This window comes from Numenius arquata, chromosome 28 (genome assembly GCF_964106895.1).
Source record: "Numenius arquata chromosome 28, bNumArq3.hap1.1, whole genome shotgun sequence".
NCBI classification, from domain to species: domain Eukaryota; kingdom Metazoa; phylum Chordata; class Aves; order Charadriiformes; family Scolopacidae; genus Numenius; species Numenius arquata.
In genome coordinates this window covers 2,289,309-2,418,481 of record NC_133603.1, presented here as the reverse complement: position 1 = coordinate 2,418,481, position 129,173 = coordinate 2,289,309, and the positions used below count along the sequence as shown (strand labels likewise).

General features: G+C 55.3%; 16 protein-coding genes across 19 annotated transcripts in view; 11 read left to right on the top strand and 5 right to left on the bottom strand.

The window, feature by feature from the left end:
* Positions 1-3,887: 3,887 nt before the first annotated feature.
* LOC141476052 (killer cell lectin-like receptor subfamily B member 1B allele B) lies at positions 3,888-7,827 on the bottom strand. Its single transcript, XM_074164678.1, has 6 exons — positions 7,576-7,827; positions 6,096-6,191; positions 4,812-4,940; positions 4,434-4,588; positions 4,104-4,210; positions 3,888-4,011 (listed from the first exon to the last, which is right to left on the bottom strand). The coding sequence occupies exons 1-6, from the start codon at positions 7,658-7,660 to the stop codon at positions 3,888-3,890; spliced, it is 696 nt and encodes a 231-aa protein (XP_074020779.1). The 5' UTR covers positions 7,661-7,827.
* A 3,944-nt stretch (positions 7,828-11,771) lies between these two features.
* LOC141476115 (zinc finger protein RFP-like) lies at positions 11,772-15,697 on the top strand. Its single transcript, XM_074164716.1, has 6 exons — positions 11,772-12,023; positions 12,936-13,166; positions 13,337-13,359; positions 13,967-14,082; positions 14,397-14,426; positions 14,657-15,697. The coding sequence occupies exons 1-6, from the start codon at positions 11,772-11,774 to the stop codon at positions 14,704-14,706; spliced, it is 702 nt and encodes a 233-aa protein (XP_074020817.1). The 3' UTR covers positions 14,707-15,697.
* Positions 15,698-26,117: 10,420 nt separating this feature from the next.
* LOC141476049 (zinc finger protein RFP-like) lies at positions 26,118-31,099 on the top strand. The gene is made up of 7 exons (XM_074164675.1): positions 26,118-27,478; positions 28,002-28,097; positions 28,338-28,568; positions 28,739-28,761; positions 29,369-29,484; positions 29,799-29,828; positions 30,059-31,099. The coding sequence occupies exons 1-7, from the start codon at positions 26,876-26,878 to the stop codon at positions 30,106-30,108; spliced, it is 1,149 nt and encodes a 382-aa protein (XP_074020776.1). The 5' UTR covers positions 26,118-26,875; the 3' UTR covers positions 30,109-31,099.
* Positions 31,100-34,723: 3,624 nt separating this feature from the next.
* On the top strand, positions 34,724-38,801 carry LOC141476050 (zinc finger protein RFP-like). Its single transcript, XM_074164676.1, has 7 exons — positions 34,724-35,180; positions 35,699-35,794; positions 36,035-36,265; positions 36,436-36,458; positions 37,069-37,184; positions 37,499-37,528; positions 37,759-38,801. The coding sequence occupies exons 1-7, from the start codon at positions 34,797-34,799 to the stop codon at positions 37,761-37,763; spliced, it is 885 nt and encodes a 294-aa protein (XP_074020777.1). The 5' UTR covers positions 34,724-34,796; the 3' UTR covers positions 37,764-38,801.
* A 3,667-nt stretch (positions 38,802-42,468) lies between these two features.
* LOC141476048 (E3 ubiquitin-protein ligase TRIM7-like) lies at positions 42,469-46,427 on the top strand. Its single transcript, XM_074164673.1, has 7 exons — positions 42,469-42,911; positions 43,599-43,694; positions 43,906-44,136; positions 44,308-44,330; positions 44,939-45,054; positions 45,369-45,398; positions 45,650-46,427. The coding sequence occupies exons 1-7, from the start codon at positions 42,492-42,494 to the stop codon at positions 46,165-46,167; spliced, it is 1,434 nt and encodes a 477-aa protein (XP_074020774.1). The 5' UTR covers positions 42,469-42,491; the 3' UTR covers positions 46,168-46,427.
* Positions 46,428-52,506: 6,079 nt separating this feature from the next.
* On the top strand, positions 52,507-57,632 carry LOC141476114 (butyrophilin subfamily 1 member A1-like). The gene is made up of 10 exons (XM_074164715.1): positions 52,507-52,585; positions 53,046-53,393; positions 53,920-54,201; positions 54,522-54,626; positions 54,839-54,859; positions 55,309-55,329; positions 55,956-55,988; positions 56,461-57,039; positions 57,345-57,473; positions 57,622-57,632. The coding sequence occupies exons 1-10, from the start codon at positions 52,513-52,515 to the stop codon at positions 57,630-57,632; spliced, it is 1,602 nt and encodes a 533-aa protein (XP_074020816.1). The 5' UTR covers positions 52,507-52,512.
* Positions 57,633-58,698: 1,066 nt separating this feature from the next.
* LOC141476113 (C-type lectin domain family 2 member B-like) lies at positions 58,699-59,822 on the bottom strand (the record flags this gene model as incomplete). The annotated part of the gene is made up of 4 exons (XM_074164714.1): positions 58,699-58,822; positions 59,002-59,102; positions 59,382-59,566; positions 59,666-59,822. Coding segments are annotated over 4 exons (567 nt in total), but the record flags the coding sequence as incomplete, so codon positions are not given.
* Positions 59,823-60,769: 947 nt separating this feature from the next.
* On the top strand, positions 60,770-62,657 carry LOC141476111 (butyrophilin subfamily 2 member A2-like). Its single transcript, XM_074164713.1, has 3 exons — positions 60,770-60,774; positions 61,283-61,374; positions 61,984-62,657. The coding sequence occupies exons 1-3, from the start codon at positions 60,770-60,772 to the stop codon at positions 62,655-62,657; spliced, it is 771 nt and encodes a 256-aa protein (XP_074020814.1).
* A 1,823-nt stretch (positions 62,658-64,480) lies between these two features.
* Positions 64,481-69,621, top strand: LOC141476110 (butyrophilin subfamily 1 member A1-like). The gene is made up of 10 exons (XM_074164712.1): positions 64,481-64,553; positions 65,037-65,384; positions 65,911-66,192; positions 66,511-66,615; positions 66,828-66,848; positions 67,298-67,318; positions 67,945-67,977; positions 68,450-69,028; positions 69,334-69,462; positions 69,611-69,621. Exons 1-10 carry the CDS (start codon positions 64,481-64,483, stop codon positions 69,619-69,621), a joined length of 1,602 nt encoding a protein of 533 aa, XP_074020813.1.
* On the bottom strand, positions 69,545-73,401 carry LOC141476057 (C-type lectin domain family 2 member D-like). 4 transcript variants are annotated; one of them, XR_012463662.1, is made up of 6 exons: positions 73,302-73,347; positions 71,678-72,103; positions 71,394-71,578; positions 71,014-71,114; positions 70,485-70,834; positions 69,545-69,995 (listed from the first exon to the last, which is right to left on the bottom strand). XR_012463662.1 is itself a non-coding variant. In XM_074164683.1 (5 exons), exons 2-5 carry the CDS (start codon positions 72,021-72,023, stop codon positions 70,711-70,713), a joined length of 756 nt encoding a protein of 251 aa, XP_074020784.1. In that variant the 5' UTR covers positions 72,024-72,205; positions 73,302-73,347; the 3' UTR covers positions 70,465-70,710. The 4 variants fall into 4 exon arrangements, 1 of the variants encoding a protein (XP_074020784.1); XR_012463661.1 differs by having other exon boundaries at positions 69,744-69,973; positions 70,465-70,834; positions 73,302-73,401; XR_012463660.1 differs by having other exon boundaries at positions 69,747-69,995; positions 71,678-72,205; positions 73,302-73,352.
* Positions 73,402-75,589: 2,188 nt separating this feature from the next.
* On the bottom strand, positions 75,590-79,510 carry LOC141476055 (zinc finger protein RFP-like). The gene is made up of 7 exons (XM_074164680.1): positions 79,036-79,510; positions 78,350-78,445; positions 77,882-78,112; positions 77,688-77,710; positions 76,964-77,079; positions 76,621-76,650; positions 75,590-76,369 (listed from the first exon to the last, which is right to left on the bottom strand). Exons 1-7 carry the CDS (start codon positions 79,453-79,455, stop codon positions 75,852-75,854), a joined length of 1,434 nt encoding a protein of 477 aa, XP_074020781.1. The 5' UTR covers positions 79,456-79,510; the 3' UTR covers positions 75,590-75,851.
* A 5,006-nt stretch (positions 79,511-84,516) lies between these two features.
* On the top strand, positions 84,517-88,527 carry LOC141476056 (class I histocompatibility antigen, F10 alpha chain-like). The gene is made up of 8 exons (XM_074164681.1): positions 84,517-84,594; positions 85,336-85,599; positions 86,267-86,542; positions 86,620-86,892; positions 86,975-87,073; positions 87,228-87,260; positions 87,548-87,580; positions 87,736-88,527. Exons 1-8 carry the CDS (start codon positions 84,537-84,539, stop codon positions 87,747-87,749), a joined length of 1,050 nt encoding a protein of 349 aa, XP_074020782.1. The 5' UTR covers positions 84,517-84,536; the 3' UTR covers positions 87,750-88,527.
* A 1,280-nt stretch (positions 88,528-89,807) lies between these two features.
* On the top strand, positions 89,808-94,592 carry LOC141476109 (uncharacterized). Its single transcript, XM_074164711.1, has 7 exons — positions 89,808-89,871; positions 92,714-92,830; positions 92,927-93,103; positions 93,509-93,604; positions 93,704-93,888; positions 94,189-94,289; positions 94,469-94,592. The coding sequence occupies exons 1-7, from the start codon at positions 89,808-89,810 to the stop codon at positions 94,590-94,592; spliced, it is 864 nt and encodes a 287-aa protein (XP_074020812.1).
* A 5,725-nt stretch (positions 94,593-100,317) lies between these two features.
* LOC141476188 (C-type lectin domain family 2 member B-like) lies at positions 100,318-104,528 on the bottom strand. Its single transcript, XM_074164799.1, has 6 exons — positions 104,471-104,528; positions 102,810-102,948; positions 102,262-102,348; positions 101,978-102,162; positions 101,577-101,677; positions 100,318-101,397 (listed from the first exon to the last, which is right to left on the bottom strand). Exons 1-6 carry the CDS (start codon positions 104,492-104,494, stop codon positions 101,286-101,288), a joined length of 648 nt encoding a protein of 215 aa, XP_074020900.1. The 5' UTR covers positions 104,495-104,528; the 3' UTR covers positions 100,318-101,285.
* A 6,111-nt stretch (positions 104,529-110,639) lies between these two features.
* LOC141476194 (C-type lectin domain family 2 member B-like) lies at positions 110,640-112,283 on the top strand. The gene is made up of 5 exons (XM_074164805.1): positions 110,640-110,772; positions 111,219-111,305; positions 111,397-111,581; positions 111,882-111,982; positions 112,160-112,283. Exons 1-5 carry the CDS (start codon positions 110,640-110,642, stop codon positions 112,281-112,283), a joined length of 630 nt encoding a protein of 209 aa, XP_074020906.1.
* Positions 112,284-125,593: 13,310 nt separating this feature from the next.
* The window catches only part of LOC141476185 (C-type lectin domain family 2 member B-like), a 4,307-nt gene continuing 727 nt past the window's right edge, over positions 125,594-129,173 (top strand). The window contains exons 1-7 of the mRNA XM_074164796.1: positions 125,594-125,627; positions 126,691-126,829; positions 127,286-127,378; positions 127,478-127,662; positions 127,963-128,063; positions 128,243-128,371; positions 128,915-129,173. The exon at positions 128,915-129,173 is cut by the window's right edge and continues 727 nt beyond it. Of these exons, the coding sequence (XP_074020897.1) occupies positions 126,697-126,829; positions 127,286-127,378; positions 127,478-127,662; positions 127,963-128,063; positions 128,243-128,366 (636 nt within the window). The 5' untranslated portion in view covers positions 125,594-125,627; positions 126,691-126,696 and the 3' untranslated portion in view covers positions 128,367-128,371; positions 128,915-129,173. The remainder of the gene's footprint in view (positions 125,628-126,690; positions 126,830-127,285; positions 127,379-127,477; positions 127,663-127,962; positions 128,064-128,242; positions 128,372-128,914) is intronic.

The following is a 129,173-nucleotide window of genomic DNA, read 5'->3' as shown; positions in this document are numbered from 1 at the left end:
TTAAGTAGCTAGCCGTTTCGGCTTCTCATTGAACGCAACCCAGCACTTGAGAGTGGCCATGCTAGTTCATGAGCACGACTAGACTGAAGGTGCAGTCCACTATTGATGTATCCGGAATCATGATAGTTTAATATATTAAACACGACTGGGCTCATAGTGGTGAATTGGGCATCCCTCAGGATTTAAACCCAGCCACACTCAGCCTCCCACCTCAGTGAGGAGTGTTAGAACGCAAGGGGGTCTGTTTTCTGCCAAAACTATTTTGCCTATTAATGCAACAGCAGGGCAGTCAAGGGGAAAAAATAACCATTTTCCTTCATCTGCTTCACATAGAGGGTAGGAAGGGAAACACAATTTCATAATTTCCCCTTTTAAAAAAAACAGTATTTGCTTTGTTTTTTCCAGCCTTGATTTTACTGGCTGCTGTTCACGCTGGAGAGCCGTTGTCCCAGTTGGAATCAAACTAGTCTGGCTGGGAAAGGTCCTTAAAGGCCACCCAGTTCCATGGGGAGAGACACCTACCACCAGACCAGGTTGCTCCGCGCCCCGTCCAACCTGGCCTTGAACCCCTCCAGGGATGGGGCAGCCACAGCTTCTCTGGGCAACCTGGGCCAGGGTCTCACCACCCTCACAGCAAAGAATTTTTCCCCAGTATCTCATCCAAATCTCCCTTCTTTTAGCTTAAAACCGCCCCCCCTCGTCCTGTTGCTCCCCTCCCCAATCAATTGCTTCCCCACTTCTCCAACTTCAAGGTTTTCCAGCTCCAGTCCCCACTGCCGGACCCTCAGGTGGGGCTGGATGGTCCTTCAAACCCAGTGGAGTTGCAGAAACCACCCCTATCTCCCCACACCACGCAGGGCAGCTCTTAAATCCTCTAAAAAAAGAGATTTGTGCTCATGTACCTGCATCACCAAGAGCTTCTGCCATCCCTGGGGCTGCCGAGGGGACAGAAGGACCCTCCGGGAACAAGTGTGTCTCTCAACTCCACCACCACCAAGGTCAACGTGGTCAAGAAGACCCCAAGAACCAGCCAGGTCCTTCTCCAGCTCCAGCAATCTGCCAGGATACTCCTAAAATAAAAACATAAAAAGCTCATAATACCCCCCAAAACCTCGGCACTGCTCAGCACAGTCCTTTTTTTTTCCCTGAATTTCTTAATTTCCTCAATGCTCCTTTTCTCCCTTTCCCATGTTGACTCTGAATTCTTGCTTCTTCAATCCTCCCACAAACAAATTTATCTACAATCTTCTTACAAAGTGCTTTTAAGTGCTTTTTTTTTTTTTTCCCTAAATTCTTTGGATTTTTAACCTTTCCCTGCATAACACCTTTTTCTAAAGCCCATGGTAAAAAACTAACAGACTCAGGTCTCGCTGAAGAGAAGTCAAACTGGTCCCCATGGAAAACAGTTAAATATTATTCACATTTACAAGAAAATACTTTAAAAAAAAAAACAGCATTCTTACAACATTAAGAATCCACCAATGTAAACCAGAAAACGCTGCATTTTCTCTGCCCCAACAAACCTTGAAATCCCCAACCGCTGCAGCCTCCTCTAACAAAGAGCTTCTATATTTACTAAAAATATATTTATTAACCCTGGTATCAGGTGTGCAGCTGAGTTTTTTATTAACAGCAGTGAAATCCAAATAAAAGCAGCCAAACTTTGGACCTTCCTCAATTTGCAGTAAGAATTTTCCAACCTTTGTGTTCACAAAGGCAAGAACCAAAAAGGGTATTTTAATTTTTTCCTCCCCAATTGTTTCGATTTTTGAACAGGGTTTCACCGATGGAGCATTTTGCTGCTGTCCCCAACCCCCAAAAATCAAATTATTCGTGCCCTGAGCTCGGTGCATTTTAGGGTAAAACAGCAGGCGATGGAGAAAAATTGGTTAGGAAAACCACTTGAAAACTGTGGCAAAAAGGGTGTGGCATCACCCGGTCCCCAAAGTGGGGGCTTTTTCCCCTCTTTTCCTCCCTCCCTCCCAGCTTTTTTTGGCACCGTCATTAAGTGATTTCCCATCAGCTCAGGCTCCTTTTTAGATTAAAGCAGCTGCTTCTATAACAAATAAGATAATCCGAGGGAGGGTGAGCAACGGGGGTGGCATCAGCTCGTCACTCCCCGGCCATGAGAGTGACACACTTGTTTCTGGCGTGAGAAATCCCACTGGCCTTCCCCAGGAAGAATTAATTTTCCGGCTTTCTCCACTTGAAAATTCCAGTTCCCGTATTCAAAATGAGCATTTAAAACCCACAAACACGAGATCAAAGCTGCTGCTGGTGCCAAATAAATCTATTCTGGGCTTGACAGCCCAGATTTTTCTTTCCCCCCCGTCATAATTTTTCCAGGTGATGCCAGATTTTTCCTCCCCCCCCTCCCCCCCCCCCATCATAATCACAGGGAAACTGTCGGGAAGGAGTTGGGAAAGGACAAAGGGATGTTTTGTACCTCCCTAAGATGGTGGCTTCTCTTCGCTCCGACAGCTCTTGACAAAGAAAATATGGAAAAGCTCCAGTTTTCCACCAGAGGAGACATTCCAGGCAGGAGGAGGAGCTGGGTGACGCAGATGTTTCACATGGGAGGGGGCATTTTCTCATGCAAAGATGCCTGGGAGGGCTCTTGGGGTCCCCCTAATCCTCATCCCCCCCAAAAGCTGCTGTTGGAGGAGCCCCAGAAGCAGCAGGTGGTGGGGACAAACCTGTGCTGGATGGTGGGTAAAGACACCTCAGGGCTACAGGAAAGGGGGGAGGGGGCATTCCCAGTGTGCCCAGTCCACCCAGCAGGGATGGAGAGGCAGCAAACAGCATGGGGAACAGCCCTCCTCCCCCCCCCCCCCCCATCAATTTTACAGATGGCTCCGAGCTGGAAAAATCCTATCTTTGGAAGTTTATGCTACAGGGAGAGGGCTCTCTCATCCCATCACCCCTAAAGTGGCAGCTGTGGGTGAGACTTCCAGTCACCCCCCGTTGTCCCCTGCTCCCCTCCTCCGCTCAGCAAATGGGTGTTTTCCCTACCGGGGGGAGTTATCAAGGGCTATTAATTGTTTAGCATAAATAAGTATGTTTTAATTAGAATACATTTACTCAGGATTATAATACAGTGTGATTTGGGCTGTTTGCTGTATTTACTGAGCACGAGCAGGTGGATTTGCTGACACCTTTAGGCCACGACAGAGTTATTTTTCTTGGCAATTTTCCTTAATTAATTCCTCAACTTAATTTTCTTAGTAACTTTCCCAGAACATGGAGAACTGAAGAGTCCCAGGCTTGGGAAAAACACTATCAGTAGGACATTATCAGCCTTCCCAGACCAAACGACTAAACACAGCGCTGTCCCAGCTGCGAGGAGAATTGTTTGCACTATTTGTGACGGTTTTTAACCCCCTCCCAACCTCTTTTTTTCCTCCTTTTTAACCCCCTGCGCTTCCTCTCGGTCTTTGCCAGGCTGCTGCCAGCACTATGCTGCCAGCGTCCCTCTCCTTCGCCGCCCCTCGGTCCCTTCCTGGGCAAGTTGTGCTGGGCTTGGGGTGAGAGCACGATCCGAGGATGAGGAGGGACACGGGAGGAAGATTGAGGGGGGCGTTGGCAGGGGCAGGAACCCCAAAGAGGGGGGGGTGATGAGAGGCCCTGGAGCACCCTGGAGCCACAGAAGGGTGAGGCAGGGACAGGGAGGGACAGGGACAGAGGCCAGAACAGAAGGATGCTCCTTCCAGCCCTCCCCTTCCCAGCTTGAAAACACCACACAGAGCCCAGATCATGTTGTTATTAATTAGCGCAGATGGTCATTGGCACAACATCATCACCAGCTCCCACGTCCCCCCGTGGAAGGCCTGATCCTGCCCCATCTCTGAGCATCTCCCCCAGCCACAGCCCGGCTGGTGGCCCCTGGCTCAGAGCTGGGTGGCTTCTTTCTGGCAGATCCACTGCAAGGTCGCGCTGCAGCCGATGGTGCTGATCCTGCCCTCCCTGATCACCCCGCAGGATCCGCCTTCAGCCCGGGGGTTCAGCTGGAATCTGGGGGTGCAGGAGGGACCTCACGTCACACACAAAGGTCCCTCAGGTGATGGTGCCCACCCTGACACCCATCCCCCTGCCAAAGCACTCACTGGCTCAGGTCCAGGCGGGAGCTATTCAGCCAGGTCCAGCCCTTCTCAAAGAGGAGGCCAATCCAGAAGTAACGGGTGGGTTTTTGGAGGGTTCTATTTATGAAATCCTGTAGAGGAGGGGGAGAGGGCAGGGAGTGACACCGATGTGCCACAGGTCACCACCCCAAAACAGGTTCCAGCCTCCATGTCCCAGGACAGAGCCCCTGCAATGTCCCCCACACGAAGGCACCCAGGGCTGGGCGCTGACCCCAGGTTTCTGGGCAAGCCCTTGGCCCTTCCCCAGGTGCCACCAGCCCCATCCCACATCCCCGATGCCATTGGTCCCTTTACCAGCTCCTCCTGGTCCCTCGGCACCAGCAGCTCGCCCCCCCGATTCACACAGTCCTCCTGGCTGGAATTCCAACGGCTGATCCCATGGGACACCCAATAGCACTTGGTCCCATGCAGCGTCCAGTTCATGGGGCAGAGGGTGCACCCCTCGTGCTCTGAAAGACAAGTCAGGGCCACGTTCAGCCACCAAGAAGCCACTTTGTCCCCTGCACATCCCAAGAAGGACAAGTGGTTTAGCCTCGTTTGTTCCCCAGGAACACGGGAACGCCCTGAGCTTCACCTGGTTCTCTGCTGGGGAATAGAATGCTGGGGAATTTGGGCTGTAAGTTTTTGGGAAACCCAACGGTGCCGAGATGCACTGTGGCCAGGGGCCCTCACCTTGTGGCTTTGATGAGCAGAAAACTTCCCTCAGCTCCGAGCAGATGTTCCCCAGGGTGGTATCACCATCTCTGATGTTCCCACTCACATTCCTGCAGCTTCCTGGGTTCTCCGACTGCTGGTGGAGAACTGCAAGGGTGGAGAAGGGGAGATGGATGGGCTCCCCCAAAATCTACCTTCCTGTGGCCCCAGCAGCCACAGGGAAGTGTCTGGGATGGATCCCGACACCGAGCGGGTGCTCAGAGCCCTCCCCTCATCTTTCCTGGTACCTCAGCCCACCCCAAGCTTTGATCCAAGCATCTCCTGGGGGGTGAGAACTGGCCTCGCGGTCCCACCCCAGAGCAGACTCCAGATCTCAGGGTCCGAACCTCAGACAAGCTCTTTTTGGGGTAGGGGGTCAACACCTCTGAGCTCCCACCCCCGCATTTGCAACCGCCTCCCCCCCACTGCTTCTTTCCACCACCAGCAGGATGTGTTACCTCCACCCCCTGCCTGAGATCACACCCGAGATACGGAGGCATCAAACTGGACGGTGGCAGAAAGCCCCATAGCTACGGAAGTGGTCTCTGCTGCAAAACAAGCTGTACCGGCCTCATCCGTGCAGCTTAGAGGGGCCTGATGCGAGGGCGAAGGGCTCCTCAAGCACCTTCTGACTACCCTTTGCTTCCCACAGGCACCTGCAGTGCTTGAGCAACTCCCAGCAGATTGATTTTGGGGTCTCTCTGGCACTGGGCCCACACCAAGTTCAAACCATCATCCCCAGATCACTGCTGGTCCCAGACCTCCTCCCAGTTTGGAGGACCTCCCCACCTTTGGAAGATCTTCTCCTCCCTTCGGAGGATCTCCTTCCAAGATCCATCAGACGTTTGAGTCTCCCTACCACCTGCTCGGTGTGGTTTGGGGATCCTGGGGACCAGCGCAGCATCAGATGCCACCAGCAACCTCACACCGGGCACAAGACTCATTTCGGTGGGGCACCGTGTCACCCTGAGCTCGGCCACAGGGTGACAAATCCTGCCCCTGCCACAGCTGAGAAGTTTCCAGTGGTTTCCCCTCACTGACCAACAAGAGTCGAGGCTCCTGCACCCATCAGCTCTAATAAACTCTGATGAAAACCCACTTCCCCACACCTTGCACTGATATGTGTCAGCCAGCGCCGATCAGAAAAGCAGATTTGCCTCCTACACAAGCTCCTGGGGTGCTGGACACCTCCCTGCTCTTTGCATGGTCCCCTCTTTGAGCTGTTCTTTGGTTGTCCCCATGTCACCGAGCGGAGCTACTCACGCGAGCATCCCATGGCCACCACGGCCACCCCGAGAAGGAGGTTCCCAGTCCAGCCAGCCCAGAGAGCGGTTCGGTGCCACTGGGGACAGCCCGAGGCTGCGAGAGAAAGAGTTGTCAGGAGAAAAACACTTCCCCAATCCCACATCCAGCAAGCCAGAGCTGCAGAGCAGATTTGGGCTGTTTTCTCCCCAAAAACCCTCTGTGGTGGTACTGGTTGCTCAAGAGCTGCAGTCAATCGTCTGTGTTTCAGTGTTGCCACCTTCCTCCTGATCCTGCTGGCACCAGGCCAAAGTGGCTTCTGATGAGGTTGGAATGGTTTTACCCAGACACCCAAAACTCTGAGATAGGGGAATTTTCTAGATGTTAGAAACCCAGATTGTTAAGTCGAGGTTAGAGCTGGGCCAAGATGGGAGATGTGCCCCATCCTTTCCCCACAGCAGGGGAAAACTGCTGACCCTGGATGGCCCAAGCTCTCCAAGGAGACTTCATCTGACTGGGGTGAGACAGCTTCATCGTCCCCCAGCTCCATCCTGCTCCAGGAAGCGCAGGGGCAGAATCAAAAGGGATGTCTTTGGTGGAAATCGCTAATTCTTGCAAAAAAGAGATTGCAGTGTGTTGGCCGAAGAGGTCATCACCAGGCAAAGGTGGAAGGAGGCAAACCTCCTCCTTGCAGAGGAGGAAAAAGTTGAGACTGAGCAGGAAAAGAGCATGAAGCAACAGTGAGGCAGAGGAGGGAGGAAACAAGGCATGAAACACCCCTGCCAGTGCAGGAAAGAGGGACCAGGAGTATTGAGAGGTGGATCAGGCATCTAAGGATAGCAGCTACCCTGGGAGCGGGTGATTTTGGGCAGGTTTGGAGCCTTTGCTGGCTGGGAGTAGCGGGATTTCTTCTTCCATCGCACCAGGACCAGAACAGTCCCTTGGGATGGGTTTTAAGAACCAGCCCCTGAAAATGCACTGGGTGCAACCGCCGAGTCCTGCCCCACGAGCTCCAGAGGTTCTGTTTGCAGAGCTCAAGCTGGGGGCATGAAGGGCTTAAAAAATAATCGTGCAGAGCTGAGGCGGGCTCCTGGCAGGGCTACGGGTGAAGCAGCCACACCAGGAAGGGTGAGGAAGGTGTAAAGAGGGGGCAACGCCATCCCCAAGGGCAGCTGCAGGCAGGAGAGAAGGGTTTAACCCCACAGCAGCGACGTTAACACAAACCCCCCTTGGTTTCCACGAAAGGAATCCCATTTCATCGAGCCCCGGTCGAACTCTGGGCACGGAGCGAAACGGTGACACCGTTCCAGAGAAACTCTGCAGCCCTTTCAAGACAAAACTCCCGACAGGATCCCAAACAGCAGCCGGGATCCCTTATCACACCCCCGTAGCCGTGGGCCCCTTCCCCTCCTGCAGCCCCCAGAGGGTGGGAGTCTCCCAACACACCCACAGCCCCGAAACCACGAAAAAGCCTCCCAAAAAAACCCCATGCTGCACTCACTGCCAGGCTGAGGGAGCGAACCCGGGTTCCTGCAGTGTTTCTCGGGCTCCAGAGCCAGGTCAGCATAAATAATTTGCCTGGCCATTACGGGAGAGGCGAGAGGAGCTCCCAGCGGGGCCTCTGGATCCAAGGGGGACAATCCTGCAGTCGGCAAATCCCTTTTTTTGAAGGTTTCTCACTCCTCCAGCTCTGCTCTGCAAGCTCCTCTCCAAGCCAGAGGTCTGTGAGGGGACGCACCAGCCTCTGAGCGCTCGGCAAGCACAAAAAAAACAGGGTGTTCGATGCACTGGCCAGTCTGAAAATGAAACTTTACGCAGCTTCTGCTGAATTAAGCCTGGGAAAACGAGTTCACGTCAAGGGAAGTAACATCTGACAGCATCAAGAAGCCTTCTCTCTTCATATTCTAAGTGAAATCTCCCAAAGGAGACACCTTTAATGATAAAAAAGCCCAAAGAACCCCAAAACGTGGGGTTCTGCAAATAGGCAGCTCCAGACCTTGCTCCCTCCATCAAAATCAGTTATTTTGAATGAAAAATAAGGTGTCATTGCAAAAATGATGCAGAGACTCCACCATCTCCCAGAATATTCCCAGTAGGATGCTAAGAACTGGGATTTTTCTGAAATAAAATAAAACCAGACCGCAGAACCCTCATCTCCTCCCTTTAGCTATGCAAAAGGTGTTTTCCAGCCTCAGTCGCTGCTCCTTCTCCCCACCCAAACCTATTCCAGCATCGCCGCCTTCTCCCCGTTACTGATTTCTCTGAAATCCCACTGATTTTCCAGTCGGATTTCAAGCACAGCACCATTTCGCTGCTCTGTAGAGCAAGCGGGTACCAAAAACCCCGGGAGACTCTTTGGAAACAAGGGGTTGGGATGGAAAATACTCCAGACAGCTCAAGAAATCTCTTTGGTTCTCCTTCACGCCTTGTTTTCAAGTCACTTCCAAGAGACAGTCAGCTTCTGCCTTTGGAAACCAGGATGGGACCAGACTCATTAGAGGCCAGGAAAGGTAGAAAAGCAAATACAACCCCAAAATCATATGAAATCTAGCTATAAAGGCGTGAGATGATGTCCCTCCTGGCTTGTTTGGAAGACTTGCTCATCTTTTTCCATGCCCAGGCTGAGGAACCCCCCACAAGGATCATCCAACCCCAGAGAGGCAAAAGCCACTGTCAGAAGAGGAGTCAGATGCTTCTGGATCTATTCCAGCCTCCAAAAATTAGGTGTTTCCCTCCATGTAGGAGAAAGTGGTTTCTCTGGAGAGCAAAACCACTCCAGTCTTGCAATGTGAGCACATGGCGGGGGGGGAACCTGCAACTCGAGGGGCAATGGTTTTAAGTTGGAGAAGGGGAGATTTAGATTGGATATTAGGAAAAAGTTCTTTACTATCAGGGTGGTGGAACACTGGAACAGGTTGCCCAGGGAGGTGGTTGAGGCCCCTTCCCTTGAGATATTCAAGGTGAAACTCGACGAGGCCCTGGGCAACCTGGTCTAGTTGGGGGTGTCCCTGCTGACTGCGGGGAGGTCGGACTAGATGACCTTTGGAAGTCCTTTCCGGCCTGGAACAATCTATGAATCTATGAAACTCTGGTTGCTCCAGAAGGACTAGTTCAACCCACTGCCCCCAGTCCAGGCTGAACTGGAGTGGGTGGAGGAAGAAAAAGAGTCATGTAGGGAAAACACGAGCTGAACCACCGGGCCTGAGCCGCGCACACCACCCATCACCCTGCTCAAAGCATCTCAGTGTAGACACTAATTTCCACAACAGCCCCCATCTCCTTTCTCCCCCCATTGGGACGGAGACAAACAGTGCTCAAAGCCATTTTTTCCTCCTTTAAATAACTTTGAGTTCCCAATTTTGCCTTGTCCCCGGTGAGAAAGGGGGTGGTATCCGCCCAGGGATGGGCAGAGCTGGTGGGGCCACCAGCCTGGGTGCCCTTGGCTCTGGGGAAAAGTCCTCTCACCAAGGGGGGTGCTCCTGCATTGCCCACCCTGCACTCACTGCAGCCTGCGCTCCCCCTGGGGCTCAGCGTGTTTCCAGCTGGGCTGGCATCCTCAGCAGGGGGACAAGAGCGGAGAGGAAGCAGTGGTGTGAGTGCTAAGGTAAGAAAAAGAGGGGGAAAAAAGGAATTAGGAAGAAATTAAGAAGAAATCAGGGGGAGGGAGAGAAGAGAAGAAGCTCTGCCCATGGCGGAAGCCTCCAAAAGAGGGTTTCTCCAGCTCAGGAAGAACAAGTCAAAGCGAAACAAGGCGGGACTGCCCCAATAGCACTCCTCTCCCATCCCCACTGCCCATCCCTAACTGGGATGCTGGAGGATGGACAGACTGGGAGAACTAGGGAGGGGTCCTCCGGCACCAGGAGGGGACATGTCCAAGTTTGGTCACCCACCGCTCTGCCTGGGTCAGTCCCCACGGCTGCTTTCGGCTGCTTCTGGGGCTCCAGCAGCAGCACCTTCTCGAGGGGTCAGGATTTAGGGGGGCCCCAAGACCCCCTGTGGGCAGAGGGAAGGGCTCCAGCTACCCCCCTCCTGCTGCTGGCGCCCCATGCTGCCAGGCCTGGAGGGAGAAGACCCCGGGGGGGCAGCCACATCCTCCCAGCTGTGTCCTCCAATGCTCCCAAAGCCAGGATGGAAAGTGTCATAAGGGACGAGGAGGGGAGGGGACAGGGCTGGCTCCAGCAGGACAGAAACGCCCGTGGGAATCTACGATGGTTTATTAAAAACTGTACAAAACCCAGGAACAGTGTCTCCCTTTGCATTTTAACTCTAACGGGAGCCCCTCAAGGGCACTTCACCCCCCGGCTCTATGGCCCCTCTGCCCTGCACAGGGACAGGGACAGGGACCTGCGTGGAGTTTCTGTGCCCAGCTCCTCTGGGAGCAGCTGCTCCAGCTCCATCACCACAGCTGAAAAGAAGGTCTGTGTGTTTTGGGAGATAGTAGAAAATTCAAATTAGGTGTAATGAACGCAATCGGGTTTTGTCTCTGTCCCCGGGAGAACGTCACCCACACACTGCAACCAGGTTACTGTCACATTTCCTTTCTGCCAACGCTCTAATTCTTTAGCCAGCTGATTGCCAAAAATCGTGGGACTATTTTTAAATCCTCGCGGTAACACGGTCCAACAGAGTTGTTTTCCCTCCCATAGTGGGATTTCCCACTCAAAGGCAAACAGCTTCTGACTTCCTTCTGCTGGTGGAATGCAAAAGAAAGCATCCTTTAAATCCAATACAGGAAACCAAGGGATCAGGAGCGCAAGTAGTGTTCTCCTCTGTCATTCCAGTGGCAGGGAAGGAGGAGGGAAGCAACAAGAAGAGCCAGCAGATCCATACCTGCCTCCAAGCCAGAAGAGGAAGGAAAAGCACCAGTCCAGACTCTCAGCTCTGTCACCGCAGCTCAGAGAAACCTGCTGGGACCTTGGAGGGTCTTGGAGGCACCAGAAATCTCCAGGGACGCGTGAGGATCCGTGCTCCAGAGCAGTGTCTGCGGGTGTTAGTCTGATGGCCCACCTTACCCCAAAGGCAAAGCTGATGTCCCAGGGGTCAGGAGCAGCGGAAATTTGTTCTGACAGCCAGGAAGGCCCTGCCCTGATGTGAACTGCACATTTGAACCCTTCAGGTCACCCAAGGGATGCTGGAGGCCTCCCAAACAGCCCTACAAAGGCTCTCCTGAAAGCTGCTGAGGTCCTTCCCAAGCCCTAGCCAGGTCCTGTCACCCCTGAGATCTCAGAGGCATTTTCAGCCACTGCTTGTCTCCCACCCCCAGCTGCAACACAACCTCTCTGAGGTGCCACCAGGCCATGAAACTCCTCTTCCAGCTCCTGTTGAGTCACCAAATGCACTGGACTCCACTGATTTGAAGTGGCTTTGGAGACTGAAAAATCCCAGTGCCTCCAGGAAAGGATGAAATTGGAGATGGGCATCTCCAATTGCCTTCTTCCTCAGCTGTCCAACCGCTACTTCCCGGAGCAATATAAGTTACTGTATTACGTAAAGCCCTGCTGGAAAGGGCTGGGTCTCAGTTTAACCAACGGTGTAAAACCAGGAAGAGAAATCTCTCTCCTTCCTGTTCCTTCAAAACCGAAACAAACTTGGAGATTCAAACTTCGACGGTTGCTCTTCATGGGAGCCAGAACATCTGTGGAAAGCCCCCAGCATGAAGCCTGCTGCTCCATGTGCCTGGAAAAATCCCCGGACATCATGTCCATCCACTGCGGGCACAGATTGTGCCAGTCGTGCATCACTCAGAAAGGGGAAGGACTGACCACCAACTTCTCCTGCCCCCAGTGCAGGAAAACAGAGTCCCACAAGAGCCACCACCCCAACAGCGAGTTGAAAAACGTCCAAGAGGTGGAAGGAAAGAAGAACTTGTGTGAGAAGCACCAGGAACCCCTGAAGCTCTTCTGCCAAGATGAGAAAAAGCTTATTTGCGTGGTGTGTGACAGGTCCAAGGTGCACCGTAACCATTCTGTGATTCCTGTGGATGAGGCTGCCCAGGAGTACAAGGTGAGGGGTTTATGGGCATGTTGAGACACAAAGGGCCAGAAGCTCCTGGTGTTGCTGCTCTTGATGGGTGGAGATCCCTGTAGAGCCTTTGGCCTGTGGGATAAACCCCCTGTGGACTCACCCATCCTTGTCTCTTGCTACCAACTCTTGAGGTGACATTGCCTGCCCTGAGGAAGATAGTGGATGTAGGAGCACCACGCTTTTGGGCACCAAGGGGTCCTCTCCCCCTGGATGCAGGTTCCTTATCTAGTTCAGCTCTGCTGAAGATCAGTACGAAAGGAAAGAGAGAGATCCTCAGCCCTTCTCCCACCCCTCAGCTCCCTTAAATCTCCTTCACCTTTGTCAAAATATAAAAAAAAAAAAAAAAGGAAAAGGGGGAGGTAAATCACCATAAAACAGTCATGGGGGTCACAAAACTCTGCCAGCAGTTACCCCAAGAGCCGTCAAGAGTTCCCCATTGCTTCTTCTGAGGGTGCCAGACCACGATGTCATTCCACAACAGACTTCTTTCTTTCCTCTCAGAAACAAATTCAGACCCAACTCCACCATCTGAAATCAGAGCACAAGGCACTTCGATCTTCCATGAAGGACAGACAAGACAGAATCAAGGACCACACCGTAGGTGCCCATCGGTTTTCCTGGGCAGAGGGTGGGGGAAGAAAGGAGGAACATCTCCTCTTCCTCCTCTCCCCCAGGGGTGGGTGATTCTCAGAGGGTGTGGGGAAGGGAGAGGGGGTTTGTATCTTCACCAAATGCCTCTTTTTGGTGGGTCCTACTAAGGCATGGCCCACCCTTGACTCTTGATGCTCTTCTCCTGCTCTCTGCTTCCCTTTCCCTGCTTTGGATTGCCCTTGGCAGGAGAGGACAGAAGCTGCAAAGCAGAAGGTTGTGAGGACATATAGGAAGTTGCATGAGACCCTGGAGAAGGAGGAGTCCTCTTTCCTGGCCCAGCTGGAGAAGCTGGCCACAGAGATAAGGAAAGCCCATGAAGAAATCCGCCAGAAGCTTTTGGAGGAGACGACGAGGCTGGGCACGCTGACAGGGGAGATGGAGAGGACATACCAGCAGCCAGATTTGCAGCTCCCGAAGGTGAGAGCCCAGGCTTTCCAAACTTGCTGTGAAGGCTGGCGTTGAGCTTGGTCTCCATCCCTCGCTTTCCTACCCCAATCCGCTCAAAGAGGGACTTCATTAGTGTGGGACCCCGGTACTCCAAGGGGAGGTATTCCATGTCACTGAGTCTCTTTTTCTCTCTCATCTAGGACATCGGAACCACCTTGAGCAGGTATGTGGTCCTTCTCCTGTCAACATTTCTCCACCACAGAGTAGCTCTGTGGCAGGACACTGGGAGAAAGCACGTAGGGACAGGTTGGCTCTTCTGCAATGCAGCCTTTGGACTTGACTGAGGCCACGGGGGTTGGAAGGAGGGCTCTGCCTCTCTCTCCTTAAGGAATGATGAATTTGGACAGGGACTGTCAGGAGGCAGGGCTGGGGCAAGCCAGGAAGGCATCCCCTGGGGTGGATCCAGGGGGTCCATGGCCAGGCATGGATGCTCCTCCCAATCAGCTTGCAAAAGGGCTGGATGCTCCAGGGCTGAGCTTCAGTGGAGCCCCTGGAGCAGGGGTGGGGCTGTGAGGTCCCAGGGGGGGCTGCTCAGGGCTGTTAATTCCCATGAGGACCCTGAGACAACCACCTCAGCCTTTCACAGCTGAAGCAAATCAATGAACATCTCCAAGGGGGGGTGTGATCCTGCCGTGACATTTGCTGTCTGAGATGTGCGAGATGGGGCAGAGCCACCACCTTCCCTACAATAATTCTCCCCAGGGACTGCTGAGAAAACACAGAGCAGCAAACTGCAGCCAGGCGTAAATCCATCCCCTCTTCCCTTCCAGGGGCCAGAGGAAAACCCTCTCCCACTCACTCGATATTTCCCCGGAGCTGGAAAAGAAATTCTGTGATTTCATGGAGAAAACCACAGCCATCGAGGAGGCTCTGGAGAAATTCCAAGGTACCGTGCACAGGTCCAGAAAGGAAAATGCCATCGTGCTTCTGGGTGGGGAGGGATGGAGTGAAGCCACAGGAAGGAAACGCATCCTGGGTGCTGAATGAGGGGTTGTTTTTTTTCAAGATCCCACAACGAGGCAGTGAATGAGCAGCGAGCGTTGGTCTGATGTTCCCTGCCTGTCCTCCTCTTCTTCTCCTCTGCCTCCTCAAGTTTCTCAACATTCCCCCAAGCCTGTCCCTGACTTTCTGGACTTTTGCAGAAACCCACAATCACAACAACTGATCTCTCTGCCTCTCACATTTCTCTCTTTCCTCTAGACTTCCTGGAGTTCGAACTTCCATTGAAAAGTAAGTGAACCAAACGCGTGCCCAACCGAGCCATCATATGAAATCAAAAAATAGGGTAAAACAAGCTCTGCTGCCCCCAAAGATTGACCTAAAGTGCTCTGCTGCCTCCTTTTCCCCACCAGGGGATGCCTGGAGGGGTCCCAACAGGGTCAGAGGGATGGGAAGGGAGAGAAAAAGCCCTGTGCCCCCCAGATCTGCTGCAATGAGCCTGACTCTCTCTCCACCTCCAGCGCAGATGACACTGGACCCAAAGACAGCCAACGCCAGGCTTTATCTCTAGGAAGGCTGGAAGTTCGTGCAGTGGAAATTCCTTGAGCAGGACCTGCCCTCCAACCCGGAGAGGTTCAAAGTCAATCCTTGCATGTGTGGAATAATTCCTAAAATATAATTTTTATTAGAAATATATAGCATTGTTCACACATTAAGGAAAGGTATAAAATCAAAACGTTTCCAGGGTGGAACACAGCAGCAGCTGCTATGTGAGGAATCCGCTACATCTATGACTCCCTGAACAATATTGCTTGCAAAAGCAACACGGAGGATGGAGTGGAGTGAAGATTCCACGGCCAAGCTCTGTGATTCCACAGCAGAATGGGAACAAAGTGATCCTATGGAAGTGATAAGCGGCATGCTTGCTACCCTGAGCCAACAGTCTGTCAAATTTTGATGAAATGCTGTCCTTTGTGCGAACTTTGCTCATTCTAATGCCATTATAATACCAAAACACACCTCCAGCCCAAAGGCTGCCCGCCTCCAAGGTGCGACCACTCCTCCTTGAGTCTGCGCCCTGAATTTTTCGTAAACTCTACCTTTAAATGCGAGGCGAGAGAATTTTACACCAATCATAATAAAGGTATTTATGACTAGAGTCACTCAAACTCCACCTTGAAGGTAAAAAATAATATAAAAATAACCCGAGAAAGGGGGGATGCTGGGGAAGACACCATCGTGAACAAGTCAGGGAGGACCCCATCAGGGACTGCCTCTGACTCCCGGGACCAGTCGAGGGGCTGAGCCTTTCTTCCCCCACATAGGGACGCCTGTGGGTAAGACTTAGACTGTGCCGAGTGCTTCCTCGGGGAACTTAGAAATCTCCCTAGAGGGTTACCTGTGACATTTAGAGCCAGGCTGTATTGTTTGGAACTTTGTCGCGCGCTTTGTACCATTAACATTTTTTCTTTTACTTGCACGTGCTTTGCAGACTGTACTTATCACCGGCAAACCAAAAGAACCTTTCTATCTGTTGCTTAAATAAACTGTGCTGTTTAAGTAGCTAGCCGTTTGGGTTTCTCACTGAACGCGACCAGACACTGAAGTGCGGCCGTGCTAGTTCGTGAGCACGACTAGACTGAAGGTGCAGTCCACTATTAGTGCATCCAGAATCGTGATAGTTTAATATATTAAATGCGACCGGACTGATAGTGGTGAATTGGGCATCACTCAGAATTTAAACCCAGCCGCCCCCAGCCTCCCGCCTCGGTGAGGAGCGTTAGAACGCAAGGGGGGTTATTTTCTGCCAAAACTATTTTGTCTCTTCACGCAACAGCGTGCTGGGCTCAAGGGGCTTCACATCAGGGTCACACTGTTGAGACGTGGAGATCTGTAGAGGGGGCGTGTGGGCTATTGGGGTGGCCAAGGAGTGGGTGCCAAGGAAGCATTTTTTGCAGCTTAAGCCCGACGCGGGGGTATGGGCTCTGTGTCATAACCAAAATGAGTACGAGGCTCTCACCTCTCCTGATGTCACCCCCTTGACTCTACGCAGTGTCCCCCAGCGGATACGAATCTGCTTGGACTGTGAGGGAGGGAGGGTGGTGTTTTTTGATGCCAAGAGCAAAGAACGGATCTTTGCTTTTCCACAAGCGTCTTTCCAAGGGGAGAGAGTCTTCCCGTGGTTCATGGTGACGGGGGATGTTCAACTCAAACTTATTCCCTAAGGCACAGGACAAAAAAAACCAAAACCCAATCCCCTAAAGCCATCACTTTACCCTTGGGAAAGAAACCAGGGTCTGGGTTTTGTCCCAGTCCCACCAAAGGGACAGGAAAGGGTAGCGGTGTTCACGTTCCTTTCCTTTAGTGCAAAATGGGAGCATTTCTGTGCCTTAAACTATATTTTCATCTTTTAATAGCTAAATGGCTGTTCCTGGGTGCCTGCAAACTTGATAGGGAGTTAAAAGTAAATGTACAATTCTAAGTCATTTCTGCCTTGTGTGTGTGTGCTTTTCTTTGGTTTTTATTTCCTCTGGGTTTTCTTTGGAAGTTGCTTAAGAGAACTGGAGGAAGGAAAAGTCATCCTCCTTCCTCTCGAAAACCCACTGCACAGGGAGATGAGAAACCTGAGTTTTCTGCCCTCTCAAAGCCAGCAAGTCTGTGGGAATAGAGGTGGGCAAAAGTCAGCCGCAAGCCAGGAGCTGGAGTCCTTTGCAGCCGGGTCCCATCCTGACTCCATGTGCAAAGGGGGAGTCAGAATTGGCCAGAAACACCTGGAAATGGGGCTGCTCCTTTTGGTGCTGGCTCAGGGTGAGCCCTGACACACTGGGCTTTAGTCAAGCAAGAGTGTGGACTTGTTCCTTGAGAAGATACAGCAGAGCCAGGGGTTCAGATGAAGGTCCAATAAAGTCCTTGTCTTGTCCCCAAAAGTCCCTGCCCGGGAAAGCAGATAAAAGCAGGGCGAGGATGCCTATGGCCCCAGGAGCCCTGTTTTCCAGCCTCAATGGGTAATTAAGAAAATAAGAGGGTATAATTGTTACCTGAATCAAAAGCTCTCGAAACCAGAAGCAGTTGAGAGAGGAGATATTGCTTTATGAGATGTCGAGTGCTAGGTGGCAATCCCCAAATCTAGCACCCCTTACCAGGGATATTCACCCAGTATTTCTACACAAAGGATTCTCATTATTCTGCCTCCCTAATCCATAACTCCACCTGGGCTGACACATTCATTAATGTGACCCAAGAGGCCTTTTTGCAGACGTGTATTTAATTTTGCAGCGTCAGTAAAACACTTCCCAGCATCACCTTCTGGAGGGTTTGGGGGTCCCTGAGAGCCCCCGCAGGTAGGAAAATACACGGGGACAGGGAAGGTTCCAACCTTCCCCCTGCCGCCCCGTGCACACCACGCTGCCAAGGCTGGAGGGAGAAGACCCCAGGGGACAGCTACTCCCTCCCAGCCCCGTCCTCCAATGCCGGAATGGAAAGTGCCCCTGGGGACACCCTGAAAATGAACTCTCCAGAACAACCCAGATCGAGAGGAGCCGCGGCAGGAGCGGGTGGAGCGGCGGCCAGAAAGGCCCGACATTTGTGCAAACAGCACAAATCACGCTGGTTTAGAACCCCAAGTCATTTTTCCTAATTAAAAAAATTCGGGGGGCACTAAAAGAGCTGCCCCGAGGGACGGCCGCCGCTGCGGGTCACTGGAACCAGCACCCGGGGGGCGGGCGAGGCGCGGCCCGGCTCGACACCCCCGGGGAAGGCAAGAGGCGCCTTGTAGCGGGGTGCAGAGAGCACAAAGACACGAGTGCGTCCCAGGAGAGTTCCAGGGCCCTTGATAGCTTCACACAAGGGTTTTGCTAACGAGCCGAAATTAACCATCCACAGGCGACACCACCCGGCCGTTCCCAGAAACGCTCCCAGCTCCTCTTCGGAGCTCGGGTCAGGTATTGGACACGTTGCCTCTTCCCGCTCTATTCCCAGGCTCCCTTCTCCCTGCGGAATCGTAAAGCCCAGAGAAACAACGCTCTGCGGCACCTTGGAGCCTTTTCCTGAGATACTCCACATCCAGCTGCTCTGATAGAATTCAAAAGGCCAATTGTGTAATGCACGCAATCGGGTTTTGTCTCTGTCCCCGGGAGAACGTCACCCACGCGCTGCAACCAGGTTACTGTCACATTTCCTTTCTGCAATGCTCTAATTCGTTAGCCAGCTGATTGCCAAAAACCGTGGGACTATTTTTAAATCCTCGCGGTAACACGGTCCAACAGAATTGTGTTTTCCCTCCCATAGTGGGATTTCCCACTCAAAGGCAAACAGCTTCTGACTTCCTTCTGCTGGTGGAATGCAAAAGAAAGCATCCTTTAAGTCCAGTACGGGAAACCAAGAGATAGGAGCGCAAGTAGTGTTCTCCTCTGTCATTCCAGTGGCAGGGAAGGAGGAGGGAAGCAACAAGAAGAGCCAGCAGATCCATACCTGCCTCCAAGCCAGAAGAGGAAGGAAAAGCACCAGTCCAGACTCTCAGCTCTGTCACCGCAGCTCAGAGAAACCTGCTGGGACCTTGGAGGGTCTTGGAGGCACCAGAAATCTCCAGGGACGCGTGAGGATCCGTGCTCCAGAGCAGTGTCTGCGGGTGTTAGTCTGATGGCCCACCTTACCCCAAAGGCAAAGCTGATGTCCCAGGGGTCAGGAGCAGCGGAAATTTGTTCTGACAGCCAGGAAGGCCCTGCCCTGATGTCAACTGCACATTTGAACCCTTCAGGTCACCCAAGAGAGGCTGGAGGCCTCCCAAACAGCCCTACAAAGGCTCTCCTGAAAGCTGCTGAGGTCCTTCCCAAGCCCTAGCCAGGTCCTGTCACCTCTGAGATCTCAGAGGCATTTTCAGCCACTGCTTGTCTCCCACCCCCAGCTGCAACACAACCTCTCTGAGGTGCCACCAGGCCATGAAACTCCTCTTCCAGCTCCTGTTGAGTCACCAAATGCACTGGACTCCACTGATTTGAAGTGGCTTTGGAGACTGAAAAATCCCAGTGCCTCCAGGAAAGGATGAAATTGGAGATGGGCATCTCCAATTGCCTTCTTCCTCAGCTGTCCAACCGCTACTTCGCGGAGCAATATAAGTTACTGTATTACGTAAAGCCCTGCTGGAAAGGGCTGGGTCTCAGTTTAACCAACGGTGTAAAATCAGGAAGAGAAATCTCTCTCCTTCCTGTTCCTTCAAAACCGAAACAAACTTGGAGATTCAAACTTCGACGGTTGCTCTTCATGGGAGCCAGAACATCTGTGGAAAGCCCCCAGCATGAAGCCTGCTGCTCCATGTGCCTGGAAAAATCCCCGGACATCATGTCCATCCACTGCGGGCACAGATTGTGCCAGTCGTGCATCACTCAGAAAGGGGAAGGACTGACCACCAAATTCTCCTGCCCCCAGTGCAGGAAAACAGAGTCCCACAAGAGCCACCACCCCAACAGCGAGTTGAAAAACGTCCAAGAGGTGGAAGGAAAGAAGAACTTGTGTGAGAAGCACCAGGAACCCCTGAAGCTCTTCTGCAAAGTTGACCAAAGGCTTATCTGCGTGGTGTGTGACAGATCTGAGGTGCACCGTAACCATTCTGTGGTTCCCGTGGATGAGGCTGCCCAGGAGTACAAGGTGAGGGGTTTATGGGCGTGTTGAGACACAAAGGGCCAGAAGCTCCTGGTGTTGCTGCTCTTGATGGGTGGAGATCCCTGTAGAGCCTTTGGCCTGTGGGATAAACCCCCTGTGGACTCACCCATCCTTGTCTCTTGCTACCAACTCTTGAGGTGACATTGCCTGCCCTGAGGAAGAGGTGGATGTAGGAGCACCACGCTTTTGGGCACCAAGGGGTCCTCTCCCCCTGGATGCAGGTTCCTTATCTACTTCAGCTCTGCTGAAGATCAGTACGAAAGGAAAGAGAGAGATCCTCAGCCCTTCTCCCACCCCTCAGCTCCCTTAAATCTCCTTCACCTTTGTCAAAATATAAAAAAAAAAAAAAAAGAAAAAGGGGGAGGTAAATCACCATAAAACAGTCATGGGGGTCACAAAACTCTGCCAGCAGTTACCCCAAGAGCCGTCAAGAGTTCCCCATTGCTTCTGCTGACGGTGCCAGACCACGATGCCATTCCACAACAGACTTCTTTCTTTCCTCTCAGAAACAAATTCAGACCCAACTCCACCATCTGAAATCAGAGCACAAGGCACTTCGATCTTCCATGAAGGACAGACAAGACAGAATCAAGGACCACACTGTAGGTGCCCATCGGTTTTCCTGGGCAGAGGGTGGGGGAAGAAAGGAGGAACATCTCCTCTTCCTCCTCTCCCCCAGGGGTGGGTGATTCTCAGAGGGTGTGGGGAAGGGAGAGGGGGTTTGTATCTTCACCAAATGCCTCTTTTTGGTGGGTCCTACTAAGGCATGGCCCACCCTTGACTCTTGATGCTCTTCTCCTGCTCTCTGCTTCCCTTTCCCTGCTTTGGATTGCCCTTGGCAGGAGAGGACAGAAGCTGCAAAGCAGAAGGTTGTGAGGACATATAGGAAGTTGCATGAGACCCTGGAGAAGCAGGAGTCCTCTTTCCTGGCCCAGCTGGAGAAGCTGGCCACAGAGATAAGGAAAGCCCATGAAGAAATCCGCCAGAAGCTTTTGGAGGAGACGACGAGGCTGGGCACGCTGACAGGGGAGATGGAGAGGACATACCAGCAGCCAGATTTGCAGCTCCCGAAGGTGAGAGCCCAGGCTTTCCAAACTTGCTGTGAAGGCCGGCGTTGAGCTTGGTCTCCATCCCTCGCTTTCCTACCCCAACCTGCTCAAAGAGGGCCTTCATTAGAGTGGGACCCCGGTACTCCAAGGGGAGGTATTCCATGTCACTGAGTCTCTTTTTCTCTCTCATCTAGGACATCGGAACCACCTTGAGCAGGTATGTGGTCCTTCTCCTGTCAACATTTCTCCACCACAGAGTAGCTCTGTGGCAGGACACTGGGAGAAAGCACGTAGGGACAGGTTGGCTCTTCTGCAATACAGCCTTTGGACTTGACTGAGGCCACGGGGGTTGGAAGGAGGGCTCTGCCTCTCTCTCCTTAAGGAATGATGAATTTGGACAGGGACCGTCAGGAGGCAGGGCTGGGGCAAGCCAGGAAGGCATCCCCTGGGGTGGATCCACAGGGTCCACGGCCAGGCATGGATGCTCCTCCCAATCAGCTTGCAAAAGGGCTGGATGCTCCAGGGCTGAGCTTCAGTGGAGCCCCTGGAGCAGGGGTGGGGCTGTGGGGTCCCAGGGGGGGCTGCTCAGGGCTGTTAATTCCCATGAGGACCCTGAGACAACCACCTCAGCCTTTCACAGCTGAAGCAAATCAATGAACATCTCCAAGGAGGGGTGTGATCCTGCCGTGACATTTGCTGTCTGAGATGTGCGAGATGGGGCAGAGCCACCACCTTCCCTACAATAATTCTCCCCAGGGACTGCTGAGAAAACAGGGAGCAGCAAACTCCAGCCAGGCCTAAATCCATCCCCTTTTCCCTTCCAGGGGCCAGAGGGAAACCCTCTCCCACTCACTCGATATTTCCCCGGAGCTGGAAAAGAAATTCTGTGATTTCATGGAGAAAACCACAGCCATCGAGGAGGCTCTGGAGAAATTCCAAGGTACCGTGCACAGGTCCAGAAAGGAAAATGCCATCGTGCTTCTTGGTGGGGAGGGATGGAGTGAAGCCACAGGAAGGAAACGCATCCTGGGTGCTGAATGAGGGGTTGTTTTTTTTCAAGATCCCACAACGAGGCAGTGAATGAGCAGCGAGCGTTGGTCTGATGTTCCCTGCTCGTCCTCCTCTTCTTCTCCTCTGCCTCCTCAAGTTTCTCAACATTCCCCCAAGCCTGTCCCTGACTCTCTGGACTTTTGCAGAAACCCACAATCACAACAACTGATCTTTCTGCCTCTCACATTTCTCTCTTTCCTCTAGACTTCCTGGAGTTCGAACTTCCATTGAAAAGTAAGTGAACCAAACGCGTGCCCAACCGAGCCATCATATGAAATCAAAAAATAGGGTAAAACAAGCTCTGCTTCCCCCAAAGATTGACCTAAAGTGCTCTGCTGCCTCCTTTTCCCCACCAGGGGATGCCTGGAGGGGTCCCAACAGGGTCAGAGGGATGGGAAGGGAGAGAAAAAGCCCTGTGCCCCCCAGATCTGCTGCAATGAGCCTGACTCTCTCTCCACTTCCAGCACAGATGACACTGGACCCAAAGACAGCCAACGCCAGGCTTTATCTCTAGGAAGGCTGGAAGTTCGTGCAGTGGAAATTCCTTGAGCAGGACCTGCCCTCCAACCCGGAGAGGTTCAAAGTCAATCCTTGCATGTGTGGAATAATTCCTAAAATATAATTTTTATTAGAAATATATAGCATTGTTCACACATTAAGGAAAGGTATAAAATCGAAACATTTCCAGGGTGGAACACAGCAGCATCTGGTATGTGAGGAATCCGCTACATCTATGACTCCCTGAACAATATTTCTTGCAAAAGCAACACGGAGGATGGAGTGGAGTGAAGATTCCACGGCCAAGCTCTGTGATTCCACAGCAGAATGGGAACAAAGTGATCCTATGGAAGTGATAAGCGGCATGCTTGCTACCCTGAGCCAACAGTCTGTCAAATTTTGATGAAATGCTGTCCTTTGTGCGAACTTTGCTCATTCTAATGTCATTATAATACCAAAACACACCTCCAGCCCAAAGGCTGCCCGCCTCCAAGGTGCGACCACTCCTCCTTGAGTCTGCGCCCTGAATTTTTCGTAAACTCTACCTTTAAATGCGAGGCGAGAGAATTTTACACCAATCATCATAAAGGTATTTATGACTAGAGTCACTCAAACTCCACCTTGAAGGTAAAAAATAATATAAAAATAACCCGAGAAAGGGGGGATGCTGGGGAAGACACCATCGTGAACAAGTCAGGGAGGACCCCATCACAGACTGCCTCTGACTCCTGGGACCAGTCGAGGGGCTGAGCCTTTCTTCCCCCACATAGGGACGCCTGTGGGTAAGACTTAGACTGTGCCGAGTGCTTCCTCGGGGAACTTAGAAATCTCCCTAGAGGGTTACCTGTGACATTTAGAGCCAGGCTGTATTGTTTGGAACTTTGTCGCGCGCTTTGTACCATTAACATTTTTTCTTTTACTTGCACGTGCTTTGCAGACTGTACTTATCACCGGCAAACCAAAAGAACCTTTCTATCTGTTGCTTAAATAAACTGCGCTGTTTAAGTAGCTAGCCGTTTGGGTTTCTCACTGAACGCGACCAGACACTGAAGTGCGGCCGTGCTAGTTCGTGAGCACGACTAGACTGAAGGTGCAGTCCACTATTAGTGCATCCAGAATCGTGATAGTTTAATATATTAAATGCGACCGGACTGATAGTGGTGAATTGGGCATCACTCAGAATTTAAACCCAGCCGCCCCCAGCCTCCCGCCTCGGTGAGGAGCGTTAGAACGCAAGGGGGGTTATTTTCTGCCAAAACTATTTTGTCTCTTCACGCAACAGCGTGATGGGCTCAAGGGGCTTCACATCAGGGTCACACTGTTGAGACGTGGAGATCTGTAGAGGGAGCGTGTGGGCTATTGGGGTGGCCAAGGAGTCGGTGCCAAGGAAGCATTTTTTGCAGCTTAAGCCCGACGCGGGGTTACGGGCTCTGCGTCATAACCAGAATGAGTACGAGGCTCTCACCTCTCCTGATGTCACCCCCTTGACTCTACGCAGTGTCCCCCAGCGGATACGAATCTGCTTGGACTGTGAGGGAGGGAGGGTGGTGTTTTTTGATGCCAAGAGCAAAGAACGGATCTTTGCTTTTCCACAAGCGTCTTTCCAAGGGGAGAGAGTCTTCCCGTGGTTCATGGTGACGGGGGATGTTCAACTCAAACTTCTTCCCTAAGGCACAGGACAAAAAAAACCAAAACCCAATCCCCTAAAGCCATCACCTTACCCTTGGGAAAGAAACCAGGGTCTGGGTTTTGTCCCAGTCCCACCAAAGGGACAGGAAAGGGTAGCGGTGTTCACGTTCCTTTCCTTTAGTGCAAAATGGGAGCATTTCTGTGCCTTGAACTATATTTTCATCTTTTAATAGCTAAATGGCTGTTCCTGGGTGCCTGCAAACTTGATAGGGAGTTAAAAGTAAATGTACAATTCTAAGTCATTTCTGCCTTGTGTGTGTGTGCTTTTCTTTGGTTTTTATTTCCTCTGGGTTTTCTTTGGAAGTTGCTTAAGAGAACTGGAGGAAGGAAAAGTCATCCTCCTTCCTCTCGAAAACCCACTGCACAGGGAGATGAGAAATCTGAGTTTTCTGCCCTCTCAAAGCCAGCAAGTCTGTGGGAATAGAGGTGGGCAAAAGTCAGCTGCAAGCCAGGAGCTGGAGTCCTTTGCAGCCGGGTCCCATCCTGACTCCATGTGCAAAGGGGGAGTCAGAATTGGCCAGAAACACCTGGAAATGGGGCTGCTCCTTTTGGTGCTGGCTCAGGGTGAGCCCTGACACACTGGGCTTTAGTCAAGCAAGAGTGTGGACTTGTTCCTTGAGAAGATACAGCAGAGCCAGGGGTTCAGATGAAGGTCCAATAAAGTCCTTGTCTTGTCCCCAAAAGTCCCTGCCCGGGAAAGCAGATAAAAGCAGGGCGAGGATGCCTATGGCCCCAGGAGCCCTGTTTTCCAGCCTCAATGGGTAATTAAGAAAATAAAAGGGTATAATTGTTACCTGAATCAAAAGCTCTCGAAACCAGGAGCAGTTGAGAGAGGAGATATTGCTTTATGAGATGTCGAGTGCTAGGTGGCAATCCCCAAATCTAGCACCCCTTACCGGGGACATTCACCCAGTATTTCTACACAAAGGATTCTCATTATTCCGCCTCCCTAATCCATAACTCCACCTGGGCTGACACATTCATTAATGTGACCCAAGAGGCCTTTTTGCAGACGTGTATTTAATTTTGCAGCGTCAGTAAAACACTTCCCAGCATCACCTTCTGGAGGGTTTGGGGGTCCCTGAGAGCCCCCGCAGGTAGGAAAATACACGGGGACAGGGAAGGTTCCAACCTTCCCCCTGCCGCCCCGTGCACACCACGCTGCCAAGGCTGGAGGGAGAAGACCCCAGGGGACAGCTACTCCCTCCCAGCCCCGTCCTCCAATGCCGGAATGGAAAGTGCCCCTGGGGACACCCTGAAAATGAACTCTCCAGAACGACCCAGATCGAGAGGAGCCGCGGCAGGAGCGGGTGGAGCGGCGGCCAGAAAGGCCCGACATTTGTGCAAACAGCACAAATCACGCTGGTTTAGAACCCCAAGTCATTTTTCCTAATTAAAAAAATTCGGGGGGCACTAAAAGAGCTGCCCCGAGGGACGGCCGCCGCTGCGGGTCACTGGAACCAGCACCTGGGGGGTGGGCGAGGTGCAGCCCGGCTCGACACCCCCGGGGAAGGCAAGAGGCGCCTTGTAGCGGGGTGCAGAGAGCACAAAGACACGAGTGCGCCCCAGGAGAGTTCCAGGGCCCTTGATAGCTTCACACAAGGGTTTTGCTAACGAGCCGAAATTAACCATCCACAGGCGACACCGCCCGGCCGTTCCCAGAAACGCTCCCAGCTCCTCTTCGGAGCTCGGGTCAGGTATTGGACACGTTGCCTCTTCCCGCTCTATTCCCAGGCTCCCTTCTCCCTGCGGAATCGTAAAGCCCAGAGAAACAACGCTCTGCGGCACCTTGGAGCCTTTTCCTGAGATACTCCATATCCAGCTGCTCCGATAGAATTCAAAAGGCCAATTGTGTAATGCACGCAATCGGGTTTTGTCTCTGTCCCCGGGAGAACGTCACCGACGCACTGCAACCAGGTTACTGCCACATTTCCTTTCTGCCAATGCTCTAATTCGTTAGCCAGCTGATTGCCAAAAATCGTGGGACTATTTTTAAATCCTCGCGGTAACACAGTCCAACAGAGTTGTTTTCCCTCCCATAGTGGGATTTCCCACTCAAAGGCAAACAGCTTCTGACTTCCTTCTGCTGGTGGAATGCAAAAGAAAGCATCCTTTAAATCCAGTACAGGAAACCAAGAGATAGGAGCGCAAGTAGTGTTCTCCTCTGTCATTCCAGTGGCAGGGAAGGAGGAGGGAAGCAACAAGAAGAGCCAGCAGATCCATACCTGCCTCCAAGCCAGAAGAGGAAGGAAAAGCACCAGTCCAGACTCTCAGCTCTGTCACCGCAGCTCAGAGAAACCTGCTGGGACCTTGGAGGGTCTTGGAGGCACCAGAAATCTCCAGGGACGCGTGAGGATCCGTGCTCCAGAGCAGTGTCTGCAGGGTGTTAGTCTGATGGCCCACCTTACCCCAAGGGCAAAGCTGATGTCCCAGGGGTCAGGAGCAGCGGAAATTTGTTCTGACAGCCAGGAAGGCCCTGCCCTGATGTGAACTGCACATTTGAACCCTTCAGGTCACCCAAGGGATGCTGGAGGCCTCCCAAACAGCCCTACAAAGGCTCTCCTGAAAGCTGCTGAGGTCCTTCCCAAGCCCTAGCCAGGTTCTGTCACCCCTGAGATCTCAGAGGCATTTTCAGCCACTGCTTGTCTCCCACCCCCAGCTGCAACACAACCTCTCTGAGGTGCCACCAGGCCATGAAACTCCTCTTCCAGCTCCTGTTGAGTCACCAAATGCACTGGACTCCACTGATTTGAAGTGACTTTGGAGACTGAAAAATCCCAGTGCCTCCAGGAAAGGATGAAATTGGAGATGGGCATCTCCAATTGCCTTCTTCCTCAGCTGTCCAACCGCTACTTCCCGGAGCAATATAAGTTACTGTATTACGTAAAGCCCTGCTGGAAAGGGCTGGGTCTCAGTTTAACCAACGGTGTAAAACCAGGAAGAGAAATCTCTCTCCTTCCTGTTCCTTCAAAACCGAAACAAACTTGGAGATTCAAACTTCGACGGTTGCTCTTCATGGGAGCCAGAACATCTGTGGAAAGCCCCCAGCATGAAGCCTGCTGCTCCATGTGCCTGGAAAAATCCCCGGACATCATGTCCATCCACTGCGGGCACAGATTGTGCCAGTCGTGCATCACTCAGAAAGGGGAAGGACTGACCACCAACTTCTCCTGCCCCCAGTGCAGGAAAACAGAGTCCCACAAGAGCCACCACCCCAACAGCGAGTTGAAAAACGTCCAAGAGGTGGAAGGAAAGAAGAACTTGTGTGAGAAGCACCAGGAAGCCCTGAAGCTCTTCTGCAAAGTTGACCAAAGGCTTATCTGCGTGGTGTGTGACAGATCTGAGGTGCACCGTAACCATTCTGTGGTTCCCGTGGATGAGGCTGCCCAGGAGTACAAGGTGAGGGGGCTTATGGGCATGTTGAGACACAAAGGGCCAGAAGCTCCTGGTGTTGCTGCTCTTGATGGGTGGAGATCCCTGTAGAGCCTTTGGCCTGTGGGATAAACCCCCTGTGGACTCACCCATCCTTGTCTCTTGCTACCAACTCTTGAGGTGACATTGCCTGCCCTGAGAAAGACAGTGGATGTAGGAGCACCACGCTTTTGGGCACCAAGGGGTCCTCTCCCCCTGGATGCAGGTTCCTTATCTAGTTCAGCTCTGCTGAAGATCAGTACGAAAGGAAAGAGAGAGATCCTCAGCCCTTCTCCCACCCCTCAGCTCCCTTAAATCTCCTTCACCTTTGTCAAAATATAAAAAAAAAAAAAAAAGAAAAAGGGGGAGGTAAATCACCATAAAACAGTCATGGGGGTCACAAAACTCTGCCAGCAGTTACCCCAAGAGCCGTCAAGAGTTCCCCATTGCTTCTGCTGACGGTGCCAGACCACGATGCCATTCCACAAGGGACTTCTTTCTTTCCTCTCAGAAACAAATTCAGACCCAACTCCACCATCTGAAATCAGAGCACAAGGCACTTCGATCTTCCATGAAGGACAGACAAGACAGAATCAAGGACCACACCGTAGGTGCCCATCGGTTTTCCTGGGCAGAGGGTGGGGGAAGAAAGGAGGAACATCTCCTCTTCCTCCTCTCCCCCAGGGGTGGGTGATTCTCAGAGGGTGTGGGGAAGGGAGAGGGGGTTTGTATCTTCACCAAATGCCTCTTTTTGGTGGGTCCTACTAAGGCATGGCCCACCCTTGACTCTTGATGCTCTTCTCCTGCTCTCTGCTTCCCTTTCCCTGCTTTGGATTGCCCTTGGCAGGAGAGGACAGAAGCTGCAAAGCAGAAGGTTGTGAGGACATATAGGAAGTTGCATGAGACCCTGGAGAAGGAGGAGTCCTCTTTCCTGGCCCAGCTGGAGAAGCTGGCCACAGAGATAAGGAAAGCCCATGAAGAAATCCGCCAGAAGCTTTTGGAGGAGACGACGAGGCTGGGCACGCTGACAGGGAAGATGGAGAGGACATACCAGCAGCCAGATTTGCAGCTCCCGAAGGTGAGAGCCCAGGCTTTCCAAACTTGCTGTGAAGGCCGGCGTTGAGCTTGGTCTCCAGCCCTCGCTTTCCTACCCCAACCTGCTCAAAGAGGGCCTTCATTAGAGTGGGACCCCGGTACTCCAAGGGGAGGTATTCCATGTCACTGAGTCTCTTTTTCTCTCTCATCTAGGACATCGGAACCACCTTGAGCAGGTATGTGGTCCTTCTCCTGTCAACATTTCTCCACCACAGAGTAGCTCTGTGGCAGGACACTGGGAGAAAGCACGTAGGGACAGGTTGGCTCTTCTGCAATACAGCCTTTGGACTTGACTGAGGCCACGGGGGTTGGAAGGAGGGCTCTGCCTCTCTCTCCTTAAGGAATGATGAATTTGGACAGGGACCGTCAGGAGGCAGGGCTGGGGCAAGCCAGGAAGGCATCCCCTGGGGTGGATCCACAGGGTCCACGGCCAGGCATGGATGCTCCTCCCAATCAGCTTGCAAAAGGGCTGGATGCTCCAGGGCTGAGCTTCAGTGGAGCCCCTGGAGCAGGGGTGGGGCTGTGGGGTCCCAGGGGGGGCTGCTCAGGGCTGTTAATTCCCATGAGGACCCTGAGACAACCACCTCAGCCTTTCACAGCTGAAGCAAATCAATGAACATCTCCAAGGAGGGGTGTGATCCTGCCGTGACATTTGCTGTCTGAGATGTGCGAGATGGGGCAGAGCCACCACCTTCCCTACAATAATTCTCCCCAGGGACTGCTGAGAAAACAGGGAGCAGCAAACTCCAGCCAGGCCTAAATCCATCCCCTTTTCCCTTCCAGGGGCCAGAGGAAAACCCTCTCCCACTCACTCGATATTTCCCCGGAGCTGGAAAAGAAATTCTGTGATTTCATGGAGAAAACCACAGCCATCGAGGAGGCTCTGGAGAAATTCCAAGGTACCGTGCACAGGTCCAGAAAGGAAAATGCCATCGTGCTTCTTGGTGGGGAGGGATGGAGTGAAGCCACAGGAAGGAAACGCATCCTGGGTGCTGAATGAGGGGTTGTTTTTTTTCAAGATCCCACAACGAGGCAGTGAATGAGCAGCGAGCGTTGGTCTGATGTTCCCTGCTCGTCCTCCTCTTCTTCTCCTCTGCCTCCTCAAGTTTCTCAACATTCCCCCAAGCCTGTCCCTGACTCTCTGGACTTTTGCAGAAACCCACAATCACAACAACTGATCTTTCTGCCTCTCACATTTCTCTCTTTCCTCTAGACTTCCTGGAGTTCGAACTTCCATTGAAAAGTAAGTGAACCAAACGCGTGCCCAACCGAGCCATCATATGAAATCAAAAAATAGGGTAAAACAAGCTCTGCTTCCCCCAAAGATTGACCTAAAGTGCTCTGCTGCCTCCTTTTCCCCACCAGGGGATGCCTGGAGGGGTCCCAACAGGGTCAGAGGGATGGGAAGGGAGAGAAAAAGCCCTGTGCCCCCCAGATCTGCTGCAATGAGCCTGACTCTCTCTCCACTTCCAGCACAGATGACACTGGACCCAAAGACAGCCAACGCCAGGCTTTATCTCTAGGAAGGCTGGAAGTTCGTGCAGTGGAAATTCCTTGAGCAGGACCTGCCCTCCAACCCGGAGAGGTTCAAAGTCAATCCTTGCATGTGTGGAATAATTCCTAAAATATAATTTTTATTAGAAATATATAGCATTGTTCACACATTAAGGAAAGGTATAAAATCGAAACATTTCCAGGGTGGGACACAGCAGCAGCTGCTATGTGAGGAATCCGCTACATCTATGACTCCCTGAACAATATTGCTTGCAAAAGCAATACGGAGGATGGAGTGGAGTGAAGATTCCACGGCCAAGCTCTGTGATTCCACAGCAGAATGGGAACAAAGTGATCCTATGGAAGTGATAAGCGGCATGCTTGCTACCCTGAGCCAACAGTCTGTCAAATTTTGATGAAATGCTGTCCTTTGTGCGAACTTTGCTCATTCTAATGCCATTATAATACCAAAACACACCTCCAGCCCAAAGGCTGCCCGCCTCCAAGGTGCGACCACTCCTCCTTGAGTCTGCGCCCTGAATTTTTCGTAAACTCTACCTTTAAATGCGAGGCGAGAGAATTTTACACCAATCATAATAAAAGTATTTATGACTAGAGTCACTCAAACTCCACCTTGAAGGTAAAAAATAATATAAAAATAACCCGAGAAAGGGGGGATGCTGGGGAAGACACCATCGTGAACAAGTCAGGGAGGACCCCATCAGGGACTGCCTCTGACTCCCGGGACCAGTCGAGGGGCTGAGCCTTTCTTCCCCCACATAGGGACGCCTGTGGATAAGACTTAGACTGTGCCGAGTGCTTCCTCGGGGAACTTAGAAATCTCCCTAGAGGGTTACCTGTGACATTTAGAGCCAGGCTGTATTGTTTGGAACTTTGTCGCGCGCTTTGTACCATTAACATTTTTTCTTTTACTTGCATGTGCTTTGCAGACTGTACTTATCACCGGCAAACCAAAAGAACCTTTCTATCTGTTGCTTAAATAAACTGCGCTGTTTAAGTAGCTAGCCGTTTGGGTTTCTCACTGAACGCGACCAGACACTGAAGTGCGGCCGTGCTAGTTCGTGAGCACGACTAGACTGAAGGTGCAGTCCACTATTAGTGCATCCAGAATCGTGATAGTTTAATATATTAAATGCGACCGGACTGATAGTGGTGAATTGGGCATCACTCAGAATTTAAACCCAGCCGCCCCCAGCCTCCCGCCTCGGTGAGGAGCGTTAGAACGCAAGGGGGGTTATTTTCTGCCAAAACTATTTTGTCTCTTCACGCAACAGCGTGCTGGGCTCAAGGGGCTTCACATCAGGGTCACACTGTTGAGACGTGGAGATCTGTAGAGGGAGCGTGTGGGCTCTTGGGGTGGCCAAGGAGTGGGTGCCAAGGAAGCATTTTTTGCAGCTTAAGCCCGACGCAGGGTTACGGGCTCTGCGTCATAACCAAAATGAGTACGAGGCTCTCACCTCTCCTGATGTCACCCCCTTGACTCTACGCAGTGTCCCCCAGCGGATACGAATCTGCTTGGACTGTGAGGGAGGGAGGGTGGTGTTTTTTGATGCCAAGAGCAAAGAACGGATCTTTGCTTTTCCACAAGCGTCTTTCCAAGGGGAGAGAGTCTTCCCGTGGTTCATGGTGACGGGGGATGTTCAACTCAAACTTATTCCCTAAGGCACAGGACAAAAAAAACCAAAACCCAATCCCCTAAAGCCATCACCTTACCCTTGGGAAAGAAACCAGGGTCTGGGTTTTGTCCCAGTTACACCAAAGGGACAGGAAAGGGTAGCGGTGTTCACGTTCCTTTCCTTTAGTGCAAAATGGGAGCATTTCTGTGCCTTAAACTATATTTTCATCTTTTAATAGCTAAATGGCTGTTCCTGGGTGCCTGCAAACTTGATAGGGAGTTAAAAGTAAATGTACAATTCTAAGTCATTTCTGCCTTGTGTGTGTGTGCTTTTCTTTGGTTTTTATTTCCTCTGGGTTTTCTTTGGAAGTTGCTTAAGAGAACTGGAGGAAGGAAAAGTCATCCTCCTTCCTCTCGAAAACCCACTGCACAGGGAGATGAGAAACCTGAGTTTTCTGCCCTCTCAAACGCAGAGCGTCTGTGGGAATAGAGGTGGGCAAAAGTCAGCCGCAAGCCAGGAGCTGGAGTCCTTTGCAGCCGGGTCCCATCCTGACTCCATGTGCAAAGGGGGAGTCAGAATTGGCCAGAAACACCTGGAAATGGGGCTGCTCCTTTTGGTGCTGGCTCAGGGTGAGCCCTGACACACTGGGCTTTAGTCAAGCAAGAGTGTGGACTTGTTCCTTGAGAAGATACAGCAGAGCCAGGGGTTCAGATGAAGGTCCAATAAAGTCCTTGTCTTGTCCCCAAAAGTCCCTGCCCGGGAAAGCAGATAAAAGCAGGGCGAGGATGCCTATGGCCCCAGGAGCCCTGTTTTCCAGCCTCAGTGGGTAATTAAGAAAATAAAAGGGTATAATTGTTACCTGAATCAAAAGCTCTCGAAACCAGAAGCAGTTGAGAGAGGAGATATTGCTTTATGAGATGTCGAGTGCTAGGTGGCAATCCCCAAATCTAGCACCCCTTACCGGGGACATTCACCCAGTATTTCTACACAAAGGATTCTCATTATTCCGCCTCCCTAATCCATAACTCCACCTGGGCTGACACATTCATTAATGTGACCCAAGAGGCCTTTTTGCAGACGTGTATTTAATTTTGCAGCGTCAGTAAAACACTTCCCAGCATCACCTTCTGGAGGGTTTGGGGGTCCCTGAGAGCCCCCGCAGGTAGGAAAATACACGGGGACAGGGAAGGTTCCAACCTTCCCCCTGCCGCCCCGTGCACACCACGCTGCCAAGGCTGGAGGGAGAAGACCCCAGGGGACAGCTACTCCCTCCCAGCCCCGTCCTCCAATGCCGGAATGGAAAGTGCCCCTGGGGACACCCTGAAAATGAACTCTCCAGAACGACCCAGATCGAGAGGAGCCGCGGCAGGAGCGGGTGGAGCGGCGGCCAGAAAGGCCCGACATTTGTGCAAACAGCACAAATCACGCTGGTTTAGAACCCCAAGTCATTTTTCCTAATTAAAAAAATTCGGGGGGCACTAAAAGAGCTGCCCCGAGGGACGGCCGCCGCTGCGGGTCACTGGAACCCGCACCTGGGGGGTGGGCGAGGCGCCGCCCGGCTCGGCACCCCCGGGGAAGGCAAGAGGCGCCTTGTAGCGGGGTGCAGAGAGCACAAAGACACGAGTGCGCCCCAGGAGAGTTCCAGGGCCCTTGATAGCTTCACACAAGGGTTTTGCTAACGAGCCGAAATTAACCATCCACAGGCGACACCACCCGGCCGTTCCCAGAAACGCTCCCAGCTCCTCTTCGGAGCTCGGGTCAGGTATTGGACACGTTGCCTCTTCCCGCTCTATTCCCAGGCTCCCTTCTCCCTGCGGAATCGTAAAGCCCAGAGAAACAACACTCTGCGGCACCTTGGAGCCTTTTCCTCAGATACTCCATATCCAGCTGCTCCGATAGAATTCAAAAGGCCAATTGTGTAATGCACGCAATCGGGTTTTGTCTCTGTCCCCGGGAGAACGTCACCCACGCACTGCAACCAGGTTACTGTCACATTTCCTTTCTGCCAATGCTCTAATTCTTTAGCCAGCTGATTGCCAAAAATCGTGGGACTATTTTTAAATCCTCGCGGTAACACGGTCCAACAGAGTTGTTTTCCCTCCCATAGTGGGATTTCCCACTCAAAGGCAAACAGCTTCTGACTTCCTTCTGCTGGTGGAATGCAAAAGAAAGCATCCTTTAAATCCAGTACAGGAAACCAAGAGATAGGAGCGCAAGTAGTGTTCTCCTCTGTCATTCCAGTGGCAGGGAAGGAGGAGGGAAGCAACAAGAAGAGCCAGCAGATCCATACCTGCCTCCAAGCCAGAAGAGGAAGGAAAAGCACCAGTCCAGACTCTCAGCTCTGTCACCGTAGCTCAGAGAAACCTGCTGGGACCTTGGAGGGTCTTGGAGGCACCAGAAATCTCCAGGGACGCGTGAGGATCCGTGCTCCAGAGCAGTGTCTGCAGGGTGTTAGTCTGATGGCCCACCTTACCCCAAGGGCAAAGCTGATGTCTCAGGGGTCAGGAGCAGCGGAAATTTGTTCTGACAGCCAGGAAGGCCCTGCCCTGATGTGAACTGCACATTTGAACCCTTCAGGTCACCCAAGGGATGCTGGAGGCCTCCCAAACAGCCCTACAAAGGCTCTCCTGAAAGCTGCTGAGGTCCTTCCCAAGCCCTAGCCAGGTTCTGTCACCCCTGAGATCTCAGAGGCATTTTCAGCCACTGCTTGTCTCCCACCCCCAGCTGCAACACAACCTCTCTGAGGTGCCACCAGGCCATGAAACTCCTCTTCCAGCTCCTGTTGAGTCACCAAATGCACTGGACTCCACTGATTTGAAGTGGCTTTGGAGACTGAAAAATCCCAGTGCCTCCAGGAAAGGATGAAATTGGAGATGGGCATCTCCAATTGCCTTCTTCCTCAGCTGTCCAACCGCTACTTCCCGGAGCAATATAAGTTACTGTATTACGTAAAGCCCTGCTGGAAAGGGCTGGGTCTCAGTTTAACCAACGGTGTAAAACCAGGAAGAGAAATCTCTCTCCTTCCTGTTCCTTCAAAACCGAAACAAACTTGGAGATTCAAACTTCGACGGTTGCTCTTCATGGGAGCCAGAACATCTGTGGAAAGCCCCCAGCATGAAGCCTGCTGCTCCATGTGCCTGGAAAAATCCCCGGACATCATGTCCATCCACTGCGGGCACAGATTGTGCCAGTCGTGCATCACTCAGAAAGGGGAAGGACTGACCACCAACTTCTCCTGCCCCCAGTGCAGGAAAACTGAGTCCCACAAGAGCCACCACCCCAACAGCGAGTTGAAAAACGTCCAAGAGGTGGAAGGAAAGAAGAACTTGTGTGAGAAGCACCAGGAACCCCTGAAGCTCTTCTGCAAAGTTGACCAAAGGCTTATCTGCGTGGTGTGTGACAGATCTGAGGTGCACCGTAACCATTCTGTGGTTCCCGTGGATGAGGCTGCCCAGGAGTACAAGGTGAGGGGTTTATGGGCATGTTGAGACACAAAGGGCCAGAAGCTCCTGGTGTTGCTGCTCTTGATGGGTGGAGATCCCTGTAGAGCCTTTGGCCTGTGGGATAAACCCCCTGTGGACTCACCCATCCTTGTCTCTTGCTACCAACTCTTGAGGTGGCATTGCCTGCCCTGAGGAAGAGGTGGATGTAGAAGCACCACGCTTTTGGGCACCAAGGGGTCCTCTCCCCCTGGATGCAGGTTCCTTATCTAGTTCAGCTCTGCTGAAGATCAGTACGAAAGGAAAGAGAGAGATCCTCAGCCCTTCTCCCACCCCTCAGCTCCCTTAAATCTCCTTCACCTTTGTCAAAATAAAAAAAAAAAAAAAAGGAAAAGGGGGAGGTAAATCACCATAAAACAGTCATGGGGGTCACAAAACTCTGCCAGCAGTTACCCCAAGAGCCGTCAAGAGTTCCCCATTGCTTCTGCTGACGGTGCCGGACCACGATGCCATTCCACAAGGGACTTCTTTCTTTCTCTCAGAAACAAATTCAGACCGAACTGTACATTCTGAAATCAGAGCACAAGGCACTTCGATCTTCCATGAAGGACAGACAAGACAGAATCAAGGACCACACCGTAGGTGCCCATCGGTTTTCCTGGGCAGAGGGTGGGGGAAGAAAGGAGGAACATCTCCTCTTCCTCCTCTCCCCCAGGGGTGGGTGATTCTCAGAGGGTGTGGGGAAGGGAGAGGGGGTTTGTATCTTCACCAAATGCCTCTTTTTGGTGGGTCCTACTAAGGCATGGCCCACCCTTGACTCTTGATGCTCTTCTCCTGCTCTCTGCTTCCCTTTCCCTGCTTTGGATTGCCCTTGGCAGGAGAGGACAGAAGCTGCAAAGCAGAAGGTTGTGAGGACATATAGGAAGTTGCATGAGACCCTGGAGAAGCAGGAGTCCTCTTTCCTGGCCCAGCTGGAGAAGCTGGCCACAGAGATAAGGAAAGCCCATGAAGAAATCCGCCAGAAGCTTTTGGAGGAGACGACGAGGCTGGACATGCTGATTGAGGAGATGGAGAGGACATACCAGCAGCCAGACTTGGAGCTCCTGAAGGTGAGAGCCCAGGCTTCCCAAACTTGCTGTGAAGGCCGGCGTTGAGCTTGGTCTCCAGCCCTCGCTTTCCTACCCCAACCTGCTCAAAGAGGGCCTTCATTAGAGTGGGACCCCGGTACTCCAAGGGGAGGTATTCCATGTCACTGAGTCTCTTTTTCTCTCTCATCTAGGACATCGGAACCACCTTGAGCAGGTATGTGGTCCTTCTCCTGTCAACATTTCTCCACCACAGAGTAGCTCTGTGGCAGGACACTGGGAGAAAGCACGTAGGGACAGGTTGGCTCTTCTGCAATACAGCCTTTGGACTTGACTGAGGCCACGGGGGGTTGGAAGGAGGGCTCTGCCTCTCTCTCCTTAAGGAATGATGAATTTGGACAGGGACTGTCAGGAGGCAGGGCTGGGGGTAAACCAGGAAGGCAGCCCCTGGGGTGGATCCACAGGGTCCATGGCCAGGCATGGATGCTCCTCCCAATCAGCTTGCAAAAGGGCTGGATGCTCCAGGGCTGAGCTTCAGTGGAGCCCCTGGAGCAGGGGTGGGGCTGTGGGGTCCCAGGGGGGGCTGCTCAGGGCTGTTAATTCCCATGAGGACCCTGAGACAACCACCTCAGCCTTTCACAGCTGAAGCAAATCAATGAACATCTCCAAGGGGGGGTGTGATCCTGCCGTGACATTTACTGTCTGAGATGTGCAAGATGGGGCAGAGCCATCATCTTCCCTCCAGTAATTCTCCCCCAGAGAATGCTGAGAAAACACGGAGCAGCAAAATCCAGCCAGGCGTAAATCCATCCCCTCTTCCCTTCCAGGGGCCAGAGGAAAACCCTCTCCCACTCACTCGATATTTCCCCGGAGCTGGAAAAGAAATTCTGTGATTTCATGGAGAAAACCACAGCCATCGAGGAGGCTCTGGAGAAATTACAAGGTACCGTGCACAGGTCCAGAAAGGAAAATGCCATCGTGCTTCTTGGTGGGGAGGGATGGAGAGAAGCCACAGGAAGGAAACGCATCCTGGGTGCTGAATGAGGGGTTGTTTTTTTTCAAGATCCCACAACGAGGCAGTGAATGAGCAGCGAGCGTTGGTCTGATGTTCCCTGCCTGTCCTCCTCTTCTTCTCCTCTGCCTCCTCAAGTTTCTCAACATTCCCCCAAGCCTGTTCCTGACTCTCTGGACTTTTGCAGAAACCCACAATCACAACAACTGATCTTTCTGCCTCTCACATTTCTCTCTTTCCTCTAGACTTCCTGGAGTTTGAACTTCCATTGAAAAGTAAGTGAACCAAACGCGTGCCCAACCGAGCCATCATATGAAATCAAAAAATAGGGTAAAACAAGCTCTGCTGCCCCCAAAGATTGACCTAAAGTGCTCTGCTGCCTCCTTTTCCCCACCAGGGGATGCCTGGAGGGGTCCCAACAGGGTCAGAGGGATGGGAAGGGAGAGAAAAAGCCCTGTGCCCCCCAGATCTGCTGCCATGAGCCTGACTCTCTCTCCACTTCCAGCATAGATGACACTGGACCCAAAGACAGCCAACGCCAGGCTTTATCTCTAGGAAGGCTGGAAGTTCGTGCAGTGGAAATTCCTTGAGCAGGACCTGCCCTCCAACCCGGAGAGGTTCAAAGTCAATCCTTGCGTGTGGAATAATTCCTAAAATATAATTTTTATTAGAAATATATAACATTGTTCACACATTAAGGAAAGGTATAAAATCGAAACATTTCCAGGGTGGGACACAGCAGCAGCTGCTATGTGAGGAATCCGCTACATCTATGACTCCCTGAACAATATTGCTTGCAAAAGCAACACGGAGGATGGAGTGGAGTGAAGATTCCACGGCCAAGCTCTGTGATTCCACAGCAGAATGGGAACAAAGTGATCCTATGGAAGTGATAAGCGGCATGCTTGCTACCCTGAGCCAACAGTCTGTCAAATTTTGATGAAATGCTGTCCTTTGTGCGAACTTTGCTCATTCTAATGTCATTTTAATACCAAAACACACCTCCAGCCCAAAGGCTGCCTGCCTCCCGGGTGCGACCACTCCTCCTTGAGTCTGCGCCCTGAATTTTTCGTAAACTCTACCTTTAAATGCGAGGCGAGAGAATTTTACACCAATCATAATAAAGGTATTTATGACTAGAGTCGCTCAAACTCCACCTTGAAGGTAAAAAATAATATAAAAATAACCCGAGAAAGGGGGGATGCTGGGGAAGACACCATCGTGAACAAGTCAGGGAGGACCCCATCAGGGACTGCCTCTGACTCCCGGGACCAGTCGAGGGGCTGAGCCTTTCTTCCCCCACATAGGGACGCCTGTGGGTAAGACTTAGACTGTGCCGAGTGCTTCCTCGGGGAACTTAGAAATCTCCCTAGAGGGTTACCTGTGACATTTAGAGCCAGGCTGTATTGTTTGGAACTTTGTCGCGCGCTTTGTACCATTAACATTTTTTCTTTTACTTGCACGTGCTTTGCAGACTGTACTTATCACCGGCAAACCAAAAGAACCTTTCTATCTGTTGCTTAAATAAACTGCGCTGTTTAAGTAGCTAGCCGTTTGGGTTTCTCACTGAACGTGACCAGACACTGAAGTGCGGCCGTGCTAGTTCGTGAGCACGACTAGACTGAAGGTGCAGTCCACTATTAGTGCACCCAGAATCGTGATAGTTTAATATATTAAATGCGACCGGACTGATAGTGGTGAATTGGGCATCACTCAGAATTTAAACCCAGCCGCCCCCAGCCTCCCACCTCGGTGAGGAGCGTTAGAACGCAAGGGGGGTTATTTTCTGCCAAAACTATTTTGTCTCTTCACGCAACAGCGTGATGGGCTCAAGGGGCTTCACATCAGGGTCACACTGTTGAGACGTGGAGATCTGTAGAGGGAGCGTGTGGGCTATTGGGGTGGCCAAGGAGTGGGTGCCAAGGAAGCATTTTTTGCAGCTTAAGCCCGACGCGGGGGTATGGGCTCTGCGTCATAACCAAAATGAGTACGAGGCTCTCACCTCTCCTGATGTCACCCCCTTGACTCTACGCAGTGTCCCCCAGCGGATACGAATCTGCTTGGACTGTGAGGGAGGGAGGGTGGTGTTTTTTGATGCCAAGAGCAAAGAACGGATCTTTGCTTTTCCACAAGTGTCTTTCCAAGGGGAGAGAGTCTTCCTGTGGTTCATGGTGACGGGGGATGTTCAACTCAAACTTATTCCCTAAGGCACAGGACAAAAAAAACCAAAACCCAATCCCCTAAAGCCATCACTTTACCCTTGGGAAAGAAACCAGGGGCAGAGTTTTGTCCCAGTTACACCAAAGGGACAGGAAAGGGTAGCGGTGTTCACGTTCCTTTCCTTTAGTGCAAAATGGGAGCATTTCTGTGCCTTAAACTATATTTTCATCTTTTAATAGCTAAATGGCTGTTCCTGGGTGCCTGCAAACTTGATAGGGAGTTAAAAGTAAATGTACAATTCTAAGTCATTTCTGCCTTGTGTGTGTGTGCTTTTCTTTGGTTTTTATTTCCTCTGGGTTTTCTTTGGAAGTTGCTTAAGAGAACTGGAGGAAGGAAAAGTCATCCTCGTTCCTCTCGAAAACCCACTGCACAGGGAGATGAGAAACCTGAGTTTTCTGCCCTCTCAAAGCCAGCAAGTCTGTGGGAATAGAGGTGGGCAAAAGTCAGCCGCAAGCCAGGAGCTGGAGTCCTTTGCAGCCGGGTCCCATCCTGACTCCATGTGCAAAGGGGGAGTCAGAATTGGCCAGAAACACCTGGAAATGGGGCTGCTCCTTTTGGTGCTGGCTCAGGGTGAGCCCTGACACACTGGGCTTTAGTCAAGCAAGAGTGTGGACTTGTTCCTTGAGAAGATACAGCAGAGCCAGGGGTTCAGATGAAGGTCCAATAAAGTCCTTGTCTTGTCCCCAAAAGTCCCTGCCCGGGAAAGCAGATAAAAGCAGGGCGAGGATGCCTATGGCCCCAGGAGCCCTGTTTTCCAGCCTCAATGGGTAATTAAGAAAATAAGAGGGTATAATTGTTACCTGAATCAAAAGCTCTCGAAACCAGAAGCAGTTGAGAGAGGAGATATTGCTTTATGAGATGTCGAGTGCTAGGTGGCAATCCCCAAATCTAGCACCCCTTACCGGGGACATTCACCCAGTATTTCTACACAAAGGATTCTCATTATTCCACCTCCCTAATCCATAACTCCACCTGGGCTGACACATTCATTAATGTGACCCAAGAGGCCTTTTTGCAGACGTGTATTTAATTTTGCAGCGTCAGTAAAACACTTCCCAGCATCACCTTCTGGAGGGTTTGGGGGTCCCTGAGAGCCCCCGCAGGTAGGAAAATACACGGGGACAGGGAAGGTTCCAACCTTCCCCCTGCCGCCCCGTGCACACCACGCTGCCAAGGCTGGAGGGAGAAGACCCCAGGGGACAGCTACTCCCTCCCAGCCCCGTCCTCCAATGCCGGAATGGAAAGTGCCCCTGGGGACACCCTGAAAATGAACTCTCCAGAACGACCCAGATCCGGAGGAGCCGCGGCAGGAGCGGGTGGAGTGGCGGCCAGAAAGGCCCGACATTTGTGCAAACAGCACAAATCACGCTGGTTTAGAACCCCAAGTCATTTTTCCTAATTAAAAAAATTCGGGGGGCACTAAAAGAGCTGCCCCGAGGGACGGCCGCCGCTGCGGGTCACTGGAACCAGCACCCGGGGGGTGGGCGAGGTGCAGCCCGGCTCGACACCCCCGGGGAAGGCAAGAGGCGCCTTGGAGCGGGGTGCAGAGAGCACAAAGACACGAGTGCGTCCCAGGAGAGTTCCAGGGCCCTTGATAGCTTCACACAAGGGTTTCGCTAAGGAGCCGAAATTAACCATCCACAGGCGACACCACCCGGCCGTTCCCAGAAACGCTCCCAGCTCCTCTGCGGAGCTCGGGTCAGGTATTGGACACGTTGCCTCTTCCCGCTCTATTCCCAGGCTCCCTTCTCCCTGCGGAATCGTAAAGCCCAGAGAAACAACGCTCTGCGGCACCTTGGAGCCTTTTCCTGAGATACTCCATATCCAGCTGCTCCGATAGAATTCAAAAGGCCAATTGTGTAATGCACGCAATCGGGTTTTGTCTCTGTCCCCGGGAGAACGTCACCCACGCACTGCAACCAGGTTACTGCCACATTTCCTTTCTGCCAATGCTCTAATTCGTTAGCCAGCTGATTGCCAAAAATCGTGGGACTATTTTTAAATCCTCGCGGTAACACAGTCCAACAGAGTTGTTTTCCCTCCCATAGTGGGATTTCCCACTCAAAGGCAAACAGCTTCTGACTTCCTTCTGCTGGTGGAATGCAAAAGAAAGCATCCTTTAAATCCAATACAGGAAACCAAGGGATCAGGACCGCAAGTAGTGTTCTCCTCTGTCATTCCAGTGGCAGGGAAGGAGGAGGGAAGCAACAAGAAGAGCCAGCAGATCCATACCTGCCTCCAAGCCAGAAGAGGAAGGAAAAGCACCAGTCCAGACTCTCAGCTCTGTCACCGCAGCTCAGAGAAACCTGCTGGGACCTTGGAGGGTCTTGGAGGCACCAGAAATCTCCAGGGACGCGTGAGGATCCGTGCTCCAGAGCAGTGTCTGCAGGGTGTTAGTCTGATGGCCCACCTTACCCCAAGGGCAAAGCTGATGTCTCAGGGGTCAGGAGCAGCGGAAATTTGTTCTGACAGCCAGGAAGGCCCTGCCCTGATGTGAACTGCACATTTGAACCCTTCAGGTCACCCAAGAGAGGCTGGAGGCCTCCCAAACAGCCCTACAAAGGCTCTCCTGAAAGCTGCTGAGGTCCTTCCTAAGCCCTAGCCAGGTTCTGTCACCCCTGAGATCTCAGAGGCATTTTCAGCCACTGCTTGTCTCCCACCCCCAGCTGCAACACAACCTCTCTGAGGTGCCACCAGGCCATGAAACTCCTCTTCCAGCTCCTGTTGAGTCACCAAATGCACTGGACTCCACTGATTTGAAGTGGCTTTGGAGACTGAAAAATCCCAGTGCCTCCAGGAAAGGATGAAATTGGAGATGGGCATCTCCAATTGCCTTCTTCCTCAGCTGTCCAACCGCTACTTCCCAGAGTAATATAAGTTAATGTATTGCCTGAAGCCCAGCTGGGAAGGGGCTGGATCTCAATTTAACCAATGGAGTAGAATCAGGAAATCTCTCTCCTTCCTGTTCCTTCAAAATCGAAACGAACTTGGAGATTAAAACTGCGACAGTCGCTCTTCATGGCAGCCAGGACGCCTGTGGAAACCCTGTGGGATGAAGCCTGCTGCTCCATCTGCCTGGAAATATTCCAGGACCCTGTGTCCATCCACTGTGGGCACACCTTTTGCCGGTCATGCATCACTGAGATCTGGGAAGGACTGACCACCAAATTCTCCTGCCCCCAGTGCAGGGAGATGGTGTCCCAGAAGAGACTCTGCCCCAACAGGGAGTTGGCCAACATGATTGAAGCAACCAAGAACTTGAACCTGCAACGAGTTAGAGAGGTGGAAGAAGGGGAGAACTTGTGCAAGAAACACCAGGAACCCCTGAAGCTCTTCTGCAAAGTTGACCAAAGGCTTATCTGCGTGGTGTGTGACAGATCTGAGGTGCACCGTAACCATTCTGTGGTTCCAGTGGATGAGGCTGCCCAGGAGTACAAGGTGAGGGGGCTTATGGGCATGTTGAGACACAAAGGGCCAGAAGCTCCTGGTGTTGCTGCTCTTGATGGGTGGAGATCCCTGTAGAGCCTTTGGCCTGTGGGATAAACCCCCTGTGGACTCACCCATCCTTGTCTCTTGCTACCAACTCTTGAGGTGGCATTGCCTGCCCTGAGGAAGAAGTGCACATAGGAGCACTACGCTCTTGGGGACGAAGGTGTCCTCTCGCCCAGGGTTCAGGTACAAGCAGGGGCTTAGGCAAGGGTAAGAAACAGAGGCGTAGGATTTCTCCCCACCATAATACCTTGGACACCTTTTAACCTCATGATTTACAGTGCCAGGGGTTTCCTGAGCCTCAGCATGGCTTATTTATCCAGCAGGCATAAATGTTCCTCTCTCCTCCGGGATGCGGGTCCCTTATCATGGTCAGCTCAGCTTAAGATCAGTAGGAAAGGAAAGAAAGAGATCCTCAGCCCTTCTCCCACCCCACAGCTCCTTGAAAGTTCCTAGACGTTTATCAAAAGAAAAAAATACAGAAAATGGGGGAGGTAAATAGCCATAAAACAGTCATGGGGGTCCCAAATCTTTGCCAACACTTACCCCAAGAGCCATCAAGAATTCCCTGTTGCTTCTGCTGAGGGTGCCAGACCACAATGCCATTCCACAACGGACTTCTTTCTTTCCTCTCAGAAAAAAATTCAGACCGAACTGTACATTCTGAAATCAGAGCAAGAGGCGCTTCAATCTTCCATGAAGGACAGACAAGACAGAATCAAGGACCACACCGTAAGTGCCCATCAGTTTTCCTGGGCAGAGGGTGGGGGAAGAAAGGAGGAACATCTCCTCCTCCTCTCCCCCGCGGGTGGGTGATGCTCAAGGGGCGTGGGGAAGGGAGAAGGGGTTCCTCCTTTTGGTGGATCCCACTAAGGCATGGCCCACCCTTGACGCTCTTCTCCTGCTCTGCTTCCCTTTCCCTGCTTTGGATTGCCCTTGGCAGGAGAGGACAGAAGCTGCAAAGCAGGAGATTGTGACGACATATAGGAAGTTGCACGAGTTCCTGGAGAAGCAGGAGTCCTCTTTTCTGGCCCAGCTGGAGAAGCTGGATACAGAGGTAAGGAAAGCGCATGAAGAAATCCACCAGAAGCTTTTGGAGGAGACGACGAGCCTGGGCACGCTGATTGGGGAGATGGAGAGGACATACCAGCAGCCAGACTGGGAGCTCCTGAAGGTGAGAGCCCAGGCTTCCCAAACTTGCTGTGAAGGCCTGTGTTGAGCTTGGAGACCAAGCCCTCGCTTTCCTACCCCAACCTGCTCAAAGAGGGCCTTCATTAGAGTGGGACCCCGGTACTCCAAGGGGAGGTGTTCCATGTCACTGAGTCTCTTTTTCTCTCTCATCTAGGACATCGGAACCACCTTGAGCAGGTATGTGGTCCTTCTCCTGTCAACATTTCTCCACCACAGAGTAGCTCTGTGGCAGGACACTGGGAAAAGCACATAGGGACAGGTTGGCTCTTCTGCAATACAGCCTTTGGACTTGACTGAGGCCACGGGGGGTTGGAAGGAGGGCTCTGCCTCTCTCTCCTTAATGAATGATGAATTTGGACAGGGACTGTCAGGAGGCAGGGCTGGGGGTAAACCAGGAAGGCAGCCCCTGGGGTGGATCCACAGGGTCCATGGCCAGGCATGGATGCTCCTCCCAATCAGCTTGCAAAGGGGCTGGATGCTCCAGGGCTGAGCTTCAGTGGAGCCCCTGGAGCAGGGGTGGGGCTGTGGGGTCCCAGGGGGGGCTGCTCAGGGCTGTTAATTCCCATGAGGACCCTGAGACAACCACCTCAGCCTTTCACAGCTGAAGCAAATCAATGAACATCTCCAAGGGGGGGTGTGATCCTGCTGTGACATTTGCTGTCTGAGATGTGTGAGATGGGGCAGAGCCATCACCTTCCCTCCACTAATTATCCCCAGGGATTGCTGAGAAAACACGGAGCAGCAAACTCCAGACAGGTGTAAATCCATCCCCTCTTCCCTTCCAGGGGCCAGAGGAAAACCCTCTCCCACTCACTCGATATTTCCCCAGAGCTGGAAAAGAAATTCTGTGATTTCACAGAGAAAACCACAGCCATCAAGGAGGCTCTGGAGAAATTCCAAGGTACCGTGCGCAGGTCCAGAAAGGAAAATGCCATCGTGCTTCTGGGTTGGGAGGGATGGAGTGAAGCCACAGGAAGGAAACGCATCCTGCGTGCTGAATGAGGGGTTGTTTTTTTTCAAGATCCCACAACGAGACAGTGAATGAGCAGCGAGCGTTGGTCTGATGTTCCCTGCCTGTCCTCCTCTTCTTCTCCTCTGCCTCCTCAAGTTTCTCAACATTCCCCCAAGCCTGTCCCTGACTCTCTGGACTTTTGCAGAAACCCACAATCACAACAACTGATCTTTCTGCCTCTCACATTTCTCTCTTTCCTCTAGATTTCCTGGAGTTCGAACTTCCACTGACAAGTAAGTGAACCAAACGCGTGCCCAACCGAGCCATCATATGAAATCAAAAAATAGGATAAAACAAGCTCTGCTGCCCCCAAAGATTAACCTAAAGTGCTCTGCTGCCTCCTTTCCCCCTTCTCCCATCCTTATCCCACCACCAGGCAATGCCTGGAGGGGTCCCAACAAGGTCAGAGGGATGGGAAGGGAGAGAAAAAGCGCTGTGCCCCCCAGATCTGCTGCAATGAGCCTGACTCTCTCTCCACCTCCAGCGCAGATGACACTGGACCCAAAGACAGCCAACGCCAGGCTTTATCTCTCGGAAGACTGCAAGTTCGTGGGGTGGATAGGCTCTGAGCAGGACCTGCCTTCCAACCCGGAGAGGTTCAAAGTCAATCACTGCGTGCTGGGCTTGAGGGGATTCACATCGGGGTGCCACCACTGGAACGTGGAGATCTGTAGAGAAGGTGTGTGGGGCATTGGGGTGGCCAAGGAATCAGTGCCAAGGGACTGTGTGTTGCGCCTGAAGCCTGAAGAGGGTGTATGGGCTCTGTGTCATGGCAATGGTGTGTTCGTGGCTCATACCTCTCCTGCTGTCACCCCCTTGACTCTAGTGTGTGTCCCCAAGCGGATACGAATCTTCTTGAACTGCGAGGAAGGGAGGGTGGTATTTTATGATGCCCTGAGCAAAGAACGGATCTTTGCTTTTCCGCCGGCATCTTTCCACGGGGAGAGAGTCTTCCCGTGGTTCATGGTGATGTTGGGTGCTCAACTCAAACTTCTTCCCTAGGGCACAGGACAAAAAAAACCCAACCCACTAAAGCCATCAACTTACCCTTGGGAAAGAAACCAGGGGCAGAGTTTTGTCCCAGTCCCACCAAAGGGACAGGAAAGGGTAGTGGTGTTCACGTTCCTTTCCTTTAGTGCAAAATGGGAGCATTTCTGTGCCTTAAACTATATTTTCATCTTTTAATTCCTTAATGACTGTTTCCTGGGTGCCTGCAAAGTTGCCCTGATGGGGAGTTGAAAGTAAATGTACAATTCTAAGTCATTTCTGCCTTGTGTGTGTGCTTTTCTTTGGTTTTTATTTCCTCTGGGTTTTCTTTGGAAGTTGCTTAAGAGAACTGGAGGAAGGAAAAGTCATCCTCGTTCCTCTCTAAAACCCACTGCACAGGGAGATGAGAAACCTGAGTTTTCTGCCCTCTCAAACCCAGCAAGTCTGTGGGAACAGAGGTGGGGAAAAGTCAGGAGCTGGAGTCATTTGCCTGGGAAGTCCCAGGCCTGGAAATTCCCTGCCTGGGAAAAGATATAAAAGCAGGGGAAAGATCTCTATGGCCCCAGGAACCCTGTTTTCCCAGCCTCAATAGGTAATAAAACAATTAAAAGGGTATAATTGTTACCTGAAACACAAGCTCTTGAGACCATAAGCAGTTTAGAGAGTCAACTTTGGATGCTAGGTGGCAATCCCCAAATCTAGCACCCCTTACGGGGACTTTCACCCAGTATTTATATACAAAAGACTCTTTATTCCACCTCCCTAATCTGTAACTCCACGTGAGCTGACATATTCATTAGTGTGACCCAGGAGCCCGTTTTGCAGACTCGCATTAAATTTTGCAGCATCAGCAAAACACTCCCCATCATCACCTTCTTGAGGGGTCAGGATCTGGGGGGCCCCTGAGAGGCCCCGTGGGCAGAAAAACACTGGAGGGAATAGGGAAGGGCTCCATCCATCCCTCTCCTTGCCCCCGCACCCACACTGCCAGGGCTGGAGGGAGAAGAACCCGGGGGAGCGGGGGCAGCCACGTCCTCCCAACCCTGTCCCCCAACACTCCTAAAGCCAGGATGGAAAGCAGGTGAGGCGCGGCCCGGCTCGAAACCCCTGGGGGAGGCAAGAGGCGCCTTGTAGCGGGGTGCAGAGAGCACAAAGACACGAGCCAACCAAACTGGGGAAAGCTGGGGCCTTCCGCTAAAACTGCAAAGTTGCTGGGAGATACAAAGCTTGCTGAAAATAAAAAACTATGTGTCCTTGAGGGGAACTGGGCTCCTTATAACGCCAAACCCGCACCTCCACATCTTCAGCCCCCTCCTCGCTGAGCAGGAGCTGTCATTACCCAATGAACCAGAGCTTTAATCGGAAGGGAGAATACAATCAGGAAGAGGAGGAGCCGCCGTTGATGAGGACAGTCTGCTAATTAGGCGATGGGTGTAAACTAGAAAAGGTTCCAATGTGGAAGCCAAGGTGCGGGAGCTCTGTGGAGTTTCCCCCCAGCGCCGGCACCAAAGAAGCCCATTTCGGGGCTCTTTGGGCGCCGGGGCCGGGAAAGCGCTGCCAGCGGTGGAGGCGAGCGCGGGGGGTTCTCAATCAGGTCCCACCCAAGGCGCCCTGCTGGAGGGGGGCACCGGCGCGGTTCCCAACCAGGTCCGCTCCACCCCCTCCGGGTCGGGTCTCCCCGTGTCCGGGAGGGGAGCGGGGGCTGCGCCTGCTGCTGCCGCCCCTTCAACAGCCTCCTTTTCCTCCCCAAACGGCTCTGAATTCTCCCACAAGAATTAAACCACCCCCAAATACCTCTGGATTCCCCACAAATAACTCCCAATTCCTCCTCAAATCCCTCTGAATTCTCCCAAAATACCTCTGAATTGCCCCAAATGCTTCTGACTTCCTCCCAAAATAACTCTGAATTATCCCCAAATACCTCTGAATTCTAAAGAAGAAAAAAAAAAAAAAAAAAAAAGGCTCTGAATTCCTCCCAAATGCCTCTGAATTCTCTATAAATATTTGGATTATCCCCAAATACCTCTGAATTCTTCCCCCAAAGCCTCAATTCTTCCCAAAACGCCCCTCAATTCTTCCCCAAATACCTCTCAGTTGTCCCAAAACAACGGAATTCTCCCCAAATACGTCCCAATTACCCCTGAATTTTCCCCAAATGACAAAATTCTCGCAAATCAATGGATTCTCCCAAAACACTGTCAGCACGGGGGATCTTTAACCCTCTCCACAGTCAGGGAACATGGAGGGGGGGAAGCAACCAAGTGCCAAATACCTGCTTGGGATGCTCCAAATATCCTAAAAATTGGGGGAAAGGGAGAAAAAGGGGGTCCAGAACCCCCTGGGCAGCACTTTGGGGGAGCTTTTCCCTTGAAAGCAGGAATCAACTCACTTGAAGTTTCTCCCACCAGGCTCCATATCTTTGCTTTCCCACCAAGAAATTAAAATATTTACACCATAAATAATACACCCCACCATTTTTGGGGGAATGGGGTGGGAAGGAAGAGACCTGATGGGTTCTAGGGCATGGATGACATTAAATACGTTTTATCTCCCCCAGGTTGTCTCATTTCCAGGCTTTTCTGTCTCATCCCTCACTGCTCCCATCAGCTCTGTTTTGCCTTGCTCCCACGGAAGGAGCTGCCGTCATATTTGGGGGGTAAAAATTAAGCAATTTTGTACTTGTGGTGCAATAACGCACATTTTTGGCACCACCTTTTTTCTCCCCTCCCTCCTGGACGCTGAGAGATAAAATGGCCCTGAAATGGGGGGAAAAAAGGTGCAATCGGAGGGTGCAGGAGGCATCTGAGGTGTCATGGCCCCGTCTGTGGGTGGGAGATTGGAGTCTCCTCCCTCCTCAGCTGATAAAAACTGGCAGAGGAAGAGATGGGACCGAATATTGCTGAGCCAGAGAAGAACTTTTGCTAGAGAAGAGGGGGAAAAGACCCCCAAAGAGGAAAAAAAACCCAAGAAAGGGGGGGGAAAAACCACCAAGTGGAGAAGAAGCCGGTGGAGGAAAAGCAGCTGGAGGAACCCCAAAAGGGCGTCAGTGACACCAAGGAAAACCCCAAAAGGTTCGAAAAAGGGGGAAATCCTAGTGCTTTCGTGAAGGGGAAAATGCTAGCATCACTCTGCTGCCTTTTTCGGGGGAAAGAAGGGGATTCTGAGTGCTCTCCCCATCCCATCAACAAGAGAAGGAAAGGGGATTTCCCTTTGTTTTGCCCTCGGGATCTTTATTTCGGATTTAAAGGTGTCTTGCGGTGGTTGGTTGTGGTTATTATTTGCTCCTCATCTACCTGTAACAATCCAACTGGGGAAATTTGGGTGAGAAATGGCACATCCCTTGCTTATATCTTAATTTAAGGGTGATTTTTTTTTCCACTTTATAATTTTCTCCCCGAATTAAAATCTTCTCCCCACAATTAAAGTTTTCACCCCCAATTCAAATCCCCCTGCAATTAAAATTTTCTCCTCCCAGTTAAAATCCCCCTCCCCCCACCAGTTAAAATGTTCACCCCCCAGTTCACCCCCAGCCCCTCACTTGGCTGCGGGAAGTGCAGATGCTGCTGCGCATCCCTCTCCTGCCAGGACAATCGGGAAATAGTAAGACTTAACAAAATTAAATAATTTCATGTTTTGTTTTGTTTTGGTTTGGTTTTTTCTGGGGGATTTTCATGAGGATCCTCTGGGGCAGAGGGGGAAGAGGCTGCCCGAGGGACCTTTCCCTCCCAGCTCCTGCTTCACCTCTTTTTGATGAATTTCCAGCTGTTTTGGTTTGGTTTGGGGGTTTTGTTTGCTTGTTTGTTTGTTTGTTTTTAATTGGGAGGGCAAATTATCCAAAACTGTTGATTTTAGGGCGCAGGAGGGGAAACGCTTCGTGCCAGACCTCGATCTGTGCCGGGGCATTGGGGAACCCAAAAGGGTGTGACAAGGAGGAGGTTCCCTCCAGCCCATAAAAAAAGAGAGAAAAAAGTAATTATATATATAAATAAAACCATAAAAATATAAATATGTATTTAATATAAATTTCTTTTTATATATTGTATGTATTTTATATAAAATTATATATAAAAATTAAAATGTTTATATAAAAAAATATATATTTGTATATATGAATCAATAGATACATATAAATATATAAAAATATATCTTTTTTTCATGGCATCACCTCCTGGCAACTCACAGCATCGAGCCAAGACCCCCATCCTTTCCCCCACCCCCAGTAAACCAAACTAATTCATCCAATTGCAAAAACATAGAAAAAATAGTGTTCTTGCAATTAACCATTTTTTTTAACCAAAACCCTAATTTTTTATTGGTTTTTTTTTTTTTTTTAAGCAATGGTCACACACCACTGGATCTGCCGCTTTTGTAGAGCACAGAAAGCACTCACTGCAAAAACTTTCCATGAGGCTGACAAAGCCTGCACGTGGAAAAAACCAAAAAGTAATAATTAAAAATAAACCAATAGAAATAAAAAATAAAAATGCAATTAATAAAAATAAAATCAAAGACAAATCAAATAAAAATTTGAAAATAAAAATTAAAAAGAAAAAATGAAATTAAAATAAAAGAAAAAATTAACATTATAATAAAAACCAAAGCAAAAAATTAAAATTAATAGCAGTATTTTCCTGCTGGGACCTTTGAGACTCTAAGAGATCCCATCCAAGAGGGGAAAAGCACATCTTTAGTCTGGGTTTTTTTCTCTCTTTTTTTCTCTTTTTCCTCTTTTTTTGGTTGGTTTTTTTTCATGATTCCCACCCTGGGCTCAAGCCCAGTTTTCACCAGTTCACCCACGGGGCTCCCAGCGCCTCCCACCTCTCCTGACTGGTGGCCCAGTTGCTCTCAAACCTCAGAAAAATGATAGACAAATAGAAAAAATAAACTAGAAATGGAAAGCGAGCCAGGCAACTGGGCAGACTGGGAGAGATTAGGGTGAGGGAAACAGGACCTCAAATGGAAAACTGGAAAAGAGAAAGTTGGAAAAAAGCAGGAAAATGGAATTTATTCTTTTTTATAACTTTGTATTTTATAAATGTATATATTTATGTGGTGGTTTAGGCTGAATTGGCCCATGACAGGGACAGATGCTCTGCCCCAACCTCTTGCTCCCAGGAGAGGAGGAGGAAAGAGAAAGAGATTTATGAGTTCAGCAGGAACTAAACTACTTTAATGGAATATAAATAATAAGATAAAAAGGAAAATAATGAAATAGATACACTGTATACAAAAGGGTATCAGACTCCCAAGATGACATCATCGGCAGGCACTGGGGAAGTCCCAGACTGGAGTCAGTGATGGGTGTGAACTGGATTCCAGCTCTGGGGTCAGGACCGCAGGGATCGGGATCAAAGGCAGACGAACAGACAGGGTCATCCTCAGATGTCAGCCATCGAAGAAAGAGCTGATCCCTCGGCTCTTATAGTGAGTGTGGGGTAGATGGGATGGAACGCCCCCTTGGTCAGTCTGGGGTCACCCCTCCTGTAGCCTCCTCCCTGGGAGTGGGACCCCAGGGAGGTCCGCTTTTCCGCTTTTCCGCTTCTGTCCCTCCAACTGGGCAAATACCCCCGCCCTCAACCTGAACCTCCCTGCACCCCTTGTTTTGGGCATGGGCTCCCCCCTGCATAAGTTGTGACAGTGGGGACAGTAGGGGACAGGTCCTCCCCAGGGATCTGATGTCCCCAAGGTGACAGGGCACAGCTGGGGTGTCCTGACACTCAAATCTCTATCCAAACTCTTTTCGGCCCCTCGTCCCTGTCTCCCCACAAGCTCCTGGCTGTTGTAGGGCTGCAGGGACACTGCTGGGCTCCTCTGCCATGTCCAAAAATCACAACCAAGCTCTAAATTAACCTTAACCTGCTCGCAACCACATATTTTGCCTTCCTCCACTTTTTTCCGTCTTTCTCCTCCTTAATGTGTTCAAGTGCTGAGGGTGGAGTTTGAAGTCAGCCCAAAAATCCCTGATGCTGCATCTGGAAAGAGAGGATAAGTGCGAGACCTTGGGTGTATCCCGTCGGCTGCTTCCTCTTGCAGCTCATACGGGTCCGGGGAGTGAATTTCCTTTCTGCGAGGAATTTAGAATATTTAATTTCACTTAAAATCTCATAAGGTATTTAGAGTAAATCCTGGGGAGGGCAGTGGGGCAGAACAGGGGCTGCACTGGGAGCCACGTGTGGATCCCGTCCCTCCCTTGACCACGGGTTCCTTCTGACATCAGGGTGCAGGTGGTTTGGTGGGATTTCTGGAGTGGTGTTGGGGGCAGGTGCAGCCCTTCTTCCCCATCCCCTCTGCGGCGGCTGTAACCCCCCCTTGCCCTCCCTCTGCCTCCCTTCCCACTCTCTTCTCCAGCTTCGGCTGAAGATGTGGTTCCCCACGAGCCCATGGTGCCTCCTCAGTCATTTCCTGACTCTCCACCTCCTCCGGCTGGGATCAGGTAGGGATCCTGCAGGGCTGGGTGGGGCTGAGCGTGTTCCGGGTGGCAGATGTGGGGCAGGGGAGGTGTCATGGGGCAGGAGGAGCTGAGCCCAGAGCTCAGCTGCAAATGGCTTTCACTTTCCCTTGGTCTCATGATGCCACACGTCCATTGCCCTGGGACATCTTCAGTCCCACCCTGTGGTGCTCCCCCAAAGCCTTTGTCCCTTCTGCCAGGGCTGGTTGGGGTGGGGGTCACGATTTTCTGGAGCAGGTCCCCACAGCCAGGAAACCGCATTTTCCTTCAAGTTCTCCTGCTCCCTCTCCAGTTTCTCCCATGTCTTTGGACCACAGGGAGGGCAAAGCAACACTCACGGGATGGAGTGGTCACCGCTCACACCAAGCTGGCCCCTTGCCATGCGATGCCTGTAAATTAACGTAGGCACAATCTCCGTCTCTCTGTGTCCTTCTCTGTCACCCAGCGCAGTTCAGAGTGGTGGGACCAGGCCGACCTCTCCTTGCCACCGTGGGGCAGGATATTGTGCTGCCATGTCACTTATCCCCACACATGGACGCTCAGAGCTTGGAGATCAGGTGGATCCGTCACCAGCTCTCTGAAACGGTGCACCTCTACCGAAATGGAGCAGACCAGTACTGGGAGCAGATGGAGGAATACGCTGGAAGGACAGAGTTGGCCAGAGATGGTCTCTCCAGTGGGAGCCTGGACTTGAGAATCTCTGGCTTGAGACCCTCTGATGATGGCCAGTACGTCTGCACTGTGCAAGATGCTGCCTCTTATGGAGAAGCTGTGGTGGAGCTGGAGGTGGCAGGTTTGTGGCTGCTGTGGTGTTTCCTGGGGATGGTCCAGATGTCCCTGGGTTGGTGTGTCCCTCCCAGAGCTTTGTCCCATCCTCACGTCCATCCATTTGGTGCTGAAGGCCAGGAGCCGTTGAGAGAGGTCAGGTGCAAGGGGTCTCTTCCCATCTGTGCCTGCCCAGGAGGGAGCACACATGTGGTGTTGGAGGGGTTTTGGGGGCAGAGTGGCATGGACGCAGTAGCTTTGGATCTCTGTGGTGTCCTCATGACGCTGTGATGATGCAGAGATGCTGCCTTGAGGTGCTGAAGCTCGACCACTTGGTGCTCCTCTGCCCAGTTGTTTTATGGGAGGTCTGGGGTCATTTGGCATCAGTGCTCTCCGGTTCCTGCAGATGTTGGGGTGGGTTTGGTGGTGTGAGGAGCACGTGGCCGGCCCCACAGCCCCCTGGGCACCCTGTGATGTGTCTGGCGTGGCGTTCGGTCTTGGCCTTTGAGCTGGGTCCATCCCTAACTCAGGGCAACTCCGGGCTCTTCCCCCAGCCATGGGCTCTGTCCCTCTCCTCTCTCTGGAGGCTTACGAGGACGGAGGCATCCGGGTGGTGTGTCGATCGGCCGGCTGGTACCCGTCACCGAAGGTGCTGTGGAAGGATGCCGGTGGGCAGCATCTCCCCTCGGTCTACCAGAGACGTTCAACTGACGAGAGGGGTTTCTTTGAGATCCAAGATGTCATCGTTGTGAGCGGGAAGGGAGATGGGAACGTGTCGTGCGTGGTGAGGAACAGCCGCCTGGAGCAGGAGCAGGTGTCGTGCCTGCACATCTCAGGTGCAGGATGGCAGCCGGGCTGGGGTTGGCCGCACTGCTTGGGGGGGGGTTGATCTCAGGGGGCTGGAGAAACATGTGTGGGAAGGGGAGGGGCGGAGTGTACCTGCAGGTGAGTTTTAGCGCAGGAGATACCGTGATCCTGGTGTGCTTCAGGGGAGCATTGGGATGTCCATGGGATGGGGTAGACGATGTCCCCTTGAAGCCAGGGCTCCCACAACAAGGCTTTAGGAGCTGGGATTTTGGGGGTTGTTTGGTTTTTCATCTTCCACACAGGGGAGTGTAAAATGAGTCCTTTTCCGGATGTTTTTTTTGTTTCTCAGCTCCCTTTTTCCACAATGCCCGTCCCTGGATGGCAGCTCTGGGTGTGTTCCTCCTGTTTTCAGTGGTGTCAGCTGCCCTCAGTGCTTATCTCTACCGAAGGAAAGGTGAGTTTCCATCACCGCAATGTTTTGCCTTTATTAAAGAAGCTCTTTGTGCACAGAAGGATGGGGACAAGGACACGGGGTGGCAGTGGGAGGAGAGGGAGCATGGCGAGAGCATCTGGCTGGTGGGAAGGTCCAAGAGACCCTGGAGAGATGGTCCCAGTGATGAAGCAGCTGCTCTCCTGACCTCCTCTTCCTCTGTTTTTGCTTTCCAGTGGTGCAGTCCAGAGTGCTGGGTGAGTCCTTCTGGCCCCTGCCACCAGCAAAGCCTCCTGAGAAAGGAGCCCCCAGGGAGGGATGTGGCTTTGGATGGGTCTTGCTGGTTCTCTGATCACTGATGTGGGTTGATGGAACCCAGAAGGGGACTGGAGAGCACTGGTGCTGGGAACTGGGCGCGGGAACTGGGCACGGGAGGTGTCCTGGCTCATGGGAAGAAACAGGGACCAGTACTGAGTGAGCTTAAATCAGGCTGAGCCTTAAACCTATGCTTAAGTCGGGCTTAACTGCAGGGTGCCTGGGTGGGCTGGGGTGGGGATAGGAGGGCAGGGATCCACCCTGTGAGCCAAGGGGACTTTTCACATTCCCCAGACAGGAGTTTGGGCTCAGCCCAAGCTCTGCCTGCTCGAGCCATGGGGTGAGAAGCTCTTCCCTTTCATCACTCAATGATTTTGTTTTTCCTTTCCAGAGCAACGAGATGCAGCACTGGGTGAGTCTCTGTGAGCTCCTTCTGGCTCAGTGTCCTCTCCCGGGTGCTCTGTGCTCGGCCCTGTCCCCCCTTGCCTGTCCTCTCCATCACCTGTGTCCGGGCAAACCCCTGTGGGAAGGTGCCTGTAGGGGGTGGGCAGCTCGGGGAAACCAGACCAGGGACAGACCCTCTCCCCTGCCCAAAGTCCCTGGGTACCAGCCATGGGACATGACCAGGCTGGAGGGACACATCCCTGGGACCCAGGGAGTGTTTTCCCACTCCCCAAAAAGGAGGAATTTGGGTTTCCCCAGCTCTTCTTCCTCCTTCTTGAGCACTTATGGGATGAGAAGCTGTCCTCTCTGACCAAATATTGCTTTTGTTTTCCAGAGGAACAAGCTGCACTGTTGGGTGAGTCTCCGTGAGCTCCTCCTGGCTTGGTGTCCTCTCCCGGGCACTCTGTGCTTGACCCTCTCCCGTCTTGCTCTCCTCTCCATCCCTGCATCCCTTGGGTCCAGGCAAACCCCAAGGGGATGTGCCTGGGGAGGTGGGCAGTTCAGGGACACCAGACCAGGGATGGGCCCGTTACCCTTTCCACAGCCACTGGGTACCAGTGGTGGGATGTGACCTGCTCTTGTCTCTCCTTGTAGAGTGGAGAAAGTTTCTGCTTCCTGAGAATCCAGGTATTTGGGTATTTTATTGTATTTTGCGTTGGTTTATGGGTGGTTCTCCTCCCTTTCCCTCTGTGCAAGGCGTAACTGGGCTGTCCAGTGAAGGGACTGGCCATGCCTTTGCGTGTTGGTGACTCAGACCCCCGCCCCAGACCATGGCACTGGGCTGTATCTCACCCCATTTTCTTGCCATTCCACCCTGTTCTGAGTTACACCATGGTTCCCCAGAGGTGCCATCTCCCCCGGAGACACCTTGCACTGCCCGGCCCCTCTCCCCATCCTGCTACTCCCTGCAGGGGCTGCAGCCCCACTGTTGCCTCTTCCCATGGGACTGAGCTCGGCCGTGGTGGAGCTGGCCCCGTGGTGGGGATGAAGAGGAGGGAGATACCCAGTCTCCTGCCCCATGGAGCAGGTCCTGGCCCTGGGGTGGTGAAACCTGCCCAGGACTGAGTGCTGATGCTCCGGCTCCTCCTGTTCCCTGCAGATGTGGTGACCCTGGATCCAAACACGGCTCATTCCAAACTTGTCCTGTCGGAGGATTTGAGAAGCGTGAGATGTGGAGCCACACGGCGGAACCTGCCTGACAACCCCGAGAGATTTAGTTATTGGTGCTGGGTGCTGGGCCAGGAGAGGTTCTGGGAGGGGAGGCACTGCTGGGAGGTGGAGGTGGAGGGGGAGGTGGGAGATGATTCATGGTGGGGTGTTGGGGTTGCCATAGAGACTGTGGAGAGGAAGAGGAGAGTGTTACCAGGCCCTGAAGAAGGGATCTGGTTGGTTCGGCACCGGAAAGGGCGGTTTGAGGCTCTCACTTTTCCTCCCACCACGCTGTCCCCAGTCCCCAGGAGGATCTGGGTCTGTCTGGACTGCACACGGGGGCTGGTGACTTTCCTTAATGCCGACACTGGGGTCGAGATCTTCACTTTCCCATCAGGCTCCTTCCACGGGGAGACCCTGCGCCCTTGGTTTCAAGTGGAGACAGAGAAAACAGAGCTGTGCCTCAGGGGCAGCACCCTCCAGACCCTCAGCCCCGCTTCCATCACCACCACAGCCTTCAGAAGACCCTGTCCTTCTCCAGGGACTCCTCACTCTCCTCTCCTGGACCCTGCAGGAGATGTCCCTCTCTGTCCTGCCCCAGCCCAGGGAGCAGAGGGGGAGTGAGGGACAGGGGCTGCTGTGGGGTCCCCCTGGGTACTGGGAGGCTCCAGGCAGGGGTGTATGTCCTCATTTCAGCTTTGATGGAGTTGATTTTCTTTCTAGTGTCGGTTGCATTTTGGATTTGGTGTGAGAACGCCATTGATCAGACATGGTTTTATACGTGGCTGCGAAATGTTCACGTCAGTCAAGGACTTTTTCAGCTTCCCATTGCAGCCAAGAGCAAGCACTGCCAGGATGATGCAGCCAAAGGGATATTCCACCCACAGATGTCCTGCTCAGGCCAGCAACGGGAGCTGGCACCATCCATCGCTGCTGCGGACAGGCTGAGCAATCAGTCCTCAGGTGCTGAGGGCAACTGGTGTTGTATCCCTTTGTTTTGTATATTTTTTTACAATTACTCATATTTTCCTCTGCTGTAAATGTTGTCTTAAACTGTCTTTATTCCAACTCACAAGGTGTTTTTCCCTCCTTTTCTCCCTCTGGACAAGAGGTGGGGAGTGAGGGTTAAACCACACCGGGGGGCCAGGGACCTCTCGGACCCCCTTGGAAGCCCTAAGAACCCCTTTGACCCTCTTGGATGCCCTGGATGCCTTTGGATGCCCTTGAACCCCACAAAAGAAATTCATAGCAAATCATGATGATTTATTAAAAACAGTACAAAAACCAGCAATAGTATCTGTGAGAGTTAAAACGTAAATGGAGGAGACCCACAAGGGCCACTTCACCCCCTGGCTCTGTGGCCCCCCTGCCCTGGGGGGCAGAGCTCCTAGAATGACGTCACGGGCAGCACTGGGGAAGTCCCAGACTGGAGTCAGCCATGGACAGGAACTAGATTCCCCTCAAGGGAAGGGGCCTCAACCACCTCCCTGGGCAACCTGTTCCAGTGTTCCACCCCATTAGAGAGGCGATTCTGCCACTTTACTCTGCTCTGGTGAGACCTCACCTGGAGTACTCTGTGCAGGTCTGGAGCCCTCAATATAGAAAGGACATGGACCTGATGGAGCAGGTCCCAAGGAGGGCCACCACAATGATCAGGGGGGTGGAGCACCTCTCCTATGAGGACAGACTGAGGGAGATGGGGTTGTTCAGCTTGGAGAAAAGGAGGCTCTGGGGAGACCTCATAGCGGCCTTCCAGTACCTGAGGGGGGCTACAGGAAGGCTGGGGAGGGTCTGTTTACAAAGGCCTGCAGTGACAGGACAAGGGGCAATGGTTTTAAGTTGGAGAAGGGGAGATTTAGATTGGATATTAGGAAAAAGTTCTTTACCATGAGGGTGGTGGAACACTGGAACAGGTTGCCCAGGGAGGTGGTTGAAGCCCCTTCCCTTGAGATATTCAAGGTGAAGCTCGACGAGGCCCTGGGCAACCTGGTCTAGTTGGGGGTGTCCCTGCTGACTGCGGGGAGGTCGGACTAGATGACCTTTGGAGGTCCCTTCCGGCCTGGACCAATCTATGAATCTGGAGTCAGGAACACAGGGATCGGGATCAACGGCAGACAAACAGACAGGGTCCTCCTCAGATGTCAGCCATCGAAGAAACAGCTGACCCTTTGATCCCTCGGCTTTTACACTAAACATGGGGCAGATGGAGCACAGGTTTGCTGCAGAGATAAGGCCGTGGCTGGGAGCAGCCAGCACCCCAGAGATCATGGTCATTCAGGAACAGACAAGGTTCTTCACCCAGCACTGGGATCCTGCAACAAGCAGCACAGACACCACTGGTACCATGGAGGTCACGGCTGTCCCCTCGAGCCCCAGGAGTTGACAAGGGCTGCCTGCAAAGGGACAGCCCCAGCAGACACCTCTCACCCAGACCCTGCCCATCCCACCGCAGGATGGTCTCCCCACAGCCCCAGCTCCCAACGGGACTCACATCTGGTTGAAGCTGCTGCCGTCCACCCACTCCAGGCGCTCGCCCCGTCTCCGCAGCCCAATCCAGTAATCGATGTTGCCCTTGAGGTGTGAGAGGAACCGCTGGGAAGTAAAGAGAGAAGCCAACAGTCAGGAGATGCTGCCAGCCCCACGTTGGTTCCTCTTCCAGCCCCATGCCCACACAGATATCACTGGCTCTGGGATGGCAGCAGCTCCCACCCCACGCCTGCTCCAACAAGCTCCAGAGCTGCTGCAGGAGCTCAGCAGCCCACCCAGCATTCTTGGTCCTGCTCTGACCCAACTCTGCTCCCACCCTGGGCTCTGCACCCAACACAGGAACCCCCCCAAACCCTCACACACCCACAATAGCCCCTCACTCACCATTTCCCACTCCCTCCTCAGCACGGCCAGCGAGGCCCCACGCGAGGAGCACTGCTCCTGGCTCCACTCCCAGCTCCCCTCGTCCCTCGAGAGGTAGTAGCAGACATTGCGGTACCCAACCCAGACATCAGGACATGCCAGCACCGGAGCCACAGGCACAGCTGGATCTCCTCCATGTCTTCCTGCTGGAGAGGGAAGGGCAGAAGGGCAGAGGATTGGGCTCCGCAGGGACCAGGGGACACAGCTGCGTGGGGCAGGGAAGGAGGCAGCCGCTCCTCCCTTACCTGAGAGTACAGCAACAGCCACGGCCAGAGCCAGGACCAGAGCCACCAGCACAGACACCACCAGGACCCGTGTCCTTCTGCCTGTAGCCCCAGGCACCTCTGGGCGGAGGGACACTCCTCCTTCCTGGGGACTCAGGGGCTCCTCCACGTCCCCATTATCGCATCAGAATATCTTCTTCTCCCCTTACCCCACAAGAAGGCTTTGGGAGTTGGAAGTTTAGGGTTGTTTTGGGTTTTTTTCTTCTCCTTATACTCTCTCATGTAAAATGAGTCCTTTTCCGAATGTTTTTTTGTTTCTCAGCTCCCTTTTTCCACAATGCCTGTCTCTGGATGGCAGCTCTGGGTGTGTTCCTCCTGCTTTCAGTGGTGTCAACTGCCCTCAGTGCTTATCTCTACCGAAGGAAAGGTGAGTTTGTAGTGGAGGTGATGGAGGTCAGGAGATCGGTGTGGAGGGAGTCTGAGACCTGGCCCATGGACGTACGCTGAACGGGATAGAGTTGTGTCAGAACAGGTTTTGCGTTCATTAAAGAAGCTCTTTGGGCAAAGGAAGGATGGGGACAAGGACACGGGGTGGGGGTGGGAGGAGAGGGAGCATGGCAAGAGCATCTGGCTGGTGGGAAGGTCCAAAAGACCCTGGAGAGATGGTCCCAGTGATGAAGCAGCTACTCTCCTGACTTCCTCTTCCTCTGTTTTTGCTTTCCAGTGGTGCAGTCCAGAGCGCTGGGTGAGTCCTTCTGGCCCCTGCCACCAGCAAAGCCTCCTGAGAAAGGAGCCCCCAGGGAGGGATGTGGCTTTGGATGGGTCTTGCTGATTCTCTGATCACTGATGTGGGTTGATGGAGCCCAGAAGGGGACTGGAGAGCACTGGGGTTGAGAACTGGGCACGGGAGGTGTCCTGGCTCATGGGAAGAAACAGGAACCAGTATTGAGTGAGCTTAAATCAGGCTGAGCCTTAGATCTCTGCTTAAGTCAGGCATAACTGCAGAGTCCCTGGGTGGGCAGGGGGATAGAAGGGCAGGGACCCACCCCTGTGATCCAAGGGGACTTTTCCCATTCCCCACACAGAAGGAGTTTGGGCTCAGCCCAAGCTCTGCCTGCTCGAGCCATGGGGTGAGAAGCCATCCCCTCTGGTCTCTCATTGATTTTGTTTTTCCTTTCCAGAGGAACGAAATGAAACACTGGGTGAGTCTCTGTGACCTCCTCCTCGCTCTATGTCCTCTCCTGGGCACTCTGCACTCATCCCTTTCACCCTTGCCCGTCCCCTCCAACCCTGCATCCTCCGGGTCCAGGCAAACCCTGAGGGGATGTGCCTGGGAGGGTGGGCAGCCTGGGGACAGCAGACTGGGGATGGACACGCTCCCCTGCCCAGAGTCCCTGGGGACCAGCCGTGGGACATGACCAGGCTGGAGGGAGCCATCCCTAGGACCCAGGGAGTGTTTTCCCACTCCCCAAAGAGAAGGAGGTTTGGGGATTCCCCAGCTCTGTTTATTCTTCTTGAGCACTTACGGGATGAGAAGCTGTCCTCTCTGACCAAATATTGCTTTCATTTTCCAGAGAAACAAGGTGCACTGTTGGGTGAGTCTCCGTGATCTCCTCCTATCTCCGTGTCCTCTCCCAGGTGCTCATGCTCGGCCCCTTCCGCCCTTGCCCATCCTCTCGACCCCTGCATCTCCTGGGTCCAGGCAAACTGTGAGGAGTTGTACCTGAAAGGTTGGGCAACCTGGGGACACCAGGCCAGGTCTGGACAGTCTCCCCTGCCCAGAGTCCCTGGGGACTGGCCATGGGATGTGACCTGCTCTTATCTTTCCTTGTAGCTTGGAGAAAGTTTCTGCTTCCAGAAAATCCAGGTATTTGGGTATTTTATATTAATTTATTGGGGATTCTCCTCCCTTTCCCTCTGTGCAAGGTGTAACTGGGCTGTCTAGCGAAGGGACTGGCCATGCCTGGGCATGTTGGTGACTCAGGCCCCCCAGATCATGGCACTGGGTTGGATCTCACCCCATTTTCTTGCCATTCCACCCTCTTCTGAGCTACACCCTTGAGCCTCACACGCGCCATCTCCCCCTGAGACCTCCTGCACTGCCCTACCCAGCCCCTCTCCCCATCCTGCTACTCCCTGCAGGGGCTGCAGCCCCACTGTTGCCTCATCCCACAGGAACAAGCTCAGCTGTTGCTATGGTGGGTCCGACCCTGTGGTGGGGATGGAGAGGAGGAAGGAGATGCCCAGTCTCCTGCCCCGTGGGGCAGGTCCTGGCCCCGGGGTGGTGAAACCTGCCCAGGACTGAGCACTGATGCTCTGGCTCCTCCTGTTCCCTGCAGATGTGGTGACCCTGGATCCAAACACGGCTCATTCCAAACTTGTCCTGTCGGAGGATTTGAGAAGCGTGAGATGTGGACCCACACGGCGGAACCTGCCTGACAACCCTGAGAGATTTAGTTATTGGTGCTGCGTGCTGGGCCAGGAGAGGTGCTGGGAGGGGAGGCACTGCTGGGAGGTGGAGCAGGAGAACATAGGTCCTTCATGGTGGGCTGTTGGGGTTGCCAGAGAGTCCGTGGAGAGGAAGGGGACAGTGTCGCCCAGTCCTGAAGAAGGGGTATGGGGGATTGATTGCTATGACTGGCAGCTTACAGCTCTCACCTCTCCTCGCACTGCCTTGCCTTGGCAGTTGTACCCCACCAGGATCTGGGTCTGTCTGGACTGCACACGGGGGCTGGTGACATTCCTCAGTGCCGACACTGGGGTCACGATCTTCACTTTCCCACCAGCCTCATTCCGCCGGGCAACCCTGCACCCCTGGTTTTGGGTGCAGAGTGAGAAAACCCATCTGTACCTCAAGGGCAGCACCCCTCAGACCCTCAGCCCTGCTTCCATCCCCACCACAGCCTACAGCAGACCCTGCCCTTCTCCAGAGACTCCTCACTCTCCTCTCCTGGACGCTGCAGGAGATGTCCCTCTCTGTCCTGCCCCAGCCCAGGGAGCCAAGGGGGAGTGAGGGTCAGGGGACAGGGGCTGCTGTGGGGTAACCCTGGTGCTGGGAGGCTCTGACCATGGAATGTGTCCTCATTTCGGCTTTGATGGAGTTAATTTTCTTTCTAGCAGCTGCTGACGTTTGGATTTAGTGTGAGAATTACCTTGGTCACACATATTTTTATATGTGGCTGAGAAATGTTCGAATCAGTCCAGGGCTTTTTCAGCTTCCCATCGCAGCCAAGAGGGAGCACGGCCAGGATGAGATGGCCAAAGGGATATTCCACTTTAGAAATGTCCTACTCGGAATAGAAATGGGGATTCTTGGGGGGCTGGGATCCTCCATCGCTGCTGGGGATGGCCTGGGAAATCAGTCCTCAGGTGCTGAAGGCAACTGGTGTTGTATCCCTTTATTTTGTATATTTTTTTACAATTAATAATGATATTTTCCTCGGTGGTAACTGTTGTCTTAAACTGTCTTTATTCCAACCTACAAGGTGTTTTCCCCCACTTTTCTCCCTCTTCTCCCCACCCTACTGAGGAACAGGGAGGGAGGGAGGGAGCTTCTGGCTGGGGTTAAACCACGCTGGGCAGCCAGGAAACTCTGGCTTATAATTAATTATCCTTAATTATTCTTAATTATAATTAATTATTCTTAATTATACTCAGCCATCTCTATCAGTAGGAAGCTGTGCACTCCCAGCAGTGGATAGCAAGTATCGGACACTGGGAGCACAATGGCTTCAGGAGGAAGGGAAGGCCTCAGGGCTCTGGCACCGGGGCAAGGAGTTGTCTGGACCCGCCGCCATTAGGGAGAGAGCCCGCTACACAGCAAACTTTTCTAATTTATATTGCGTGTGACGTTCATGGTATGAAATACTCCTGTTGGCCAGCCTGGGTCAAATGCCCAGGCCTTGCTCCTCCTTGTCCCTGCACCTGGCAAGGCTCAAAAACACTAAAACCTTGAATCCCACAGAGCCTGGCTGGCTATAAAGTAAATATTTTCACAAATTCAGATACTAGAGTCTTCTAAAAGTGTAATTTTCCCCAGCATTAGAAGAAAAGTTACTCCTGTGTCTCTCAACTGAGGACAGGTATGGATGTGGATGGGACATTGGGGACAGCAGGGGACACGTCCTCCCCAGGAATCTGAGGTCCCCAAGTTGACAGGGCAGAGGGACAGGGCACAACTGGGGTGTCCTGACGCTCGAAGCCCCCCAAACCCTTCTTGTCACATTGTCCCTGGCTCCCCACAAGCTCCTGGCTGTTTAGGGCTGCAGGGACACTGCTGGGCTCCTCCACCATGTCCAAAAATCACAACCAAGCTTTAAATTAACCTTAACCTTCTCGCACCCAAATGCACATATTTTCCTCCCCTTTTTTCTTTTTTTCTGCTCGTTAATGAGTTCAAGTGCTGGGGGTGGAGTTTGAAGGCAGCCCAAAAACCACTAACGGTGCATCCGGAAAGAGAGGGTGAGTGCAGACCCTGCGTGTATCCTGTCGGCTGCTTCCTCCTGCAGCTCGTACAGGTCTGGTGTGTGAATTTCCTTTCTGTGAGGAATTTAGAATATTTAATTTCACTTAAAATCTTGTAAGGGATTTAGGGTAAATCCTGGGGAGGGCAGTGGGGCAGAGCAGGGGCTGCACCAACATCTGCTCATGGATCCCATCTGTCCCTTGACCAAGGGTTCCTCCCGATGTCAGGGTGTGGGTCGTTTGGTGGGATTTCTGGAGTGATGTTGGGGGCAGGTACAGCCCTTCTTCCCCATCCCCTCTGCAGCGGCTGTAACCCCCCCCTTGCCCTCCCTCTGCCTCCCTTCCCACTCTCTTCTCCAGCTTTGGCCGCAAATGGGGTTCCCCACGAGCCCATGGTGCCTCCTCAGTCATTTCCTGACTCTCCACCTCCTCCGGCTGGGATCAGGTAGGGATCCTGCAGGGCTGGGGGGGGCTGAGCGTGTTCCGGGTGGCAGATGTGGGGCAGGGGAGGTGTCATGGGGCAGGAGGAGCTGAGCCCAGAGCTCAGCTGCAAATGGCTTTCACTTTCCCTTGGTCTCATGATGCCACACGTCCATTGCTCTGGGACATCTTCAGTCCCACCCTGCAGTGCTCCCCCAAAGTCTTTGTCCCTTCTACCAGGGCTGGCTGGGGAGGGTGTGTGTGTCATTTTTGGGGTGGGGGGCACAATTTTCTGGAGCAGATCCCACCTCCAGGAAACCGCCTTCTCCTTCCAGTCCTCCCGCTCCCTCTCCAGTTTCTCCCAAGTCTTTGGGCCATGGGGAGGGCAAAGCAACACTCATGGGATGGAGCGGTCACCGCTCACGCCAAGCTGGCCCCTTGCCATGCGATGCCCGTAAATTAACATGGGCGCAATCTCTGTCTCTCTGTGTCCTTCTCCATCACCAAGCGGAGTTCAGAGTGGTGGGACCAGGCCGACCTCTCCTTGCCACCGTGGGGCAGGACGTCGTGCTGCCGTGTCACTTGTCCCCACATGTGGACGCTCAGAGCTTGGAGATCAGGTGGATCCGTCACCAGTTCTCTGAAACGGTGCACCTCTACCGAAATGGAGAGGATCTGGTCGGGGCACAGATGGAGGAATACATTGGAAGGACAGAGTTGGCCAGAGATGGTCTCTCCAGTGGGAGCCTGGACTTGAGAATCTCTGGCTTGAGACCCTCTGATGACGGCCAGTACGTCTGCACTGTGCGAGATGCTGCCTCTTATGGAGAAGCTATGGTGGGGCTGGAGGTGGCAGGTTTGTGGCTGCTGTGGTGTTTCCTGGGGATGGTGCAGGTGTCCGTGGGTTGGTGTGTCCCTCCCAGAGCTTTGTCCCATCCTCACATCCATCCATTTGGTGCTGAAGGCCAGGAGCCGTTGAGAGAGGTCGGGTGCGAGGGGTCTCTTCCCATCTGTGCCTGCCCAGGAGGAAGCACGCTCGTGGTGCTGGAGGTGTTTTTGGGGCAGAGCGGCACGGACACTGTGTCTTTGGGTCTCTGTGGTGACCTTGTGATGCTGTGTTGGTGCAGAGATGCAGCCTTGAGGTGCCAAAGCTCGGCTGCTCAGTGCTGCTCTGCCCGTCTGTTTTATGGGAGATCTGGGGGCATTTGGCATCAGTGCTCTCCGCTTCCTGCAGACATTGGGGTGGGTTTGGTGGTGTGAGGAGCACGTGCCTGGCCCCACAGCCCCCTGGGCACCCTGTGATGTGTCTGGCGTGGCGTTCGGTCTTGGCCTTTGAGCTGGGTCCATCCCTAACTCAGGGCAACTCCGGGCTCTTCCCCCAGCCATGGGCTCTGTCCCTCTCCTCTCCCTGGAGGCTTACGAGGACGGAGGCATCCGGGTGGTGTGTCGATCGGCCGGCTGGTACCCGTCACCACAGGTGCTGTGGAAGGATGCCAGCGGGCAGCATCTCCCCTCGGTCTCCCAGAGACAGTCCCCAGACGAGAGGGGTTCCTTTGAGATCCAAGATGTCATCATTGTGAGCGGGAAGGGAGATGGGAACGTGTCGTGCGTGGTGAGGAACAGCCGCCTGGAGCAGGAGCAGGTGTCGTGCCTGCACATCTCAGGTGCATAATGGCAGCCGGGCTGGGGTTGGCCATGCTGCTTGGGGGTGTTGATCTCAGGGGGTTGGAGAAACATGTGTGGGAAGGGGAGGGGGGGAGTGTACCTGCAGGTGAGTTTTAGCGCAGGAGATAACGTGATCCTGGTGTGCTTCAGGGGAGCATTGGGGTGTCCATGGGATGGGGTAGATGACGTCCCCTTGAAGCCAGGGCTCCCACAACAAGGCTTTAGGAGCTGGGATTTTGGGGGTTGTTTGGTTTTTCATCTTCCACACAGGGGAGTGTAAAATGAGTCCTTTTCCGGATGTTTTTTTGGTTTCTCAGCTCCCTTTTTCCACAATGCCCGTCCCTGGATGGCAGCTCTGGGTGTGTTCCTCCTGCTTTCAGTGGTGTCAGCTGCCCTCAGTGCTTATCTCTACCGAAGGAAAGGTGAGTTTCCATCACCGCAATGTTTTGCCTTTATTAAAGAAGCTCTTTGTGCACAGAAGGATGGGGACAAGGACACGGGGTGGCGGTGGGAGGAGAGGGAGCATGGCGAGAGCATCTGGCTGGTGGGAAGGTCCAAGAGACCCTGGAGAGATGGTCCCAGTGATGAAGCAGCTGCTCTCCTGACCTCCTCTTCCTCTGTTTTTGCTTTCCAGTGGTGCAGTCCAGAGTGCTGGGTGAGTCCTTCTGGCCCCTGCCACCAGCAAAGCCTCCTGAGAAAGGAGCCCCCAGGGAGGGATGTGGCTTTGGATGGGTCTTGCTGGTTCTCTGATCACTGATGTGGGTTGATGGAACCCAGAAGGGGACTGGAGAGCACTGGTGCTGGGAACTGGGCGCGGGAACTGGGCACGGGAGGTGTCCTGGCTCATGGGAAGAAACAGGGACCAGTACTGAGTGAGCTTAAATCAGGCTGAGCCTTAAACCTATGCTTAAGTCGGGCTTAACTGCAGGGTGCCTGGGTGGGCTGGGGTGGGGATAGGAGGGCAGGGATCCACCCTGTGAGCCAAGGGGACTTTTCACATTCCCCAGACAGGAGTTTGGGCTCAGCCCAAGCTCTGCCTGCTCGAGCCATGGGGTGAGAAGCTCTTCCCTTTCATCACTCAATGATTTTGTTTTTCCTTTCCAGAGCAACGAGATGCAGCACTGGGTGAGTCTCTGTGAGCTCCTTCTGGCTCAGTGTCCTCTCCCGGGTGCTCTGTGCTCGGCCCTGTCCCCCCTTGCCTGTCCTCTCCATCACCTGCGTCCGGGCAAACCCCTGTGGGAAGGTGCCTGTAGGCGGTGGGCAGCTCGGGGAAACCAGACCAGGGACAGACCCTCTCCCCTGCCCAAAGTCCCTGGGTACCAGCCATGGGACATGACCAGGCTGGAGGGACACATCCCTGGGACCCAGGGAGTGTTTTCCCACTCCCCAAAAAGGAGGAATTTGGGTTTCCCCAGCTCTTCTTCCTCCTTCTTGAGCACTTATGGGATGAGAAGCTGTCCTCTCTGACCAAATATTGCTTTTGTTTTCCAGAGGAACAAGCTGCACTGTTGGGTGAGTCTCCGTGAGCTCCTCCTGGCTTGGTGCCCTCTCCCCGGCACTCTGTGCTTGACCCTCTCCCGTCTTGCTCTCCTCTCCATCCCTGCATCCCTTGGGTCCAGGCAAACCCCAAGGGGATGTGCCTGGGGAGGTGGGCAGTTCAGGGACACCAGACCAGGGATGGGCCCGTTACCCTTTCCACAGCCACTGGGTACCAGTGGTGGGATGTGACCTGCTCTTGTCTCTCCTTGTAGAGTGGAGAAAGTTTCTGCTTCCTGAGAATCCAGGTATTTGGGTATTTTATTGTATTTTGCGTTGGTTTATGGGTGGTTCTCCTCCCTTTCCCTCTGTGCAAGGCGTAACTGGGCTGTCCAGTGAAGGGACTGGCCATGCCTTCGCGTGTTGGTGACTCAGACCCCCGCCCCAGACCATGGCACTGGGCTGTATCTCACCCCATTTTCTTGCCATTCCACCCTGTTCTGAGTTACACCATGGTTCCCCAGAGGTGCCATCTCCCCCGGAGACACCTTGCACTGCCCGGCCCCTCTCCCCATCCTGCTACTCCCTGCAGGGGCTGCAGCCCCACTGTTGCCTCTTCCCATGGGACTGAGCTCGGCCGTGGTGGAGCTGGCCCCGTGGTGGGGATGAAGAGGAGGGAGATACCCAGTCTCCTGCCCCATGGAGCAGGTCCTGGCCCTGGGGTGGTGAAACCTGCCCAGGACTGAGTGCTGATGCTCCGGCTCCTCCTGTTCCCTGCAGATGTGGTGACCCTGGATCCAAACACGGCTCATTCCAAACTTGTCCTGTCGGAGGATTTGAGAAGCGTGAGATGTGGAGCCACACGGCGGAACCTGCCTGACAACCCCGAGAGATTTAGTTATTGGTGCTGGGTGCTGGGCCAGGAGAGGTTCTGGGAGGGGAGGCACTGCTGGGAAGTGGAGGTGGAGGGGGAGGTGGGAGATGATTCATGGTGGGGTGTTGGGGTTGCCATAGAGACTGTGGAGAGGAAGAGGAGAGTGTTACCAGGCCCTGAAGAAGGGATCTGGTTGGTTCGGCACCGGAAAGGGCGGTTTGAGGCTCTCACTTTTCCTCCCACCACGCTGTCCCCAGTCCCCAGGAGGATCTGGGTCTGTCTGGACTGCACACGGGGGCTGGTGACTTTCCTTAATGCCGACACTGGGGTCGAGATCTTCACTTTCCCATCAGGCTCCTTCCACGGGGAGACCCTGCGCCCTTGGTTTCAAGTGGAGACAGAGAAAACAGAGCTGTGCCTCAGGGGCAGCACCCTCCAGACCCTCAGCCCCGCTTCCATCACCACCACAGCCTTCAGAAGACCCTGTCCTTCTCCAGGGACTCCTCACTCTCCTCTCCTGGACCCTGCAGGAGATGTCCCTCTCTGTCCTGCCCCAGCCCAGGGAGCAGAGGGGGAGTGAGGGACAGGGGCTGCTGTGGGGTCCCCCTGGGTACTGGGAGGCTCCAGGCAGGGGTGTATGTCCTCATTTCAGCTTTGATGGAGTTGATTTTCTTTCTAGTGTCGGTTGCATTTTGGATTTGGTGTGAGAACGCCATTGATCAGACATGGTTTTATACGTGGCTGCGAAATGTTCACGTCAGTCAAGGACTTTTTCAGCTTCCCATTGCAGCCAAGAGCAAGCACTGCCAGGATGATGCAGCCAAAGGGATATTCCACCCACAGATGTCCTGCTCAGGCCAGCAACGGGAGCTGGCACCATCCATCGCTGCTGCGGACAGGCTGAGCAATCAGTCCTCAGGTGCTGAGGGCAACTGGTGTTGTATCCCTTTGTTTTGTATATTTTTTTACAATTACTCATATTTTCCTCTGCTGTAAATGTTGTCTTAAACTGTCTTTATTCCAACTCACAAGGTGTTTTTCCCTCCTTTTCTCCCTCTGGACAAGAGGTGGGGAGTGAGGGTTAAACCACACCGGGGGGCCAGGGACCTCTCGGACCCCCTTGGAAGCCCTAAGAACCCCTTTGACCCTCTTGGATGCCCTGGATGCCTTTGGATGCCCTTGAACCCCACAAAAGAAATTCATAGCAAATCATGATGATTTATTAAAAACAGTACAAAAACCAGCAATAGTATCTGTGAGAGTTAAAACGTAAATGGAGGAGACCCACAAGGGCCACTTCACCCCCTGGCTCTGTGGCCCCCCTGCCCTGGGGGGCAGAGCTCCTAGAATGACGTCACGGGCAGCACTGGGGAAGTCCCAGACTGGAGTCAGCCATGGACAGGAACTAGATTCCCCTCAAGGGAAGGGGCCTCAACCACCTCCCTGGGCAACCTGTTCCAGTGTTCCACCCCATTAGAGAGGCGATTCTGCCACTTTTCTCTGCTCTGGTGAGACCTCACCTGGAGTACTCTGTGCAGGTCTGGAGCCCTCAATATAGAAAGGACATGGACCTGATGGAGCAGGTCCCGAGGAGGGCCACCAAAATGATCAGGGGGGTGGAGCACCTCTCCTATGAGGACAGACTGAGGGAGCTGGGGTTGTTCAGCTTGGAGAAAAGGAGGCTCTGGGGAGACCTCATAGCGGCCTTCCAGTACCTGAGGGGGGCTACAGGAAGGCTGGGGAGGGTCTGTTTACAAAGGCTGCAGTGACAGGACGAGGGGCAATGGTTTTAAGTTGGAGAAGGGGAGATTTAGATTGGATATTAGGAAAAAGTTCTTTACCATGAGGGTGGTGGAACACTGGAACAGGTTGCCCAGGGAGGTGGTTGAGGCCCCTTCCCTTGAGATATTCAAGGTGAAGCTCGATGAGGCCCTGGGCAACCTGGTCTAGTTGGGGGTGTCCCTGCTGACTGCGGGGAGGTCGGACTAGATGACCTTTGGAGGTCCCTTCCGGCCTGGACCAATCTATGAATCTGGAGTCAGGAACACAGGGGAATCTGGAGTCAGGAACACAGGGATCGGGATCAACAGCAGACAAACAGACAGGGTCCTCCTCAGATGTCAGCCATCGAAGAAACAGCTGACCCTTTGATCCCTCAGCTTTTACACTAAACATGGGGCAGATGGAGCACAGGTTTGCTGCAGAGATAAGGCCGTGGCTGGGAGCAGCCAGCACCCCAGAGATCATGGTCATTCAGGAACAGACAAGGTTCTTCGCCCACCACTGGGATCCTGCAACAAGCAGCACAGACACCACTGGTACCATGGGGGTCACGGCTGTCCCCTCGAGCCCCAGGAGTTGACAAGGGTTGCCTGCAAAGGGACAGCCCCAGCAGACATCTCCCTCCAGGACCCTGCCCATCCCACCGCAGGATGGTCTCCCCACAGCCCCAGCTCCCAACGGGACTCACGTCTGGTTGAAGCTGCTGCCGTCCACCCACTCCAGGCGCTCGCCCTGTCTCCGCAGCCCAATCCAGTAATCGATGTTGCCCTTGAGGTGTGAGAGGAACCGCTGGGAAGTAAAGAGAGAAGCCAACAGTCAGGAGATGCTGCCAGCCCTACATTGGTTCCTCTTCCAGCCCCATGCCCACACAGATATCACTGGCTCTGGGATGGCAGCAGCTCCCACCCCACGCCTGCTCCAACAAGCTCCAGAGCTACTGCAGGAGCTCACCAGCCCGCCCAGCACTCTTGGTCCTGCTCTGACACAGCTCTGCTCCCACCCCAGGCTCTGTACCCAACACAGGAACCCCCCCAAACCCCCACACACCCACAACAGCCCCTCACTCACCATTTCCCACTCCCTCCTCAGCACGGCCAGCGAGGCCCCACGCGAGGAGCACTGCTCCTGGCTCCACTCCCAGCTCCCCTCGTCCCTCGAGAGGTAGTAGCAGACATTGCGGTACCCAACCCAGACATCAGGACATGCCAGCACCGGAGCCGCAGGCACAGCTGGATCCCCTCCATGTCTTCCTCCTGGAGAGGGAAGGGCAGAAGGGCAGAGGATTGGGCTCTGCAGGGACCAGGGGACACAGCTGCGTGGGGCAGGGAAGGAGGCAGCCGCTCCTCCCTTACCTGAGAGTACAGCAACAGCCGCGGTCAGAACCAGGACCAGAGTCACCAGCACAGACACCACCGGGACCCGTGTCCTTCTGCCTGTAGCCCCAGGAACCTCTGGGTGGGGGGACACTCCTCCTTCCTGGGGACTCAGGGGCTCCTCCACGTCCCCATTACCGCAGCAGAATCTCTTCTTCTCCCCTTGCCCCAGGGGAAATGGGGATGCGAAATCTCCAGCCTTGTAACAAGCAGGAGCTTGTGCCCAAGGTATCAATACCTCTGGCAAAGCCTGTTTCAAGCCACATTTGGATCCCGTTCTACCACCACAGCTGTTCATGTCACGCTGAGAGGTTTCAGAGACCATGATGACAGAAGAGCAGGTCAGGGCATTTAATTCCACTTCCTCACAGGTACCACAATCAATTTAGGAGATCAGCCACAGCCCTGTGGTGACACCCAGCATCAGGAAATTGTACCAGCACAGTCTTGCCCTGTCCCTGATCTCCCTGGGACACCGCAGCCTGTCCCCAGCACCCAGCCAGCACCCTGGGAGAAAAACGCAGCCTCAGTGAGCTCAGTGACTGGCCCTTGGCCCCCAGCAGACCCAGCACCCTCCCCACCACCCCACATGCACCCCTCCCTGACAGGGCACAAAGCCCTCACAGCTGGGAGCATCCCCAGCAGGGGCCCAGGCCTGGGAATGGGGGGGTCCAGGGTCCCCCCAGCACACCTCCTGAGCCCTCCTGCACGCACCACAGCAGCAGGACACCACCCCCAGCACCTCAGGCTGGGGCAGGGGTGAGACTTTGAGCCTCTGCGGCTGGAAACTCAGTGATCCTGGGGGGTGATAGGATGAAGGGGCCTCAGCAAAGCATCCTGTGGGTGCTTCAGAGAAAGACTAAAGACAGGGCAAGGGAGCGAGCAAGGCAGATCAGGGCAAGAAAACAGACAGCCCTACAGTTTATTTTTCCCCCCGCTTATCTGGCCGAGGTAGAACCAACACAGAAACCAAATATGCAAATAGCAACAGCAGGAACAGAGAGTTCTGCAAAAAGCTCATCTGGCCCAAAGGGGACAGATCTATTCACCCCAGAGCTGTTTCTCTGGCCTTGGACAAAGCAGCTCCTGCCCTGTCAGTGCTGCAGCCCCGGTGCCTTTAAGTAATAGTGAAACCGAATATTGCGCCTTCCTGCCGGGAAAAGCAGAACTGTCTCTTCCCTTCAACGGCCCCAGGGGAAGGAAGCTTCAGCCATAAGAGAAAGGGACTGTGCAGGGGGGTCCTGGAGCTGAGACCCCCGCCCGGGAAAGCCCCGGTAGGATCAGGCCCTCCCAGAAACCCAGCGCAGCCCGAGGGAGCCCCGGGGCCAGAGGCAGCGGGGGGAGCCCCAGCTCAGAGGGGGAGATCCTGGCAGCAGCAGGGCCCGGCCCCCCCCTCGGCCGTGGGGGGAACGGAGGGGAAATTGGGGGCCGCGGGCCCGGGCCCTCTCCGGCCACAGGAAAGGGGGGCAGGAAAGGGGGAACTAGGAAGAGACTGGCCCCTTTCTAGCCACCCGAGGACGTTTTCGGGGGAAAAGGGGCCCGGGCCCTCTCTAATCACCCGAGGAGGGGTTCGGGGGGGGTGGGGGGACGGGCCCATCCCTACCTGCGCCGACCCAGAACAAAGCTCCTCCACCGCATTTTGCTGCTCTGGGCAGGAAGGGGATGTTACTGAGGATCCCAGTAACAAGAGCCCCACCCAACGCGGTAAGAACGGTGGCGGGGGGGGGGGAAGGCAGCCAATCGAAACGTTGCCTTTAAAAAGCCACCCTCCCCTTCTTGATCCACGTCCTCGTCGGTACGCGGCACCCGGACACGGCGGAGGAGGCAAAGAGAGAAAACCCGCCCCAATTTCCCCCCAAAAGGCCGTGACGTAGGTTTAAAGGCGGCGCTCGGCTGGCTGTCGAAGGGGCGGCAGCAGCGGGCGCAGCCCCCGCTCCCCTCCCGGACACGGGGAGACCCGGCCCGGAGGGGGTGGAGCGGACCTGGTTGGGAACCGCGCCGGTGCCCCCCCTCCAGCGGGGCGCCTTGGGTGGGACCTGATTGAGAACCCCCCGCGCTCGCCTCCGCCGCTGGCAGCGCTTTCCCGGCCCCGGCGCCCAAAGAGCCCCGAAATGGGCTTCTTTGGTGCCGGCGCTGGGGGGAAACTCCACGGAGCTCCCGCGCCTTGGCTTCGGCATCGGAACCTTTTCTAGTTTACACGCATCGCCTAATTAGGAGACTGTCCTCAGCAGCGGCGGCTCCTCCTCTTCCTGATTGTATTCTCCCTTCCGATTAAAGCTCTGGTTCATTGGGTAATGACAGCTCCTGCTCAGCGAGGAGGGGGCTGAAGATGTGGAGGTGCGGGTTTGGCGTTATAAGGAGCCCAGTTCCCCTCAAGGACGCATAGGTTTTTATTTTCAGCAAGCTTTGTATCTCCCAGAAACTTCGCAGTTTTAGCGGAAGGCCCCAGCTTTCCCCAGTTCGGTTCCCTCGTGTCTTTGTGCTCTCTGCACCCCGCTCCAAGGCGCCTCTTGCCTTCCCCGGGGGTTTCGAGCCGGGACACCTTTCTCTCGCTTTCCATGCTGGCCCTTTCCATCCTGGCTTTAGGAGCGTTGGAGGACACGGCAAGGAGGGGGGAGCTTCTCCCCCCTTCTCCCTCCAGCCCTGGCAGCGTGGGGTGCAGGTGGCGGGACAGGGGTGGCTGGAGCCCATCCCTATTCCCTCGCATGTTTTTCTGCTTACAGGGCTACCCTTCTAATTGTTTAATTACCCACTGAGGCTGGAAAACAGGGCTCCTGAGGCCACAGGCATCCTCGCCCTGCTTTTATCTGCTTTCCCAGGCAGGGACTTTTGGGGACAAGACAAGGACTTGATGGACCTTCATCTGAACCCCTGGCTCTGCTGTATCTTCTCAAGGAACAAGTCCAGGCTCTTTCTTGACTAAAGCCCAGTGCGTCAGGGCTCACCCTGAGCCTGCACCAGAAGGAGGGCAGAAAACGCAGGTTTCTCATCTCCCCGTTGTCCCGGTTTGAAGTAAAACCAAACGAATTTTCTGTTCTGTAACTTGACATCCTAGCTAGGCCTCCTCTAACTCTCTGAAATTAACGGCATATTGTGGAGGAAACTGCTCGTTCTCAGAATAAGCCCAATGTTTGTGCTCCAGGCCAAGGAATGATGTGCAGAGAGGCCCTTGCTTATCCTTATTGCTATAACAACCAAGGTCATCCCATTTCGTTATTTGCCCCCTTAGAGGGTCGGAAACGGAAAAAACGTAGAGGGGTCACATCAGTGGGGAAGAGTGGACAGCAGAGGTGACCCAAACCTGACCAACTGGGGTATTCCATCCCATCTGCCCCATGCTCAGTATAAAGGCTGAGGGATCAAAGGGTCAGCCCCCTTCCTGCGATGGCCGACGTCCAGAGAGGACTCTGTCTGTCCACCTGCCTTTTATCCCGATCCGTGTGTTCCTGGCTCCAGAGCTGGAATCCAGTTCCCATCCGTCGCGGAGTCCGGTCTGGGACTCCCTCAGTGCCTGTCGGTGACGTGACTGTCATCCTGGGAGCTTGATAGGGTTTTGTATATATTGTATCTATGTCATTATTTTCATCTTTATTTTTATTTTAATAGTAATTCTTCATTAAAGTAGTTTAGTTCATTCTAAGCTTCTGAATCTCGTTATCTCTTTCTCCTCCCCCTCTCTCCTCTTTTGTGGGGGGGGGGAGAAGGGATGGGGGGGAAGGGCCATCTGTCAGTCTGGTTTTGGTAAATTAGGCCAAAACCATGACACCTGTGCAGTGGGTTTTAGAGAGGAAGCAGGATGACTTTTCCTTCCTCCAGTTCTCTTAAGCAACTTCCAAAGAAAACCCAGAGGAAATAAAAACCAAAGGAAAACCAGACACATACGGCAGAAATGACTTAGAATTGCACATTTACTTTTAACTCCCCATCAGGGCAATTTTGCAGCCACCCAGGAAACAGTCATTAAGGAATTAAAAGGTCAAAATGTAGTTTAAGGCACAGAAATGCTCCCATTTTGCACTAAAGGAAAGGAACGTGAACACCGCTACCCTTTCCTGTCCCTTTGGTGGAACTGGGACAAAACTCTGCCCCTGGTTTCTTTCCCAAGGGTAAGTTGATGGCTTCTGGGGGTTGTTTTTTCTTTTTGTCCTGTGCCTTAGGGAATAAGTTTGAGTTGAGCGTCCCCCCTCATCATGAACCACGGGAAGACTCTCTCCCCGTGGAAAGATGCCTGCGGAAAAGCAAAGATCCGTTCTTTGCTCAGGGCATTATAAAATACCACTGTCCCTTCCTCACAGTCCAAGCAGATTCGTATCTGCTGGGGGACACTGTGTAGAGTCAAGTGGGTGACAGCAGGAAAGGTCAGAGCCTTGTACCCATCTTGGTTATGACACAGAGCCCATACCCCAAATTTGGGTCCGAATGGCAAAAAGCAGTGCCTTAGCACTGACTCCTTGGCTACCCCGATGGCCCAAAAGCATTCTCCAGAGATCTCCATGTCCCAGCGGTGCCACCCTGATGTGAAGCCCCTCGAGCCCAGCACACAGGGATCGATTTTGAACCTCCACGGGTTGGAGGGCAAGTCCTGTTCACAGTCTTCCCAATGCACAAACTTGCAGTCTTCCGAGAGATACAGCCTGCTGTTGGCCGTCTCTGGGTCCAGTGTCATCTGTGCTGGAGGTGGAGAGAGAGTCAGGCTCATTGCAGCAGATCTGGGGGGCACAGGGCTTTTTCTCTCCCTTCCCATCCCTCTGACCCAGTTGGGACCCCTCCAGGCATTGCCTGGTGGTGGAACCAGGATGGGAGAAGGGGGAAAGGAGGCAGTAGAGCACTTTAGGTTAATCTTTGGGGGCAGCAGAGCTTGTTTTACCATATGTTTTGATTTCATATGATGGCTTGGTTGGGCATGTGTTCAGTGCACTTACTTGTCAATGGAAGTTCGAACTCCAGGAAGTCTAGAGGAAAGAGAGAAATGTGAGAGGCAGAAAGATCAGTTGTTGTGATTGTGGATTTCTGCAAAAGTCCAGAGAGTCAGGAACAGGCTTGGGGGAATGTTGAGAAACTTGAGGAGGCAGAGGAGAAGAAGAGGAGGACAGGCAGGGAACATCAGACCAACGCTCCCTGCTCATTCACTGCCTCATTGTTGGATCTTGAAAGAAATAACCCCTCATTCAGCACCCAGGATGCGTTTCCTTCCTGTGGCTTCTCTCCATCCCTCCCCACCAAGAAGCTCGATGGCATTTTCCTTTCTGGACCTGTGCACGGTACCTGGAACTTTCTCCAGAGCCTCCTTGATGGCTGCGGTTTTCTCTGTGAAATCACAGAATTTCTTTTCCAGCTCCGGGGAAATATCGAGTGAGTGGGAGAGGGTTTCCCTCTGGCCCCTGGAAGGGAAGAGGGGATGGATTTACGCCTGGCTGCAGTTTGCTGCTCCATGTTTTCTCAGCAGTCCCTGGGGAGAATTACTGGAGGGAAGATGATGGCTCTGCCCCATCTCGCACATCTCAGACAGCAAATGTCACAGCAGGATCACACCCCCCCTTGGAGATGTTCATTGATTTGCTTCAGCTGTGAAAGGCTGAGGTGGTTGTCTCAGGGTCCTCATGGGAATTAACAGCCCTGAGCAGACCCCCCTGGGACCCCACAGCCCCACCCCTGCTCCAGGGGCTCCACTGAAGCTCAGCCCTGGAGCATCCAGCCCTTTTGCAAGCTGATTGGGAGGAGCATCCATGCCTGGCCATGGACCCTGTGGATCCACCCCAGGGGCTGCCTTCCTGGCTTGCCCCAGCCCTGCCTCCTGACAGTCCCTGTCCAAATTCATCATTCATTAAGGAGAGAGAGGCAGAGCCCTCCTTCCAACCCCCCGTGGCCTCAGTCAAGTCCAAAGGCTGTATTGCAGAAGAGCCAACCTGTCCCTATGTGCTTTCTCCCAGTGTCCTGCCACAGAGCTGCTCTGTGGTGGAGAAATGTTGACAGGAGAAGGACCACATACCTGCTCAAGGTGGTTCCAATGTCCTGGATGAGAGAGAAAAAGAGACTCAGTGACATGGAATACCTCCCCTTGGAGTACCAGGGTCCCACTCCAGTGAAGTCCCTCTTCGAGCAGATTGGGGTAGAAAACTGAGGGCTTGGTCTCCAAGCTCAACACAGGCTTTCACAGCAAGTTTGGAAAGCCTGGGCTCTCACCTTCAGGAGCTCCAAGTCTGGCTGCTGGTATGTCCTCTCCATCTCCTCAATCAGCGTGCCCAGCCTCGTCGTCTCCTCCAAAAGCCTCTGGAGGATTTCTTCATGGGCTTTCATTATCTCTGTGTCCAGCTGCTCCAGCTGGGCCAGAAAAGAGGACTCCTGCTTCTCCAGGATCTCATGCAACTTCCTATACGTCATCACAATCTCCTGCTTTGCAGCTTCTGTCCTCTCCTGCCAAAGGCAAGCCAAAGCGGGGAAAGGGAAGCAGAGAGCAGGAGAAGAGCATCAAGAGTCAAGGGTGGGCCATGCCTTAGTGGGACCCACCAAAAAGAGGCATTTGGGGAAGAGACAAAGCCCCTCTCCCTTCCCCACACCCCTTGAGCATCACCCACCCCTGGGGGAGAGAAGTAGAAGATGTTCCTCCTTTCTTCCCCCACCCTCTGCCCAGGAAAACTGATGGGCACTTACGGTGTGGTCCTTGATTCTGTCTTGTCTGTCCTTCATGGAAGATTGAAGCGCCTCTTGCTCTGATTTCAGAATGTACAGTTCGGTCTGAATTTGTTTCTGAGAGGAAAGAAAGAAGTCCCTTGTGGAATGGCATCATGGTCTGGCAGGCTCCGCAGACTCAATGGGGGACTCTTACAGCTCTTGGGGTAAGTGTTGGCAGAGTTTTGTGACCCCCATACTGTTTCAATGTTATTAGCCTCCCCCTTTTTCTTTTTTTTCTTTTTTGATGAAGGTCTAGGAGCAGAGGGATGGGAGAAGGGCTGAGTACCTCTTTCTCTCTTCCTATCTTGAGCAGAGCTGACCTTGGTAAGGACCCACACCCCAGAGGAGAGAGCCATTTACAGAGTTTTGAGGAGGGATTGTGGAGGTGAGAAATCCTATCCCTGTGTTTCTTACCCTTGCCTAAGTCCCTGATCATGGCTGAACCCTTGGGGAGAGGTCCCCAACAGCGTGGTGCTCCTACATCCGCCTTCCTCAGGGCAGGTAATGCCACCTCAAGAGAGTTGGTATCAAGAGACAAGGATGGGTGAGTCCACAGGGGGTTTACCCCACAGGCCAAAGGCTGTACAGGTATCACTACCCATCAAGAGCAGCAGCACTAGGATCTTCTGGCCCTTTGTGCCTCAACATGCCCATAAACCCCTCACCTTGTACTCCTGGGCAGCCTCATCCATCGGAACCACAGAATGGTTACAGTGCACTTTGGACTTATCACACACCACGCAGATAAGCCTTTGGTCCTCTTGGCAGAAGAGCTTCAGGGGTTCCTGGTGCTTCTCACACAAGTTCTCCCCTCCTTCCACCTCTCTGACTGGTTGCAGGTTCAAGTTCTTGGCTGCTTCACTGATGTTGGCCAATTCCCTGTTGGGGCAGAGTCTTTTCCGGGACAACGTATGTCCGCACTGAAGGCAGGAGAAGTTGGTGGTCAGTCCTTCCCTGTTCCAAGTGCTGCACGACTGGCAAAATCTGTGCCCGCAGTGGATGGACACGATGTCCTGGAATATTTCCAGGCAGATGGAGCAGCAGGCTTCATCCTGGGGGCTTTCCACAGGCATTCTGGCTGCCATGAAGAGCGACCGAGTTCCTTTTGCTCTCAAGTGATCAGGAAGGAGAGAGGTTTCTCTTCCTGATTCTACACCATTGGTTAATCTGAGACCCAGCCCCTTTCCAGCAGGGCTTTACGTAATATATTAATTTATATTGCTCCGGGAAGTAGCGGTTGGACAGCTGAGGAGGAAGGGAATTGGAGATGCCCATCCCATTTTCACCCTTTCCTGAAGGCACAGGGATTTTTCAGTCTCCAAAGCCACTTCAAATCAGTGGAGTCCAGTGCATTTGGTGACTCAACAGGAGCTGGAAGAGGAGTTTCATGGCCTGGTGGCACCTCAGAGAGGTTGTGTTGCAGCTGGGGGTGGGAGACAAGCAGTGGCTGAAAATGCCTCTGAGATCTCAGGGGTGACAGGACCCGGCCAGGGCTCGGGAAGCACCTCAGCAGCTTTCAGGAGAGCCTTTGTTGGGATTTTTGGGAGGCCTCCAGCATCCCTTGGGTGATCTGAAGGGTTCAAATGTGCAGTTGACATCAGGGCAGGGCCTTCCTGGCTGTCAGAACAAATTTCTGCCGCTCCTGACCCCTGGGACATCAGCTTTGCCCTTTGGGGTAAGGTGGGCCATCAGATTAACACCCTGCAGACACTGCTCTGGAGCACAGATGCTTATGTGTACCTGACGATTTCTGGTGCCTCCAAGACCCTCCAAGGTCCCAGCAGGTTTCTCTGAGCTGCGGTGACAGAGCTGAGAGTCTGGACTGGTGCTTTTCCTTCCTCTTCTGGCTTGGAGGCAGGTATGGATCTGCTGGCTCTTCTTGTTGCTTCCCTCCTCCTTCCCTGCCACTGGAATGACAGAGGAGAACACTACTTGCGGTCCTGATCCCTTGGTTTCCTGTATTGGATTTAAAGGATGCTTTCTTTTGCATTCCACCAGCAGAAGGAAGTCAGAAGCTGTTTGCCTTTGAGTGGGAAATCCCACTATGGGAGGGAAAATAAACTTTGTTGGACCATGTTACCGTGAGGATTTAAAAATAGTCCCACGATTTTTGGCAATCAGCTGGCTAAAGAATTAGAGCATTGGCAGAAAGGAAATGTGACAGTAACCTGGTTGCAGTGCGTGGGTGACGTTCTCCCGGGGACAGAGACAAAACCCGATTGCGTGCATTACACAATTGGCCTTTTGAATTCTATCGGAGCAGCTGGATGTGGAGTATCTGAGGAAAAGGCTCCAAGGTGCCGCAGAGCGTTGTTTCTCTGGGCTTTACGATTCCGCAGGGAGAAGGGAGCCTGGGAATAGAGCGGGAAGAGGCAATGTGTCCAATACCTGACCCGAGCTCCAAACAGGAGCTGGGAGCGTTTCTGGGAATGGCCGGGCGGTGTCGCCTGTGGATCGTTAATTTCGGCTCGTTAGCGGAAAGCCTTGTGTGAAGCTATCAAGGGCCCTGGAACTGTGTGAAGCTATCAAGGGCCCTGGAACTCTCCTGGGATGGACTCCGGAACGCAGACAATGGTTTGTTCAATTGAAACAGCTCAGGGCTGCCCCAGCTCTTGGATTACCAAACCTGGAAAAACCTTTCGGGTTGTTTGTTGACGAGAAATAACACGTTGCTTTGGGAGGACTGATTCAGAAGACTGGATCCAGGAGAAGACTGGTAGGATATTTTTCCAAGCAACTGGTCTGTGTAAGTAAAGGCCGGCCTTCTTGTGTGCGGCTGGTGGCGGCAATCATAATGCTCATACAAGAGGCACGGAAGCTAACCCTGGTGCAGAAGCTGATTGTTCAGGTACCACATGGGTTGACTCCTGTTGTAGATCAAAAAGGGGGGCACTGGTTATCCCCTGGCCAAATGATGAAATATCAAGCTGTTTTATTAGAATAGGATGATGTAGAATTAAAAGTGACTTTGGTATTGAACCCAGCAACCTAATTACCTTTGCCAGGTGAGACGGAGTTAGAACATGATTGTTCGGCAACAATTGAACAGGTTTCTTCTAGTTTAAAGAATGACCCCATAGACTCAGCAGAAACGAAATCTATTGGTGGACAGGAGTAGTTTTGTTGATAACGGAACCAGAAAGGCAGGATATGCTGTGATTGTAGAAGAAGAAGCTATGGAGGCAGAAGCACTCCCCCCAGGAACTTCAGCACAAAAAGCAGAATTAATTGCCTTAACCAGAGCTTTAGAAAGAGCAGCTGGGAAAATTTCTAACCTATGGACTGACTTGAAATATGCTTTCGGAATGCTACACGGCCACGGGCAGGGAAGGGGTCTCCTGTCCGCTCAAGGAACCGGTTAAATGTGAACATTTAATCAAGAAGTTCTTAGAAGTGGTGCAATTGCCTGAACAAATTGCTGTAATGCATTGTAGGGCTCGTCAGTTGGGCAACTCTTTCATCAGGGCGGGAAATGGAAAGGCGGATCTGACTGCCAGGGAAGCTGCGGGAAAGAAAATCCTCGGGATGTGGCCGGAAAGACACCAACATATAAGTCAGCCTCCCAAGTACACCAAAAGGGATGAACAATTAGCTCAGTTGTTAATGTCTGATCAGGATGAAGAGGGATGGTGGATGACCAAAGGTCAGCGTGTGATACTACCCGAGCATCTGCTGCGAGACATTTGAGAGAAAAGCCATGAAGAAACTCATTGGGGAATGGAGGCTTTAATAGCTCATACTAAGGCTTGTGCTCTGGGAGCGGGAATGACCAGTATTGCCAAAAGTGTTGTAAACAGATGGGAGATATGTCAGAAAAATAATCCCCAAAGGAAGCCGAGACAACCCCCAGGAACACTACAGAAAGGAAACACACCAGGGGATTATTGGCAAATTGATTTTCCTGAGGTTCCCGAGCAACTCGGGTACCGGAATTTGTTGGTACTAGTGGGTACCTCTTCAGGATGGCCTGAAGCTTTCCCTGTCATCCTAATTGGGCACAGGAGGTAGTGAAGGTATTACTAAAGGAGGTGATTCCGAGGTTTGGAATCCCAATTGAAATGTCATCAGATAGGGGGCCTCACTTTGTGACCAAAGTGGTTGGGGCTTTAGTGAGGGGTTTGGAGGTAAAATGGGATTTGCATACCCCTTGGAGACCCCAATCAAGTGGGCAGGGAGAGAGAATGGATCAAAGGTTAAAAAGCCAGATGAGCAAGATTTGTCAGGAAACACAAGTGAAGTGGCCGGATTCTCTCCCTTGAGCTTTAAGGGCCGGGATCACTCCTGGGTCACAGGAGAAAGTCAGCCCATTTGAAATACTTTATGGGTGACCTCCCCAGCGTTTGTCTCATGAGCCAGGGAATGAGATAATATTAGGAAAACAGCATAACAAGGAATACGGAATTTCTCGGGGAAATGTTCTTTCTTCCCTTAATAGGTATCGCCATCAGAGGACACCTGTGGGGTTGGATGCAGTAGTTCATCCCTTTCGGCCAGGAGATTGGGTCTCAAACTGGAGTGAGGAACCCTTGAAAGAAAAGTGGAAAGGAACTTTTCAAGTTCTTTTAAGGACTTAGCTGTGAAATTAGACAGAGTGAAACCTTGGATTCATTATAGCAGAGTTAAGAGAGGCTTGACACCTGGGAAATAGTTTCCCAGGGACGCGATCCGTTAAAGCTGAGAGCGAGACAGAAGAGTGTATGAATAATAGACAGGAAATACCTGAATTCTACAAAGGACCTGCACCCATATTGCTCTGTATTGGACTGGGACTTTTTATTATTATTATGGGACTTAATTAAATATTTTAAATAAGTCCCAAAGCGGCAGGAAGTGTTACCAAAGACAGGCTTCTGCTTTTTTATAACCATGTGCGAACTAAAATGTTGTTTGCTTCCTACTGACCTTCTGACTGTGTGATGAAATAGTTAATTACTGAGCTTCTTACTGTGTGAGAAAATGGCTAGTCCCCGAGCTGATAGTGATAAGGATGGGATAACAAGTAGTAGTTAATCACCACATGGTTTTCTCATATGTCAAAATAGGTGCTCCTGTACAATTAAAACAGAGCTGGGGCTACTCCAAGGAACATCCTGATCATCCTCAAGCAGCTGTCAAACTTACAGCAAACTTTCAGTGCCCTGAGATGACTCAAGACCTTCAAAGGATAGTGCGAGGAAGGGTATCCCCACCCAAATGGCAACCGAGGAGTTCACGACTGCCAGGAGTGTTCCGAGGATGCTGCCAAAACTAAATACACATGTGCAAAAGGGGCTCTTGGGTGACTCTAATGACTATGTCAGCCCAGGTGGAGTTATGGATTAGGGAGGCGGAATAATGAGAATAATGGGTGAATATCCCTGGTAATGGGGATTGCCGCCTAGCACCCAACATCGAATAAAGCAATATTTCCTCTCGAAACTGCTTCTGGTTTCCAGAGCTTTTGTTTCAGGGAACATTCCCAGCAGGCGCCCAGGGGAGGGAACGGCCATGGGGAGCAGCTGGATCCCCAGGGACGTGGGCTCTCTCCGGGGGTCCTTTTCTTGCGCATCCTTACTTTCCTCTGGATCTACCGGGCACGAGGGCGTCAGGGACATCAGCGTGGGGGACAGCAGGAGCAGGATGGCCGGTAGGAGGGACACCTGGAAGGAGGGACGCTGGGTATCAAACCCGCCCCAGGGGAGCCGTGGGGCACGGAACAACGGGGTCCTTCCCCTGGGGGGACAGGACGCCGGGGTCCCAGGGTACCCCGGGGGGAGAGGACAAGACCGGGGTCCGGGGGTGTGTGTCTGAGGCTGGGGGGGCCCGAGGGGTGACCCCAAGCTGGGGGGACAGGGGCAGAGCGGGGAGACACAGAGAGCGTGGGGCACCTCAAGCTCTGCGGAGGGTCTGGGGAGGCTGAGGGCTGAGCTGCCCGGGGGGGGGAGCCGCGCCGAGGATCCGGGGGGCTGGAGGTCCCTGGGGGGCGGGTTCCGGGGTTTCCCTGTCCCTTCCCCTCCTCTCCCCCGCGGTGCCTCGGGTGCTTTCGCTTTCGCTTCCGACCTGCGGAGCCGGGATCTGCCCGGCGCCCGGTGACGCCAGAGGCGTCTCGGGCTGCCATTGGCGGGCCATGGGTGGTGGCACCAATCGCGGGCCGGGGCTTTATCCAGGACCGAAGAGGAACAGCGCTATGGAGCCCGTCTGGGAGCTGGGGCTGCTTCTGGGGTTCCTCAGCGAGGGGCTGTGCGGTGAGTGGGGACCCGGAACCCCCTTTCCCGGGCATCGGAACCCCCTAGACCCACTTTCCGGGCACCGGGACACCTTCCCCCCTCCCCGATCCCCCTCTATCCCGGCCCCCTTAGACCCTCTGAACACCCTTTTCTTGGCACCGAGACACACACACACCCCCCTTCATCCTCTGAGCACCGGGACCCCTCTGGAGCTCTTTGTGTTTGCACCGGGACATCCCCGTCTCCCTTTACCCCCTCTCCACTCCCCTCCATCCTTGGCCACAGGGACCCTCCTTGACACCCGTTCCCTGGCACCGGGAACGCCCCTGGGCACAGGGACCGCCCTAGACCTCCCTTTCCAACCACTCCACCCCACCACCCCCCCTCAGAACCTCCCCCTCACATTCCCCTTCCCGGGACCCCGTGGGATGCTCTACCCCCCTTTCCCGGGCACCGAGATCCCCTTCCACAAGCCTGGACCCTCTTCCCAGTCCCCCAGACCCTCCCGTCGATCTGCTGCCCTTGACACCGGGACCCCCCTGGACTCCCCGGGAACCAGGACCTCCCTCCCAGACACACCGGGCTCCCCGGTGTCCTCCCACCAGTCACATACCCACAGAAGCAGGCCCCACCCCCCAATCTGCTCCCCTGGGACCCCCACCCAGCTTCAGTGCCCACCCCTGCACACTGGGCACCCTCACCCCTGTGCCCCCCCAACCCCGTTGCCCTCCCCCTCTCACCACCCTCGTATCCCTGCAGGGCCCCACTCCCTGCGCTACTTCTACACTGCGGTGTCGGATCCCAGCCCGGGAGTGCCCCAGTTCATGATTGTGGGGTACGTGGATGGGAACCTCATCTCACGCTATGACAGCGAGACGGGGAGGGCAGTGCCAGGGGCAGACTGGATGGCGGCCAACCTGGACCAGCGATACTGGGACACCCAGACCCAGATCGGACAGAGGAATCAGCAGGTTGACCATGTGAACCTGGAGATACTGCAGGGCCGCTACAACCAGAGCGGGGGTGAGTGTGGGCTGGGGCTCTGTGGGACAGAACAGTTCCTCCTCCCAGGATCCTGTCCTGCCCCACACTGCTGCCCCAGCTTGTGCCAGACCTTTCCTGCCTGGTGTCATTGTCATGGGACTCCCAGCCACACCATCCCCCAGGCCGAGGGGGTACCGGCTGCCCTGTCCCAGCCCCATAGTGCTTGGGATCCCCTGTCCCAGGGCCGGGGGGGGTTTCTGGCCACCACATTGCAGCTCCTCACCATCCCCATGGCAGTCAAGAGCCCCAGAGCCAGAAGAGCTCCCAGGCACTTGCTCTACCCATTGTTTTGAAGCCCCCATCCCAGAGGCAAGAAGCTCCCCACAGCACACCCCATCTCCTTGTTCCCCCACCAACATTCAGGTCCCCATAGCACCCCTCACTGGCCCAGGATGCTGTGGGGCTGGATGCCAGCCCAGCAACGCTGTGGGTACAGGGGGTCTGCATCATGACTTTAGGTGACACCCTGAGTGCTGTGGGCCCTGGGCAGGACGGGTGGCAGCCCTGGTGCTGGTACCCAATGAACCCAGGGCTCACACAGGGCTGGGTTTGGGGGTGCTGCTGCTGGGGGGGGGGGTGTCTGTGCCCCACTGGTGTCCCAGAGCTGCAGCAGCCCCTCAGCCCTGGCTCCCTGGTCGTGTTCCAGGGGTTCACACGCGGCAGCGCATGTCTGGCTGTGACCTCCTGGAGGACGGTAGCACCAGGGGGTTTTATCAGAATGCCTACGACGGGAGGGACTTCATTGCCTTTGACATGGACACGATGACGTTCGCCGCGGCAGATGCGGCGGCACAAATCACCAAGAGGAAGTGGGAGGAGGATGGGACTGTCGCTGAGGATAAGAAACTCTACCTGGAGAACACCTGCATCGAGTGGCTGAGGAAATACGTGAGCTACGGGCGGGCCGTGCTGGAGAGGAAAGGTGAGGGGGAGATGAGGACCGTGGGGACCGGCCAGCATGGGTGCACGTTCCGGCCCTCACTGCCAACCCCTCCCCAGAGCGCCCCACGGTGCGAGTGTCAGGAAAGGAGGCCCACGGGATCCTGACCTTGCACTGCCGCGCTTACGGCTTCTACCCGCGGCCCATCACCGTCAGCTGGCTGAAGGACGGGGAGGTCAGGGACCAGGAGACGGAGTGGGGCAGCATCGCGCCCAACAGCGATGGCACCTACTACACCTGGGCCTCCATCGAGGCCCACCCAGGGGAGGAGAACAAGTACCGGTGCCGCGTGGAGCACGCCAGCCTGCCCGAGCCCGAACTCTACGCGTGGGGTGAGCCTGGTGGCCTTGGGCATGGGGAGGGGAGGGCTGGGGTAGTTCCCCTTCCCCTGCTCACGGCGCTGCTCCCCCCCAGAGACGGAGTCCAACCTGTTGGCCATCATGCTGGGGGTGGCCGTTGCCATCCTGGTTGTCGCTGCCATCTGTGGATTCGCCGTATGGAAGCAGAAGTCGGGTAAAGCAGTGGGGCTGCTGACGCAGAGGGGTGCAGGGTGAAGGCAGGGCCTGGGGGGCCGGGAGGGGCTGTGGGCAAAAGCCACTGTGCTCTGGGGAGCCCCCGAGGCTGTCGGCAAAGCGCGGTGGATGCCGATGCCTCTTTCTCTCTGCAGGGAAGAAGAACAAGGGCTATGGCATGGCGTCAGGTGAGTACCGGGGGCAGGTCCGGCTCCAGCCGCTGCTCGGGGCCAGGGTGGTCTCGTGGCTCCGGTTTCTGGCTGCTGCCGGCATTTCCCGACCCCCCTCATTTTCCCTGTGTCCCTGGAGTGGGGACATATGGAAGAGGTTGTGTGTCCCCTTGGTGCTCGTGGGGCTCCCATCCTCCTCTCCCGGTGGCCCCAGCACGGCTGTGGCTTCTGGCCCGCTCCTGGCACGTGCACCGTGCCTGTAGCGAGCCTGGGGCTGGCAGCTCACGGCTGTTTCTCTCTCGCAGGCATGGACTGGGGCCCTGGCTCCTCGGCCAAAGGTACGACGTGGGGATGGACAGGGTGGCCCAGCTCTCCCTGCTCCCCTGTGGGACCTGCAGCAACCCCGGGCTGCGAGAGGGGGGCACCGAGACCCCCCTGAGCAGAGTGTTGGGGAGAGGGAGGTGGCCCTGGCTGACACTGTCTGTCCCTGCAGGGATCACCGCCTGACGGCTGTCGGAGGGACCGGCGCGTGGCTGGATGCGACCCCTGCCCTCTCAGCAGCTGGAGTCAAGAGACATGCTGGGGGGCCTGAGAGCTGCCAGCAGAGAGAGCTTGTCCTGCTGCCCCCCGCCCGGCCCCAATTGCTGTTTTCTGATTTTTTTTTAATTTTGGAGAATGCAATTACTAACAACGTTATAATTTTGAGGTTGTAACTGGTTTCTTCTGCTGCATATGTACCTTTCCTGGTGCACACAATAAATGCTGGTCCCCATCCTCTAGCTGGGCCTCCTCTCCCGGCGCCTGGGCTGCTTTCCCAGCAGGGAGTCCAGGGCTGGACTGGTTTGGGCTGGGATAGAGGTGATTTTCTTGCTCGCAGCCCAGCATGGTGCCGTGTTCAGGATTTGTGACCACAAGGACACTGGTGACCCAGCGATGGATCTCAACAGCCTTGGCAAGGCTCAAGGTCTTCTCTGTTTCTCCCACAGCCTCTGGTGATCAGGTGGGGGTTGTGAAAGATGTTGAGAGGGGACACAACCAGGAAAGACCCAAACTCACAGGGCATACTCCAGGCCATATCATAGAATCGCCTGGGTTGGAACAGGCTTTGAAGATCCATGGGTTGAAGTCCAACCATCAACCTGATACTGCCCAAACCACCATTGAACCGTGTTCCTCAGCACCATGTCTGCCCAGCTTTTAGATCCCTCCAGGGATGGTGACTCCAGCACTGCCCTGGGCAGCCTGTTCCAGTGTTTGACAACTCTTTCATGTTGTACTCAATGAGAAAAAAGGAAAAAAGGAGGTTGAGGGGGACTGGCTGGCTTTTCTTGGGGACACGGCTGGGCATCCTTGTCCCTGTGGTGGAGGTGGTGAGCTCTGAGGCCACACAGATGGGAGCTGAGAAGAAGCTCTTCTGATAACATCAGGACACAAATGGGCACTGAGAAGGTCTCTTGCTCTGAGGCCACACAAGCGACCACTGAGAAGAAAGTCTCCTGGTCTGAGATCATGCAGATGAACGCTAAGAAGAAGCCCTCCTGCCTTGAGGCTGCGCAGACGGGACCTGAGACAATTGTTTTCTGATTTGAGGTCATGCAAACGGTCGCTGCAACTGCACCAAGGGATCAACTGTGAACTAAAATAGCTGCTCCTGTAGTCAAGGAGACACTGTGGAAGCAGCGGTCGACTTGGTCAATAAGAGAAGCAGCAGCTCCTCCTGAGAGGGGGCAGAGGCAGAAACGCTCCAGTCCCTATCCCTGACTGGGCTGCGAGATACAGGAAACAGTTTCATCCATCAGCGAGGTGAAGGTGTGTGCTCCCTGGTTGCTCCTGTGCTGGCATGGAGGGACTAAGAGGCTGGAACTAGAAGGTTGGGATGACCAACGCCAATGATGGCTGACTCTCCTGAGCAGCTAGTGGCCCTCCGTTCCACCACTCCAGTCGTGGTCTCCTTCCAGTAATGCATGGCACCATGATGACCAACACCACTAATGTTTACTAAGCACCACAAAAACTTCCAAAGAGACAATTTTTCCATCGCTCCTTTCTATTGAGCCAACATCCCCAGGCTCAGTCTTGCTGTAATTAATTATCCTTGACACCGGGGTGGGGGGGGTGCAGCTCCTTGGGGCAGCTCTTCCATCACCGCCTCACCCGCCCCTCAGTGCGGATTCCAGTGACCCGGTGCGGCGGCTGTCCCTCGGGGCAGCTCTTTGGGTGACATTGGTAGGGGCCAGCCCTCGGCACAGCTCTAATTGACGCCTTGCACGTCCCCTTCCCTCGGGGCAGCTCTTTTAGTGGGGTGAGGCAGCAGCCATGGGAGAGCAATAGACATCATCTGCCTGGACTTGTGCAAAGTGTTTGACACTGTCCCCAAAAACATCCTGATCTCTAAATTGGGGAGACATGGATTTGATGGATGGACCACTAAGTGGCTACAGAATTGCCTGGATGGTGGCACTCAAAGAGGTCAACAGCTCCATGTCCAAGGGGAAACCAGTGATGAGAGGTGTTCCTCAGGGGTCAGTACTGGGACTGCTGCTGTTCAATATCTTTGTCAGTGACATGGAGAGTAGGATCTGGTGCACCCTCAGCAAGTTTGCTGAGGACACCAAGCTGAGCGGCCACGGTCACCAGGCTGGAGGGACAGGATGCCATCCCGAGGGGCCTGGACAGTCTGGAGAGGTGAGGTCGTGCCAGCCTCATGAAGTTCAACCAGGCCAAGCGCAAGGTCCTGCCCCTGCGTCAGGGCAATCCCAAGCCCAAATCCAGGCTGGGCGGAGAATGGCTGGAGAGCAGCCCTGGGAAGGAGGACTTGAGGGTGTTGGTGGGTGGGGATTCTGCCCTTCTGCTCCGCTCTAGGGAGACCCCGCTGGCAGTGCTGCCTCCAGCTCTGGGGCCACCAACATCAGAAGGGTACGGACCCATTGGAGAGGGGCAGAGGAGGCCACGGAGATGTTGCGAGGGCTGGAGCCCCTCTGCTGTGAGGACAGGCTGAGAGAGTTGGCGGTGTTAAGCCTGGAGAAGCGAAGGCCTGAGGGACCCTTCCAGTCCCTAAAGGGAGGGAGAGGCTCCAGCCACCCCCTCCCTCCGCCAGCACCCACACTGCCAGGGCTGAAGGGAGAAGACCCGGGGGGGGGGGGGAGCTGCCCCCTCCCAGCCGTGTCCTCCAACGCTTCCAAAGCCAGGATGGAAAGTGGCCCCAGATGCAAGGAAGGGAGGGGACAGGGCTGCCTCCAGCAGTCCCCTTCCCCAGCAGGACAGAAACACCCAGAGGAATTCATGTTGGTTTATTAAGAACAGTACAAAAAGCAGTTACAGTAGCTCCATTTCCATTTTAACTCTCATGGGAACCCCACAAGGGCCACTTCACTCCCCACGCTATGAGGCCCCTCTGACCTGCACAGGGCCAGGGACCTGCAGTGAGCTTTCTGTGCCCACCTCATTTGGGAGCAGCCGCTCCAGCTCCAAGGCCACAGCTTAACAGACGGTTTATGTGTTATTCAGTTATGCTGAATTGCCCAATGACAAGACAAGTGATGCTCTCCCCCCACCTCTCACTCCAAGGAGAGGAGGGGGAGAGATGAATGAGTTTAGAAAAAACTACAATGAAAATGATGAAATAGATACAATCTATACAAAACTATCAAGCTGCCAGGATGACATCATCGGCAGGCACTGGGGAAGATCCAGACTGGAGTCAGCCACGGACAGGAACTAGATTTCTGATCTGGCCCCAGTGGGCTACCACTGGCCCTGGGATGGCAGCAGCTCCCACCCCACACCTTCTCCAACAAGCTCCAGAGCTGCTGCAGGAGCTCACCAGCCCGGCCAGTGCTCTTGGTCCTGCTCTGACACAGCTCTGCTCCCACCCCGGGCTCTGCACCCAACACAAGAACCCCCCCAAACCCTCACGCACCCACAACAGCCCCTCACTCACCATTTCCCACTCCCTCCTGAGCACGGCCAGCGAGGCCCCACGCGAGGAGCACTGCTCCTGGCTCCACTCCCAGCTCCCCTGGTCCCTCGAGAGGTAGTAGCAGACATTGCGGTACCCGACCCAGCCATCAGGACACGCCAGCACCGGAGCCACAGGCACAGCTGGATCCCCTCCATGTCTTCCTGCTGGAGAGGGAAGGGCAGAAGGGCAGAGGATTGGGCTCCGCAGGGACCAGGGGACACAGCTGCGTGGGGCAGGGAAGGAGGCAGCCGCTCCTCCCTTACCTGAGAGTACAGCAACAGCCGCGGCCAGAGCCAGGACCAGAGCCACCAGCACAGACACCACCAGGATCCGGTTCCATCCCCCAAACCCGCGGCGCTGGGGGCGAGCGGAACGAGAGGGGAGGGGCAGGTCTTGAGGCGGAGGCGGGGAGGGGAGTTGAACGCAGCGCTCCGATTGGCTGCCTCCCTCGCCAATCCTTCGCCTGACTGGGCGGAGCGGTGGGCGGGGCACTTCCAGGGTATAAATACCGGCTCCTCCCTCAGCCCTCTCAGAACACCGGGGGAAGCGGTTGTGTGTGTGTGGGGATACTCGGTCCATCCGCGGGGCAGGTAAGGTCTGTCCGCGGGCGCTGCTGGGGCCCGGCCCCTGGGTGCGGGGCTGTGGGGAAGGGATCCCGTCGAACTAGCGCTCCCCGTGCCCCCCCGCCATTGCCCGCCTCCCTCTCTTCCTCCGGGGCCGGGGGGGCAGCGGCCCCCTCCCCCTGCCCGCTGTGCCCTCGGTGGGTTTTGGGCTCTGCGGGGTCCGGAGGAGCCTGTGTCCGGCTGCGGGGGGGCCCCAGCCCCCGAAGGGCCCCGCTACTGCCCGGAGCTCTGCCTCTGGCCCCGGGGCTCCCTCGGGCTGCGCTGGGTTCCTGGGAGGGGCTGATCCCGCCGGGGCTTTCCCGGGCGGGGGGGGATCAGCTCCGGGACCCCCCTGCACAGTCCCGGTCTCTCTGCCGGCGCTGGGGCTCCCGTGCTCTGACTCGGGAGGAGAGGGGGACGTTGCGCGGAGGAGCCGGTTCTGTATTTGCCGGCAGGGAGCCGGCTTCTCATTCATAAACCACCGGAGTTGTTTGTTTCCCGTGGCGGAGGGGGGGGGCGGGCTGGGGGAGCTGCTTTGCCCAGCCCTTGGCGGAGCCCTGGAGGGAGCAGCCCGGTGCCCTTGTGCAGACTGAGCCTCTCTGCCCGCTCTCCCGGGCCGGGCTTTGGCATTTCCCTGCCGGGATGGAGAGCCGGTGCTCCAGCAGCTGCTGGGAGCTGGGGTTTCTGCCTTGGCTGGTGGAGCCCGGGGTGCGGGGCTGGGCTAGAGGAGTTGGACTGGAGTGAAATGGAAAACGGTGTGTTTGTGCCTCCCTCCTTTTGCCTCCCTCTCTTCTTTATCTGCCTCCCTCATCTGCCTCACGTGATGTCACGGTGTTTTGTGCGAAGGGTGGTGGCTGGTGGCCAAGGGCCAATTGCTGAGCTCCCTGAGGCTGTGTTTGTCTCCCCAGTTGCTGGGGCCAGCCTGCAGCGTCCCCGGTGTGAGCAGGGGCAGGGCTGCGCAGGCATCGACTTCCTGAGCTGTGATGAAATGCGTCCTCCAGGCTGCTCTGCGGAAGCTGGGCCTGGTGCCAGCAACCAGAATTAGTCACTGAATCCCACACTCTGCAGCAATAAGAGCAGCGGTGAAAAAGCCGGTTCAAGCCAGACTTGAAACTGCCAAGATGCTGCTACTCTTGAGCAAAGTGATTTCCCTTTCCAGGGTGCCATGGGGGAGAAGAACAGTTTCCACTCCAGCGATGGGAGCCTGGAGGTGCCCCTGAGTCCCCCTGAGGGAGGAGTGTCCCCCCACCCAGGGGTGCTTGGGGCTGCAGGCAGAAGAATGCCCATAAGATTTCAGGGTGAGTGTAGGGTCCCCCCCTGTGGCCTGTTGGGAGGGGACAGTGTCCCTGTGGCAGTGTCACCCTATGAGGACTGGGGCTGGCAAGTGTGAGGCTTCTTCCAGCTGTCTGGAAATTTCTTTGTATTCTACTGGGTCCTCGTTGCGAGGGGAGGGGGGGCATAGCAGCCCCCCCCATCTCTGTCTGGCAGCTCTCCTGCTGCGGGCTGTCCCCCAGCTGGGAATGGCCCCATGGCAGTTCCTGTGCCCAGAGAGGGGACTGCGAAGCTGCAGCTGAGTGTCTGGCGGGGGGGGTAAAAGGGTCTGGGGGTCCCTTCTGTGTTCCCTGGGCAGCTGGTGGTGGGGGTGGCAGGGATGGGATGGAGACAGCACTGTCCTCACCCCGAGTGGCTCATTCCCCCTCCAGGCAAGTGGCACAGGCTCCATCCAGTGTGGGTCCTGGTGCTGGCTGTGCTGGTGGCTCTGGTCCTGGCTCTGGCCGCGGCTGTTGCTGTACTCTCAGGTAAGGGAGGAGCGGCTGCCTCCTTCCCTGCCCCACACAGCTGTGTCCCCTGGTCCCTGCGGAGCCCAATCCTCTGCCCTTCTGTCCTTCCCTCTCCAGCAGGAAGACATGGAGGGGATCCAGCTGTGCCTGTGGCTCCGGTGCTGGCGTGTCCTGATGGCTGGGTCGGGTACCGCAATGTCTGCTACTACCTCTCGAGGGACCAGGGGAGCTGGGAGTGGAGCCAGGAGCAGTGCTCCTCGCGTGGGGCCTCGCTGGCCGTGCTCAGGAGGGAGTGGGAAATGGTGAGTGAGGGGCTGTTGCGGATGCGTGAGGGTTTGGGTGGATTCCTGTGTTGGGTGCAGAGCCCGGGGTGGGAGCAGAGCTGTGTCAGAGCAGGACCAAGAGCGCTGGCCTGGATGGTGAGCTCCTGGAGCTTGTTGGAGCAGGTGTGGGGTGGGAGCTGCTGCCATCCCAGGGCCAGTGGTAGCTGTGTGGTGTCAGGGCTTCCTGCAAGGCTGGTGGGACCAGTGTGAGGCTGGGACAGGGACTGGTGTGGGGCTGGCAGCATCTCCTGACTGTTGGCTTCTCTCTTTCCTGCCCAGGAGTTTCTCTTACGCCTGAAGGGCAACATCGATTACTGGATTGGGCTGCGGAGACAGGGCGAGCGCCTGGAGTGGGTGGACGGCAGCAGCTTCAACCAGACGTGAGTCCCGTTGGGAGCTGGGGCTGTGGGGAGACCATCCTGCGGTGGGACGGGCAGGGTCCTGGAGGGAGGTGTCTGCTGGGGCTGTCCCTTTGCAGGCAGCCCTTGTCCCCTCCTGCTGCTCGAGGGGAGAACCGTGACCCCCACGGTACCAGTGGTGTCTGTGCTGCTTGTTGCAGGATCCCAGTGGTGGGCAAAGAACCTTGTCTGTTCCTGAATGACCACGATTTCATGAGTGCCCGGTGCTCCCAGCCATGGCCTTATCTCTGCAGCAAGCCCCAAGAGCTGATGGGAACCACTTGACAGAGGTGCTGGAGAAAGGTCTTTCCCCCGGGCTGGGGACTGTGTGGGGTTTAGGGGGCAAGGGTTGGTAGTGGGGGGGGGTGGCTTCCTAGAGTCATGGAATGGTTTGGTTTGGAAGGGCAGGGACACCTCCCACCAGGCCAGGTTGCTCAAAGCCCCTTCCAACCTGGCCTTGACCAGCTTCAGGGATGGGGCAGCCCCAGCTTCTCTGGGCAACCTGGGCCAGTGTCTCACCAGCCTCATCACGGAGAACTTCTCCCTTGTTTTCAATCTAGATCTCCCCTCTTCCAGTTTAAAGCCATTACCCCTTGTCCTCTTGATCCGTGCCCTTGTTAAAAGTCCCTCCCCATCTCTCCTGTAGCCCCTTTAGGGCCTGCGAGGGGCTCTAAGGTCTCCCCGGAGCCTTCTCTTCTCCAGGCAGAGCAACCTGTGCTGGTTTGGGCTGGGGCAGAGCTCATTTTCTTCCGGGGCTGGGACGGGGCTGGTTTGGATTTGTGCTGGAAACGGTGTTGGTAACACAGGGCTGTTTTGGTTACTGCTGAGCAGGGCTCACGGCGAGTCAAGGCCTCTTCTGCTCCTCACACCGCCCTGCCAGCGAGCAGGCTGGGGGGACAGCTGACCCCAACTGACCAAGGGGACCTTCTATACCATGCTACGTCATGCTTGGCATATGAAGCCTGGAGAAGAAGGGAGGGGACGTTCGGAATTGCTGCGTTTGTCTTCCCAAGTCACTGTGATGTTGATGGAGCCCTGCTTTCCTGGAGATGGTTGAACCATCCTGGAGATGGCCTACCCATGAGAAGTAGTGAATGAATTCCATGTTTTCCTCTTTCTGCATGGTCCTGGTTGGGGTTAACCATGACAACCCCCAACTCTCTCAACCTGGCCTCACAGCAGAGGGGCTCCAGCCCTCGCAGCATCTCTGTGGCCTCCTCTGGCCCCTCTCCAATGGGTCCGTGTCCTTCTGATGTTGGTGGCCCCGGAGCTGGAGGCAGCACTGCAGGGGGGTCTCTCCAGAGAGCGTGGGAAGCAGCAGAGCGTAGAGGGGTCGCTGCTGTGGGGAGTAGCAGACAGGATGGGGGCCCAAGAGTGACCAAGGGGGTGTTCCATCCCATCTGCCCCACGCTCGGTATAAAAGCTGAGGCATCAAAGGGTCAGGCCTCTTTCTCCAATGGCCGATGTCCGAGGAGGACCCTGTGTCCTGGGTCTGGCAGGGATAGGGTTAATTCTCCCCAGGACCTAGCAGGGACACAGGTATCCCATCCCATGGGAGCCATGCCCAGGGGGTAACAGGAGCTGGCCAGGGAAGGGGAGGGGCAGGAATTCGGGGGGGGGGGGGAAGGGGAAGTCATGTGCCGGGGGAGTTGAGCGGTTGAGGCGTCCCCTGTGCGGTCGGCAAGCGGTGGTATCTGTACTCCTGGTTGTATATTCCTCTGTCGGTGTTATTACTGTTGTTGTTTCTTGCTCCCCTTGCTGTTCTGTTAAATTGCCTTTGTCTCAACCCATGAGTTTTTGCCTTTTTCTTCTGATTCTCCCCTCCCGGCCGCACTGGCGGGGGGGGGCCTGATCTGAGCGAGTGGCTGCCACGGGGTCCTTTGTTGCCATCTGAGGCCAAACCACGACACCCTGTCTGTTTGTCTGCCTTTGACCGGATCTGTGCGTTCCTGACTCCAGATCTGGAATCCAGTTCCCATCCATGGTGGAGTCCAGTCTGGGACTTCCCCAGTGCCTGCAGGTGACATCATCCTGGGAGCTTGGTCCAACTTTGTATCTATTTCATTATTTCTATTTTATTTTGTTCAAGTAGTTTAGTTTGTTCTCAACTTGTAGATCTCTTTCTCTCTCCCCCTGCTCTCCTTGGAGGGAGAGATTGGGGAGAATGTCTGTCATCTCGTCACTGGTCAATCCATCCCAAAGCAGGACACATAAAAACCTGCTTTTGTTCTGTGGTGATGGAGCTGGAGCAGCTGCTCCCAGAGGAGCTGGGCACAGAAAGCTCGGTGCAGGTCCCTGGCCCTGTGCAGGGCCGAGGGGCCACAGAGCAGGGGCTGAAGTGGCCCGTGTGTGGCTCCTGTGAGAGTTAGAGTCTGAGTCACCCTGAAACTGTTTTGTGCCTGGCCGCGGGGGCGGGAGTCCCCGGGGTCCCTCTCGGCACGGGAATGGTTGGGGAAGAAGCCGGGGATCCTTAGTCCCTCTCTGGGCACTGCTGGGATTGCGGGAATCGGGGGGACCCCTATCCCTGTCCGGCTGGTTGGGGGGAAACCGGGGGCTGCGGCCCAGCCCTACCTGTCCCCGCACACAACCACGCTCCTCCGGCCCCAGCTTCGACCTCATCTCCGGCTCCTGCTCCACCGCCCCCGGAAGGACTCGCCTTTAATCCCGCCCCGCCAGAGCCTGACCAATCAGCGCGAGGAGTCGCGGGAGACGCAGTTAATTGGACCTGCCTTTAACAGAGCCCACCCCCCCCTCCTCCCTTCGCACTTTGTGGGACCCCCCCCCCGGGGCAGCGCGTCCGGGCACGGGCTATGGGGAGCCCCCGAGAAGGGGAAAAGAGGTTTCCTTGCCGGGTTCAGCGGTCACTGGTCACTGTCAGGGCGGGAGTTGGCCATTAGTGACGTGCTTTGGCGGCTGGAAGCCCCAAAGTGCTAAAACGGGCTGAGATTGGGAGTGGGGCTGAGGAAGAAGTGTTTTTCCGCTGGGGGTGGGGAGACCCCGGCCCAGGTTGCCCAGAGAGGGGGGAGATGGCCCGTCCCTGGAAACACCCCCGGGCAGGTTGGACGGGGCTCTGGGCGACCTGCTCTGCTTGGAGATGTCCCTGCCCGGGGCAGGGGGCTGGACTCCAGGGGCTTTGCAGGTCCCTTCACTCATAAACAAGACTATGGTTCTCCATAAAACCCCCTGGGAAACCGCCTCCAGGTGCCTCACTTTGGCCGGGACATTCTTATGCACATAAATAAATCTTTTCCCTGGATAAGGCAAACTTCTTTCCTCTGCCCGTCGCATCCCTGGGGCTGGACCCTGCTCCCCGCGGCCGGTCCCTCCCTGGGTGGGAGCTCAGGGAGGGAGGATTCAGGAGGAAGAACGGCCTCCTCGGCTGCCGCCTGCTGCAGCGGGGCTTGGCGGTGAGCGATCGCGGGCACGTGAGGACCGGGGGGCATTTTCCAGCCGGTTTTAGCGCTCCTCCTTACGGTATTTTTAATGGGGTCTTCTCAAAGCAGTCCTCTCTTGTCACCCCAGTCTTCTCCTGTCACCCCAGTCCTCTGAAGCCACTCTAGTCTTTTCTTGCCACCCCAGGATTCTCGTCACCCCAGTCCTCTCTACTCACCCCAGTCCTCTCCTGTCACCCCAGTCCTCTCTTGCCACCCCAATCTTGCCAAGGCAGTCGGACTAATTATAGTACACCCCATTAAGGGAGACTACCTCAACTGGTGCCGCAGGGCGGGGGGCGGGCGAGGCGCGGCCCGGCTCGACACCCCCGGGGAAGGCAAGAGGCGCCTTGGAGCGGGGTGCAGAGAGCACAAAGACACGAGGGAACCGAACGGCGGAAACCGGGGCGTTCCGCTAAAGCTGCAAAGTTGCTGGGTGATACAAAGCTTGCTGAAAATAAAACCCTATGCGTCCTTGAGGGGAACTGGGCTCCTTATAACGCCAGACCCGCACCTCCACATCTTCAGCCCCCTCCTCGCTGAGCAGGAGCTGTCATTTCCCCATGAACCAGACCTTTATTTGGAAGGGAGAATACAATCAGGAAAAGGAGGAGCCGCCGCTGCTGAGGACAGTCTCCTAATTAGGCGATGGGTGTAAACTAGAAAAGGTTCCGATGTGGAAGCCAAGGCGCGGGAGCTCCGTGGAGTTTCCCCCCAGCGCCGGCACCAAAGAAGCCCATTTCGGGGCTCTTTGGGCGCCGGGGCCGGGAAAGCGCTGCCAGCGGCGGAGGCGAGCGCGGGGGGTTCTCAATCAGGTCCCATCCAAGGCGCCCCGCTGGAGGGGGGGCACCGGCGCGGTTCCCAACCAGGTCCGCTCCACCCCCTCCGGGCTGGGTCTCCCCGTGTCCGGGAGGGGAGCGGGGGCTGCGCCCGCTGCTGCCGCCCCTTCAACAGCCTCCTTTTCCCCCCCAGATGGCTCTGAATTCTCCCACAAGAATTAAACCGCCCCCAAATACCTCTGGATTCTCCCCAAATAACTCCCAGTTCCTCCTCAAACGCCTCTGAATTCTCCCAATATACCTCTGAATTGCCCGAAATGCTTCTGACTTCCTCCCAAAATAACTCTGAACTCCTCCCAAATGCCTCTGAATTCTCTTTAAGTATTTGAATTATGCCCAAATACCTCTGAATTGTCCCAAATAGTTTGGAGGAAACGGGGGGGGGGGTTTCACTCTTCGCCTCCTCCCCCTGAGCCAGGGGGCGGCTGCGGCAGCAGCGCGGAGGCAGAAGGGCTGCGAGGAGAAGGGGAGACGGTGCCGGCGACCCCCCGCCCAGGGAAGGACGGAGCTTCTGGGACGCTGGAGGAGGGACAGAACGGGAGCACCGGGAAGGAAGGGGCCCTCCCGCACAGCCACGGGACACGGCCAGGTGAGCTCACCCAACGCCCACGGCTGCTTTTGGGCAGCTCCTGCGGCAGCACTTTCTCGAAGGGTCAGGATTTGGGGGGCACCGGAAGCCCCTCCCATGGGCAGGAAAGCACGGGAGAGGATGGGAAGGGTGTATGGGAGCTCCCAGCCAAACCGGTTTCAGAGCACAGTAGGTGAGATGCAGGGAGTTGTCATCCGACTCAGCTTCATCCCCCCCTTGCCTTGTCTATGCAGAGATAACTTGGGGGGAGCTGCAGAAACGGCTCAGCCCGGGGTTGTCTCAAGATTGTGTCACAATAAGAACAGAAAGCGAATGGAGCCTTCACTCCCTTAACAAATAAAATGCCCTGAGTCCCATCCCACCACTAGTCCCATGACTTTGAGTGCTAGACGTCACAAAATTGGCAACAGAGACTCGGCCATCGCACCACCAGAGGTAAACATCCCAGACAGTGTAACCCACTCAGGCATAATCCTGCACCCCCACAGAATCAGGAAATATAAACCGCAAGGTTTGAGGAGGAAAATGGGGGTAATCTTCCAACGATACAGCTGGCCTGTAGGAGATTCATCCCCCCCCCTTGTCCAGGACGCTGCACAGGGTAACTTCCCAGGGATTGAGCGACCTTACCTGAGAGAAAGGGTAAGTGATAAAGAAACATACGTATGGTATGTGGCATGCTATCAAGATCGTGATTTGTGCACTCTTTTAAGGTATTAATATCTAGGGCGCTTGTGGTTTGTGGTGTTCCTCTTCTGGATCACTTGGAGGTTGCAATAGCGTATTCCGCAAATTGCTTTTAAATTGCAATAGTGTAATCGCTATAGATTAATAGTGTAAACACATAGAACTCGCAATAGTGACGGATTGGACCCGGGAGTGAAGTCCAAATAAATTGTTAATTTGAACCTCTCAGTGAAGTCCTTTTTCCCGTTTCGTCACAAAGGGGCTCCAGCCACCCCCATCCCACCGCCGGCACCCCACGCTGCCAGGGATAGAGGGAGGAGACCCCGGGGGGGCAGCCGCCCTCTCCCAACTGTGTCCTCCAACACTCCCAAAGCCAGGATGTAAAGGGGCCCCGGGAGCGAGGAGGGGAGGGGACAGGGCTGCCTCCAGCAGGGCCCTGCCACAGAAGGAGAGGAACACCCAGGGAAATTCAGGATGGTTTATTAAAAGCAGTACAAAAAAACCAACAATAGTATCTCCAATTACATTTTAATACTCACAGGAGCCCCACAAGGGCCACTTCAACCCCTGGCTCTGTGGCCCCCCTGCCCTGCACAGGACCAGGGACCTGCACTGAGCTTTCTGAGCCCAGCTCATGGGGGAGCAGCTGCTCCAGCACCAAAGCCACAGCTTAAAAGAAGGCTTCTGTGTTGTCATTTCAGCCGAATGGACCAATGACATGAGGACAGATGCTCTCCCCCACCTCTCCCTCCAAGGAGAGGAGGAGGAGAGAGAAAGAGATTTACAAGTTTTGAACAAAATAAATAGCTTGAATAAATTAAAATAGAAATAATGAGCTTTTACACTGAACATGGGGCAGATGGGATGGAACACCCCCTTGGCCAGTTTTGGGGCCCCCGTCCTGTCCATTCCTCCCCACAGCAGCGACCCCTCTACGCTCTGCTGCTTCCCACCCTCCAGCGGGGCACAGAACAGTTCCCTTGGTTGTGACAGCAGTAAATACAAGCAAGAGCCTCTCTGCACCCCAGTCCTTGGCATGAACACAATACGCTGATGATTTCAGAGAGCAGAAGAGGATTAGCTAAGAAATAAAATCACTGAAGCAAAGGTTGGTTCTGTTCTACCTCAAACTAGGACAATGTGACTTGTGGCACAAGCAAGAAGAGTTCTGGGATGGTCCCAGAGGAGAAAGAAACCAGTTCCATGGATGAGGTCCCAGCCCAGGCAGGCACACGGCAGCTCCCACCACATCTCCAGACCTGCAGGTTCATCTCCTGAGAGCTGGCAGCGAGTTTCTGCTGAGACCAGGAGCAACCAGAGCAGCAGCTGAGGGAAGGACATCCCTGCACCACCCTGTGCTGCTGGAAGAGGTGAAGCTGGGAGTCCCCACCATGGGGAAGGGCCTTTCTCCACCACTTCTGTCAAGTGGTTCTCACTGGAGCATAGGTTTGCTGCAGAGATAAGGCCGTGTCTGCAAGCAGCGGGCACTCAGGAGATCGTGGTCATTCAGGAACAGACAAGGTTCTTCGCCCACCACTGGGATCCTGCAACAAGCAGCACAGACACCACTGGTACCATGGGGGTCACGGTTGTCCCCTCGAGCAGCAGGAGGGGACAAGGGTTGCCTGGAAAGGGACAGCCCCAGCAGACACCTCCCACCAGGACCCTGCCCGTCCCACCGCAGGATGGTCTCCCCACAGCCCCAGCTCCCAACGGGACTCACGTCTGGTTGAAGCTGCTGCCGTCCACCCACTCCAGGCGCTCGCCCTGTCTCCGCAGCCCAATCCAGTAATCGATGTTGCCCTTCAGGCGTAAGAGAAACTCCTGGGCAGGAAAGAGAGAAGCCAACAGTCAGGAGATGCTGCCAGCCCCACACCAGTCCCTGTCCCAGCCTCACACTGGTCCCACCAGCCTTGCAGGAAGCCCTGACCCCACATGGCTACCACTGGCCCTGGGATGGCAGCAGCTCCCACCCCACACCTGCTCCAACAAGCTCCAGGAGCTCACCATCCAGGCCAGCGCTCTTGGTCCTGCTCTGACACAGCTCTGCTCCCACCCCGGGCTCTGCACCCAACACAGGAATCCACCCAAACCCCCACACACCCACAACAGCCCCTCACTCACCATTTCCCACTCCCTCCTGAGCACGGCCAGCGAGGCCCCACGCGAGGAGCACTGCTCCTGGCTCCACTCCCAGCTCCCCTGGTCCCTCGAGAGGTAGTAGCAGACATTGCGGTACCCGACCCAGTCATAAGGACACGCCAGCACCGGAGCCGCAGGCACAGCTGGATCCCCTCCATGTCTTCCTGCTGGAGAGGGAAGGGCAGAAGGGCAGAGGATTGTGCTCCACAGGGACCAGGGGACACAGCTGCGTGGGGCAGGGAAGGAGGCAGCCGCTCCTCCCTTACCTGAGAGTACAGCAACAGCCGCGGTCAGAGCCAGGACCAGAGCCACCAGCACCAGGAACCACACTGGATGGAGCCTGTGCCACTTGCCTGGAGGGGGAATGAGCCACTCGGGGTGAGGACGGTGCTGTCTCTGTCCCATCCCTGCCACCCCCACCACCAGCTGCCCAGGGAACACAGAAGGAACCCCCAGACCCTTTTACCCCCACACACACACTCAGCTGCAGCTTCTCAGTCCCCTCCCCGGGCACAGGAACTGCCATGGGGCCATTCCCAGCTGGCAGCAAGGGACAGTCACACAGAGCAGGGACAAGGCTGTCACCCCACACACACTGGGGGACAGCCCGCAGCAGGAGAGCTGCCAGACAGACAGAGATGGGGGGGGCTGCTATGCCCCCCCCCCCTCGCAGTGAGGACCCAGTAGAATACAAAGAAATTTCCAGACAGCTGGAAGAAGCCTCACACTTGCCAGCCCCAGTCCTCACGGGGTGACACTGGCCTGGGGACACTGTCCCCTCCCAACAGGCCACAGGGGGGGACCCTGCACTCACCGGGAAATCTTATGGGCGTTCTTCTGCCTGCAGCCCCAGGCACCTCTGGGTGGGGGGACACTCCTCCCTCAGGGGGACTCAGGGGCACCTCCACGCTCCCATCGCTGAAGCGGAAACCGTTCCTCTCCCCCATGGCACCCTGGAAAGGGAAATAATTTTGCTCAAGAGAACCAGAATTCATCTTTTCCACCTCTGCTCATATTGCTGTGCTGGGAGATGGCAGAGTGTGTGCTTCACTGATCAGCGTGACTAGTTCTGGTTGCTGGCATCAGGCCCAGCTTTCGCAGAGCAGCCCGTAGGACAGACACATTTCATCACACCTCAGGAAGTCGATGCCTGCGCAGCGCTGCCCTGTCCCTGCTCACATGGGGCACGCTGCAGGCTGACCCCAGCAACTGGGGAGCCAAACGCAGCCTCAGGGAGCTCAGCGATTAGCCCTCGGCCACCAGCCACCACCCTCCCCACAAAACACCGTGACACCACACCAGGAGGCCAAAAAAAAAAGAAGGACCAGCGCGCCCGGCAGGGAGCCAAAAAAAAAAGAAGGACCAGCGCGCCCGGCAGGGAGCCAAAAAAAAAAGAAGGACCAGCGCGCCCGGCAGGGAGCCAAAAAAAAAAGAAGGACCAGCGCGCCCGGCAGGGAGCCAAAAAAAAAAGAAGGACCAGCGCGCCCGGCAGGGAGCCAAAAAAAAAAGAAGGACCAGCGCGCCCGGCAGGGAGCCAAAAAAAAAAAGGACCAGCGCGCCCGGCAGGGAGCCAAAAAAAAAAAGGACCAGCGCGCCCGGCAGGGAGCCAAAAAAAAAAAGGACCAGCGCGCCCGGCAGGGAGCCAAAAAAAAAAGAAGGACCAGCGCGCCCGGCAGGGAGCCAAAAGGAGGGAGGCACAGACACACCGTTTTCCATTTCACTCCAGTCCAACTCCTCTAGCCCAGCCCCGCACCCCGGGCTCCACCAGCCAAGGCAGAAACCCCAGCTCCCAGCAGCTGCTGGAGCACCGGCTCTCCATCCCGGCAGGGAAATGCCAAAGCCCGGCCCGGGAGAGCGGGCAGAGAGGCTCAGTCTGCACAAGGGCACCGGGCTGCTCCCTCCAGGGCTCCGCCAAGGGCTGGGCAAAGCAGCTCCCCCAGCCCGCACCCCCTCCTCCGCCACGGGAAACAAACAACTCCGGTGGTTTATGAATGAGAAGCCGGCTCCCTGCCGGCAAATACAGAACCGGCTCCTCCGCGCAACGTCCCCCTCTCCTCCCGAGTCAGAGCACGGGAGCCCCAGCGCCGGCAGAGAGACCGGGACTGTGCAGGGGGGTCCCGGAGCTGATCCCCCCCCCGCCCGGGAAAGCCCCGGCGGGATCAGCCCCTCCCAGGAATCCAGCGCAGCCCGAGGGAGCCCCGGGGCCAGAGGCAGAGCTCCGGGCATTAGCGGGTCCCTACGGGGGCTGGGGCCCCCCCGCAGCCGGACACAGGCCCCTCCGGACCCCGCAGAGCCCAAAACCCACCGAGGGCACAGCGGGCAGAGGGAGGGGGCCGCTGCCTCCCCGGCCCCGGAGGAAGAGAGGGAGGCGGGCAATGGCGGGGGGGCACGGGGAGCGCTAGTTCGACGGGATCCCTTCCCCACAGCCCCGCACCCAGGGGCCGGGCCCCAGCAGCGCCCGCGGACAGACCTTACCTGCCCCACGGATGGACCGAGCATCCCCCCCAACACACACACAACCGCTTCCCCCGGCGCTGTGAATGGGCTGAGCGAGGAGCCCGGTATTTATACCCCTGGCATAGCCCCGCCCACCGGAGCGGTGGCCCAGTCAGGAGGAGGACTGGCGGGGGAGGCAGCCAATCGGAGGTGCCTGACTTTAAGAGACACTCCCCCTCCCCCCCGCTTCAATCCCCCCCCTTTCCACTTTCACAGAATCACAGAATCACAGAATCTTAGTGGTTGGAAGGGACCTTTGAGATCATCGAGTCCAACCACATTAAAAAAAAAAAAAGAAAAGAAAAAAAAACACACACACAAACCCACACAAAAACAAAACAAAAAAAACCAAACCCAACAACAACAACAACAAAAAACCCACACCAGAAAAAAAAAAAAAAAAAAAAAGCACCCATCAACTAAACCCCACACCCATAATCTCACACACAACACCCCACCACAAACCAACAATCCCGGGCACTAGAGCATGCCCTGAAGAGCCATGTCTACACGTTTCTTAAATATCTCCAGGGATGGTGACTCCACCACCTCCCTGGGCAGGCTGTTCCAGTGCCTGACCACTCTCTCAGTAAAGTAATTCTTCCTAATATCTAATCTAAACCTCCCTTGCCGCAGCTTCATACCATTTCCTCTGGTCCTGTTGTTATTCCCTTGGGAGAAGAGGCCAACCCCCACCTCTCTACACCCTCCTTTCAGGTAGCTGTAGAGGGCAATGATGTCTCCCCTCAGCCTCCTCTTCTCCAAACTAAACATGCCCAGTTCCCTCAGCCTCTCCTCATAGGACTTGTTCTCCAGACCCCTCACCAGCTTGGTGGCTCTCCTCTGGACACGCTCCAGCACTTCAATGTCTTTCTTGTAGTGAGGGGCCCAAAACTGAACACAGCCCTCGAGGTGAGGCCTCACCAGTGCCCAGTACAGAGGCACGATGACTTCCCTGCTCCTGCTGGCCACGCTGTTCCTGATACAAGCCAGGATGCCGTTGGCCTTCTTGGCCACCTGGGCACACTGCTGGCTCATGTTCAGCCGGCTGTCCACCAACACCCCCAGGTCCTTTTCTGCCGGGCAGCTTTCCAGCCACTCAGCCCCAAGCCTGTAGCGTTGCTTGGGGTTGTTGTGACCAAAATGCAGGACCCGGCACTTGGCCTTATTAAACCTCATCCCATTGGCCTTGGCCCTTTGATCCAACCTGTCCAGATCCCTCTGTAGAGCCTTCCGACCCTCAAGCAGATCAACACTCCCACCTAGCTTGGTGTCATCCGCAAACTTACTGAGGGTGCATTCAATCCCCTTGTCTAGATCATCAATGAAGATATTGAACAAGACTGGCCCCAAAACTGAGCCCTGAGGGACACCACTGATGACCGGCCGCCAACCAGATTTTGCTCCATTAATCACAACTCGCTGGGCACGGCCATCCAGCCAGTTTTTTATCCAGCGGAGGGTACACTTGTCTATGCCATGATTCTCCAGTTTCTCCAGGAGAACGCCATGAGGGACGGTGTTGAAGGCCTTACCAAAGTCCAGGTAGACAACATCCACAGCCTTCCCCTCATCGAGAAAGTGGGTCACATGGTCATAGAAGGAGATCAAGTTGGTCAGGCAGGACCTCCCTTTCATAAACCCATGCTGGCTGACCCTGATCCTTTGGCTGCCCTGCACTTGCCTTGAGAGCTCACTCAGGATGATCCTCTCCATGATCTTTCCCGGTACCGAGGTCAGGCTGACAGGCCTGTAATTTCCGGGATCCTCCTTCCGGCCCTTCTTGTAGATGGGCGTCACACTGGCCACCCTCCAGTCATCTGGCACCTCTCCTGTTGACCAGGATTGTTGATAGATAATGGAGAGAGGCTTGGTGAGCTCTCCTGCCAGCTCCCTGAGAACCTTTGGGTGAATGCCATCCGGCCCCATAGACTTATGCGTGTCCAGGTGCATAAGCAAATCCTTAACTACTTCCTCCTGGATTATGGGGAGGTTGTTCTGCTCTCCATCCTTATCTTCCAGCCCAAGAAGCTGAACACCCTGGGGGTAGCTGGTCTGACTATTAAAGACAGAGGTAAAGAAGGCATTAAGTATCTCAGCCTTCTCCTCGTCCTTGGTTGTAAGGTTTCCCCCCACATCCAGGAAGGGATGGACATTCTCTGTCACTCTCTTTTTGTTGATGTATTTATAGAAACTTTTTTTGTTGTCCCTTATATTAATTGCCAGGTTGAGTTCCAGCTGGGCTTTTGCCTTCTTGATTTTTTCTCTGTATGACCTAACACAATCTCTGTACTCCTCCTGAGTTGCCTGTCCCCTCTTCCAAAGGTGGTAAACCTTCCTTTTTTCCTTAAGTCCCATCAAGAGCTCTTTGTTCATCCAGGAGTTCAGTTGTTCATCAAGACCCTGGAGTCCAGCCCCCTGCCCCGGGCAGGGACATCTCCAAGCAGAGCAGGTCGCCCAGAGCCCCGTCCAACCTGGCCGGGGATGTTTCCAGGGACGGGCCATCTCCCCCCTCTCCGGGCAACCTGGGCCGGGGTCTCCCCACCCCCAGCGGAAAAACACTTCTTCCTCAGCCCCGGTCCCAATCTCAGCCCGTTTTAGCACTTTGGGGCTTCCAGCCGCCAAAGCACGTCACTAATGGCCAACTCCCGCCCTGACAGTGACCAGTGACCGCTGAACCCGGCAAGGAAACCTCTTTTCCCCTTCTCGGGGGCTCCCCATAGCCCGTGCCCGGACGCGCTGCCCCGGGGGGGGTCCCACAAAGTGGAAAGGGGGGGGATTGAAGCGGGGGGGAGGGGGAGAGTCTCTTAAAGTCAGGCACCTCCGATTGGCTGCCTCCCCCGCCAGTCCTCCTCCTGACTGGGCCACCGCTTCGGTGGGCGGGGCTATGCCAGGGGTATAAATACCGGCTCCTCCCGCAGCCCCTTCACAGCGCCGGGGGAAGCGGTTGTGTGTGTGGGGGGATGTTCGGTCCATCCGTGGGGCAGGTAAGGTCTGTCCGCGGGCGCTGCTGGGGCCCGGCCCCTGGGTGCGGGGCTGTGGGGAAGGGATCCCGTCGAACTAGCGCTCCCCGTGCCCCCCCGCCATTGCCCGCCTCCCTCTCTTCCTCCGGGGCCGGGGAGGCAGCGGCCCCCTCCCCCTGCCCGCTGTGCCCTCGGTGGGTTTTGGGCTCTGCGGGGTCCGGAGGGGCCTCTGTCCGGCTGCGGGGGGGCCCCAGCCCCCGTAGGGCCCCGCTACTGCCCGGAGCTCTGCCTCTGGCCCTGGGGCTCCCTCGGGCTGTGCTGGGTTCCTGGGTGGGACTGGTCCCGCCGGGGCTTTCCCGGGCGGGGGGGGATCAGCTCCGGGACCCCCCTGCACAGTCCCGGTCTCTCTGCCGGCGCTGGGGCTCCCGTCCTCCGACTCGGGAGGAGAGGGGGACGTTGCGCGGAGGAGCCGGTTCTGTATTTGCCGGCAGGGAGCCGGCTTCTCATTCATAAACCACCGGAGTTGTTTGTTTCCCGTGGCGGAGGGGGGGGGCGGGCTGGGGGAGCTGCTTTGCCCAGCCCTTGGCGGAGCCCTGGAGGGAGCAGCCCGGTGCCCTTGTGCAGACTGAGCCTCTCTGCCCGCTCTCCCGGGCCGGGCTTTGGCATTTCCCTGCCGGGATGGAGAGCCGGTGCTCCAGCAGCTGCTGGGAGCTGGGGTTTCTGCCTTGGCTGGTGGAGCCCGGGGTGCGGGGCTGGGCTAGAGGAGTTGGACTGGAGTGAAATGGAAAAAGGTGTTTCTCTGCCGTGCCTCGGCGGCTCGCTCTCTGCCGTGCCTCGGCGGCTCGCTCTCTGCCGTGCCTCGGCGGCTCGCTCTCTGCCGTGCCTCGGCGGCTCGCTCTCTGCCGTGCCTCGGCGGCTCGCTCTCTGCCGTGCCTCGGCGGCTCGCTCTCTGCCGTGCCTCGGCGGCTCGCTCTCTGCCGTGCCTCGGCGGCTCGCTCTCTGCCGTGCCTCGGCGGCTCGCTCTCTGCCGTGCCTCGGCGGCTCGCTCTCTGCCGTGCCTCGGCGGCTCGCTCTCTGCCGTGCCTCGGCGGCTCGCTCTCTGCCGTGCCTCGGCGGCTCGCTCTCTGCCGTGCCTCGGCGGCTCGCTCTCTGCCGTGCCTCGGCGGCTCGCTCTCTGCCGTGCCTCGGCGGCTCGCTCTCTGCCGTGCCTCGGCGGCTCGCTCTCTGCCGTGCCTCGGCGGCTCGCTCTCTGCCGTGCCTCGGCGGCTCGCTCTCTGCCGTGCCTCGGCGGCTCGCTCTCTGCCGTGCCTCGGCGGCTCGCTCTCTGCCGTGCCTCGGCGGCTCGCTCTCTGCCGTGCCTCGGCGGCTCGCTCTCTGCCGTGCCTCGGCGGCTCGCTCTCTGCCGTGCCTCGGCGGCTCGCTCTCTGCCGTGCCTCGGCGGCTCGCTCTCTGCCGTGCCTCGGCGGCTCGCTCTCTGCCGTGCCTCGGCGGCTCGCTCTCTGCCGTGCCTCGGCGGCTCGCTCTCTGCCGTGCCTCGGCGGCTCGCTCTCTGCCGTGCCTCGGCGGCTCGCTCTCTGCCGTGCCTCGGCGGCTCGCTCTCTGCCGTGCCTCGGCGGCTCGCTCTCTGCCGTGCCTCGGCGGCTCGCTCTCTGCCGTGCCTCGGCGGCTCGCTCTCTGCCGTGCCTCGGCGGCTCGCTCTCTGCCGTGCCTCGGCGGCTCGCTCTCTGCCGTGCCTCGGCGGCTCGCTCTCTGCCGTGCCTCGGCGGCTCGCTCTCTGCCGTGCCTCGGCGGCTCGCTCTCTGCCGTGCCTCGGCGGCTCGCTCTCTGCCGTGCCTCGGCGGCTCGCTCTCTGCCGTGCCTCGGCGGCTCGCTCTCTGCCGTGCCTCGGCGGCTCGCTCTCTGCCGTGCCTCGGCGGCTCGCTCTCTGCCGTGCCTCGGCGGCTCGCTCTCTGCCGTGCCTCGGCGGCTCGCTCTCTGCCGTGCCTCGGCGGCTCGCTCTCTGCCGTGCCTCGGCGGCTCGCTCTCTGCCGTGCCTCGGCGGCTCGCTCTCTGCCGTGCCTCGGCGGCTCGCTCTCTGCCGTGCCTCGGCGGCTCGCTCTCTGCCGTGCCTCGGCGGCTCGCTCTCTGCCGTGCCTCGGCGGCTCGCTCTCTGCCGTGCCTCGGCGGCTCGCTCTCTGCCGTGCCTCGGCGGCTCGCTCTCTGCCGTGCCTCGGCGGCTCGCTCTCTGCCGTGCCTCGGCGGCTCGCTCTCTGCCGTGCCTCGGCGGCTCGCTCTCTGCCGTGCCTCGGCGGCTCGCTCTCTGCCGTGCCTCGGCGGCTCGCTCTCTGCCGTGCCTCGGCGGCTCGCTCTCTGCCGTGCCTCGGCGGCTCGCTCTCTGCCGTGCCTCGGCGGCTCGCTCTCTGCCGTGCCTCGGCGGCTCGCTCTCTGCCGTGCCTCGGCGGCTCGCTCTCTGCCGTGCCTCGGCGGCTCGCTCTCTGCCGTGCCTCGGCGGCTCGCTCTCTGCCGTGCCTCGGCGGCTCGCTCTCTGCCGTGCCTCGGCGGCTCGCTCTCTGCCGTGCCTCGGCGGCTCGCTCTCTGCCGTGCCTCGGCGGCTCGCTCTCTGCCGTGCCTCGGCGGCTCGCTCTCTGCCGTGCCTCGGCGGCTCGCTCTCTGCCGTGCCTCGGCGGCTCGCTCTCTGCCGTGCCTCGGCGGCTCGCTCTCTGCCGTGCCTCGGCGGCTCGCTCTCTGCCGTGCCTCGGCGGCTCGCTCTCTGCCGTGCCTCGGCGGCTCGCTCTCTGCCGTGCCTCGGCGGCTCGCTCTCTGCCGTGCCTCGGCGGCTCGCTCTCTGCCGTGCCTCGGCGGCTCGCTCTCTGCCGTGCCTCGGCGGCTCGCTCTCTGCCGTGCCTCGGCGGCTCGCTCTCTGCCGTGCCTCGGCGGCTCGCTCTCTGCCGTGCCTCGGCGGCTCGCTCTCTGCCGTGCCTCGGCGGCTCGCTCTCTGCCGTGCCTCGGCGGCTCGCTCTCTGCCGTGCCTCGGCGGCTCGCTCTCTGCCGTGCCTCGGCGGCTCGCTCTCTGCCGTGCCTCGGCGGCTCGCTCTCTGCCGTGCCTCGGCGTCCCTGTGGGGTGACAGGCTTTGGCAGCAGTTGTGATCCCTTGGGCACAAGGTCCTGCTTGTTGTGAGCTAAGGGATTTCCCTTTCCAGGGCGCCATGGGGGAGAGGAACGGTTTCTGCTCCAGGGATGGGAACGTGGAGGAGCCCCTGAGTCCCCCTGAGGGAGGAGCTTCCCCCCACCCAGAGGTGCCTGGGGCTACAGGCAGAAGGATTCACAGAAGAGTCCTGGGTGAGTGCAGGGTCCCCCCTGTGGGGAGGGGACAGTGTCCCCATAGCAGTGTCACCTCAAGAGGACTGGGGCTGGCAAGTGTGAGGCTTCTTCCAGCTGTCTGGGAAAGGCGTCGTATTCTGCTCGGTTCTCACTGGGGGGGGGGCGGCCTATAGCAGCCCCCCCATTTGTCTGGCAGCTCTCCTGCTGCGGGCTGTCCCCCCGTGTGTGGGGGGTGACAGCCTTATCCCTGCTCTGTGTGACTGTCCCTTGCTGCCAGCTGGGAATGGCCCCATGGCAGTTCCTGTGCCCGGGGAGGGGACTGAGAAGCTGCAGCTGAGTGTGTGTGGGGGTGTAAAAGGGTCTGGGGGTTCCTTCTGTGTTCCCTGGGCAGCTGGTACTGGGCATCGCAGGGATGGGACGGAGACAGCACCGTCCTCACCCCGAGTGGCTCATTCCCCCTCCAGGCAAGTGGCAAAGGCTCCATCCAGTGTGGTTCCTGGTGCTGGTGGCTCTGGTCCTGGCTCTGGCCGTGGCTGTTGCTGTACTCTCAGGTAAGGGAGGAGCAGCTGCCTCCTTCCCTGCCCCACGCAGCTGTGTCCCCTGGTCCCTGTGGAGCCCAATCCTCTGCCCTTCCCTCTCCAGCAGGAAGACATGGAGGGGATCCAGCTGTGCCTGCGGCTCCAGTGCTGGCGTGTCCTGATGGCTGGGTCGGGTACCGCAATGTCTGCTACTACCTCTCGAGGGACCAGGGGAGCTGGGAGTGGAGCCAGGAGCAGTGCTCCTCGCGTGGGGCCTCGCTGGCCGTGCTCAGGAGGGAGTGGGAAATGGTGAGTGAGGGGCTGTTGCGGATGCGTGAGGGTTTGGGTGGATTTCTGTGTTGGGTGGAGAGCCTGGGGTGGGAGCAGGTCTGTGTCAGAGCAGGACCAAGAGCGCTGGCCTGGATGGTGAGCTCCTGGAGCTTGTTGGAGCAGGTGTGGGGTGGGAGCTGCTGCCAACACAGGGCCAGTGGTAGCCGTGTGGGGCCAGGGCTTCCTGCAAGGCTGGTGGGACCAGTGTGAGGCTGGGACAGGGACTGGTGTGGGGCTGGCAGCATCTCCTGACTGTTGGCTTCTCTCTTTCCTGCCCAGGAGTTTCTCTTACGCCTGAAGGGCAACATCGATTACTGGATTGGGCTGCGGAGACAGGGCGAGCGCCTGGAGTGGGTGGACGGCAGCAGCTTCAACCAGACGTGAGTCCCGTTGGGAGCTGGGGCTGTGGGGAGACCATCCTGCAGTGGGACAGGCAGGGTCCTGGTGGGAGGTATCTGCTGGGGCTGTCCCTTGCAGGCAGCCCTTGTCTCCTCCTGCTCTTGAGGGGACAACCGTGACCCCCATGATACCAGTGGTGTCTGTGCTGCTTGTTGCAGGATCCCAGTGGTGGGCAAAGAACCTTGTCTGTTCCTGAATGACCACGATTTCATGAGTGCCCGCTGCTCCCAGCCATGGCCTTATCTCTGCAGCAAGCCCCAAGAGCTGATGGGAACCACTTGACAGAGGTGCTGGAGAAAGGTCTTTCCCCCGGGCTGGGGACTGTGTGGGGTTTAGGGGGCAAGGGTTGGTAGTGGGGAGGGGTGGCTTCCTAGAGTCACGGAATGGTTTGGGTTGGAAGGGCAGGGACACCTCCCACCAGGCCAGGCTGCTCAAAGCCCCTTCCAACCTGGCCTTGACCACCTTCAGGGATGGGGCAGCCGCAGCTTCTCTGGGCAACCTGGGCCAGTGTCTCACCAGCCTCATCACGGAGAATTTCTCCCTTGTTTTCAATCTAGATCTCCCCTCTTCCAGTTTAAAGCCATTACCCCTTGTCCTCTTGATCCGTGCCCTTGTTAAAAGTCCCTCCCCATCTCTCCTGTAGCCCCTTTAGGGCCTGCGAGGGGCTCTAAGGTCTCCCCGGAGCCTTCTCTTCTCCAGGCAGAGCAACCTGTGCTGGTTTGGGCTGGGGCAGAGCTAATTTTCTTCCGGGGCTGGGTCGGGGCTGGTTTGGATTTGTGCTGGAAACGGTGTTGGTAACACAGGGCTGTTTTGGTTACTGCTGAGCAGGGCTCACGGCGAGTCAAGGCCTCTTCTGCTCCTCACACCGCCCTGCCAGCGAGCAGGCTGGGGGGACAGCTGACCCCAACTGACCAAGGGGACACTCTGTACCGTGTTACGTCATGCTTGGCATATGAAGCCTGGAGAAGAAGAGAGGGGACATTCGGAATTGCTGCTTTTGTCTTCCCAAGTCACTGTGGCGCTGATGGAACCCCTGCTTTCCTGGAGATGGTTGAACCATCCTGGAGATGGCCTACCCATGAGAAGTAGTGAATGAATTCCATGTTTTCCTCTTTCTGCATGGTCCTGGTTGGGGTTAACCATGACAACCCCCAACTCTCTCAGCCTGGCCTCACAGCAGAGGGGCTCCAGCCCTCACAGCATCTCTGTGGCCTCCTCTGGCCCCTCTCCAATGGGTCCGTGTCCTTCTGATGTTGGTGGCCCCGGAGCTGGAGGCAGCACTGCAGGGGTGTCTCCCCAGAGAGCGTGGGAAGCAGCAGAGCGTAGAGGGGTCGCTGCTGTGGGGAGGAGCGGACAAGATGGGGCCCCAAGAGTGACCAAGGGGGTGTTCCATCCCATCTGCCCCACGCTCGGTATAAAAGCTGAGGGATCAAAGGGTCAGGCCTCTTTCTCCAATGGCCGAAGTCCGAGGAGGACCCTGTGTCCTGGGTCTGGCAGGGATAGGGTTAATTCTCCCCAGGACCTAGCAGGGACACAGGTATTCCATCCCATGGGAGCCATGCCCAGGGGGTAACAGGAGCTAGCCGGGGAAGGGGAGGGGCAGGAAGTCGGGGGGGGGGGGGGGGGAAGAGGAATTCATCCCCCAGGGGAGCGGACCTGTCGGGGGGGGGCGTCCCCTGTGCGGTCGGCAAGCGGTGGTATCTGTACTCCTGGTTGTATATTCCTCTGTCGGTGTTATTACTGTTGTTGTTTCTTGCTCCCCTTGCTGTTCTGTTAAATTGCCTTTGTCTCAACCCACGAGTTTTTGCCTTTTTCTTCCGATTCTCCCCTCCCGGCTGCGCTGGCGGGGGGGGCCTGATCTGAGCGAGCGGCTGCCACGGGGTCCTTTGCCGTCTGAGGCCAAACCACGACACCCTGTCTGTTTGTCTGCCTTTGACCGGATCTGTGCGTTCCTGACTCCAGATCTGGAATCCAGTTCCCATCCACGGCAGAGTCCAGTCTGGAACTTCCCCAGTGCCTGCAGGTGACATCATCCTGGGAGCTTGGTCCAACTTTGTATCTATTTCATTATTTCTATTTTATTTTATTCAAGTAGTTTAGTTTGTTCTCAACTTGTAGATCTCTTTCTCTCTCCCCCTTCTCTCCTTGGAGGGAGAGATTGGGGAGAATGTCTGTCGTCTTGTCACTGGTCAATCCATCCCAAAGCAGGACACATAAAAACCTGCTTTTGTTCTGTGGTGATGGAGCTGGAGCAGCTGCTCCCAGAGGAGCTGGGCACAGAAAGCTCGGTGCAGGGCCGAGGGGCCACAGAACCAGGGGCTGAAGTGGCCCGTGTGTGGCTCCTGTGAGAGTCAGAGTCTGAGTCACCCTGGAACTGTTTTCTGTCTGGTTTTGTTTTTGTGGTGTTTGTTTCTTTGTGGGGTTTTTTTTTTTTTTTTTGTGTTAAAACATGATGAACTACCCCTGGTGCTTCTCTCTTGCTGGGGCAGGGCCCTACTGGAGGCAGCCCTGTCCCCTCCCCTCCTCACCCCCGGGGGTCATTTTCCATCCTGGCTTTTTCTTTCCAACCCAATCCAAGGGTTCCAAAGGACACGCTCGCTCCTGTGCTGCCTCTGCAAGGCCATAATAGAGAAAACTTGTTCTTAGTACTTAAACCCTTCATAGCACCAGAAACGGCTCAGGTAAAGAAGGTTATCAGCTGGATTGTGGTTCCAGTCCCTCATCAACTGGTGTCCAGCTCTTGGGACATTGCCCAGACATGGTGACCAAAGGCCTTTGTCACCTCCCATTTTCCCCCAGTTTGCTGCTCAGGACAAAAGGTAGGTGCCTGCTCCACGCTGGCACCAGCAAATGCCCCTTAGGTGGATGGCCGTGGCTGGGCTGGATGGAGGGGCCACAGCCCCTTTTTGGGGGACACCATGGCAGGCAGAGGAGTGACATGACGTGCCCCTGGGATACTGAGTTGGTTTAACCCCAGCCGGGACCACACAGCCCCTTGCTCACTGCCCCCAGCTGGGATGGGGGAGAGAATGGGAAGAGGAAGAGGTTTTGTCCCAACTGTTGGTGGCCCCCCAGGCCACTTGCTGGTGGGACAGTGTGAGGAGCAGACCAGGCCTTGACAGCCCCCAAAGCCAACCCCATCCCAGCTGAACCCAGGACAGATGCCCGTTGCTGCTTCACCTGGGCTGCCCGTTGCCCCTGGGGAGAGCCTGGCAAAGCCAAGCTTTGCTCCTGCTGGGATGAGGGAAGAGGAGGGGAGTTGCTCCAGGCCAGGAAAAGAAGCGGAGAAGGTGCTATTGAGGTAACATGAGGTTTGGGATGAGCTCCTTCATCATTAGAGAACATAAATAGCCCCAAAGATGTCCCTGCTTGGGCTTGGAATTGCCCTGACCCAGGGGCAGGACCTTGCTCTCGGCCTGGTTGAACTTCATGGAGTTGGCACAGTCTCACCTCTCCTGCCTGTCCGGGTCCCTCGGGATGGCACCCTGTCCCTCCAGCGTGGTGACCGTGGCCACTTGTTTTGCCGATTGATGGGGTCAACAGAAAGGACACAGACACCAAAAGGAAGAGTTGACTTATTTTACTATTTATTTCAAGGTAATACAAAAGGAAGGTAATGCTTTCAGTTAAAACAATAAGGTTTATGTACGCTAGCGTTAAGCAGCAAAGAGAATAAGCAGGGTAATGCACCTAATCATTACTGCATAAGGTTCACTCCAGTGATTAAGGAAGATCCATCTCCAGTTGCCCTAACACTTTACCAGCATCCAAATCCAGAGGTTAAGGAGGAACCCAAGGGAGTTTTTCTATCTAGTTTGGCTTTGACCACATATCTCTCAACAACTATATTTATTGATACTAAAATAGATGAGTAACACATTGCATATCTGATTAAATATCATATCCGATTAATGCTATGCATATTAGAGATATCGTTGGGTTGTGAGGTTCATCTAGGGGTCAATTTTAGTTGGAGGCCTATTGTTCAGGCCTCAGTTCTTCAGTCGTCTCCTCCAAAAGCCTCTGCAGGGTTTCTTCATGCGCGTTCATTATCTCTGTGTCCAGCTGCTCCAGCTGGGCCAAAAGAGAGGACTCCTGCTTCTCCAGGATCTCGTGCAACTGCCTAAATGTCGTCACAATCTTCTGCTTTGCAGCTTCTGTCCTCTCCTGCCAAGGGCAAGCCGAAGCGGGGAAAGGGAAGCAGAGAGCAGGACAAGAGTCAAGGGTGGGCCATGCCTTAGTGGGACTCACCAAAAAGAGGCCTTTGGGGAAGAGACAAAGCCCCTCTCCCTTCCCCACACCCCTTGAGCATCACCCACTGTCCCAGTTTGAAGTAAAACTGAACCAATTTTCTGTTCTGTGACTTTCCATCCTAGCTAGGCCTCCTCTAACTCTCTGAAATTAACGGCATATTGTGGAGAAAACTGCTCGTTCTCAGAATGGTAAGCCCAATGTTTGTGCTCCAGGCCAAGGGATGGTGTGCAGGGAGGCCCTTGCTTATCCTTATTGCTATAACAACCAAGGTCATCCCATTTCGTTATTTGCCCCCTTAGAGGGTCGGAAACGGAAAAAACGTAGAGGGGTCACATCGGTGGGGAGGAGTGGACAGGAGAGGTGACCCAAACCTGACCAACTGGGGTATTCCATCCCATCTGCCCCATGCTCAGGATAAAGGCTGAGGGATCAAAGGGTCAAGCCCCTTCCTGCAATGGCCGACGTCCAGAGAGGACTCTGTCTGTCCACCTGCCTTTGATCCTGATCCGTGTGTTCCTGACTCCAGAGCTGGAATCCAGTTCCCATCCGTCGCGGAGTCCAGTCTGGGACTTCCCCAGTGCCTGTCGGTGACGTGACTGTCATCCTGGGAGCTTGATAGGGTTTTGTATATATTGTATCTATTTCATTATTTTCTTCTTTATTTTTATTTTAATATTAATTCTTCATTTAAGTAGTTTAGTTCATTCTAAACTTCTGAATCTCGTTATCTCTTTCTCCTCCTCTCTCCTCTTTTGGGGTGGGGAAGGGCCATCTGTCGGTCTGGTTTTGGTAAATTAGGCCGAAACCGCAACAGATTTATTGGCACCCAACGTGGGGCACGACAACTGTGGTCTGATAAGATTGCCTGAATAGTTTGAATTCCAGCTTGCTCAGGGAGAACCGACAGCTTACATCATGTCGTACCTACAGAATATCATATATGGTGTTTTTAGAGAGCTTTGTATGAAGTTCATTGACGCAGTGGTGTTAAACTGGCCGAATATATGGAAAGGTTTATTTGTTTTTGTGTGTGGATGCGGTGGCTCAAGCGTGCTGTATTCGTGTGGATGTGCCTCCAGATGTATAATGTGGTCAGTTGGATTGCTATGGTACCTGCATTGCTCCGATGCTGGGACAGTGGAGCTAATTCCATAGACTTAGATGGCAGAGAAGCCAACCAGCTGGGAAATCTGGCCAACGAGGGAGGTATTGATAAAGCCATTGGGAATAAGGCAGAGGTTCTCAGTCTCTGGAGGCGACTGTTATCAGCTGTAAAGAGCAGATATCACTTTAAGGATGATATCCAATGCCGTCCAAGGCAATGGACCAGCATGGAGAAAGGTATTAAATACCTGAGAGAACTGGCTGTTCGAGAAGTGATTTATGGCGATTGGCAAGTGACTATAAATCCTGATGAAATGCCGTGTCAACGACCTTTGTTTAAAAGGTTTGTGCAGAGTGCACCATCAGTGTATTCCCACACTTTGTCAAGGATGGTCTGGGGAGCATCTGATACTGATACACCAACTGTAAATGAGGTGGCTGATAGGGTGCGGCAGTATGAAGATAGTCTCTCTCGTCCCATCAGTGTTGCAGCAATAGAAAACCTGACTAAGAAAGTGGCCGAACAAACTGAGAAGATGGCTGAACAGAATAAGACACACAATGAGACAATGGAGAGAATGACCAAGGCAATAGTTGAGCAAAACGAGGCAATTTTTCACAAACTGCTTGAAAAACTTGCTGAGATTGGGAGAGAATCTGACTCTTCTCCAGCCCAGACCCGAGTTGTTGCAGCCCAGACCCGAGTTGTTGCAGCCCAGACCCGAGTTGTTGCAGCCCAGACCCCAGCTCCTGCCCAGACCCGAGTTGCAGCCCAGACCCCAGCTCCTGCCCAGACCCCAGCTCCTGCCCAGACCCGAGTTGCAGCCCAGACTCCAGCTCCTGCCCAGACCCGAGTTGCAGCCCAGACCCCAGCTCCTGCCCAGACCCGAGTTGCAGCCCAGACCCCAGCTCCTGCCCAGACCCGAGTTGCAGCCCAGACCCCAGCTCCTGCCCAGACCCGAGTTGCAGCCCAGACCCGAGTTGCAGCCCAGACCCGAGCTGCAGCCCAGACCCGAGCTGCAGCCCAGACCCGAGCTGCAGCCCAGACCCGAGCTGCAGCCCAGACCCGAGCTGCAGCCCAGACCCGAGCTGCAGCCCAGACCCGAGCTGCAGCCCAGACCCGAGCTGCAGCCCAGACCCGAGCTGCAGCCCAGACCCGAGCTGCAGCCCAGACCCGAGTTGCAGCCCAGACCCGAGCTCCTGCCCAGACCCGAGTTGCAGCCCAGACCCCAGCTCCTGCCCAGACCCCAGCTCCTGCCCAGACCCGAGTTGCAGCCCAGACCCGAGTTGCAGCCCAGACCCGAGTTGCAGCCCAGACCCGAGCTGCAGCCCAGACCCGAGCTGCAGCCCAGACCCGAGTTGCAGCCCAGACCCGAGCTGCAGCCCAGACCCGAGCTGCAGCCCAGACCCGAGCTGCAGCCCAGACCCGAGCTGCAGCCCAGACCCGAGTTGCAGCCCAGACCCGAGCTCCTGCCCAGACCCGAGTTGCAGCCCAGACCCCAGCTCCTGCCCAGACCCCAGCTCCTGCCCAGACCCGAGTTGCAGCCCAGACCCCAGCTCCTGCCCAGACCCGAGTTGCAGCCCAGACCCCAGCTCCTGCCCAGACCCGAGTTGCAGCCCAGACCCCAGCTCCTGCCCAGACCCGAGTTGCAGCCCAGACCCCAGCTCCTGCCCAGACCCGAGTTGCAGCCCAGACCCCAGCTCCTGCCCAGACCCCAGCTCCTGCCCAGACCCCAGCTCCTGCCCAGACCCGAGTTGCAGCCCAGGCTCCAGCTCCTGCCCAGACCCGAGTTGCAGCCCAGACCCGAGTTGCAGCCCAGGCTCCAGCTCCTGCCCAGACCCGAGTTGCAGCCCAGACCCGAGTTGCAGCCCAGGCTCCAGCTCCTGCCCAGACCCGAGTTGCAGCCCAGACCCGAGTTGCAGCCATTAAGAAAAAACACCCTCCTATGAGACCAACCAAAGGGAAACAGGCCTCACTCCGAGGTTTCCTGGGGCTTTGCCTCTGCAATTATGGAGAGGACATGAGGAGATGGGATAAAAAAACCTACTTCAGCCCTACAGTCACGAGTGCTTGAGTTGCAAGGTAAAGCAAAGAGAAGAAAGGATGGGTACATGAATATGGCTGCTCCAGTTCAGAATATGCATTGCCCCTGTCCAGACAGGAACTCTCCTTGCAATTGGAGATGCTGTCCTCAGCATTAGGGTTGCCCTGCCTCCAGCCAGGAGGAGGAGAGGGATAACCGAGTTTATTGGACTGTGTGGAATCGATGGCCTGGCACATTAGAGCCATGAATGCATAGAGCCCTGGTGGACGCTGGTGCACAGTGTACCCTAATGCCATCGAATCATAGAGGGACAGAATCGGTCACTATTGCAGGAGTGACAGGAGGATCTCAAGAACTGACTCTACTGGAGGCCAAAGTGAGCTTGAATAAGAATAAATGGGAAAAGCATCCTATTGTGACTGGCCCAGATGCTCCGTGCCTCCTTGGCATAGACTACCTCAAGGGAGGGTATTTCAAAGCCCCGAAAGGGTATCGCTGGGCTTTTGGTATAGCAGCTGTAGAGACTGAGGGTGTTACACAGCTGTCTACCTTACCTGGTCTTTCAGATGACCCTTCTGTTGTAGGATTGCTGAAGGTTGAAGAACAGCAGGTACCACTTGCTACTTCCACGGTGCATCGACGACAGTATCGCACTAACCGTGATTCTTTGATTCCCGTTCAGAACCTGATTCGTCGGCTGGAGACCCAAGGAGTGATCAGCAAGACTCGCTCACCCTTTAACAGCCCGATATGGCCAGTGCGCAAGTCTGATGGTGACTGGCGGCTAACAGTGGACTATCGTGGCCTGAATGAAGTCACACCCCCGCTGAGCGCTGCTGTGCCAGACAGGCTAGAACTGCAATATGAACTAGAGTTGAAGGCAGCCAAGTGGTATGCTACAATTGACATTGCTAATGCCTTTTTCTCTATTCCTTTAGCAGCAGAGTGCAGGCCACAGTTTGCTTTCACCTGGAGGGGTGTCCAGTATACCCGGAATCGACTGCCCCAGGGGTGGAAACACAGCCCTACTATTTGCCATGGACTGATCCAGACTGCACTGGAGAAGGGTGGAGCTCCAGAACACCTGCAAGACATTGATGACATCATTGTGTGGGGTAATACAGCAAAAGAAGTTTTCAAGAAAGGTAAGAAAGTAATTGAGATTCTTCTGAAAGCAGGTTTTGCTGTGAAAAGAGGTAAGGTCAAGGGACCTGCACGAAACATCCAATTCTTGGGAATTAAATGGCGAGATGGCCGTCGCCAGATCCCAATGGAGGTGATTAACACAATAACAGCTATGTCCCCACCTACTAACAAAAAGGAAACACGAGCCGCCTTAGGCGTTGTGGGTTTCTGGAGAATGCATATTCCAGGTTATAGTCAGATTGTGAAACCTCTCTATGAAGTGACTCAAAAGAAAAATGAGTTTGTGTGGGGTCCTGAGCAACGACAAGCCTTTGAACAAATTAAACCAGCGATTGTGCGTGCGGTAGCACTTGGACCAGTCCGAAAAGGACAGGACATTAAAAATGTGCTGTACACTGCAGCTGGAGATAATGGCCCTACCTGGAGCCTGTGGCAGAAAGGACCAGGGGAGACTCGAGGTCGACCCCTGGGATTTTGGAGTCGAGGCTATAAAGGCTCCGAGGCCAACTATACTCCAACTGAGAAAGAAATCTTGGCAGCGTATGAAGGAGTTAGAGCTGCTTCAGAAGTAATTGGTACTGAAGTACAGCTCCTCCTGGCGCCCCGATTGCCAGTGTTGGGCTGGATGTTCAAAGGTAAAGTTCCTTCTACTCATCATGCCACTGATGCTACCTGGAGTAAGTGGGTTGCCTTAATCACACAGCGAGCTCGAATAGGAAACCCAAATCGTCCAGGAATTGTAGAAGTGATCACAAACTGGCCCGAAGGCGGAGATTTCACAATGCCACCAGAGGAGGTGGTAACACGTGCTGAGGAAGCCCCGCCATATAATGAACTCTCAGATAATGAGAAACAGTATGTTTTGTTCCCTGATGGATCTTGTCGTATTGTAGGAAAGCATCGAAGATGGAAAGCTGCTGTATGGAGTCCCACACGACGAGTTGCAGAAGCTACTGAAGGCGAAGGTGAATCAAGTCAATTTGCAGAGGTAAAAGCTATCCAGCTGGCCCTAGACATTGCTGAGCGAGAAAAGTGGCCGATACTCTATCTTTATACTGACTCATGGATGGTGGCAAATGCTCTGTGGGGATGGTTAAAGCAGTGGAAGCAGAGCAACTGGCAGCGCAAGGGTAAACCCATTTGGGCTGCTGAATTACGGCAAGATATTACTGACCGGCCAGAGAAACTAGTCGTGAAAGTACGCCATGTAGATGCCCACGTACCTATGAGTCGAGCCACTGAGGAACATCGGGACAATCAGCAAGTGGACCGAGCAGCTAAGATTTTCCAGACAGATTTAGACTGGGAACATAAAGGTGAATTGTTCTTAGCTCGATGGGCCCATGACACTTCAGGTCATCAAGGAAGAGATGCAACGTACAAATGGGCTCGTGACCGAGGGGTGGATCTAACCATGGACGCTATTGCGCAGGTTATCCACGGCTGTGAAACATGCGCCGAAATCAAGCAAGCTAAAAGGTTAAAACCTTTGGGGCATGGAGGTCGGTGGTTGAAATACAAGTGTGGGGGGGCTTGGCAAATGGACTATATCACACTCCCTCAAACCCGCCAGGGTAAGCGTTACGTGCTTACAATGGTGGAAGGAAGCACCGGATGGTTGGAAACCTATGCCGTGCCCCGTGCCACTGCCAGGAATACCATCCTGGGCCTCGAAAAGCAAGTCTTGTGGCGACATGGTACTCCAGAAAGTATTGAGTCTGACAATGGAACTGATTTCAAAAACAATCTTATAAGTAGCTGGGCAAAAGAACATGGTATTGAGCGGATATAGCATATTCCCTATCATGCACCAGCTTCTGGAAAAATTGAACGATACAATGGATTGTTAAAAACTACCCTAAAAGCGATGGGTGGTGGATCCTTTAAAAATTGGGACAAGCACTTAGCGCAAGCTACTTGGTCAGTTAATACCAGGGGATCCATCAATCGAGGTGGTCCTGCTCAATCAGACCTTTTCCATATTGTAGAAGGGGATAAAGTCCCTGTGGTGCATGAAAGGAATATGCCAGGGAAAACCGTATGGGTTTTTCCTGCCTCGGGCAAAGGCAAACCCATTTGTGGGACTGTTTTTGCTCAAGGACCTGGATGTACTTGGTGGGTGATGCTGAAGAAGGGAGAAGTTCCATGTGTACCTCAAGGGAATTTGACCCTGGGTGAGAATACTTCATTCTGAGTATGATGTTAGTTGTTTATAATAACAGTGTTCTGTAAGTGTTTTTCAGGATGACACTGCAATGATGAAGCCTAGCCGGATTGATCAAGTGGCATCTAGTAAAACTTCTCCCAGATGGACATGTTACCCATGGGCACGAACCACAACGAATTTCACACTGTCTTTCCTACCCTGAGAACCTGATCTGCTGTGAAATGGTCTTAGCTTTTGTATATAGAGATAAATTATAACTGAGTGACTTACATAGATCTATCTATATACGTATGTGTGTATAGATTTTAGAGATGATAGTACTTGTAATCTAAGCATGATGCAAATGGTATGGAATAAGGGGTGGAACGTCCCGGTTTGAAGTAAAACTGAACCAATTTTCTGTTCTGTGCCTTTACATCCTAGCTAGGCCTCCTCTAACTCTTTGAAATTAACGGCATATTGTGGAGAAAACTGCTCGTTCTCAGAATGGTAAGCCCAATGTTTGTGCTCCAGGCCAAGGGATGGTGTGCAGGGAGGCCCTTGCTTATCCTTATTGCTCTAACAACCAAGGTCATCCCATTTCGTTATTTGCCCCCTTAAAGGGTCGGAAAGGGAAAAAACGCAGAGGGGTCACATTGGTGGGGAGGAGTGGACAGGAGAGGTGACCCAAACCTGACCAACTGGGGTATTCCATCCCATCTGCCCCATGCTCAGTATAAAGGCTGAGGGATCAAAGGGTCAGCCCCCTTCCTGCGATGGCCGATGTCCAGAGAGGACTCTGTCTGTCCACCTGCCTTTGATCCCGATCCGTGTGTTCCTGACTCCAGAGCTGGAATCCAGTTCCCATCCGTCGCGGAGTCCAGTCTGGGACTTCCCCAGTGCCTGCCGGTGATGTGACTGTCATCCTGGGAGCTTGATACGGTTTTGTATATATTGTATCTATTTCATTATTTTCTTCTTTATTTTTATTTCAATAGTAATTCTTCATTAAAGTAGTTTAGTTCATTCTAAACTTCTGAATCTCGTTATCTCTTTCTCCTCCTCTCCCCTCTTTTAGGGGGGTGAAGGCGGGGGGAAGGGCCATCTGCCGGTCCGGTTTTGGTAAATTCAGCCGAAACCACGACAGCTTCGTGGGATGATTGGGGTGTTCGGAAAAAAAACCTGTGGTCCGGTGGATTGTGACCATCGAAACGGAAGAGAAGCGTTAAGTGAGAGAGAGAGTAAAAGCGAAAACCTTGTTGAAACGGTTATAAATCCCAAGAAGCGGGATTGGCAGATTTGATATCGGCGTCTGCAGAGCGGGAAAAGGAGCCCGCTTTGGGACAACAGCCCCTCCCGGTCCCTCGGGGCAGCTCTTTCAGCGATGGAGGCAGCAGCCCCCTAACACCCCCGGGCGACACCGATTCCCAGCCCCCCCTTCCCTCGGGGCAGCTCTTTGGGTCGCTCCCGGCAGCGCCCAGCCCTGGGTTCAGCTCCCATCGCCGCCCCACAACCCCCCTTCCCCTCGCTGCTCCCCGACGCCTCGCCCCGGGGGTCCCCCACGCCAGCCCCCGCCCTTCACGCCGGGGCCAAAACCAGCCTTTTTCTCCTCAAAAAACCCCCAACCCCTAGCCCTAAGGGATCTTAAAAAAACCCGACAGAAGGGATGGGCAGAGCTGGGTTCTCCTGGTGAGGGATATGAGTTGATTAGCGTCAATAGGCAAGTTTTAATGAGGAAAAAAATGACTTGGGGTTATAAAAGAGCGGGTTATAACATGATGACTGCGGGTTACGAACCATCCATCCCCCCGGCTGCGCCCCGTTCATCTTCCTCTCGTTTCCTGCGCCTCGCAGCCAGCCCCGCCCTGCGGCACCAGTTGAGGTAGTCTCCCTTAATGGGGTGTACTATAATTAGTCCGACTGCCTTGGCAAGATTGGGGTGGCAAGAGAGGACTGGGGTGACAGGAGAAGACTGAGGTGACAAGAAAAGTCTAGAGTGACAGCAGAGGACTGCTTTGACAAGACCCCATTAAAAATACCGTAAGGAGGAGCGCTAAAACGGGCTGGAAAATGCCCCCCGGTCCTCAAGTGCCCGCGATCGCTCACCGCCAAGCCCCGCTGCAGCAGGCGGCAGCCGAGGAGGCCGTTCTTCCTCCTGAATCCTCCCTCCCTGAGCTCCCACCCAGGGAGGGACCGGCCGCGGGGAGCAGGGTCCAGCCCCAGGGATGCGACGGGCAGAGGAAAGAAGTTTGCCTTATCCAGGGAAAAGATTTATTTATGTGCATAAGAATGTCCCGGCCAAAGTGAGGCACCTGGAGGCGGTTTCCCAGGGGGTTTTATGGAGAATCATCAACTGGTTTGTGAGTGAAGGGACCCGCAAAGCCCCTGGAGTCCAGCCCCCTGCCCCGGGCAGGGACATCTCCAAGCAGAGCAGGTCGCCCAGAGCCCCGTCCAACCTGCCCGGGGGTGTTTCCAGGGACGGGCCATCTCCCCCCTCTCCGGGCAACCTGGGCCGGGGTCTCCCCACCCCCAGCGGAAAAACACTTCTTCCTCAGCCCCACTCCCAATCTCAGCCCGTTTTAGCACTTTGGGGCTTCCAGCCGCCAAAGCACGTCACTAATGGCCAACTCCCGCCCTGACAGTGACCAGTGACCGCTGAACCCGGCAAGGAAACCTCTTTTCCCCTTCTCGGGGGCTCCCCATAGCCCGTGCCCGGACGCGCTGCCCCGGGGAATTTTCCACAGTGTGAAAAGGGGAGGGGATTGAAGGGGGAGGGAGGGGTGTTTCTTAAAGGCAGCCTCCGATTGGCTGCCTCCCCCGCCAGTCTTCGCTCTTGCGCGCTGATTGGAGGGATGAGTCGGTTTTAAGCCCGGCCGCCGGTGACTGCGCCCGCAGAGAGCGGCGGCTGCGCGTGGTTTCGTGCGGGGACAGGTAGGGGCTGGGCCCGTTTCCATATTCCCCCCCCCCGGACAGCGAGGGCTAGGGGTCCCCCTGATTCCCCCAATCCCAGCAGTGCCCAGCGAGGGACTAAGGATCCCCGGGTTCTCCCCCAACCCAGAGAGAGCCCGGGGACTCCCGCTTCCTCTCCCGACCGTGGCTCTCCGGAGCCCGTCCCGACGGGGTGCGCGTTCTCCCTCCCCCCCCTCTCCACGAGGTGCGCGTTCCCCGCCCCCCCCGTCCCCCCCCGTCCCGTCCCTGCGTCCCGGCGGGGTGCGCGTTCCCCGCCCCCCCCGTCCCCCCCCCCCGTCCCGTCCCGGCGGGGTGCGCGTTCCCCGCCCCCCCCGTCCCCCCCCCCCGTCCCGTCCCGGCGGGGTGCGCGTTCCCCGCCCCCCCCGTCCCCCCCCCCGTCCCGTCCCGGCGGGGTGCGCGTTCCCCGCCCCCCCCGTCCCCCCCCCCGTCCCGTCCCGGCGGGGTGCGCGTTCCCCGCCCCCCCCGTCCCCCCCCCCGTCCCGTCCCGGCGGGGTGCGCGTTCCCCGCCCCCCCCGTCCCCCCCCCCCGTCCCGTCCCGGCGGGGTGCGCGTTCCCCGCCCCCCCCGTCCCCCCCCCCCGTCCCGTCCCGGCGGGGTGCGCGTTCCCCGCCCCCCCCGTCCCCCCCCCCGTCCCGTCCCGGCGGGGTGCGCGTTCCCCGCCCCCCCCGTCCCCCCCCCCCGTCCCGTCCCGGCGGGGTGCGCGTTCCCCGCCCCCCCCGTCCCGTCCCTGCGTCCCGGCGGGGTGCGTGTGCCACCGGCTTCTTCCCCCCAAACCCCTCTGCCGTCCCCGTATCCGTTCTGCCTCATCTGCTTCCTCCCTCCTGGACCCGCTCTCCTTTGCTCAGGCCGCTCCCTGAGCTCCCGGAGGCCTCGTTTGTTGCCCGACTTGCTGGGGACAGGCTCCCAGGGGGAGCAGGGACAGGGTGTCGCTGGGTGTCCCTGTGGGGTGACAGGCTTTGGCAGCAGTTGCGATCCCTTGGGCGCAAGGTCTTGCTTGTTGTGAGCCAAGGGATTTCCCTTTCCAGGGCGCCATGGGGGAGAGGAACGGTTTCTGCTCCAGGGATGGGAACGTGGAGGAGCCCCTGAGTCCCCCTGAGGGAGGAGCGTCCCCCCACCCAGAGGTGCCTGGGGCTGCAGGCAGAAGGATTCACGGAAGAGTCCTGGGTGAGTGCAGGGTCCCCCCTGTTGGGAGGGGACAGTGTCCCCATGGCTGTGTCACCCCGTGAGGACTGGGGCTGGCAAGTGTGAGGCTTCTTCCAGCTGTCTGGAAATATCCTCGTATTCTGCTCGGTCCTCACTGGGGGTGGCTGTAGCAGCCCCCCCATCTCTGTCTGTCTGGCAGCTCTCCTGCTGCAGGCTGTCCCCCAGTGTGTGTGTGGTGACAGCCTTGTCCCTGCTCTGTGTGACTGTTCCTTGCTGCCAGCTGGGAACGGCCCCATGGCAGTTCCTGTGCCCAGGGAGGGGACTGAGAAGCTGCAGCTGAGTGGGAGGGGGGTAAAAGGATGTGTGGGGGTGGTAAAAGGGTCTGTGGGGTCCCTGCCATGTTTCCTGAGCAGCTGGTGTTGGGGTTGGGAGGGGGACAGCACCATCCTCACCCTGAGTGACTCTTTCCCCCTCCAGACAAGCTGTATCCACATCATCTGTGGGTCCTGGTGGTGTCTGTGCTGGTGGCTCTGGTCCTGGCTCTGGCCGCGGCTGTTGCTGTACTCTCAGGTAAGGGAGGAGCGGCTGCCTCCTTCCCTGCCCCACGCAGCTGTGTCCCCTGGTCCCTGCGGAGCCCAATCCTCTGCCCTTCTGCCCTTCCCTCTCCAGCAGGAAGACATGGAGGGGATCCAGCTGTGCCTGTGGCTCCGGTGCTGGCGTGTCCTGATGGCTGGGTCGGGTACCGCAATGTCTGCTACTACTTCTCGAGGGACCAGGGGAGCTGGGAGTGGAGCCAGGAGCAGTGCTCCTCGCGTGGGGCCTCGCTGGCCGTGCTGAGGAGGGAATGGGAAATGGTGAGTGAGGGGCTGTTGCGGATGCGTGAGGGTTTGGGTGGATTCCTGTGTTGGGTGGAGAGCCTGGGGTGGGAGCAGAGCTGTGTCAGAGCAGGACCAAGAGCGCTGGCCTGGATGGTGAGCTCCTGGAGCTTGTTCGAGCAGGTGTGGGGTGGGAGCTGCTGCTAACGCAGGGCCAGTGGTAGCCGTGTGGGGCCAGGGCTGCCTGCAAGGCTGGTGGGACCAGTGTGAGGCTGGGACAGGGACTGGTGTGGGGCTGGCAGCATCTCCTGACTGTTGGCTTCTCTCTTTCCTGCCCAGGAGTTTCTCTTACACCTGAAGGGCAACATCGATTACTGGATTGGGCTGCGGAGACGGGGCGAGCGCCTGGAGTGGGTGGATGGCAGCAGCTTCAACCAGACGTGAGTCCCGTTGGGAGCTGGGGCTGTGGGGAGACCATCCTGCGGTGGGACGGGCAGGGTCCTGGTGGGAGGTGTCTGCTGGGGCTGTCCCTTTGCAGGCAGCCCTTGTCTCCTCCTGCTGCTCGAGGGGACAACCGTGACCCCCACGGTACCAGTGGTGTCTGTGCTGCTTGTTGCAGGATCCCAGTGGTGGGCAAAGAACCTTGTCTGTTCCTGAATGACCACGATTTCATGAGTGCCCGCTGCTCCCAGCCATGGCCTTATCTCTGCAGCAAGCCCCAAGAGCTGATGGGAACCACTTGACAGAGGTGCTGGAGAAAGGTCTTTCCCCCGGGCTGGGGACTGTGTGGGGTTTAGGGGGCAAGGGTTGGTAGTGGGGAGGGGTGGCTTCCTAGAGTCATGGAATGGTTTGGGTTGGAAGGGCAGGGACACCTCCCACCAGACCAGGTTGCTCAAAGCCCCTTCCAACCTGGCCTTGACCACCTTCAGGGATGGGGCAGCCCCAGCTTCTCTGGGCGCAACCTGGGCCAGTGTCTCACCAGCCTCATCACGGAGAATTTCTCCCTTGTTTTCAATCTAGATCTCCCCTCTTCCAGTTTAAAGCCATTACCCCTTGTCCTCTTGATCCGTGCCCTTGTTAAAAGTCCCTCCCCATCTCTCCTGTAGCCCCTTTAGGGCCTGCGAGGGGCTCTAAGGTCTCCCCGGAGCCTTCTCTTCTCCAGGCAGAGCAACCTGTGCTGGTTTGGGCTGGGGCAGAGCTAATTTTCTTCCGGGGCTGGGTCGGGGCTGGTTTGGATTTGTGCTGGAAACGGTGTTGGTAACACAGGGCTGTTTTGGTTACTGCTGAGCAGGGCTCACGGCGAGTCAAGGCCTCTTCTGCTCCTCACACCGCCCTGCCAGCGAGCAGGCTGGGGGGACAGCTGACCCCAACTGACCAAGGGGACACTCTGTACCGTGTTACGTCATGCTTGGCATATGAAGTCTGGAAAAGAAGGGAGGGGACGTTCGGAATTGCTGCGTTTGTCTTCCCAAGTCACTGTGATGTTGATGGAGCCCTGCTTTCCTGGAGATGGTTGAACCATCCTGGAGATGGCCTACCCATGGGAAGTA

What these genes read in the sequence shown, in the direction of transcription:
- LOC141476052 (XM_074164678.1), bottom strand. Translation starts at nt 7,660, where the DNA reads ATGGCCAGGCAAATTATTTATGCTGACCTGGCTCTGGAGCCCGAGAAA. An exon ending in GGTGGCCATGGGATGCTCGC is followed by an intron (nt 4,941 to 6,095) that starts GTGAGTAGCTCC and finishes CCACCCTTGCAG; the next exon opens with TTCTCCACCAGCAGTCGGAG. An exon ending in TCCCGCCTGGACCTGAGCCA is followed by an intron (nt 4,012 to 4,103) that starts GTGAGTGCTTTG and finishes CTGCACCCCCAG; the next exon opens with ATTCCAGCTGAACCCCCGGG.
- LOC141476111 (XM_074164713.1), top strand. An exon ending in TGAGGAGTTGTACCTGAAAG is followed by an intron (nt 61,375 to 61,983) that starts GTTGGGCAACCT and finishes TGTTCCCTGCAG; the next exon opens with ATGTGGTGACCCTGGATCCA.
- LOC141476110 (XM_074164712.1), top strand. Translation starts at nt 64,481, where the DNA reads ATGGGGTTCCCCACGAGCCCATGGTGCCTCCTCAGTCATTTCCTGACT. An exon ending in GGTGCAGTCCAGAGTGCTGG is followed by an intron (nt 66,849 to 67,297) that starts GTGAGTCCTTCT and finishes TTTCCTTTCCAG; the next exon opens with AGCAACGAGATGCAGCACTG. An exon ending in GCAACGAGATGCAGCACTGG is followed by an intron (nt 67,319 to 67,944) that starts GTGAGTCTCTGT and finishes CTCTCCTTGTAG; the next exon opens with AGTGGAGAAAGTTTCTGCTT.
- LOC141476188 (XM_074164799.1), bottom strand. Translation starts at nt 104,494, where the DNA reads ATGCTCGGTCCATCCGTGGGGCAG. An exon ending in TCGGTCCATCCGTGGGGCAG is followed by an intron (nt 102,949 to 104,470) that starts GTAAGGTCTGTC and finishes TTCCCTTTCCAG; the next exon opens with GGTGCCATGGGGGAGAGGAA. An exon ending in GGCTGTTGCTGTACTCTCAG is followed by an intron (nt 102,163 to 102,261) that starts GTAAGGGAGGAG and finishes TTCCCTCTCCAG; the next exon opens with CAGGAAGACATGGAGGGGAT.
- LOC141476056 (XM_074164681.1), top strand. Translation starts at nt 84,537, where the DNA reads ATGGAGCCCGTCTGGGAGCTGGGGCTGCTTCTGGGGTTCCTCAGCGAG. An exon ending in CCTCAGCGAGGGGCTGTGCG is followed by an intron (nt 84,595 to 85,335) that starts GTGAGTGGGGAC and finishes GTATCCCTGCAG; the next exon opens with GGCCCCACTCCCTGCGCTAC. An exon ending in GGCCGTGCTGGAGAGGAAAG is followed by an intron (nt 86,543 to 86,619) that starts GTGAGGGGGAGA and finishes ACCCCTCCCCAG; the next exon opens with AGCGCCCCACGGTGCGAGTG.
- LOC141476057 (XM_074164683.1), bottom strand. Translation starts at nt 72,023, where the DNA reads ATGGTCTCTGAAACCTCTCAGCGTGACATGAACAGCTGTGGTGGTAGA. An exon ending in TGAGGAGGGAGTGGGAAATG is followed by an intron (nt 71,115 to 71,393) that starts GTGAGTGAGGGG and finishes TTTACTTCCCAG; the next exon opens with CGGTTCCTCTCACACCTCAA. An exon ending in GGCAGCAGCTTCAACCAGAC is followed by an intron (nt 70,835 to 71,013) that starts GTGAGTCCCGTT and finishes TGCTTGTTGCAG; the next exon opens with GATCCCAGTGGTGGGCGAAG.
- LOC141476109 (XM_074164711.1), top strand. Translation starts at nt 89,808, where the DNA reads ATGGAGAGTAGGATCTGGTGCACCCTCAGCAAGTTTGCTGAGGACACC. An exon ending in AATGCCCATAAGATTTCAGG is followed by an intron (nt 93,104 to 93,508) that starts GTGAGTGTAGGG and finishes TTCCCCCTCCAG; the next exon opens with GCAAGTGGCACAGGCTCCAT. An exon ending in GGCAGCAGCTTCAACCAGAC is followed by an intron (nt 94,290 to 94,468) that starts GTGAGTCCCGTT and finishes TGCTTGTTGCAG; the next exon opens with GATCCCAGTGGTGGGCAAAG.
- LOC141476194 (XM_074164805.1), top strand. Translation starts at nt 110,640, where the DNA reads ATGGGGGAGAGGAACGGTTTCTGCTCCAGGGATGGGAACGTGGAGGAG. An exon ending in TCAGGAGGGAGTGGGAAATG is followed by an intron (nt 111,582 to 111,881) that starts GTGAGTGAGGGG and finishes TTTCCTGCCCAG; the next exon opens with GAGTTTCTCTTACGCCTGAA. An exon ending in GGCAGCAGCTTCAACCAGAC is followed by an intron (nt 111,983 to 112,159) that starts GTGAGTCCCGTT and finishes TGCTTGTTGCAG; the next exon opens with GATCCCAGTGGTGGGCAAAG.
- LOC141476050 (XM_074164676.1), top strand. Translation starts at nt 34,797, where the DNA reads ATGGGAGCCAGAACATCTGTGGAAAGCCCCCAGCATGAAGCCTGCTGC. An exon ending in AGGCTGCCCAGGAGTACAAG is followed by an intron (nt 35,181 to 35,698) that starts GTGAGGGGTTTA and finishes TCTTTCTCTCAG; the next exon opens with AAACAAATTCAGACCGAACT. An exon ending in ATCGGAACCACCTTGAGCAG is followed by an intron (nt 36,459 to 37,068) that starts GTATGTGGTCCT and finishes CTTCCCTTCCAG; the next exon opens with GGGCCAGAGGAAAACCCTCT.
- LOC141476048 (XM_074164673.1), top strand. Translation starts at nt 42,492, where the DNA reads ATGGCAGCCAGGACGCCTGTGGAAACCCTGTGGGATGAAGCCTGCTGC. An exon ending in ACAGAATCAAGGACCACACC is followed by an intron (nt 43,695 to 43,905) that starts GTAAGTGCCCAT and finishes TGCCCTTGGCAG; the next exon opens with GAGAGGACAGAAGCTGCAAA. An exon ending in GTTCGAACTTCCACTGACAA is followed by an intron (nt 45,399 to 45,649) that starts GTAAGTGAACCA and finishes CTCCACCTCCAG; the next exon opens with CGCAGATGACACTGGACCCA.
- LOC141476049 (XM_074164675.1), top strand. Translation starts at nt 26,876, where the DNA reads ATGAAATTGGAGATGGGCATCTCCAATTGCCTTCTTCCTCAGCTGTCC. An exon ending in AGGCTGCCCAGGAGTACAAG is followed by an intron (nt 27,479 to 28,001) that starts GTGAGGGGGCTT and finishes CTTTCCTCTCAG; the next exon opens with AAACAAATTCAGACCCAACT. An exon ending in ACAGAATCAAGGACCACACC is followed by an intron (nt 28,098 to 28,337) that starts GTAGGTGCCCAT and finishes TGCCCTTGGCAG; the next exon opens with GAGAGGACAGAAGCTGCAAA.
- LOC141476055 (XM_074164680.1), bottom strand. Translation starts at nt 79,455, where the DNA reads ATGGCAGCCAGAATGCCTGTGGAAAGCCCCCAGGATGAAGCCTGCTGC. An exon ending in AGGCTGCCCAGGAGTACAAG is followed by an intron (nt 78,446 to 79,035) that starts GTGAGGGGTTTA and finishes CTTTCCTCTCAG; the next exon opens with AAACAAATTCAGACCGAACT. An exon ending in ATTGGAACCACCTTGAGCAG is followed by an intron (nt 77,080 to 77,687) that starts GTATGTGGTCCT and finishes CTTCCCTTCCAG; the next exon opens with GGGCCAGAGGGAAACCCTCT.
- LOC141476114 (XM_074164715.1), top strand. Translation starts at nt 52,513, where the DNA reads ATGTGGTTCCCCACGAGCCCATGGTGCCTCCTCAGTCATTTCCTGACT. An exon ending in CCTCCTCCGGCTGGGATCAG is followed by an intron (nt 52,586 to 53,045) that starts GTAGGGATCCTG and finishes TCTGTCACCCAG; the next exon opens with CGCAGTTCAGAGTGGTGGGA. An exon ending in GGTGCAGTCCAGAGTGCTGG is followed by an intron (nt 54,860 to 55,308) that starts GTGAGTCCTTCT and finishes TTTCCTTTCCAG; the next exon opens with AGCAACGAGATGCAGCACTG.
- LOC141476115 (XM_074164716.1), top strand. Translation starts at nt 11,772, where the DNA reads ATGTCCATCCACTGCGGGCACAGATTGTGCCAGTCGTGCATCACTCAG. An exon ending in CAGATTTGCAGCTCCCGAAG is followed by an intron (nt 13,167 to 13,336) that starts GTGAGAGCCCAG and finishes TCTCTCATCTAG; the next exon opens with GACATCGGAACCACCTTGAG. An exon ending in GGCTCTGGAGAAATTCCAAG is followed by an intron (nt 14,083 to 14,396) that starts GTACCGTGCACA and finishes TCTTTCCTCTAG; the next exon opens with ACTTCCTGGAGTTCGAACTT.